This window comes from Cryptomeria japonica, chromosome 3, assembly GCF_030272615.1.
Source record: "Cryptomeria japonica chromosome 3, Sugi_1.0, whole genome shotgun sequence".
Lineage (NCBI taxonomy): Eukaryota > Viridiplantae > Streptophyta > Pinopsida > Cupressales > Cupressaceae > Cryptomeria > Cryptomeria japonica.
In genome coordinates, this window is record NC_081407.1 from 473,148,128 (window position 1) to 473,292,306 (window position 144,179).

General features: G+C 37.9%; 1 protein-coding gene across 2 annotated transcripts; it reads right to left on the reverse strand.

Annotated features, from left to right (window-relative positions):
• Positions 1 to 9,279: 9,279 nt before the first annotated feature.
• LOC131029584 (thioredoxin-like fold domain-containing protein MRL7, chloroplastic) lies at positions 9,280 to 118,641 on the reverse strand. Of its 2 annotated transcripts, XM_057960112.2 has the most exons (4): positions 118,015 to 118,631; positions 66,526 to 66,607; positions 10,151 to 10,262; positions 9,280 to 9,977 (listed from the first exon to the last, which is right to left on the reverse strand). In XM_057960112.2, the coding sequence occupies exons 1-4, from the start codon at positions 118,542 to 118,544 to the stop codon at positions 9,871 to 9,873; spliced, it is 831 nt and encodes a 276-aa protein (XP_057816095.2). In that variant the 5' UTR covers positions 118,545 to 118,631; the 3' UTR covers positions 9,280 to 9,870. The 2 variants fall into 2 exon arrangements, with proteins under 2 accessions (XP_057816095.2, XP_057816096.2); XM_057960113.2 differs by lacking the exons at positions 9,280 to 9,977; positions 10,151 to 10,262; positions 66,526 to 66,607 and adding an exon at positions 78,735 to 79,557 and having other exon boundaries at positions 118,015 to 118,641.
• Positions 118,642 to 144,179: the final 25,538 nt, after the last annotated feature.

The window sequence follows — 144,179 nt, forward strand, 5'->3', positions numbered from 1 at the left end:
CTCCTGCTGATATCCTCCACTGCTATATCAACGCTATCACTGCGCCTCTTGCTAACACTGCAAGTTTATTTGCTATCACTGCAAATTCTTCTCAAGACTTCTTATTTTCCAAATGACCCATGACCCCTTTTTATACTACTCTGTTGGAAAACCAACGGCCAAGATTAATTCAAACCAACGGCTGAGATTAAGACAACTCAATAACCAATAACTAATTTTGGCTATGAGGTGTCACCTAAAAAGAACCACTATTAAATAATAATTGTTTTTATCCCAACAATACTTGTTTGACAAAAACAACCATTTCTAATTCTAGGTCAGGACGAACAACTGTCCAAAACTACCCATAACTAATGCTGTTATTTCTGGGTAAGGACGAACAGCTGTCCAAGCTACCCATAATTAACAACTCAGACTCACAAAAAACCTACCTCAGCCACGTGTCCGTCTTCAACAACCTGCACAAACTCAGACTCACAAAAAAACCAGATCAATGAACGTAAATAACAATACATCACTAATTACATATATGCATCATAATTTGTTTCTAAAAATTCAATTGTAAAAATTATTATATTTGCATCTCAATTTGAAACATACTATTTCTATCCATCCATTGGTAAAATTCAAAACACTCAAGATATCAAGTTCTTTCAGATAAATCAAAAGTCTGATTAAATAATTTTATTCTAAATATTAAAACATGTCTAATTATTTAATAATAATAAAATTTATTAAAAATCGAGCTGTGACATCCTTCCCCACTAGGAAGAAACATCATCTCAATGTCTTGATACACACTGAACAATTGCGTACTTCTCTAATTTAATCATAAAAATCACAAGATGCAACCAATAGACATCTATGCACTAATAGTTTGAATCAGATATACAATACTTCTAACCACATATCCATAACATTCCTACATCCAGTGAATTCAAGTATTTGATATGTATATGGAAATACTAATAGACATTGTCTTAAGAGGCACATCCTCCTCTTTGATCCTGAGCTGACGGTATCCAAACCTCAAATCTATTTTTGAAAATATTGTTGCTCCCTTCATTTGATCAAACAAATCTTTATAATTCTAAGTGTGAGTAAATTTCCCATCTCAATTGTCGTTGAAAATTTCCCATCTATTTGTAGTTAGATATTATATCTACATGTATGTGTGTGCAGGTGGCTAAAACCGACTTAGACATCAGATCACCTAAAGATAAAAGGGGCTATGCATAAGATTTAAAAGTTCAACTAATATTTCGCCTACTAATCTCTACTTGATTGATGCAGTGTAAGGAATCGGAACAAAGTTCCTTGTCCAAAAGGATAGTCAGTTCGTTTTGCCAAGCTCTATGTAATTCAAGGCCAAAATTGAAGATGGAACATGAATAATAAGCAATTTATTGAGATCTCAAGCCAACAAAAGTCTAGATATTCATTTTTTTTTTCTTTTATAGAATCCTATGGTACGAATCAAGAAGACATACCCGGAAGAGCTGTGAGCCAAATTTGGGCAAGATGTTTACCTACTGTGTATCTACTTCCTTCTACGTTATTTCTTCTTCCAATCTCTATTCTTTCCCGACACCTCCATAGTGTGATCTTTCTTTCTTTCTTTCTTTCTTTCTTTTCTCCCCATGCCTGTAATCGCGTGAAATCACCTTTTTCTATCCTAATGCATGTCGATCTTCAGTAATTAAGCATCTTTTACTCTTGTATTTTAAGGCAATTGAAGATTTTCAGTGCTATTGAGTGACAGTTAAAAATTTTGTTCTTGATATGCAAATCCTTAGCTTGATTTATCTTCCACTATGCCAACAATTAGTTTGCATTTAAAATTTTATTTACTATAATCACACGCACATGCTGACAAATAGAAAGTGGTAAGAAAATAGTTCTTGGGTCTTCATTAATTTACCAGTACTATTTAGTATTATTATTTTATTTTATTATACTTTTTATGTCAATTTGAAATATAACAATTTACTAATAAATTCACAATTATGTCATTGCAATATCCATACTATTTAAACATTTGTAAAGACAATAATTATTCACTTTTATCAAATAAAAAAAAATCCATATAAACAAATTTATTCTAAACCTAGTCATTCATGAAGATTATGCACATGTATGTGTGTGCAGGTTTCCCATCTCAACTGCCGCTGCCAAAATGCTAGAAACCTCCGAGACAGTTCGTGGTGCGGGCCACTCCACAATTGCTTTAATCTTATCAGGATCTACAACAACTCCTTTTGAGATAATATGCTCCAAGTAATGTATCTTGCTTTGATAGAAAGTGCATTTGGATAGTTTGCCATATAATTTATGTTCTCTCAGACGCTGCAAGACTATCCTTAAATGTTTCTCATGCTCCTCCAATGATTCAGAATAAACCAAGATGTCATCAATAAATATTAGCACGTAATCATCCAGCCAATCTCGGAACACGTTGTTCATCAGATTCATAAATGTGGCAGTCAAACCAAAAGGTAACACCACGAACTCATAATGTTCATAGCGAGTTTGAAAAGCAGTTTTTGGCACATCCTTCTGAGTTGATGGTATCCAGACCTCAAATCTACTGTTGCTCCCTTCATTTGATCAAACAACTCATCAATTATAGGGAGAGGATACCTGTTTTTGATGGTTGCCTTATTTAACATCACAATGCATAGGCGCAAAGTGCCATCCTTCTTTTTGACAAAAATTACTGGCGCTCTCAAGGTGAGACACTTGGCCGACCTGTATTTGAACCTTCAACTCATAGAGCTCTGTTGTTGTCATTCTATATTGAGCCTTGGATTGAGGCTCAGTTCCGGATAATAAATCAATTGAGAAGTCAAATTCTTTCTTAGGCGGCAATTCAGGTAATTCTTCCAAGTTGTACTCTTGAAGAATAGGGTAATCATCCAACATAGGTTTCTCATTCTCAAGATCCCTGACAAGAATGGCATAGATCATACACCCCTTTCTTTGTGCCCTTTTCAATTGCATGGATGAAATATGCCTGAGTTGGATTGGCCTTTGAAGTCCATACACTGCTACTGGGTTTCCAAAATCATCAAGCCAATTCACCATTTTGTTCTGACAGTCAACTATGGCCTTATGTTCAGTTAGCCAATTTATTCCTACGATTACATCATATGATCCTAGAGGAGCCACATATAAGTTTACTTGAGTTTGGAAACTTGGAAGCTCCACCTCGTTGCATGCTAAACATTGATCTACTCTCCTCTCAGCCCGATTTCCATACTGAACAATCCATGACGCAGACATATACCCAGGTCTAACCGACAATCTTGACACAATTCTAGGATCAACAAAACTTTCTGTAGCACCTGTATCATTAATATAGAAACTGAATGTCCATAAAGCTTACCAGATAACTGTATAGGCAGTGCTTGAAAATCTGCCTGGTGATTGTCCACTGCAGCATGGACATGATGTTGTGCCTGGTTTTGCTGATTCCTTCCGTTTCTTCTGGAGGAACCCTGGGGGAAAGTTTTTGCATAGTGGTCTCCACCACAAACATAACATCCATCTCGAGGTCCATTTCTTCCTTCAGGCTTATTCTGCTTGTTTTCCTGTTATTATTGCCATTGTTGTTCCTCCTGTTGTTCCCATTATAATTCCCTGGTGTTCCATCCTGTGCACCCTTACTCCTCTTTAGATTCCGTATCTGATGGTAATCCTTCTTCTTCTGATTGAAGTTCCTCTGAAACTTCTTCTTGCCAAACCTAGAAGATGTATTCCCCTTCTTTCTATTACGCTAGTTGAAAATCTGTAGAAGTTTTTGAAAAGTAATGTTTAAAGATTTATTTATTTGTTAACTTTCACGAACATTCATTTCTAACAAAATTTAAAGTCGTGCTAATAGAATTTTCCCTTTTCTCACGTGGGGTGAAGGGGTTTTGAACTCATAACTCGTGGGTTGTAAAATTGTAGCCTTGCCACTATAATGATGCACAACCACATTTGGCAGAGGTGGTTTTCTTTTTGGGAAAAAAACTTCATATTTTGTTTAATCGGCGGTTTTCTGCGGAAGTCATTCTTTTAATTTCAGAATACAAATTTTGTTTTCAACTATAATGGAAAGCTTTATATATATGACTCTTAATAGCTTGTTGAAAAAGCATTAAGATGTCTTTTGACTTGGGCGTCTAGGCTTGGGGAAGTTTGCACATTATAAATCATATTAATAGTCTTAGTTAATAGTCTTAGTGAAGGGAAAAATAAATTATTTACTTTAAAATGGATTATTTTCCTGCTAAAAGCTATATAAGGAGGATGTGATTTCATTTGAGAGAGATTTGTGTTATTGTTATACCACTATAATGAATTGGAGTTTTTTCAAAATCTTTTTGGAAGATAAAATCCCTATTGAAATTTGCTGATTTTGAAGACGAAAATGCTCTTAGTATCATAGAATGAATTTTTTTGGAAAAGTTTTAGAAATGTTGAAATGAATGCGAGCTTTGAAACATCCATAAAAACACAAAAGAAACAAGGAAAGATTTCATTTTAGTTCCTAATATCTAACAACTTCATGTGGATTGATATAATTTGCATTATCCGAAACATTTTATGCCTTTAATTATTGATGTGGCCTTTTGTCTAAGCTTCGAGCATTGCTTGAAATTAGTTTATATAGACAAAGCATTCTCTTTGTAAATAGCTCCAATGATAACATCAATAGACCATATCAATTATAATACACAAGCCACATATTCCATGCTTTTTAGACTCAAAAATTAGTGAAATTTCAAAAAGTGATTTTTTTTGTCCTAACATGCTTTTATCATGGTAGAGAACATTTGAGTTTAATCTTTCATGTTAGAAAAATATGTAAGTAACAATCTTACCAGTGTTATAGTTAAACCATATGAAATTAGTATAGTTAAACCAGTGCTATTCTATATGGTTGTGAATTGTGGGCCAGCAGTACTTCTGGTTCACAGTGGAAGCAGATTGAGCAAATCCAAAAGCACTTGATAACAAGCAAGTTCAAGATTAAAAACACAGTTCCTTATGATATCATGCTCAGTGAAACTAGGGCTGCACCTATTGAAGCTATTGCTATGGTTCGTCTCATTAGATATCTTAAAAGAATTGGGCAAATGGAGGAAGGCAGATGGCTTAAGGCTATCTTCAATGACACTATGTGCAAAAGAAAGAAGACTTGGATGCAACAAAACATCAAATGGTTGAGTAAATGGAATATCTACCTAAATTCATGCCCCACAAACAGTAAAGAGATAAAGGCCTTTGTTATGGATAAGTTTCACAAGTGGGCTTGGGGTAAAGAGCTAGCGAGAAAGAAAAAATATTATATCACGGAGTTCAATCCCATTTATGATCATCATTAAAAAGCTGATATAAGGGGCTTATATTTCGTGGAAAGCTAAGTGCATTATTGCACAATTAAGAACTAACTCCCACCAACTCTGTAGTGAAACTAGTCGATGGAAAAGACCAAAGACATTTGGGAGGAAAGAGAGTATTTTTTGCACATCTAGGAAAGCAGAAACTGAAAAACACTTCATTTTAGAGTGCGACGCCTTCAAGGATGTTAGAGACAAGTATAATAAACTCTTGACTGGTGGCTCTTGGTATGATATTTTTAGCGAGGATTTTGTTGAGAGGTTGGGGCCGCTTGTCATCATACTACATAGGAAAAGGACAGATTTGCATAAATCAAAAATATCCGATGTGTTGTCCCATAGACTTTGTTAAGTCTCGTGGACATTAAAATATTTCTTCTTCTTCTTTGACTTGTGCAAATAGATGTGGACTAGCATTGATTCGCTATTCCATCATTGTGATTATGAAGTGTGATTTTTGTCCTTTCACTCTATTATCATGATAGCTGAATTTATTCTTTGGTGTATTTGAAGATCTCCCAAAAACATATCAAATTCATTTTTCATGTTAGAGAGATAGATAAGCAACATAGTTGACCTTAATGTGATTTTCTTATTAGTATTTATTCTTTTATAATACTTTGTAGTAAAAAATGATTGCAAGTAAATGGTGGTATTATTTTAATTTTGTTCTTGAAATTAAAATATAAAGCTTTCAAGTTATTTATTCTTAGGTGATTTTTATCACTTCTTTCAAGATACATCAAACATGTTGTTTTCTATTGATATTGGCTTTTGAATTTTAATATCATTATGATTCTTGAGCCTTATCATTTGTGAAACAAAAACATAATTATGATCTATGAATATTTTTTCCTTTTCTATATACAACAAAGTCATTTCAACCAAGTACCAAAGTTGAATTATCTAGAAAGGAGACTACTTCTAATATGCTTAATGACATGAAATTTTCACTCAAGACATGTTTAAATTATTCATATAGCATTTCATTCATCTTATCAAAAACATGCCTTGTACATTTACACGTCTTTATACAATGTTGCAATCTTGAGCACCAAAGACCATTTAGATATCTTTACCATATTGGGATACGAATTTGTGCCTTGAAAAATATTCTTAACATATTTGCCATTTGGACTCTATCTATTTGGATAGAGAGCAATTTGAAATCCTTTTTCATTACAAGATCATAATTGAGAGAACAAAAATAATTTGGAAAATTGAGGCAAATATCAATAACATTTGATATTAATTATTTGAGTATTGTTTTATCCTATATATCATAGATAACGGCAATGCCTTAAGGTATGTAAAAATGCTTAAATAGATCCAAGAAGATGACATGTTGATAAAATGCATATCACAACCATCTAAGAATCTTATTATTTCTCTAAAAATTATCATATTCTTATATTAAAATAGAAAAAATTAGTTCCTTTTGTTATGACACAAGGATGAGAAAGTGAACCAAAACGTAAGGGGAAAAGATTCAAACTCTTGCAAATGGAAATTCTTAAAAACTTTGAAAGAACCTTTTGGCTACTATATATTTTTTCTTAAGTGTTACATTACCTAAATTTATTGGGTATATAACAAGCCTACTTAAAATGGGTGGCTATCGACCTAATAAAACTGTCCAGAGAGCATACTTGGAAAGGATAGCTCACACATTGCTTAATTTTTTTATGAATCATTACTATATGTAGTAGCATGTCTACTTTACTAATTATTCATGTTTATGCTTATCAAGATATATGTTGGTCTTCTTGTTACTTTTATAAGCAATACTATATGATCTTTGGCAAATGACACATTCATAATATTATGTTTTTTCTTTCTTTGCACCAAGAATCGGGTTTAATTGGTTACTAAGTTACTAACTATATTGGTTCTTCTTTGGTGAGACTATGCCCTTAAAACATATGGTGTAGGTGTTATTACATGGATGGTGCTATACTTTAATAAAAAGGATATTGCCTATGTGTCCTTGAATCAAATGGACAAAATATGAAAGTAGCTCTTGAAGAATCGATATGGCCTTGAAGATTGATGGAAGAGTTCCAGTCGGATACATGTAAAAGTACTATCTTACTTGAAGATATTTTATTTTTTTCCAAATAATATCATTTCTAAAGATCAAAATGAAATTTGAAGATCATGGACACCTCACTCAAGTGAAATCATTCCATAATAAAGGCACTTTGAAGATCATGGGCACCTCACTCAAGTGAAATCATTCCATAATAAAGGCACTTTGAAGATCATGGACACTTCACTTAAGTGAAAGTATTCCATAATAAAGACACTTTGAAAATCATGGGCACCTCACTCAAGTGAAAAAATTCCATAATAAAGACACTTTGAAGATCATGGGAACATGCTATATATTGGAATTTTAGCCATCACTTTGAAATCGTTTGTGCAATGATTGGCTTTTACGTAATGCCATTAAGGGGAAGTGTACATGACACCGCCTAGTGGCTAATCCTAGATGTAAGACCTAATAGGCAAAGACCTTTAGGCATTATATGCTCCAAATTCAAATAACGTTTGGCCTTTGCCATTGAGGGGGAGTGTGCATGCCAATGACACCACCTAGTGGCTAAATCCTAGTTTTAAATCCTGCGGGTAGGCATATGTCCCAATAGGTATGAGATAACACCTATATAGGCATTAGTAAGTCCTTTAAGCCTACAAATAGGCATATGTAAGTCTTTTTTGTTTTAAATACTGCATGCAGACATTAGTAAGTCCTATAGGCACATTTGTGCTCGTCCTATGGGCATATTGTAAATTCTTCTCCTTGCAAATCTTCCACTTGTAAAAGCTTTGTATTAAGTCCTACAGGCACATTTGTATTAAGTCATACGAGCACTATGTAATGAACCTCAGGAGAGGCTAATTTGAAGAGACTGCGACTCCATTATAATTATTTAAGACCTCATAGCATCATTTTTAAAACACTAGGATTATAAATTATGACAAAATGACTTTTATGTAGTCTGGAATGCATGATCTTCATGTTGACATATATTTGTGTCCCTATTTATCACTGTCAAAGAAGACCTACGTTACTGGGGTACTTCATTTTTTCATTTATGGAAATTGACATGTGATCCCTTATTAACATTAAGGGGGAGTGTTAGAACATAATGTTATTAGGGGTCACATCTTTATAACATTTATATATAATGTTTTAATATAAAGTTATAAAACCTTATAAATTATATGCTTTATAAGCATACCCCATTTGAAATAATTGTAGTAATAAATATTATATTATTAATTATTTGTGAATGGGGGCTATTGAAAAGGTGTGACTAGTGAAACCACCCTTCATCATATATTCAAGGAGGTTCTCTCATTTGAGAGGTATGTGAATTTGGAGCTTTATGGTGAGTTGTATCACTATGCACAAGAGGTATTATTGGCTAAGTGGAAGTATTGGAGGAGCGTCCCCAAGTTCTAGTCTATTTTATGATAGACTATATTTGTAAGTGTTTTAATAAAATGATGCTTTATGAGGTTTTTTACCCAAAAGGGTTTTCCCATGTATATCTTGTGTAATGTGTTAATTTATGATTTTATGATTCTTAATGCATTTATTTTATATCTTGTTTATATGTGGCTTAATATTGCAAAATAATGAACTTATTTAAAATATCTTATTCCAGCAGATACAATAGGTGACAAAATTGTTGTCTTGTACACAATGAATTTTTAATGAGAAATGTTTAACACCTTCAAACTACTTCACCAGAACAAAATCGACTAGCAGATAGAAGCAAAAAGTATAGATTAAAAGAATTATATATTTTTTTAACATAAAAGTTTGTGCATTAATAAACTAGGAGACTGGATATGGACCAAACAAAATAAAAATACTCCAAAATGACAATGATATCGAAGGAGCGCTTTATTAACGTCAGTATACAGGTATAGGTATGTTTTGTCCATTTCATGTTGCTATTTGAACATTGAAATTTATAAAACGTTTTGTTATTTAGTTAAAATAATCATCCACATTTCAACCCCAAAAAAGAGGCTTACTTTTCAGCTAACAAGCATACAAACTGGGATTGCATAGGCTGCTTTGCCCTATTGTTAAGATTTGTGTGCTGTTCTTGGGTCTCATAGACTGCTTTGACCTCGTGGAGGTTATTACAATCTTTCTTTCATTCATTCATCTATAAAAGTTCTAATAGATGAAAGATTCTATCAGAAATAAATCCAATAAAGGCCATTTAACACTTAATGAAGTACAGTCTTTCTTTCATTCATTCATCTATAAAAGTTCTAATAGATGAAAGATTCTATCAGAAATAAATCCAATAAAGGCCATTTAACACTTAATGAAGTACAGCGCACTGCAATTCGCACCACTGGTTGGATATTTACAAGTACAGTGCACTGCAAACTTTTAAAGAACTATATCGATCATCAAATTTGGCCAAAATATCGACTGGGTCAAGCAAGTCTCTGCTCAAGCTTTACCCCTCAGAACAACTTCTGCTTCTAAGAAAGGAGGTCTTTTAGCATTATAATAAAAGTGAGCAATCATCTCCACCAATTCATCCACTGTCCTAATTTCTGCAAGCATGGCATATAAAACTAGTAAGTTCATGCAATCAAGATTACACCAAACTACAATTGCACAGAAATTTTGGAGCCAGGAAACAGGAAAATGGTATGAGCTTGTCAAAACATATATCTATGACAGTTGCAGAAAAGATGAGAGGTCAGCATTAATAATATTATAGTACCTGTCTCTCGGTACAAGAGTTTGTCCCCCTTAATAAATAAAAGCTGTGGAATGTCTTTAGCTCTGAGTGCAGAAGCCAAATCCATTTCTACCTTGACATCAACTTTCACAGTCTGATACAAATAAAAAACGAAAAATCAATAGAATCTCATGTATTTTACTATTTTATGATGCTATAAAATGGTATTTGCAAAACTACAAATCAGATATTGGTCCAAGGAGGAAATTCATTAATGTGGACTTCGAAAGGGAAAAAAATATTGTACACTCAACAGGATTAAGACATCAAATTCTTATTTCAGACAGAAAACATGTATCTAAATACAAGGGATTAGAATAACTTCCTGGCTTCAACAAAGTTCTTAATTATTATCTAGTGCTTTACAAAATGGCTCTAATATCTGACATAAAGGCCTTTTAAATGCATTTTACAATAAAATACTCATCAGAAATTATTCACACAAATAACATTTAGTTGATTAACCTAACAGGAAAACTTTTAAAACAATGTATGTGAATTGTTGCATCAAATAGCAGAATGGCTGAAGCAGTTGCGGAATACGGTATGTACTGATTAAAATGTGTCACAGGACATACTTCAAGGCTATAATTATTTCAAAACACAAAAAGGATAGATTTCTACCACGAGAGAAAGCATCTGCATATTAGCTTCCTCTCAAATGAAACTCGTCAATGCCTACATCATCCTAACAGATTAAGTATGTGAAAACTGTACAAAATACAAACCTGTGCTGTGATACAGCTCGTAGCTGGAAGTCACATGCTCAAGGTTTATTCCAAGATTAATGAATAGATAGCATTTACATGCTCAAACCAGTGAATGTTAATGCCTGCAACTAAGGATTCAAAATAATAACAGCTTCAAGTTTTAGGATAAAAAGTTTCAGAGCCTCAAAAATGTTTTCAGTTTTAGAAAAAGAATGACTACAAAAGCCATCAATATCCATGTTTTTCTACATCTGTCTAAGCTGTTAAAAACTGTATATTAAAAAAACTGTATAATAACAGATGTTTTACAGTTCCAGGACTATAGTTCTACCCATACCGATAAGTTGTTTTTCTTAACTATGTTGCATAATGAATTTTGAATGATTTGCTTACATAGGGAGCAGTTCCACAAACTTGTACTTGTCATCAGTTATCTTGTTAAACCTCATATTTTGATGTGGGATCTTGTTTGGCCTTTGTTCATCTTCCAACCAAATTTCTACTGTCTTTGGCCCCATTACATCTTGCAAGTTACCCAGAAATACGTTTCCACCCTAAAGGCACACATTCCAGAAATGGAAATGGTTTCGGGGAGGGGGGGACGGCCGGAAACGTTTCCAAACTGTCCCCAATCCACGAAAGTTTTCGGAAACTGTCCCGGAAACTTGGAAACGGTCAGCTTTTTTTTCAGGGACTGTTGACCGTCCCCAGGACGGCTGGGGACGCCCAAGCCGTTCCCCGACCGTACCGGGGACGGATGGGCATTTCCGGCGGTAGACACTTAAAAAACAATTTTTTTTTAATTCCAGCCAGCAATATTTTCATATTTATTATTAAATTTTTATTTTAATGAATCGCTGGATTAAAAATTGAAGGAAAGCAATTAAATTTTTTTTTAATGAAATATCGCTGAAAAGAAAGCAATTAATTTTTTTTTAATTTTTAATATCGATATTCATATCATATGAAATATGATATCGATATCGATATGTAATATGATATCGATTATTATGTCAGTTTTAAAAGAAATAAAGGAACCTTTGCGATTTATTATTATCGATGGAGGCTCACTCACGGCAGTGCTGTAGGGAAGAGAAAGACTGTGAAGTGTGAAAGGGTTTTTCCATCTGAGCAGGGGAAAAGAAGACTGTGAAGTGTGATTTTATTGCTCAGGCACAGACTCGAGACTTCACCTAGGGTTTGAAGAAATGAAGAAAATTTAAGAACAATGGCTCTTAAATTTATGATGATTCATCAATGGCTCTAAGAAAATCTAAATGATGATTCTATCATGGTTACAATATTATATATATTTCAGATTTCCATATATATATTTTTTATCATCAAGTGCTATCAAGGTGGGGATAGCGCCCTATATTTATCAGAGAAGAAAAGTTTACATATTGTAATTGACTGATCGGGCCAAAACAAACTAGATATAACAGATTACATAAGCCTTAAAATGGTGGCCACACGCATGCCTATGGTCACCACCTTGTCAATACTCCCTTCCGATAGCCATCCGTCTTCTTTCAGCATCATCCTCCTAAACGGGCCCATATCGGCATTCGTGACCCCAATCTTGAAGACCTCCCACGCTTCAGCCATAAACTCGACCTTCCTTAGTCTGAGAGCTTCTGCAGCAAGCTGTATTTCATTCTCTGGGTCCGAACACTCTGCGTCTAAAAGGATGGCCGCAGGGTTGAAATAAGGGCCTAATATGCTGGCCCATTCCTCTTCCACCTCCAACACCGTTCCCCCCACGGCTTCCACATCTTCTTCCCTCACAAATCCCACCAATTTCTCCACGCAAGCTTCCTTTGAAGGCAGAACATCTACCAATAGGCACAGTATAATCTCATAAATGTAGCCGTCGCACCAGTGCCTCTCCTCACTAAAAGCGTCGTCAAGCAGGCCTTGAATGGCATTTCGCCTTTAATGTCTATATCGAAGAGACGTTCGCATTGGGCTTCCAGAGACTCCTCGCAGCAAAGGCAGCTTAAACCGAACCTATGCACCATATTGCCTTTTCAGAAAAGCTCACTCCTCTCTGTCTTAGCTTTGCTATAAAAAGACCTTAAGCTTCTAGAACCCACCATTCCCTTTCCACTCCCTTCTTCTTCCTCCCACGGGATTTCAAAACCAGAATAGGATTACCGTAGATGCTTCTGTCAAGCCCACGTGAATAAAGCTGATAAGAGCGTACCTCTCTTATCCTAAGAACAAAAAAGCAATAGATTTCATCCTATCCCCGACTTTGGAATATGAGCTCTGTCCTCATACAATATTTGCTGAAGAGCTTTGTTCCTTGCATTTGCAGGCGACAAGACTGTTGGCAGAGTCTTAGCAATCCCATGGTTTGCAAGGAGGTCCGCCACTTGATTACCTTCGCGGAAGGTATGTTGAATATGGTAGTCCGAAATTTTTTGTAAATGCTAATATATCCTTGGAATCCAAGCGTTTAATTGCCAATTCGTGAAACGCTTTTTGATTATCCCGCTAAATATGACTTTTGAATCCCCTTCCATCACCACCTTCGTAACTCCATTAGCTGTTGCCCATTTCAACCCTTCCTCTAAAGCGGTGATTTCCGCAATATTATTAGTAACAAATCCTGCTTGACCACATACTGCCCCAACTAAATTGCCCTCCTCATCTTTGACAACCGCGCCATAACCAGATAATCTTGGATTTCCTTTACTAGCTCCATCAAAGTTCATTTTTTTCCATCCATTAGGGGGAGGCTTCCACTTGACCTTTTTTCGCTCTACTGATTTTACTCCTTGGATGTGGCTACTGCTTTGTTTAAGCTTCCATATTTGCTCCATATCCATATCCCATTTAGAATAATGTTTAAATTTGCGGCCGTAGATCTTACCATTGATAATTTCTTCTACTGCCACTTGAATTTTATTAATCAGAAGATTGACCTTCAGATTTCCATATATATATATAGCCGTCCCCTGCTCCGGTAAAAAACAAATCCCGTTTCCCGTCCCCCTGTCCCGAAAACTCGGGGTAATATAGGTTTAATACAATCAAGAGTTCTTATTAATTATTATCTATAACCGTAGGGCTATTAGAGTTTTGTGCAAGTAGTTCTTATTAATTATTATCTGCTCTCTTGTTTTCTACTCTTTTTCTTTCTTTTGTGGGCATCTTTATTCCTGAACCACACGGTGGATTAGCTGCTGTATTTTTTATTTACAGTGTTTAATTTGAATTTCGGTTTTCAGTTTTGATTACGTATGTTGGGGAACCTAGGAAATTTACAGCATTACTGTGCAGTGTGAAGGCTACTGGTTGTGTCATTAGTACCGCATGAGGTAGATTTAACAGATCTTTGCCTAGGTAGAAAACAAAGTGAACCTTCACAGAAGCTTTTGCATGTCACCATAGTGCCACATGTTAATGCACAAGCTTGGGAAAGCCATGTAGATCAAGTCCTTAAATTGGAGGGCAGATATGCTACAGAGACATTCTCTGTTGGACATGTGGAGACAAAAGACCCTTTGTACATTATGCCCACCTTTCCAGAACAGTCAAAGTGTTCAAGTGGCATATGTACAAGAACAGCAAGGAATTTGCAGAACCGCAGGATTGAAGTTGAAGCATCAGGTTTCTTAAAGTTCCAATTACAGACGTGTGGCACAGGGACAACCTTACAAATCTCACATCTACAGGGAAGATCAAGATGCTGTGTAAATATATAAGTGGAAATTTCCTTCTGCAGAAGGGGCTGAAGTTTTCGCTGAGATTGATCACATGAAGCTGAAGTGGCACAACAGTATGTGCTTCGTGGGCATAGTTGGGCTTTTATAAAAGGGGATAGATTGTACCACAGAGAGCCTCTGTCAGAAGGCTGATTGTTCTCATTGGGGTGGGAAGCATAGGTTGGTTGAGTTCTATACAATTTTGGAATGGCCCATAAAATGTACATTTCCTCTACAATAATATATTGAGTAAGTTTTTGATTCTTCACTGTTCTTCCTTCTGTCTTGTGCTTTCATTGTGAAAATTTTGGGCAACTGTTAGCCCGGTGGTTCATTTGACCAAGTTTGCAATTTGCATAAAGTGGCATCAAAGTAGGAGCCAAGCCCTGAAATATCCTTAACGAACAATTTTCAGATTTGTATGCAACTTGAAAAATAAACCCAGATAGCAAGCACAGAACTCTTGCACAACAGTACGGAGGAAACTTCCCTCAGTTAACAGCAATAAATACAGTATCGGAACAATTTATTGAGTAATAAAGTAAATAATCTCCGACCTCTGTTGACAGCAGTAGTATGCCTTATTGGCGAATTTAATAAAGAGATGCATATAATGCAGAACTCAGAAATAAATAACAGTCATGTACAGCCAGAACAGAAAGCATTCCAGATTGTATTACCCAGAAATGGATCTCTCCAACATGCTATGCCAGAATAATAGGAGTCTCATGGCCAGGTAGGAAAAAGTGCAACACCAATATCCAGAAGTCCACACCAGTAGCAATGATGTATCCACACCCAGCAAACAAACTTCAAAACTTCAAACATCAACATAACGCACATGCCATCGTGCTCAGAACTGAATATTCATTAAATCAACCCCTTTAGGTTATCATGTGCACACAGATATACTTCCAAATTGTCTGAGATAATATAATATTAAATATCTTTATTACTGAAATTTGTGTTCAAAGGAAGAGTTTACAAATTTGCTCTGTAGTAATCGCTGACCTGCAATCACTCCATGGAGAAGGGTTGGGTTTTCGTCCAAACCTTCAAGCTCCAAGGGTTTGCCTCCTCAGAATCATAACTCCTCCCGGGAAAGGAAATGAGTTACATATCAATTTCAATAACAATCTGAACATATTCGATTCATCCACAAACCCTTCCTTAAAAAGACTCCCATCAGCCTTCTAGAAGATAGGCCTACATTTAATGCTTGAGGCTGAGATGAACATTATTAAATAAAGTGACAATTAGATATTATTTTATTCAATTTTATTATTTTTAACTAAATTAATTAATATTAAGTTATCCTTTAGAAATAATTATTATTTTTGGACAACTTAATTAATAAATTTAATTAATGTCACTTTATCAAAATTGGGGACATTACAAGTCTTTTGAGTGAGAGATGTGTCGACTCCATAACAAAGTAATTTGTGTGTTTCACATTGTAGATGGTCTCGGAGCAATGGCCCACAAAAGAAAGAAAAAGAGCAGAAAACAACAGAGGAAAGAGTTTTGTGTGTTCCAAACTTGCTGATATATTGAGAGCCCTTTAGGAGAGGCTTGGCATCATGGAGACCATGCAGAGAAGAGAAGCAATTGTGATGAAGGACATTAGCAAGGATGAGAGAGGAGATATTGTTGCCACTGGACAAATAGACCTTGACTTCGAAGAGGAAATTGTGGCAGAAGAAAGGAAGACTGGAAAATAAAGTGAGATTTGATCTCCCTTCTTTGCTCAGGGAGCCTAAATTCAGAAGAATTGATACATTGGATAAAAAGTTGGAGAAATATTTCAATTTTCAATAAATTAAGTATCCCCAAAGAGTCATGTATGCAAGCATAAAGTTAAAGAGACATGCAGCATTGTGGTGGTATTTTGTGCATATTAAACACATTAAATAAACAAGAGGAAGATTGTAGATTGGGACCGCATAGTCAAGAAGCTTAAGGGAAAGTTCATGCAGCTGAAATACAAGATGGATTTATTCAAAAAGCTCCCAAATTTGAGCTAAAAGAACACATCAGCAAATGTGTATATGGGGAAGTTCTATAGACTTAGCATCTGAGCTAGCCACATAGTGATGACAAGGAGAAAATCTATATGTGAATGGGTTGCACACTTTGATTCAGATGAAATATGTTTTCTTAATATATATTCTGTGGAAAAGGTCTACCAAGTAGAGCTTGGGGTAGAAGAAAAGTTGCCTCATAGACAACACAGCACAAGAGAATAGGGTAGAGGCAGAAAGGGCAAAATGAGTGCTAGTGGATAGACCTGCATGCAGAAAGAAGCCGCAGAAATAAGATCAGCATAAAAAGCTCAAAAGGTGAGGAAACTTAAAGATAAAGAGGACTTGAATTCAAGGGAACCTGTTATACATGTAGACAAGCAAATCATCAAGCATATGCATATATATAAGTTGATCATGAGAAGGGTCATTTGGAGAATAAAGTGCATGTCACAAAGGCCAAAGGAGAGAAGAAAAAACAGAAAGTCCAGCTCCAGAGCAAGGAGAAACTTTGAAGATGCGCAATATTGCTTAAGCTGACCAAAGAGGAAAATGAACCATGGTCAAGGAGAGCATCTTCTCTATCAAGTATAATCTCCGCATTAATTGTTTAAGTTGATTATTGATGGAGGTGGCATAGTTAACTTGGTATCTACATAAACAGTTCAAAAATTAGGGGTAAAAGTTGCTGCACATCCCTACACCATACAGAGTCTCTTGGTTGCTAATAGGCCAGCAAACTCACTGCGACAGAATAGTGTAAAACTGTATTCTGCATTGGAGGTTATATTGGGGAGTTATGTGCAATGTGATCTCACTGCAACAGAATAGTGTAAAACTGTATTCTGAATTGGAGGTTATATGGATGAATTATGTGCAATGTGATCTCACTGAATGTATGCCATGTGTTGTTGAGAAGGCCACGGCAATATGATAGAAGCACAATCCCAAACAGGAGAAAGAACACCTCCATCATCAAAAAGGATGGCAAGAAGTTTGAGGTGTTGTTGATAAAGGCAGAAAAAAGAGGTGCAGCAAGATAGGGGATGTCGTTAAGAGCAAGAAGTTCCTCGAAGAAATGAGGAATACAAAAGAATGTTATGCTGTAGTGCTCAATCCTGCATAGAAGGAGACTTCGCCACACAGCTCAGAGGAGTCTAGAGTATATAAAGATCATCAAAAATCAGATGCCAGAGAGATTGCCACCAGTGCGGAGCATCATATTATATTGATTTGTTCCCAAGATCTAGTTTTTGAAATAAGGCACTGCACAAAATGAGTCCAAATACAAGTGTTGAGTTTAACAAGTACAAAAGTTGTTGAAAAGAGGTTTGATTGAAGAATTTATGAGCCATTGTGCAGTGCCTAAAGTACTTGCACCAAATAATGGAAGCAAATGGCAAATGTGCACAAACTCTAGGGTGCTAAATAAGATTACCATCAAGTAACAATCTCTCATATTGTGGATGGATGACCTTCTAGATTGCTTGTGTGAAGCTAGATACTTTTCCAAGATTGATGACCTTCTGGATTGTTTGTGTGAAGCTAGATACTTTTCCAAGATTGACCTCATTAGTGGTGAGTGGTTATCATAAAATTAAGATCAATGAAGGAGACAAGTACAAGACATTATTCATGGCAAGGATGGCTTATATGCGCGGATGGTAACACCTTTTGGGCTAACAAATACATCCTGGCACATTCATGAGATTGACAAAGAAAGTCCTAAAATCATTTCTTGATAAGTTTGTGGTCATGTATTTATATGCTATTGTTACATTTAGACACACAAGGAAGAATATTTTGTACACTTGTAGTAGATTTTTAGGAGCTGCATATAAGCCTAATGAAATGTAATTCTATCCAATATGAATTCTATGCAAATGGAGCTACCATACATGGAATTTGTTCTATCTTAAGATAGATTGAGGATGGGCCCAAAGAAGTGAGAAATATTAGACTAGCTTGTACCATAGAATTCCACAAAAGTCAAAAGTTTCCATGGGTAAGAAAGCTTCTATAGGAAATTCATAATAATCTTCAATGGTTTTTGTATGCCAGTAACTCACACTCTATGCGGAAAGGCAGATCTAACTTGATTGTTGTTGCCAATGTGTAATGTCCCCTAATGGGACCCTCTTATATTCTGACCTAGAATCACAATTTTAGTGCATAGTAAATACAGTAGAGGGACACTATTGTCAACTAAAGCTTAACTGGAACCTGCACAATAGGTTAGTCAACATTTCCATTATGTTATGATAGATCATACATTCAACATTTTTTATATATTGCCCAGTTTATATGAAGGATTCAACAACCCTTTCTCTCCCTACACTTGTCCCCATTATGGACCTCAAGGAGAATCACACAAGATGCCTTGAGTCTATCCCTCTCCAACAAGCCCAAGAGCACCAAGGACCTCGTCAACTTGTCCTCTTGGCCCACACTCTGGGTTGGTGTACCTGCTGGAGCCTAGTGCTCTTGCTTCCTTGTATTCTCCCTCCATAATTGGATGGTGAGATTGAAAGGTATTACAAACTCCATCATATAATTTACTTAATCGTCATATGAACAGTTAGTGATAGAAAGACATAATTACACTGTCATACATATTGCAGTCTATTTTAATATTACTATTAAATTCTGCATAAGAACATTATCAAGCGTCATATATTAAGCACACAAATTAAGCACATCCCCATGCATACCACCAAGAATAAGGATATTACTGCCTGTAACTTAATAACAGTTCTGATCTGATCTGATCGACGGTGATGTCACTAGAGGCTTTTGACTCCTTTCCTTTATATCTCTCAATGTGAGGGAGAGGTCACACCTCTTCATCATGTATGCCCTTTGGCAAGAGACACACCCTTTCACCATTAGCACCCTTTGAAAGAGTGCAACTCTTTATTATGTCTGCCCTTTGAAAGTGACACAACCTTTCACAATCAGATCTGCACTTCTTATTTAAATCAGATCTGCACTTATGATTCCCAAATTATCCCCTCAAATGAGGTTCTCTTCTCCCTTTTATATCTCATGTTTGAGGGAGTCACAACTTTTCATTTTATGTCTTTTGACCATTCTTTTACTAAATTAAATTTTAATTATATTCTTTAATATTTTAATTTAATTTTTAATATTTTAATTTTATTATTATTATTTATCATTAAATTTTATTTCAAAGTGGGGACATTACACATTGTCCCATAAGGACACTTCCCAAGAAAAAGTGTAGGCATTTCAAAGGTGAGGATATATTGAGGATGGCAAGATGGGACGAAACATCCCTCTACCATCCCTTAGGTGCCACCAATAAGGGTGGACATTCATGGGACAACCCTACATTGCAAGGAATGTCTCTAGGGATGATCCTCTCTAGAGTGGGTATTCAAAGACGATCACTATTATTTTTTGAATCACAATTACGCTTTGTAAATATTTTTTCATAAATTTTATCTACTTTCTACATCCTCATTACAATTTTCTAGAAAGCAGGAAACTGAAAACAAAGAAGAAAATATTTAAAAGCAACAATGCTCCACTTCTTTGCCCGTTAATGGGTTGTTATGGGCTAATCCATATTCATAGAAGACAAATGTGGTTGAGTGGGTTAAACCAGAAGCTGGGTGGATAAAAGCAGTGTTCCACGGAGTTTCCTAACTAGGGGACGGGGGTATGTGGGGATGGGTTTTGGGGACGGGGGACCAAGGGCCTGAATTTGGGGGCGGCAAGGGGACGGTGGCAGAGTGAGGTTGGGGGGGTGGTGCTGATATAAAAAATAGAGGTGAATTGAAATCTTCAAGGCAAAATCTGCAATATAACATCTCAATGAGTGCCCCATGAAAAGCCAACTAGTTTTCATGAAGTTAAAGGTTGCAATCAATATGTAATGGCATGTGACATTTAGCAAGCGACCCAGTAGTGTCCCTGCCAAAGGTAGCAGAGGTGGTAGAAGTGGTGCTGTGGGGGGACGTTTCCCCCAAGTCCCCAAGTCTCGGAAACGTCCCCCTACAGGAGACGTGGGATTTTTTGGGGGGGGCACGTCTTCGTGGAACACAGGATAAATGTTAACTTTGATGGGGCGTCAAGAGGAAATCTAGGGCCTTTTGGAGCAAGATGTGTGCTAGGGATGAGAATGGCGATATTTTAGCAATTGGAGCACGGAAACTCCTAGATGAGACTAACAATGAGGCCGAAGTTAAAGCAGCGTTAATGGCAGTCACCTTGGCTAGCAAGATGTCAATCTCCAACCTGCACTTGGAAGGAGACTCACAAGTAATAATCAATGTCGTTGCAAAAGGTGATACACCTAATTGGAAAATCAACAAAGTCGTATAGGTCATAAGAGTTAAATTAAACCACTATTCAAGTTTTAAAATCATCCATATTTAGGAGGGATTGGAATAGGTGGCAGATACCTTATCAAAATGAGAAATTACATTAAATGAAGACAATGATGATTTTTGGTGGCTTGATCTACAAAATATGCAGATCAAGGATTTGGAGATAAGGCAAGCAAGGTGTAGTGGTGCAGGTTAATGGGAGGTGACAACCGTGCGTCCTAGTTGTCAACCGATGCATACGAAATCCATTGTGAGGAGAAGGGAGCTCATTTATAATTGTAGATGATAATTCATTTCTGTCTAAATATCGTAATGTGAATGTCTTGGGTGCGAGGAGTGTGCAGTGGACATCACAGTGGTAGAAGGCAGGTGTGTTCACCATTTTCATTTAGTAATTTGCAGCGAGTTGGAGGTGCTCTGGCAGACAATAGCACGGAGGCCACTTTCAGTCTCAAGTCGAAGAAAAGGCAAATATCTTTCATGGGGGAAATATTTGAGGTACGTATGAAGAATATTTTCAAATTCGATGATCCTATGTTTTACCAAATGATTAGAATGCTATTGGAGGAGGGTTTCATGAAAGCGGAGCACACGTATCGCTCAAATGTAGACATATCGTCTATGGTGCTTGCTTGGTGCTTAGAGCTGGGAACGAAGGAAAAGGTGTCATGTCCCCTATTTGATCGTTATATACATCCTAAAAGAAGCAATACTTATTATTAATTAATATTATAATTACCAACGAATGATTATTTAAAATTTATTTATTTATTAAATATTATTATTTGATTAATATTAATTAATATTTATTACTAATAATATTCTTGAAATATTCAAATAAAATAAATTAATATTATATTATAAACGTAATTTATGTATTATAAATTATAAATATAATTTACGAGAGCAAGTTTAAAGAACAGATTTATAAATTAAAGACTTCAGCATACAACTCAGAAACGTTGCAATAAGAATGATAAGATATAGTCAGCAATTAAAGAACACAAAGGACACAAAGTATGGCTTCAACACAAAGTCTGAAATTCCAACTCTTTGATATTACTTGAAAGAAAACAGTTTACAACTACAAAGCTCAAAGTCTTTACGAATGCAAAATTCTATAGAGTTTTCTTGCTTGCCAAAAAGATAAAAATTACATAGAACACCCTCGGGTATATATAGGAGAGGGGCTAAGAGCAAAAATGTGGGAGAAGTCTAACTAACTAAGACTTTTTCCACAACTAACTAACTATGAATTATTCAAATTACAATTCTATTGCTAACCAACTTGTAATTTGTTTACATATAAATACATTTTACAAAATTACAAGTGATAATTCACTTGTAAACATGAATTTTGACATTACATGTAATTTGCCGAAAACAAAATGCATATACCAAAAGTAAGTGTTGAAAGACACTTTTATTCTTTTTCATTTCTGGCTATGAGGGACTAAAAACTGCTGATAGATTTCTACAACTCATCAAGATCTGGACCCGCTGTATTCCTAGCAACTACAACAGTCTTGATGATGACATCAAAATATCTAACTGTTGCCTTGAGAGTGGTCTGCATTTTATCAAAGAACACCTGGTAATTCACGAACTTGTGGATCGAAGCTACAACAAACTGCTTCGATTCCAACTCTTGACGAAGGCTTGACACTAAGTCAGCAAGACAAATTTTCAGCGAGCAGCTCTCCATCATGACTTAAAATTTTGCAAGATATTTTGTCAAAACTGGAGATGATATCCTGCTCAGCTTCATCACTCATTTCAAGGGTGGCTTGCACATCTTTGATGAGATCCTTGATAACCAATGACTTATTTGTCACGAGTTCTTCAAATTCCATGTATCTTTCCCTATTCGGAACTACCATATTGTTGCATAGAATTTCTAGTTTGATCTAATCCATCTCATGCCAGATCTTCAAGTCTTTCTCAACTGAAACTAGACTCTGGTTGAAAGTTGCCAAGGTCTGATTTAGTTTCAATTTCGCTGCTCTTACATTGCTCAACACGTGCAATGCTTTCTTCACCACTTGAGTACTCTAATTAGTCAGTTGATCTACCCAAGAATCAACTGCCTTGGACTTTTGAACAGCTTTCTCCAATTGTTTTATAGATTCTTCATAGGTGGAGGAGGTCAAAGGATCAACCTGCTCTAAAGAATTTGTGATCTTTTGGATCACTGTGATGAGCTGTGAATTTTTCTCTTTGAGCTCATTCTTCTTTGTTGGCAGCTCATCGTAGCTTTGGACCAACGAAGCTACAGAATCTTGGGCATCATACATGAGACCAGAATGTGTCTGTTTCCCAAGTTCCACCCTCCTGAGCTTGTAGTCTGACAGTTGCATTTCTTTTGGTGGTTTCTCAACTAGAGGCTCTGCCACATCTACACATTTCATTTTGTTACTATCTACCACCACTCGCGAAACTGTCGCGAAACTGTCTTCGCTTTCTTACTGGCCCTTGGCTTTGGTCAACCGAGTTGCTGGAAATCAAATATATCTGGACAGATCTCCTGCTTCTTCCTTTTGGGTGTGATTGAACTCAACCAAAGGGGTAGTTCTAATGAGTTCACATCTGAGATAGCAACTGTGATTTGTGAAGAAACAGGCTCAACTTGTACCACAGTTGTCACTCGAGGAGGAGCCTTGGTCTGAATAGCAACAAGCATCTGCTCGAACAACAAATCATGTCTTGCTTTTGTCATGAACTTATCAAAACTCATGGCAGAAGCATCAATCTCCAAAAGAGAAACATTGGACAAGATGGCATATGAGGGATTCACGTCGAAGACATTCCCCAAGCCACCGTGAGAGGTCTCAACAGGTACTTCTATGCTAGTATAGGCAAATGCACTTGGTTCCATAGGTTCCACATGAACGGTGGACAAACAATCTACATTTGTATCAATTGGAGACATGGGTTCATCCAATGATAATTGGGGAAGGGCTGTATGAGGAGACTTCGAACCTACAAAAGGAGGTGATCCTGCTATATTCTTCTCGTGAGTATCATTGTTAGCATCAATAACCTGTATTTGCACTTCTGGCTTTTCCTTCCCTTTCAGTGACACTTCTGGTGGAGGAATAACTAAAGCCTTGCTAACCCTTAGCTTGATTCCAGTGTCGGAAGAGGAAGCACCTTCTTTAGACTTGATCCTGACCTCAAATCTTCGCCCAACAGGTCCAATTGAATCAACTTCCGCTCCACCTTTGACCTTGATAGTCTTGACATTATTGTTCTTTAGCCAGGCATTGGTGTTTGCAAGACTGGGCTGGAATCTATCAAAGATAGAGTCACATTCCTTCTTTGACCATTGAGGAGAAGGAAGAGGGGCTTTAGCAACTCTTTGCTCTATATATTTTGGGTCAAGGATATTACCATCATCCACCATTCCTTCTGGGATCTTGGTCAAATCAAGATCTACAATCTGCTCCAAGGTGAGCCTGTCGTAATCCATCCTTCTGATATCTTCTTCAATACAAAGGTCAACCCATACATCTTCGAGGCGATGAATGTGAGTGAAGGCCCTCTTGATTTTGTCCTTCATCCCTCAATAATCAAAATCTCTCCTCTTTGAACTTCCTCAATTTGATTTCTTGAAGTTCGGTCTCCATTGCCTTGGCTCTTGTTGAGGTGTTCAAAGAATACAGACCAATCTACAATGGATTATGGGAGGAAATGTTGATACCTAGCTTGTGGTTGGCAAGTTGTATTGCGTGAATTGCAATCAGCTATCTTGCCAACTCCATCAGGATGATCTTATCTATAGGGTATCTTGGCAGCATGTATGGTTGACCTTCAAAGCATTCAGCTCTCATATAGGTGAAAGTTGGGAACTGCATAAATAAGCACCCATACTCATTCACCTTCTTCCAAGTTGCCTTAGAGACTCTTTTGTTCTTGAGTGTTTTGTTAAAAAGACACATGAAGTGTCCAAAGAACGCATCCTACAGCCTTCTGTAATGAATTTTGCTAGGCCTCAAAGTCAACTGCTCATAGTTCTTCCACACTGGCACCAACGATCTGTCACCCTTGGTAGAAAGACCAGGAAATTGTCTGAGTGACACTGCGATATATACCAAGTACGAATTCATATAGAAAGTGAGGGTAGCGGGAACTTGGGACAGCTACTAGCACAGGTTGTCGTTGATGACTTCTCCCCAGAAAATGTGAGATTGCCCCTTCCTCATGATCACAATATACTTGTACATCCAGATTTCAAACACATTAGAGTGTCTCAAATCCATTATCCTACTGAGAAGAGTGATCATGTTGCCAACATCTTCAATGAAATCGCAGCGATACAACTTGGGCCATTTGGAAAAGCAAGTCCTGGGAGTATTAAGCCACTTGGCATTGATATGTCTGATACAATCAGATCTTCTCTAGTTATAACGATCTAGGGCACTTTTCATTGTGATGTTTGCATACACAGGAGTTGCGGGGACTTTGAAAATCTTATCAATGGTCTCTGCGTCCAACCTGATAATGATGTTCCCATTGTCATCTCTAATTGTTCTAGTCTCTTTATCAAAATGAGATGCACAAGCACAAACTCAGGTTCCAGGGCAGCCACTGGGAAAGATGAGACCAAATGAATATGGTTGTTTAAGAGCACTGCATCCCATGTGTTGGTGAACCTTTTGTTCTTTCCAAGAATTCAGAAATGTCCACATGCCCCATCTCTATGTCTCTAATCTCATCAATGAGAGAGACCACCTGAGTGGGAGCAATCTCATTCTAGTATTTGTCATACTTATATTTCATTTTCTTGTTTGGAGGAGATGCCGGCTCTTCTGTAATCAAACAGGAATCTGCAACACTGTGATGAAAACTTAAGAGGGTAAGAACATCTTCAGCAGCAATCGAGGATTCCATAGTCCTCAAACCTTGAAAACCAATGCTTACACCACAACTTGGGAAGGATTTTATCATGAAACAACTAGGACTGACTCAAAGATGCTTTATGGATATGCTTTGGAAAGAGATGGGAAGGAATATCGAATCTCATGGGGGTGATTGCAAGTGAAAGAACCTTTACATCTCACACTTGTAATCGGGTCTCCAAGACCCGACTACAAGTGGAACAGTAAAGTTTAAAGGTAAGTGATGATGGATACATGTAATCGGGTCTTGAGGACACGATTACAAGTGGCTAATATGTGACATGACCTCTTGGAAATCATATTGAGCATGAGGGGATATGACTGCAAATGGAGTGAACATGAGACACGCAACTTGGGGTATGCAAGCATCCTTTACTTGTAGTCGGGTCTTGAAGACCCGACTGCAAGTAAAGAATGCTTGCATATGGTAAGGTAAATTACTGGTTGCTTTTCCCATCGGATCATGAGGATCCAATTGCAAGTTGCATTTCAGACTTCAAAGGGGAAAAACCGCAACCAGTTCATAATGCATACTATGAAATACATCAACTTGCAATCGGGTCTTCAAGACCCAACTGCAAGTTTAGTCACAAAGACTTGAAAGCACAAACTTGCCACCCTTATCTTGAAAACCGATTCCAAGCAACATGGGGAAGAAATAAAGGTAAAAACATATGAATAGGTACTTGCAATCGGGTTCCTACTCAAGACTCGTTACTTGGAATTGGGTCATAAAGACCTAATTACAAGTAAAAACCTGCAGTTTTAAGGACGAATATTAAAAGGAGTTGATTCGTTGCACATGACTGATAGCGTATATATACTTGTTGTTGGATTTTCAAGGCCCGACTACAAGCGATAATGGACAAACTTAAAAACAATAGATACATCTCCTCCGCCATTTGCTATGGTAAAAAGCATCAAACAAACTCCACAAAGCCTTAACAAACAAAGATTGATAAGGAGAGATTCAAAACGGAAGAGACAAACTAAGCCAAGAAAATAAAATCGACAACAAAGAACCATACCTGAAAGTGAAAAACCCTTGCAAGATTCAACTAAACTGCCAAATGTGAGCTTGAAGGGGATGAATGGAGCTTAAAAACCCTTGTGAGATCCTCAAATAAGCAATTTGGAAAGAGAGAGAGACTCCTTTTTAGACACAAAGACTAGTGCATTAATGGATCTCTAAAAACGTAGACATAGAACATGGAAATCGGGCCATAGGAAGCTTTAATAGTCTTGCAATGAAAATCGGCATTTGTTGAGCAAAAATAGCGCTTGTAATCGGGTCACAAACCTCCAATTACAAGTGGCCAAAAGACTTGTAATCGGGTTACAAACCCCCGATTACAAGTCTGTTATAAAATATTAAAGATTTCATTGTTTGAAAAGACTTGTAATCGGGTCATTTTCCTTCGATTACAAGTATTAATGAAATATCAATGTCTTCATAACAGAAAGGACTTTATGTGCAATTGGGCCCTAAGGGTTCGATTGCACATAACAAAACACTTAATAAGACCCCTTTCCACTTGTAATCGGGTCTTAAAGACCTGACTACAAGTGAATAAATTTCACTTGTAATGCACTTTAAAAGCTCCCCAACTTGCACTGAGACCTCAAAAACCCTAAATTGCACTAGGAGGCAAAAAATGACGACTCAAAACAACTAAAAGGAAAAAAGGAAAAACCAAGGAAAGCACACACTCAAACAAACATTATACAAAATAAATTTCAACCTTGAAAAGTGTGCATAAGAGATGCGAAAGCATGAATTTTACGAAAAATTCAAAAGGGGTTGCCCACATTTTTGAAAACCAAAAATGAGGACAACACTAAGTTAGAATTGGTGTTTCAGGACTAAATTAAGGTAAATCCCAAAAGGGGACATTACAAGAGGCCCAGTGGGTCATGGAGTCATGCGTTGAGAGTGAATGGTGTCTGGGTCTAGGTGCTTTCATAACAATGGCAAGGCCGGGAGAAGGATTTATTGCAAGAGGAGGCAAATGGGTGTAGGTCGCCAAGTTTACTCGTCCGCTGAGGCCATTTATGCTCTGGTGCTTTGCAAAAAACAAGGACCGGTGAGAAGAGGCGTCGATAGGGTTTCGGTTCATTAAAGAGTATATCCTGGAACATGAGGAGATTCGAGCCAAGGAGGAAGGTGGCCCAAAGTCGAAAGGCAAACAACTCAAGTTTTCATAGGAGGATTACTGGGTATCTCAGCCAGATAAGGCACAAAATGCATAGTTGGTTAGATTTAGATGGACTGTATTTTTCTATTATATAGCCGAATTGTGATGTTTATATGGTTTTAGCATAGTCTTAAATGTCCTAGTATAGTGATGGATGCTCGGGAGTGTTATGTCTGATACTGTATGCAGTTTTGTTAATATGTTGTATGGGTTGATAGTGAAGGTTCTGATAGTGATTTTGGACATAGATATTGACACCTGTACTAATGAATATTAATTAAATATACAAACTTTCTTGATAAAAAAAAATGTTCCACTTCTTCGACTATTGCACAATGCTCACCCTTGGCTACTCTTTTTCAGTTTAATTTTAATTTTTTTTTTTAAATAACTTAAGCTTAGGTTTGGCTCCCTAGCCTCCTACTTGAAAATTGGAAGTGACAGAGGTGATAGACAAATCTTTTCGGCAAGTTTTAGCCATTGATGGGGTGACTAGATCAAGGAAAAGGTGAATATTTGCTAGATTTTATGTGAATGAAACTAATTAAGGAAATTCTTCTATCATTCTATCTTCCAAATATGGAAAATAAGTTTAGCTGATTGAGCATGAAAATGCTTCTCCTTTGAAATAATCCCACCAATTGAACCCCCAAATATCCACGATTCTTTACTGAGATTTTTCAAACACTTTGGATCCTCTTAGCAAGGTAATAGTTCATTGTAGACTCAGGTTGATATTGATTTATGGTTGAGTGATGTTGTTTCTCATGATTGCATTGACATACAATTGCATATACATATAACAAGAAATGGAACTAAACCAAACTGCTATTTCACATTTACAGATTTATTGTAAGGTTGCCTTCATAGATTAGAGTTTCAAACTCTCATACCCAGGCTTGCAAAACTCGACGAGCCATTAGAAAACTCGCGAGTAATCGCAATCCCTAATGGCGTGCGAGTTAATCACGGAAAAACTCGGCGCGATTTTTCCATATAGTTGTCGCGATTTTATTGACAAATACTCGCCGTTAATCGCCAAAACCCGCCCGAAAACGCGGCACAAAACGCGAGAAAAATGCGACTTAAGTTGCAGGCAAAAAAAAACCTAAGTCTTTATTCCATTTCGCGCGACTCCGGAAGGCAAAAAACGCAGGCAAAAAACGCCACGCGATTTCCAGTAAGGTTTGCATTTGCACGCGCGATCAGGTTTTTACTTGTTTATTCGTGATCTTTTTGTATTGTTTTATTTTGAATTCAGTCATTTTAAATTTTAATCGAATGACTGTGTCATTACATAGTCATCATTACACAGTCACAGTCATTTGAAAATGACTGTGTATTACACAGTCACAGTCATTAGTAATTATAGTCATTTCAAATGACTGTGTATTACACAGTCATCAGTCATTTGAAATGACTGTGTAATACACAGTCACAGTCATTTGAAAATGACTGTGTATTACACAGTCACAGTCATTTCAAATTTGAAAATGACTGTGTATTACACAGTCATCATTACACAGTCACAGTCATTTCAAATGACTGTGTATTACATAGTCACAGTCATTTGAAAATGATTGTGTATTACACAGTCACAGTCATTACAGTCATTTCAAATGACTGATGACTATGTAATACACGGTCATTTGAAATGACTGTGTAATACACAGTCATTTTCAGATGACTGATGACTGTGTAATACATTAATCATTAATGTACATTGTAATTAATGATTGTGTATTACACAGTCAATTGTGAAATGACTATGTGATACATACTCATAGTCATTTGAAATGACTGTCAACTATGTAATGTCAATGTGTATTAAAGTATTTCATTTAAATTTAAATTTGAAGTTAAAAACTTAAAAAAATACACAACCAATTAAAAAATTTAATTTTAGATAGTCATCTATTAATAGATGACTGTAAATAAAATACAGTTATACAGTCATTGTAATTTTTGGATGTTCGTGATTTTTTTTGTTAACAATGTTATTTATCTCTAAATGTTGTCTCTCTTTTGCTAGGTTCTTTTCCACATCTTTTGCTAGGTTCTTTTCCACATCTTTTTGAAAGAAAATGGATTCAGCTTCTACAGTTAAAGTTGGTGGCAAAAAGAGAGACCCTTGTTGGAAACATGGGAGACCAGGTCCAAAACAAGGAGATGTTTTTTGCAACCATTGCAAAAAAATTGTAAAAGGTGGCATTAATAGGTTCAAATATCACCTTGCAAAAATTCAATGCCGAGATACCACAAGCTGTACGGAATGTACTGAAGAGGCTACGATAGATGCAATAGCAGCGCTTGAAGCATATGATCAAAGGAAGGCAACAAAAAAGAGAACAGCAGAGGCAATGGCAGCCCCAAGGGCAGATTTGAGTTCCATAGGGTCACATACAGATGTGGGGACATCTGGCTCTTCCCTTGGGCCACGGATACGAGCAAAGGGAACTTTGGACAGCAACATGGAAAACTTCTTTATTCCACGTAACACTCCTGGTGCACAACCTGGATTGCTTGGCACTGCATGGAATAAAGAGGCTCACCAACAAGCCAAGGTGGCGTGTGCTAGATTTTTTATCTACAACGATGTTCCGTTCAATGCTATTTCTAGTCCATCTTGGGACCAATTGGTCACCGCGTTGACTGTGGCAGGTAAGGGGTTCAAGTCCCCAAGCCGTTACGAGGTAAGTGGACCGTTATTGCAGGATGAGGTCCAAAACACTCATGCATTAGTGGAAGAGCAAAGGACTATTTGGGAAAAGAATGGCTGCACCATTCTTTCTGATGGATGGACAGATGGTAGGAATAGGACACTCATCAACTTTCTAGTTGCTTCAGGAGGACAGTTAGTATTTTTAAAATCAATTGATGCCTCCAATGAAGTGAAGAATGCGGAGACCTTGTGCAACATGTTGGATGAGGTGGTGATGGATGTGGGAGTGCAGAATGTCATCCAAGTTGTGACTGATAATGCAGCTGCATATGTGGCAGCCGGCAGACTTCTAATGGCTAGACATCCGACATTATTTTGGAGCCCTTGTGCTGCCCATTGTCTTGACTTGCTCCTTGAGGACATAGGGAACCTAAGTTGGGTAAAAAAAGTGGTTGAAGATGGAAGGAATATCACCAAATACATCTACAATCACACATGGGTCCTGAATCTTATGAGAGAGCACACTGAAGGTAAGGATCTTGTGCGGTCGGGGGTCACACGCTTTGCTACCAATTTCCTCAACTTGCAGAGCATACTTGCTACATTGCCCAACCTGAAGCGGATGTTCGTGAGTGAAAGATGGTTGGGGAGTCCTTATGCTACAAAGCCTGAAGCAGAGAAGGTTGTGATTGCCATTTTTGATACTAATTTTGCCAAGATAGTGGAGGAGATCATCAATGTAAGTTTTGAAACTTTAATTGATGATTTATTATTTAATTTTCTAATATTTCAATCTGCTGATTTTGTTAGATTTTTTATATCTAGGTGTCGGAACCGTTGGTGAGGGTGCTACGAATGGTGGATTGGGATCATAACTCCATGGGGTATCTATACGAGGCCATGGATAAGGCCAAAGAGGCGATTCAACACTTGTATGGGTCAAACAAGACCAAGTATGAACCCATATGGCGCATAATTGATCGGAGGTGGAACCATCAACTCCACCAACATATTCATGCTGCTGCCTACTTCTTGAATCCCAAGTTTTTTTACTCTCCGAGTTTCAGAGCAGATGCAGAGGTTAGAATTGGCCTTGACACATGCATTCGGAGATTAGTTGATGATGAGATCCTTCGAGACCTGATACTTGATGAGTTGCAAAGCTATAAGAAGGCCTTAGGGGAATTGTTTTCTTCACCTGATTGCAAACGTAGGAGAGCCACCTTATGACCAGGGAAAAAAAAACATATGTTTAATTTTTACCATTTATTTCTCTCTTTAAGATTATTGAAATCTTTACAAGTTATAAATCACATTTTGTATCCTTGCAGATTTGTGGTGGGAAGATTATGGTGCCACAACGCCTAATCTTCAAAAGCTTGCCATCCGCATATTATCATAGCCTTGTAGTGCTTCTGGTTGTGAGCGCAACTGGAGTGTTTTTGAGAACATCCACACAAAAAAGCGCAATAGGTTGACTCAACAACGCTTGAATGATCTTGTCTATGTGCGGTACAACATTCGATTACATGAGAAGAAGGTGCTAGGGCAAGATTCACATGAAGCACTTGACTTGGATGACATTGATCCATATGCAACAGAATGGGTTGCTTATCCTGATGATGTTGATAATGATTTGGATCCATTCCTTACTAATGAGCAGCTGAGTGAGTTGGAGAGGGCAGGAGAGGAATGGGATGCGGAAGTGGCAGCACGTGAGGAGGAGCAGGAGGTTGATCATGTAGCAGAGGCACCTGTTAGTGTTGAGGATGTTGCCACTACTTCAGCACCACCCACCCAACGGCCACAATCTGTTTTGAGCTTTAGTCGTAGACGCAATTTATGATTTCTTATTTTAATATTTTCATTGATACCAAACTTTGAACTTGATATGTAATCAGAATTTCAGAGGTTCTTGTTTTGTGGTCTATGACTCTATGACTCTATGAGTCTGTCACTATGATACGTTGATATGTATTGAACTCTTATTCATATGTTGCACTTGGTTTTTGGTTTATGCTATGATACTTGCATTTGTTGCTATGTATTACCAAAAAAATTTGATTTATATATCATGGAAATCATATATGTTATACAAATTTGGTGTAAATGTGTGTTTTTGAATTATATATAATAAAAAAATGTATTTTCAAATGTTCGATAAAGTTGCCGAGTTTTGCCGAGTTTTTCGCCGAGTTTTGGCGAGTCCCGAGTTTTTAAATTTTTTGGCCTTGCCGAGTTATTGCAAAATCCGAGTTTTTCAAGCTTGCTCATACCAATGCATTCCATATAACAGAAATAAGATATATATAGACAAATATTAGAGGTTTACAGAATTAACTATCATTCTTTGTGATAATACAAGGGTAAGATACAGATTTAATAATCTGACCTGGAAGTCCAGTCCACAGAACATGCCTGAGAAATTATAAATTTCCAGTACTCTTAGTCTTCAATTTCATCGATGTTGCCTTGCAGACTCAATATATTCCATTCATACTTTAATGATATTGCAGTAGCTTCAACTTCAGTGTCTATTATGCTGATCATACTAGTAGGCTGATTAAATGAAAGACTCCGCCCATCCTTTATTTTGCTCAATAATAACAACAGCTCGACTGATGTAAATTCTGAAGCAACGACCAAAGCAGAGAAACGAGACTCGCCCGAAATCGCCCAAACTCGGCGAGTCCGAGTCCGAGTCAGGCCAAACGAGTCCCAAGGGCTCGGACTTGGACTCGGCCGAGTCTGGAGAGTAAACTCGCCAGACTCGCCGAGTTGGCGATTTTGGCTCAAAATCGCCAAACTCGGCGAGTCCTGAGCCCCAGACTCGGCTACTGGCTGGGTTAATAAAATGACCAAAAAAAAAACATTTTAAAAAGTTTTTTTGGAAGGGCGAAATTTGACATTTTGGTCTCTCCGTCAGGATTATTTTATGGAATATTTCTTATACTTTAAGTTATATTCCATATATACTGTCAGGATGTTTGAGAGTGGTTTCGGGCCTCTAGGAGTTATATTGCAAAATCTAGTTTTTGGAGGATTCTTCAGTTTTCCAGACTTAGTCAAATTTCAGGATCAGGACATTCCAGACTTAGCCAAATTTCAGGGCATTTGAAGATCAGGATGACATTCCAGACTTTATCACTCACCAACTTGACCTAGCTTGGACCTTCAAGAATGATACTCACTCACCAAGCAAGACCCAATTAGCAACAAGAGCAAAACCAGGCCCTAAGGAAGACTCTCAAAGAAACCCTAATTCAGACTTGTAATAAGTTTTTTTGGCCTCGCGGGGCGCTGCCCCTCGACCTCGCCCTGTATCGCGACAGGGAGTGCGCACCCACCTTGGGGGCGCTACCCCCAAACCCCCGTCGAAAAATATGGGGGAAACTGCATCGATAGAAGTAGAGAAAATTTAACCTCCGAGTCTGACATTGATTGGATCGACCAGGTAGATATAGAGGTTGAGACTGTAGCCATGGCAAAGGAGGAGTGGAGAGCACGAGCACAGACAGGAGATTCAGAGGCAGATAGTGACACGGATGTTCCTGATGTTGGTGAGCATGGCATGGTGTCACGGGGAGCGGCTATGGCAGTCGAATCATCCAGGACCTACCTTAGACGCCTTCGCAGGGGGCTGGGGCCAGAGAGTGCAGGCTCCTCTGAGCCATAGACTTGTAGTTGTATTTACCTTTGGTATTTGTATGAAACATTTGATGATGATCATATGATGACATGGATTTTTTATTCCATGAGTTTTGTAATATTGTATACATTTGACAATATTTATATATCTATGTTTGTTATTTTCTTCAGCTACAATTTGCGTTTATGCTTATGTGATTGATGTATACTTGTGTATGTAATCAAATGAGCCGAGTTTGATGATGTTATTGTGTCTTTAAGGTGTATTCAATAAAGGGTGTCTGAAACAAGTTTTAAATATTTAAAAATCTCTAAATTTCTTGAGTTTTTCACTATCCCGAGTCTAGCCGAGTCTGGAGCCGAGTCTGACGCCGAGTCCCGAGTCCGAGTCCGAGTTGGCCTTGCCGAGTCCGAGCCGAGTCCGAGTCCCGTTTCTTTGGACCAAAGATATAATCTTCAGGTAGGCAGATTTATTAATCCACGATTTTGCTCACAAATGCTGTAATATTCCCTCTTATTTTTTCGGTTTTCAAGCACAACAAATATTACAATGCACCCATTAAAGTTACGAAATATAATCCCAATGCTACTGAAAAGTGACCCTTCCACCTTCTGATCACCAAGAGCCCAATGTGGGAAGGTGAGAGCATACGGTGATAAGGGGTTCGTTAGCTCACTAATCCGCTGGAAATTACAATGCAAATACAATACTGGGCGGCAAGCCAGCCCCTTCCACTTTTCAGCGGGATGAAGAACAAGAACTTGGCGGTAAACCAGCCAAGGTAACAAGAGCATAACAGAACCAAATCACTCTACCGCTTGTGCAGTGGGAGGAATTTTACATAAAACTATCACTCAATTGCATATTTCAGCGAGAGGACAATATCACCCAACCACTAGCTCAGTGGGAGGACAAAGCTGAATTACAAAACATACAGGTGGCTAAGCCATCCTCTTCCACTTGTTCAGCGAGAAATGCAGCATACAATGAATTGGTTAGTACTACTGAAGCAATTCTTACAAAGATAGAGATGTGAAAGAAGATAGAATGAAGTACATATCTCAAGAATTCAATAACACATTCTCACCATAAACACTACTTCTTGTTCTAAAATCAGATACAATGAAACGCAGAACCAGCCATCCCAAAAATCACTAAAATGCTTGTAACTCTCTCAAAACTGAATGGAATCATGCCAAACCAAATGCAAATGAAGTGTATAACATAAACAATCAAATCAATACCTCGAAACTGCGACTAGAGAGCAACAACTGAGATGCACGCAACCCAAGGCAATTCTAGAAATGGCATTTTGGCTGAATAGTTCGATTTGCAACTGTAAATTGGAGAGTTCTCCAAATGCCACACCAATGTAGGAGAATTATTGTCTCTCCGATACGCTTCCAACGAGCCCTCACCCAGAATGATGCACTCAACACGCAGATAGCTACGAGCAAAATACACTTCCAGCCAACACACACCAGCAACAACAAAAAACGCAGCAGCACACAACTCTTCACCAACACACCCAAAAATCACCAAATAGCTCACAACTTTGAACCACGGCTAGGAGTGATGTCTCACACTCGAAACCGGAAGGAAATATCTAGGAGGTATTCACCCTCGAAGAAATCTGGAGTCATTCCGACAACATAACGATATATTTTCTTTGGATACCAAAATGAGAGCCTAGGTCACTTATTTATACCTTTTTGCCAACCAAATTCAAATTCAAATGCACTCCAAATACGCCCAAACCAAATGCCATTCCCTTTCATCCACATTTAGCATTGCATTTCATTTCATTTCCTTGCACAAGTTCGCCCAATTCACATTCACCCAAAATCGCCCTTTTTAATAAATATAAGTGTCATAAAATAAAGTGTAAAGTGGGCGCCCAACTATGACTTCCAAATAAAAAATATTACTAAGGCAATATACTTAAAAAATCACCCCATTTGCCTTGAGTTATAATTTACTTATTAACACCATGACGACCCCCTTGAAGTCATATACAAATTTCGCCCAAATAGACTTAGGATAAATTAATATTTTCTCCCTTCCTAAGTCGTCCATCCATAAAATAATCAAATATTAATACCTCATGCCTAAGGTATTAATATATTAAAAATACCTTCTCCTCGAATATTGATTATTGCCAAATTGAGTCGGAGACTGAAGTGCTGGAAATCACCAAAACTGAACTGAGTTGGGGCTCTGAACTGAACTGCCAAAAATAGTCATTTGAGCTGAGCTGCAGAATCCTTGCCAAGAATAGCACCGAAAAATGTTGGAAGACCAACTGCTCAAACTGACCTGCCGGAAATAGCCATCTGAACAGGCTAGCTGACATCCTGCTAAAAATAGTACTTACTAAAAATAGCATACTGCTAAAAATAGTAAGTGTTTCCAAAGTGATTTTAACCACATCCTGAGCAGCGTTCGCACTTACTAAAAATTGTAAGTCAGGAAAAAGTCACCCGATGCAGATGCATGTCGAACCATCCTGAAGCTCTCTGAAAACCCAGAAGGAATCCAGAATCCAAACTATCAAACTCCCAAATATACCCCCTGAAAACACCAAAGAATCCTCCTAGAAAATAGGAAACCCTAATTCTCCTTTCCAAATAGCCTACGGGTCTCCGGAATAGGCCAATGGACCACTGAATGCACATCACTGAGAAGGGGACATTACAAATGCCCTCACATCCCGAGATGTAACTCAAACAACCCCACGACATTGGTGGTAGTCTCAATATATTGTGCTTACAAGTACAAGCAAGTATATCGTTAATAATCTCCTGTCATTACTTAGCTCGATAAGATGCCAATTATCCATTCACCTTCTAATCGCAGCTCATGAAAGAGATTCACTAATAGCTTTGCAACATGAATTAGAATGACATTTCTGAGCGTCCAAAATTCCCCTAGAAATGCTCACGACCCAGCAGATATGAGTTATAATATTTATTTACCTTCAAAGGCTCTTGCAATTTATTATTGTATCCATCTCACAAGTTTTAATTGCCCAAAATTGATACTATATAATCACTCCACAAGAGGTAATAAATATATGATAAAGTCTCTCAACAATGTTCATTTCATTTCATTAATATATCACCTAGCAAGAAGATTGACCATAATATCAAGTCAAAATAATTGATACCTTGTATGGTGCGTAGCAAATATAACTCTCACGCCAACTTGAATGTTAATTCATATGATGTCCACAATAGGGTTTGCCATGAAGAATATTAAGGATCCTTCATTATGGAATATTTGATCGCCCAAATAAATCATTCCTTTTCTGACTTAAAATATTTGGTAATTGGTGGTGTCCAGGAATATAATGCCCACGATCAAATAATCTTCAGATATTATTATTCACCAAAAATAATAATTCTTTGCCCAGCATTTAAAATACTATAGACCAATAAATATTATATCTCTGAATTAATTGACTCCTGAGGAATAGAATGCCAGCTTACCATGGAGTCCCCTATTCTGCAATTTTGAATAAACCTCAGAAATTTGTCTTCCTCAGACTTCTCAAATTTCAATAACCATTTAACTTGATCAATGTCGTCCAATGTGAATCTTGGTATGAATCCACTTCCTAATGGTGTTGGATTTTGGCCAACAACCCATCCAAGCTTAAGGGTTTTTGTCCTCAAACTTCTTGAAAAGCTGCAGCTCTCCACTATTCTCCCATAAAATATTTACCCAAATGATATCATCTTCCTTTCCAAGCCTCCCTTTTAATAATTTATTCTCTTAAGTAAAATAATATACTTTAGCCATAAAGTGATTTCACTTATATTTTACTCTAAACCAAAAATTACTTTATTTAAATAACTATTAATTAAATATTAATTGTCTTAAATAACTTAACACAAATCAATTAATTATTTAAATTTGCATAGCTGAGAAAAAAAGGGACATTATATCCTTTCTATCAACTTTACCGAAAACATGGCCATCTCTCAAACAAATGCCCTTTGAATAAAAAGAACAAGAAGATCTCAAGAAAAAAGGATAGGGAAGCTCCTAAGCCCACCTGAAATGGTTAAAATGTGGATCAAAACAAACAAGATGTGAATGCTTGCCTAACAAAGATGAGAGAGGAGTCAATGACAGCTTCTAATTTTGAGCAAGGGGCAAGTTGTTGAGAGGCAGGTTTACCTTAAAGAGAAATTTGGATTGGTTCCAAGGGGTGGATCAAGAACAATCTGGTCAAGGTGCTCCTAGCAAACATGTGCTGGCCCTCAAGACTCTCCACATGTTATTCAAGCTCCTCCCTCTATTGTTGGGACTTTGACCCTCTCAAATCTAGTTTCCCTATCTGCCTTTGTGGGGATGCTAGGGAATCTTGTAAGAATGAATTGATCATAAAAAAGTTGCAGTGTTTCGGTTCTAATTTAGCAAGTTTGGTGGAGGATATAAAAACTATTCTTTGCTCGCTAGCTCATGAAGTGGAGCTCAAATCTTCCCCATCTTCGTCCCTAAGGAATATCAAAGACTCTTTTGGTATAAAGGCGCCTAGAATCCCTAAGAAGATTGCAGATGTTGGTTGAAATCAAAGAGGGGGCAACCAAGCTCAAGGGAAAATCCAAGAAGATTCCAAAACATATCACAAATGGCAATCAAAGTACTTTGGAGCTGAGTAGCTCTAGAAAATCATGCAAATGAAGATTGTTTCTTGGAATATCAAAGGGCTTAATGGTCTAAATAAGTAGAAGATAGTTAGGAACTTTTGTTTGGACCATAAGCCCTCTATTCTATGTTTGAAGCAAGTTTTTTCTGAAATTAAAAGGCAGATTTCGAACAATGCTGATTTTGAAGATGTAAGCTCTAAGGGTGCTTTAAGCAGACCTATGATCCTTTGGATCCTCAAGAGGTTGATGGGGAGGTTCTATTGAAGAATATGCACCCCCTCAGTATTCTATTTACTAGCAAGGTAGATAATTCAATTCGGATCTTATAAAATATACTAGCACTTGCACCTAGAGGAGGTTCAAGGGATATGCCGATAGGACACTGTAGGTAGAAATTTAAATGTATTTTAATATTGCATAATCAATTGTATAATATAAATCTATACATGTTTTGACTAAAAATATGAATTTTGATTTGTACAAATAATCATTGTATAATAAGTCATTAAAAATTTCCAGCTAATCCATTTTTGTATAATGGAACATGGAGTTTCTTTAGTCTAATTAAACAAAGAACCTACCTTCGTTTCATGCAAGTGTGGTGCAACCAATTATAAATATTTAACTCTTCTCAATTATCCATAAAGTACACGCTTTGACTTGCATCAATGTCACTAATGGGCAAATACAACCATGGCAAATACAACCATGTCAACCATTAATTACCATGGCTGGAGAGGAGCGGCGAGCGGGAAATTCAAATTTCAAATCTGGGAATGATGGATTTCTTGGGGATGGCAATCTTTCTGCCGGTGGAACTGGTAATCAAGCTGGTTTCCAGGCCTCTTAGGGTACTGAAGGGGACAAGGCGACAGTCAAATCAGTGGAAGACAAAGATTCCAAAAACGGGGACCCACATGATAGAGGTAAGGAAAAAAAATGGTCTTCGCTTTTTGGAGTGAGGTCGCTGGTGAAATCTGGGCTTCCAGAAGTTAAAAATATTTCTGATCCCGCGACAGGGGTTGTTGCTATCTCTGTTCCGGATAAGCTGGTTGATCTCACTGTGTCTGGATTAGCTATGAGTTTAGTTGGAAGGTTCGTTGGTTTTAGACCTAACATTGATGTTGTTAGGAATTTTATAAGGAGGACATGGGTTCTCAAAGGTCAAGTGGATGTGGCGGCTTTGCCTAGGGGTTTTTTCTCCTTTGCTTTTAATACCGAAGAAGATATGAATAAAGCTCTATGTGAAGGGCCATGGATGTTCGGCAAGTCAACCTTGGCTTTACAGAAATGGGCTCCTAACCTTTCTCTTTACGAGTCCCTTTTTGTGTCGGCGCCTGTTTGGACGCGTCTCCCTGGCCTTCCGCTGGAGTTCTGGAATGAGGAAGTCTTTAAAGGGATAGCGGGTTCATTTGGAGAACTTCTCTCGATCGACCCGATGACTGCAACTAAATAAAGGTTGGTTTTTGCTTGTATCTGTGTTAATGTTAATCAAATGACGGATATGCCTCAATCTATTGAGATTATATTTAAATTGGGGAAATGGACCCAAGTGATTGAATATGAATCTCTCACGTTTGCTTGTTTTCATTGTAAAAAGTCGGGTCATTGGGCGAAATCTTGCCCGCTCAAGAAGAGTAAGAGTGGTAAGAGTGATAGTAGTTCGAAGGAGAAATGGCAAACAAAAGGGAAGAGGGAAGACCCAACTGCAGAGTGTGTTCCTGATAAGGAAGTGATTGAGTTGGAAAATGAGGAAAAGAAGGATATGAATAGTAATAATGAAAAATATGTGTGTGCCTATTCTAACAATCAAATAGAGAGCAACAAGGAGAAAGAGCAAAGGATAGATGTAAATGCTCAAAAATTTGAATCAAAGGACCAGAAGGGAGGGCCTATTTCTAGGTAAAAGTTGATGAGAGTTCCAAAGATGATGCTTCTGCCTCATTTAATACTAAAGAAAATGGGGGAGACTTTAAAGAAAAGCAGGACTATAACATTTCGGATTTTGAGCCTTTTCTTTTATTAACCAATGGAAGTCCTAAGCCGATCCAATGCAAAACTTCACCTAATAGTTTGGAAACGGTGGCTCTTGAGGGAAATCTTAGGATTCTCAGTACTAAAGAAGGCAAATCAAATAATGGAGGACCCAATGGAGGTATTTCAACTAGAAGCAGGAATAAGAAAGTGGCAGATGTAGGAAGTCAAAGCAAAAAGCAGGGGAGACCTTCTCTAAAAAATCAAAGGGAATAGGAAAGTTGGAAGAACCGTGCTGATGGAACACAGAGCTCCATCGAGTCAGCCTTATCCCCAGTTAAAGTATGAAGATAATTTCATGGAATATAAGAGGGTTGAATGCCCCCCATAAGCAGGATGTGTTATGTAATATTATAAGAGATCATAAACCGGATGTTGTCCTTGTTCAGGAAACTAAGATGTGTAAGGATAAAGTGGAAAGGATTAGAATATTAAAAAATAATGGAGTTATTGGAACCAGTTCGGAGGGTGCCTCTGGAGGAACAACGATTTTTGGGAACCAAAATACTATTATAGGGAAGGAAATCATTTCTGAAGTTAATAGAACCTCAGTTCTACTTGAGCATATAAGGATAACTTTGTCTGGGTTATCACTAATGTCTATGCGCCTAACTCTAAAGTTGGGAGATATAAATATTGGAGGAGCCTTGCTGAAGACAGACTAAATTTCGCTGATAAAAGCTGGATAATAATGGGAGATTTCAATACACCTCTTAAAGAGGATGAAAAGATGGGAGGCCTCCCTTTGTAGCTGGAGGGAAGACAAGATCTTATGGATTTTATTAACGATCAAGCTCTTATGGATGTGGATCTCCAAGGGATTAATTATACTTGGACCAATCACAGAACTGGATTTGATCTTATTCAAGTAAGGTTGGATAGATCCCTGATTTCTCCTGAGTGGCTTTCTAAGTATAGTTGCTCTTTGGCATCAATTATTAAGATTGGATCTGATCATTACCCTATTTCTTTTACTGCTAATTCTTTTTCTGCTAAGAGAAATTTCCCTTTTAGATTTGAAAAAGCGTGGTTATCCCACTCGTCTTTGGAAGTCTATGTTGCTGATTGGTGGAATTCTGAGGTTGAGGGAACGGTTTTATTCAGAATAGCCAAAAAGCTTAACATTATAAAGGCCAAAATCAAAATATGGAACAAAGAGATATTTGGTGATATCTTTAAAAGCAAAGCCCAAATTAAGACTGAAATTAAGGAAGTCCAAGATAAGATCCAAGAGGAAGGGCTTTCAGAGGACTTGAGATCTGCTGAAAATGGGTTGCTGTCTAAATACCACACAATTATTTCTAATGAAGAGACTTTTTGGAGACAAAGATCAAGAGCCTTGTATCTGAAGGAAGGTGATAAAAACACCCGGTTTTTCCACTTGACAGCTCTAAAGCATAGGGCGGTTAACAGGATTTCTAGGTTATCTTGCAATAGGGGGATTTTATCGGATGAAAATGATATAAGAAAGGAAGCTTTGGATTTTTTCAGCAATCTTTAAGGAGGGGTGGATGATCTGGATGTCAAAAATCAAGACTTTCTTGTGCAGGCTATCCCTCCCATTTTAAATGAGGATGACAATAAATATCTCTCTCGGATCCCTTCTAATCAGGAAATCAAAAAGGCGGTGTTTTCTTTTCAGGGAGATAAGTCTCCTGGTCCGGATGGATTTCCAATGTTCTTCCAAATCTTCTAGCATATTGTGGAGATTGATATCTGTAATGGAGTTAAAGAATTCTTTGGTTCAAGGAGGCTTTTAAAAGAATTGAATACGACCTTCATCGTTCTTATTCCGAAGGTTTCTGGAGCTGACTCTCTTAACAAGTTCAGACCTATTAGTCTTTGTAATTCTGTTTACAAGATTATGTCTAAGGTTCTTACCTCTAGAATGCTGGATATTCTTCCCAGGATTATTTCAGCTCAGCAGAATGGTTTTGTCCCTGGTAGACAGATTCTGGACTCTATTATTTCAGTTCATGAAAACATTCACTCTTTAACTGTTGCAAAAAAATCAGGGTTTTTTTCTTAAGTTGGATATGTCTAAAGCCTATGATAGAGTGAATTAGCAATTCCTTTTCAGAATTATGAAAGCTTTTAGGTTTGGGGAAAAAGTGATTCAGCTCTGCTCCCAGTTGACTCAAACTTCCTCCTCTGCAGTTATTGTTAATGGATCCCCTTCCAGTTTCTTCAAAAGTTCTAGAGGTTTAAGACAGGGGGATCCCATCTCCCCTATCATATTTACTATTTTAGCTGAAAGTCTGGGCAGATATATTATAAAAAATGTGGAAGATGGAAAACTCAAAGGCCTAAAACCTTCATCTTCCAACATAACCTGTACTCATGAACAGTTTGTTGATGATTCAATTACTATGGGGGAAGCTACTATTAGGGAAGCAAGAAATATGAAGAATGTTATGGACACATATGAAACTACTTCCGGCCAAAAAATTAATTGGGATGAAAGTTCTTTGTTCTTCATCAATACCCCTGTTGAAAGACAAATGAGGATTGAAAGAATCCTTGGATGTAAAATTGTTGAGTTTCCTTCAACTTATTTGGGGCTCCCACTTTGTATAAAGCCTTCGGAGAATTTCTGGATGAAGCTGGTTGATAGATTCAATTCTCAATTGGCTGGTTGGAAAGGAGCTATCCTTAGTCAAGCGGGCAAGGTAACGCTGCATAAAGCTACTCTTCAAAATTTGCCTATTTATGCCCTTAGTCTGTTTAAAATCCCCAGAAAGTTTGTGGAGGCTATTGAGAGAATTCAAAAAAAGTTCCTTTGGTCAGGAGTGGAAGACAAAAATAGAATACCCCTTATTGCTTGGAACAAAATTTGTACTCCTAAGGCTTTTGGGGGGTTGGGTTTAAGGAATATAATTTCTATGAATAATGCCTTGTTAGCTAAACAAATCTGGAGAAAGAAAGGGGAGGAAAGAGAATGGAATTTAATCTGGAAAAAGAAATATCTTTATATGCAACCATATGAGGAAGAATTTCTGGATAACTCTTTTTCTGTTGAAGGCTCTGCAATTTGGAATGCAATTCAAACGGCTAAAAGTTGGGCTGCTGCTAGAAGAATGTGGAAATTGGGGAATGGTAAAATTATTAGATTTTGGGAAGACATATGGCTCTTGGATAAATCTCTGGAGGATATTCGTATCCTTAAGGAATGGAAAGATTGGTTCAAAAATAGGTATGGTGGCTCTATTAGAGAAAATTGGAGAAACGTGAAGTGGATTGAGTTCAGCGAGCAATGTCCAGGATTAAAGTTTCTTGAGATTTTGCTTTCTTCTAAAATTTTTAGGGACAATAAGGATGATAGTTTGATTTGGAGGGAGACTTTAGATGGGAATTACTCTGTGTCTTCGGCGGTAGCTATCCACAACAAAGTTCCGGAAGAGATTCCTTTGTGGGCTAAAGTGTGGATAAAGAAGTTGATACCCAAAATTAATATCTTCTTCTGGATTTTTATCCAAAACAAGGTGCTGACTCTTGATAACCTCCAAAAGCGAGGATTTGTTTTTCCTAACAGGTTTTCTCTTTGTTGCAGGGAAGAGGAGTCTGCTTGTCACATCCTCTACCAGTGCACTTTCAGTCAGGAAATCTGGAATATTATTTTTAGTAGGTGGAAGCTGAGCTGGGTTTTCCCAAACTCTCTGGGGGAGTTCTGACAGCAATGGTACTGTCCTAATTCCAACCCTAAGAATGTTGAGTTGTGGAAACTTACTCTCCCTAATGTTATATGGAATATCTGGAAGAAGTGTAACAATAGGATTTTTAGGGATAAAAGTGCTAACCTTGAAGTTGTGGTGGATAAAATCTCTAGAGCGATATTTGAATGTTTAAATGGAACTGATCATGGTTTAGCTGCTAAAGAGGATTTTATTGACAGATGGAACCTCTCTAATATCAAATCTAGTAAGGATAAGGGCAGGGATGGTCTTGTGTGGTACTTTCCGTCTCAGGGATGGATTAAGGCCAACTTTGATGGGGCGTCTAAGGGGAACCCGGATAAAGCTGGTTATGGGGGCATTGTAAGGAATTTTGCTGGAAGTTGCCTTGTGGCAGTTGCTGGCCCTCTGGGTAATCAAACTAGTCATTATGCCGAAGCCTCTGCAGCTTTGAATACTTTGATTATTGCAAAAAATCTAAATCATGATAATTTATGGATGGAGGGAGACTCTCTAAACATTATTAAGTGCCTAAAGGGAGAAACTGAGCCATCGTGGTCTATAGAAAATATAATTTTTAAAGCTAGAGAAATTATAGCTAGCTTTAAATTTATTATAATTGAACATGCCTTTAGAGAAAAAAATTTGGTAGCAGATGGTTTGGCAAACCTAGGCGTAAATTCCGAAGCTCAAAGTATTTGGTATGGGGAAGGTAATATTAATTTTAATATTAAAGATCTTTTAAGAAATGATAGATTCATGGGGAACGATGGATCGCACAATCAATTATGAAAGTTTTAATGAGTAATCTTCACATTTATAGAAAGGTAATGATGACTTGGCAGAATGGCAGAATCCTAATCAAAGCTATTAATCTTTCGCACACTTTGTGGGTTAACATTTTCAAAATTTCGAGAGTCAATTGGAAGGAAGCTCCAAAATTGCATAAGAACAGACTTGGTATTATGAACTTAAAAATGGGGGGGATCTAAGGAGAGAGGAACCGAACATTTCCAAATGGAAGGAAATGCCAAAGGTATGGACTAAGCTGGAAAAAGGGTTCATGACGAATTTCATGGAGAAGCTGGTCGATTATGATAAAGGAAGAGTTAACCTAGTAGTCACCAAAGTCACTGAAAACTGGATTAACGGTTCATTCAAAATTCATGGTGTGAGGTTTAAGCTGGATGCGGACCTCATAGCGACAGTAACAGGTATGCCCCACTCAAGTCTTAATTTCTTTAGAGACTTGAAAGTTTCTAATAATGCGGTTAAGCTTTTTCCGTGCAAAGAGGAGAGGGCAAAAATTGGTAAAGCTACGGGGGGGTATTATGATGCTTCCAACATTAAGAAAATTTGGGGCTATGTGTTGAATGCTATTATGGAATACATTATTGTGGAGGGTCGTTTTACTAGGGTCCACACATACCATTTTGTGTTGTTAAATCATTTCAGGCATGAGAAGAGCATTTCCCTGCCCTACTACCTCTTCAAGTCTCTGTCGAGGTCTCTTAATAAGCATAGCAAGAACCCTACGACTCCGGTGCTTCATTGTGGCCTCATTTTGCTCATTTATGAGTACTGCAAAATCCTTGCTTTTCAGAAAATAAGAGATTGTTTGCGTCTCCGAGGAAAGGTAAGAGAAAGATGGACGAAGGCGGGCCTAGCAAGGAAGAGTCGACTCAGAGCAAAAAGAGCAAAAATGCTACTGGGTTGAAAATTCAAGAGGACAAGGATATTCAAAGGGAGACGGAGAATGACTCAGAGGATATCGGAAAAGATGGTAGTGAGATGGAAACTGATGAGACTGGTGGAGAGGAAAGCTGGAAAGAGGAGGAGGTGGGGGAAGAGGAAGGAGGAGCTGAGGATGTTTCCGCTCAAGATAGCCCTACCCACAGTGTTAGTTTAGGTACTGTCAATAGCCAGCCAGTGGAGGAGTAGGATAATAAGATTAATGAGGAAAAAGAAATGGATATGGAGTAGGAGAAGAATAAGGAATTTGAGCAGGAGATGGACAAGAAGAATCCGAGCAGGGATAAGGAGTATGCTGGAGAAGGGTTAATTCTAGATAATCTCAAAAACCTATCTGAGGCTAGAATGGGTTTTGACAGGTGGGCTTCTGAAGGAATAAAGAATCTAGAAAAAAATGGGAAGCAGTGGGAAGAGAAAAGGAAGAAAGATGATAGGGACCAGAAGCAGTGGAAGAAGGATATGGAGGAAAAAACTAAGAAGATGGAAGCTCAAATTGATAATCTGGAGGAAGGAAAAACTGCTATGAAAAACCTTTTGGTAATGATTCTGGATATCCTTACAGCTGTTACTAAGAACTTAGAGGAAATCTCTAAGGTCCTTGAGGGCTCCAGCACTCCCAAACCCGTCGTGGACCTTGATATTGATGAAGATGCATTTGAGACAGGGACTGTGGAAAGTGCTCCTGGTGGCGTGGCAAAGAGAACAAGGGCGAGCATGAAGAAAGTTGTTGTGGTCTCTTCTAAGGAAATCCCTAAACTTAGGGATAATATTAAAGAATTGCATGGGATTAGCAGAAATCTGGCTAATGCCCTGAAAAACATTAAGTAGTTTGTTTTCTGTCTTTTGTCTGTCTTGGTTGGACGTTGCTGGTTCTATGGGGCTTTTTTGGTGGTTTAGCTGTTTGTTCCTTCTTGTTTCTTAATGCTCTAATTTCTTAAGGATCTTTTGTAAAGGGTTTTGGGGTCCCTTCAAAACCTACTTTTACCGTAATCAAAAACTTTCACCTCCATGTCAATCACATACTGAAGATTAAAACATGTAAGAGGAGATTATCCAACATCGCCAAGCATGCTAATGAAACATCATAAATGGCACAATAAAACCTCAGTTACCAGTTCTTCCCTAAAATGCCCAGGTCCTGGTCCTGGTTCATGCTCGGTCCTGGACTGAGCCTGGTTCGACCTGGGTCCCACCCGGGTCATGCCTAGGCAGTTGGGTTCCCTATGGGTCTTGTCGTGGCAGGACCCATAGGGAACCCAGCCGCCTAGGCAGGACCCGGGTGGGACCCAGGTCGAACCAAGGAGGACCCAGGTGTAACGTCCTAGGGTTATTGTGACACTATCCAAACTTCACTGAGCTTTCAACACAGCAAACTACAACCAACAGATATTATTCCCCTTGGATTCACATAGCTAGATTGCAACTTAAATTAATTATAAAGGAACAGATAAATAAATGAGGACAACTTAACTATTTTATTATTATCTCTGGAATAACAGAATTACAACTATATGTTGCTCTGCAGATCCAAAGTTAGACCAAGTATGGAAACCTTTACAGTACTCTAAAAAATTGCAATGAGATGTATGAACAATAGATGACACACTCACAGAGTACTCGGCTAGTTTCAAAAACTCATCGTGTTTTTGAGCTCTACGAGTTTTTCTAACTTTAACTCGCAGAAAAAACTCGGCAAGTTTCTTTAAAAACTCGGTTAGACTAAAAAAAGAGGCCCAAACATGTCAAAAAATTATCAATTTTTGTTTTTTCAGGTCAGTTTCATTCTCTTCAACAGAATATACACATGAAATATAACATTTAAGTATAAGTGGCATTTCAATATGTCTTTTTCCTTTCTTATACTTTATGACACCCGACGCCTTTATAAAATAATAAAAGTATTTTTGGCCTCGCGGGGCGCTACCCCTCAACCCCGCCCTGTATCCCGACAGGGAGCGCGCAAGGGGCGTTGCCCCTTGACCCCAACTTGGGGGCGCTGCCCCCAAACTCCGGTTAACCTCTGAGTCTGATTATGCTCCAAGTCCATATAACAACATAATTAGCATTGAAGAAATCTTGGTATTATACATTTTAGAGTTGAAAGTTTGAAACCAAGATCTAGACCTATCTCTCTACCCCTCTTTTTCTCACTCTCAGACCCCAGCGAGGGGTGCTACTTTCAACCTAATTTTAATTTGCACATGCTTGGTGGCAAAGTTGGGGTGGAAATACCCCAAATCTCAAAAAATTTGCCCTCAGAATCTTATGTCAACCTTGTAGTTCATCCAGCTGTGAGCACAATTAGAGCTCGTTTGAAGCCATCGACACGAAGAAGAGGAGCAAGCTAGCTCAAAAACACCTCAATGACCTTGTCTTTGTGCAATATAATCTTCGATTGCGCGTAAGGAAGGTAGAGGAAGTAGCAAGTGGTCCACTTGACTTGGATGATATAGATCCTTACAATGATTGGACATCACAGGAGCAGCCTCCATTGTTTTCTGAGGATGACAACACTGATTTGGAGAGGCAAGCTATGGAGGAGGAAAGGGGTGGATTTGGTTTCACGCTGGATGACATTGAGGAGGAAGAGGATGAGGATGAGGAGTCATTGCCAATGCCACAAGCAGGTGGAGACATAGATTCATCCAAGATGGAGGATGAGCCAGCCATACCGAGCAAGGAGGCTCAGTCACGCCCACTACAGACTTCTAGGACTAGACCCTCTAGTTTTACCTAGAGCTGGGAAGAGGAAGTTGTAGTTGTAATTTGTAATGATGTATTTACTTTTGGTTTTACAAAAACTATTTACTATTTTGCTTCCAGCCATCAGCATTCCTCATGAGGATGCGATTTTGTAGATACTTTGCATTTAAATATATCTAGAATCAGCTTGTTTCTTTTGTGTATCATTTATTGACTCATTGGATGCATCTTCTCATTAAATTTTACAAAAAAAATGCATTTTTAATTAAAATTAAGCGTGTTTTTACGTTGCCGAGTTTTTCGCCGAGTTTTTCCGAGTTTTTCCCGAGTTTTCCCCGAGTTTTTTTCCCAAGGACTTGGCAAGTCGAGCCGAGTCGCGAGTAGTTCAACTATGGTATGAACAATCTCCTAGCTGAGCTGGATGATACCTTGTATGGATTCCCTGATCTGAAATATTTTCTACTGTCCTTAGTTGCCTAGCTGAGTGTAAACAAGGGGTTATTGAATGTGCTTGCCTCAAGTATGAGGGTCATGATTTTTCTTTGGGTGTGGTGCTAGATAGATTTGATAGGCCAACCTTATGAAACTGGTTTCTCTCATTCAAAACAACTAGTCTAAAGTTGGCTAGATTGTTCATGGACTGGGAACTGTGAACATATATAATTTTGATGTTTGAAGTTTGAACATATATATAATATATATATATAAAAAAAAAATTAAAAATATATATATATATATGTACGGACGAACCCGTACCCATACCCAAGAAAAAAAAATTGCCGAATCCGCGAATACGTACCCGAATCCGAACCTGAATCCGAACTGGAACCGATAACTTAGAATAAAACATACACCCAGAATTGGAAAGAACACACCAAACACACACATTTAAAGAGATCACAAGCACCCTTTGGATATACAATCCACCGGTAACTTAGAATAAAACATACACCCAAGATTGGAAAGAACACACCAAACACACATATTTAAAGAGATCACAAGCACCCTTTGGATATACAATCCAAGGTACCAAAAAGGAAGAGGGTGTTGCCCTAGACACTGTCAACGGAGTCTCATCACAAGTGCCAACTTATATAAGCACAATACAGTCTTGTATATGAAAGTACTTTTGCTTGTTCAAGAATGTAAATTTCTGGCTTTACATGCCAAAAAATTCAACTCTTTCATTGGAACAAGTCATCATTTTTTCTTTTCTAAAAATACGCTTAAATCTCACACAATAGGTAAAAACAAATAGCATATTCAAGCTTCTCTGGTGTTCATTTTCGCAATCAAGAGGCCCACGAGAAGTGATTTGAAATATTGAAGAGTATTACCATTTCTGTTTCTGCATACTAAAGCCTTCACACAATCTGTCAATTTCAGTTTAAAAAATCAGGGAAATAAAACAAGATTTGATCTATGTAGATCAAACGGATGGCAAAATGTTAATGTAAAGGAGGGGGAAAATTCAAAAGTTGACCAAACTTATTAAAAAAGGGACAACAAACACCTTTGAAATTATATTTAATAAGCAAATTGAGAATAACAGCAAAGATGAAAAATAATTTAGCAGTAAAAATTTAAAACTGAAAAGTATACAGCTTGAAGAAATGTCATAATTCAAACTGGTTTATAGATTTATATAATAAAATATATGACAGGAGTTATAGTGAAAAATTTGGCAAAACAAATTTACCAGCCCATAAATCTACAATATTTATTGAAATTTGTTCTAATCTTGGGATATTAATGTCCCACTAGAGCTATTTCTTAAAAACTCATGTTAGGCATGGTGGGAATCATGTATGACGCAATCTGTGTGTCATGTTGAGCATGTGATGTATTGAAGCATATTCTCTACGTCTTAACCACATGTTCAACGTGAGTCCTATTGCTTGATTAATTTAATCTGCATGCAGACTTCATGCAATGGGTCAGACTGATCACATAATTTTAAAGCCAAATTGTCCACTCTTACATGGAAGCATTGCGTACACAGATCTTCTGCTGCGATCTGGGGAAATCACTGCCATTTTGGCTTCAATGTTTCTGAAACACTTTTAATAATCCAAGTAAACAAATATGATCCCTCAAATTTTCTCTTTATTATGAATCTGTACATATGAGTGGATTGCTTTAAGTAGTAAGAAATCTTTCTCTTTTGTGTAAGTATTAAATTTTTTTTATTCATGTCCTTTTGGTGTTTTAGTTTTTAAAATTATAGATGTTTGTATTACTCCTATCAACATACCTAACACATATTTAAATGGTACAATTACTAATAAATAATAAATAAACTATAGTTTTGTGGAAGGACGGGATGGACAGAATGGAACGGCAGGAGGAAGCTTTAATTTGGTGGGAAGGGCTCAAGGATTTCGTCCTAGAAAAGGAGATAGAATGACAGATGCTGTGGGAGGAGAAGAAGAAGCAGTGTGGACAAGGGTCATGCTTCAAGCCTGAATATTACTGGGAGAATGGCCTAGGGAAGCCATGAAGCAAGGGTCCGGAGGTTTCAATGAAAGAACGGGATGGTGCAGAACTGTGTTTGCCTCTTGCCCAATTTTTGTAAATTTGATATAAAAATTATTTCTGGAAGTAAATTAAAGCTTTTTTGTTTAATGTATTACATTTGAATGCCAATTTTGTTTCATGGCCTTGGCCACAAGGGATAGGAGTTTACAGTTACTTTTGTGAACAATGATTATATCATTCGAGGATGGGAAGTGAATGATTGTAGTGGGAGGTCTCTGGTTTAGTCATGGTAGTTGTTGGACAGATTTAGTTTTTGAAGCACTATGTAATACTTTACTTTTGAAATATTAATAAAATAAAAAATTACTGACCAAAAAATAAATAAATAAACTATAGTAATAATATATTTTTTAGTTACAATTTTAAATTTAATATCTATTTTATTTATTATTTTCATTATCAAATTAAAATTCTTGATTAAAAATCTTGACCATTTACAAATACCAATGGCATTTAAATGAAATTATGCAATTGGTACAAATATTCGATAGAACGACCAATGGCATTTTAATAAAAATACTGATTATCACCTGAAAAAATTACAAAACTGACCTAATAACCAAAATGAACTCATTATAAACAGTAGCAAGCAAAATAATGAAACTGTTATTAACCCTAAGAAGGATAAAAAACTAACATGTTTGGTGGAGAACTCGGCTTGATAGCGCAAGACGAAGTTAAGGGTGACCTTGGTGGGAAAAGCCTTGCTACATTGATTTTAAAATGAAAGAAAACAGAAAAAAAAATGTTAACGGCTATGTACAGATTTCAAAATGACTTTACCTCAAGACTCTGCACAAACTGTGTCATGCTCTCACCAATGCCAATAAGAAAAATGGGCAGAGTTTGCAGGAAAAGTGTACTAAGTGTTAATACAGCTATTTTTTTTTAAATGAGATGAACAAAAACCAGTCCCTGTAGTAAATGAAAATTGGATATAAAAATACCAGGGGCTTCATCACCAACACCAAGGCAAGTGAGGCATTTAGGTGCTGGTGGATAGAACAACGCAGTCCAACGCATTTACCACCAATTTCTGAAGATGTGGACATAATGCTATGAGTTTTTGAAGCTTTTCATCAGTCAAATTTTCAATACTAGAAAAAGAGCATGTTTTAAGGGACAAGAAAGCCCCAAAGTTAGTGGGTATTTCTGTAAATGTAAAACCTGCAAGCTCCAAATCCACGAGGGAGTGACAATAAAAAACAGAAGGTGGTATACGAATTTCCATTCTATTAAAGCCAATGACAAGCCCCACATGTTTAACTCCTTTAGCAGCCGCACAGTCAATCCATTTTGCAATATTCTCAACATAACTCTTCTCAATGAATGCCCAAAACAAAACCTAAAACTTTTGAGCTCAGTAGAATAGCAGAGAAGAATATCATCAACTGTATGTTTTAGGTATCCTAAGCATTCACTTTGCACTCTGCCTGATTAATGTATTCAAATGAAATGATAGCAATCTTGTCTGCCAATAGTGAAACGATTTTTTTATGAATAATTACAATCTCATCTGCCAGCAGTGAAAAGATTTTTTATGGATTGTTATCTTATCTGTCAGCAGTGAAAAAAAAATTTGATTGCCTAAAAGTTGTTTGGTAGATTTCTTGGCACCTGAAAATTGCATCTGAAAATGGTTTCACGATAGACTAAGGTTGTTTTGAGGCGTGAGACAGGTTTGGTGGCAAATTGTGGACTGGCAAGTCCACAATAAAAGCCTATTGGCTAATTAATGCTCTCAATTCTAAAAGAAGCAGATGCATCATGTGAAATGACTTTACAAAGTTCAAAAGTTCATGCAAAGAAAAACAATGGATGGTTGCTGGGGATTTCAAAACTCTATTGTCTCCAAATGAATAGAAAAGTGGTATAACTGAGTTCTTCAACAATATGGAGGATCTTGCTAAATTTTTATGAGAATGTGACCTTATGGATTAGATTTGAGAAGATCCAAATTTACCTAGTTGAACAAGCATTACGGAGATAAACTCATCCAAGTGAAGCTTGATAGATTTTTGGCCTCCATAAATTGGGTTTACTCCCAGAGTTGTTGCCTATTTTCTCTTCCAAGGATTGCTTCCAATCATAACCTCTTAAACATGAAGACTAGTTGTACATTGGAGAGATATCCTTTCAGATTTGAAAATGTGGTTTCTTTACCAAGATCTGAAAGTCAAAATCAAAGAATGGTTGAAGATAGAAGTTATTGAGCCAACCATGTTCATAATTTCAAAAAAAAAACTAAAAATCATCAATGTCGATCTTAAAAAATGGAACAAGGAGACATTTGGTAATATAATCATCCAAAAGAATGCTATTAAAGCTAAGCTTGAGGAATTAGACAAAGAAATTCATATCAATGACATGAATTGAGATTTATATAACAAAAAAAATTCTATTGAAATCCTTTAACTCCCTTGTTGCCAAAGAGGTATTTTGGAGGCATAAATCAAGAGCCTTATGGCTGTTAGAGGATGATACGAACACAAAGTTCTTAAGCTTCACTACACTCAAACACAAAAGGGATAACTGCATAAAGGAGATTGCTATAATTGATGGGCGCATAGTTACAAATAAATTTGGGATTCATAATGAGGCCTCCTTTTTCTTTAAATCACCACTAATCTAGGTCTAGAAGCCAAGTTGCTAAAGGCCATCCCTTTTGTTTCCTCCCCATTTGGTGATGAGTATTTTTGGGTTTGTTAGTAAGCATGAAGTTAAGGAAGTAGACTTCTTTAATAGAGGAAAAGCCCCTAGCCTAGACGAGTTTCTGCTGGCAACTTTCAGCACTTTTGGTATATCATCCACAAGGGGGTCACTAATGCTACACAAAAAAAGTTCTCCTGTAGTAAGCTTCTCAAAGATATTGATAACACTTTCTTGGTTTAGGAATCCAAAAATCTTGGTGCCAAAGAGTTCAACAACTTCCACCCCATTAGCCTTCGTAATTTTATCTACAAGATTTTCACTAAAACCCTGGCTTTGAGAATCCAACCTCTACTTCCTTCTCTCTTTTCTATCCAGAAAATTGGGTTTGTTTTTGGAAGACATTCTAGACTATTATTTCAGTTCATTAAGTTCTGCATTCAATGAACAAAAGTATGGTGCTCAAGTTAGACATGAATAAAGCCCACAACTAGGTTTCATGGGCTTTTCTAAACAAAGTTATTGAGAAATTTGGCTTCCATAAAAAAATCAAGGATCTTATCTTTGTGTGCATTTCCACCTTTATGTTCTCTATGTTAATCAATGGATGTCCAACTAGTTTTTTTTGCCAATAAGCAAGGTTTGAAACACAGGGACCCATTGTCTTCATATCTCTTTGTTATCATGGCAGAGGAATTGGAAAAGACCATCTACAAGAGACTCTTAGGGGTGATATTCGCAAGGGCTTTAAACCCTCTACTTTTGTTATTTCAATCTCGCACCAACAATTCATGGATGACATCATCTTTCTAGGAGAGGATTCAATTAATGAAGCTAAGCAATGGAGATTCCTATTAAAAAAATATGCTAAAATTTCGGGCCAATGAGTCAACTTTGACAAGAGTGTTCTATTTTTCTTCAATCCTCCCATAAAGAGACAAGAAACAATCACAAGTATTCTTGGTTGCCTAATAAAAAATACACCCTCGATTTACCTAGGCATGCCTCTTTTTGCAAGAAGAATGATTTATAATCCACAAACGCTGTAATGTCCCCAAATTTTTGTAAAGTGTCTTGATTGAATTAATTGATTAAGTTGTCCAAAAATTAAATTCAATTCTTAAGGATGACTTTAATTAATTAATTTAATTATTAAATAAAGTGAAAATATTAAAATAAAATTTTAAGTCACTTTATCAAATAATGTTTTCCAATTATGTCAAATATTTAAGTCAACCTAATCTTCTAGATGTTTCTTGGAGCTCTTATTTGTGAAGTCTACTTTGGAGACAAATATGCAAAGGTTTCTTATAGGATTCAAAACAATATGGATATATTGCCAGATGACTTGTTTTAATGATTACTGCATTTCTGGGTATTTTTACAAGGGAAATATATTTTATTGGCGTTGGAGTTTATTAAGTCACTCTTCGGCAATAGTTCACTCTCCTATAGTTGTTGTATATTTTATATTGGCCGATATATTAATGTTGGTGTGAAATATATTAGTCTGGTCATGGTTTAATGATATTGGGGTTATTGTGGTGAAGTTGTGATTTAGATTATCGGCGGCACCTATCTATTTAATTCATCAAGGGCTTCATTATTTCTAATGTTTGAATATTTCTACAGTGACTTTAATATTGGCAATAGATATTAGGAAATTGGGGGTTATTAATATTGTGAGAACAGATTCAAATAAAAGGATAATACTATGGTTTGAGCCATATAACTATTGAGGAATATAACTGATTTATATTTCATCGAGTTGTTTCAGTTGGTAGGCTGTAAGCTATTGAACAGAATCTCCAATATGACAGGCACATGTGATGTGCATCTAGCAACTACCATCATCCTTTCACGAAACAGCGGTTGTAACCACAGAAACTGATTGGAAAAGTGAGTCAGGCTTTTGCCTGCTGTTATTGGCTTGAGAAGATTGAAGAAGGTGAATCTCAGTCTGCTCCTATATCACTATTAGGAAAGCCGTAAGAAAGAATTGGTGCTCTGGCAAATTGTTCCTGAGGTCGGGTTTCAATTTGATATTGTTAAAGCGCTTTACAATGCTGAAGCATAGATTTGTAGTTCAGGCTCAGGCTGAAGGCATAGCTACATAGCAGATTACAAGACTGGGAAAACTCTGAGAGTCCTATGTGGGTTCCATCAGCATATCGTGATGTTTTCTGAAGGGCGCTAAGACTGATTCTAAATTGTTTTAGTGTAAAGGTCAGATCTTTCATTGAAATTCTGCATGTCCTTTCCGTTAATAATTTGTGCAGTTACATTCTCATACACTTATTGTCTGCTTGTGGATTCACTGCTTGCCCATCATTAATTGAATGAAACAAGTTATTATCTACACAAACTGTTTATGAAAACTCTTTGTAAATACATTGCAAAAGTCTGGTAGAAATCAGTTAGGGATATTTCAGTGATATCAGAGCCTAAAATCTGCCAACCTGTGGGGGCAATTGATGATCAAAAGAGAACAGAGGTACTACCAGAGAGAAAAGAGGAAGGGTACCAGTATGGGTGACACAGGTGGAAACGAAGCAAAGGCCTTCTTTAGGAGGTCTGAAGAGCTTCACATCAGCATGTCTGAAACATTGAAGGAAGTGGCCCAACTGTTGAGAGGTTTCGATTGGTATCAAAATTTTGATAAACCTACAAATGACAAGGACGAAGGACAACCTGATCGAGCTAATGAGATGGACCGACTTCATGCTGAATACGATGCTTTGAGTGCAGCAATCCGTGATAACATGACCTTCACTGAATACTACGGACTGAAAACAAAAGGAGGGCATAGGAGGAAGAGGTATTGTCTTAAAGACAGGCTGGATGGAGAGACTGATATGAATGAGAAGAGTAAAGAGCAGAAGCCAGAACAAACATTCTTGAATGAAGAAAACTCAGAAATTACCATTGAAGAAAATGCTGTCCCGGAGTTTGCCAAACCAGCATTGATGGATCAGCTATGTGGAGAAATTCAGTCATCCATGGAAGCCATAATGCATGAGGATAATAGTGGTATGAAGTCTTCTATTGTTGACACTCAAGATTTGAGGGAAGAGCCTCTTATGATAATCGAGCACAAGGAGCACTCAGATTTGCATGGACATGAGAAGGCGCATATAGATTTCAGCTACATGCAAGGTATGACAGCTAAGGCAGCTAGAAGAACATGTGACTTTCAATTGGACACACCTCATAGACTAGCACTTATAAAGAAGCAACCTTTCTTGGAAGAAGACATGGAGATGGAGCATACAAGCGATGAGCCTCTTGAGATGAGGAAGCAAGAAGAACATATAGATGTGTGTAAACTAGAAAAGAGATATGATTTGAAAACTTTCGTTGGGATATCTAGTTTTCATCATGAGGTTCATGAGTTTCCTCTTTTAGAGAACCCATTGAAGTTTTGAATCATAGACGAAGTTGGGATAGTTGAGCATACGCTTAGTGGACCAGCCACTAATGACATGTCTTTATGTGCAAATGAAGACATCCATGATCCAGATTTGATTGTGACACCTACTTCTTTTGGGTATGCAGTTGTCCTAATGTTAGGACTTGAGTCAAATAACATGGATACTTTAATGGTGGGTAATTGTCCTACTTGGCTGGTTATAGCATCTTCAGAATTGCCATGGCTTACATCAGCTGGTTGGTTGTGTTGGTGTGTGTAGGATCATGATTACATTGTTGACATTTGGCATGAGATGGATACTAAATGATTACATGGTCTTGGGGAAATCATTGACATCATCTTAGGCCTGATTTTCAGTAGGTATGGTGCTGGCCTGATTTATAAGATGGACTGGTATGCTTCTCGAATCTCTATGCACATGTGAAGACTACTTTTCACATCATTTTTTTAATCTACTAGTTTAGATGGAGGATTGTTGATGTATTCATAGCAAAAGACATCTATCTCTTTACATTCAGCTTGGATGGTAGATGGATTTAGGATCCAGGCATTGGTGTGTTGTATGCATTGTTACACATGGATCTTGATGAGTTGCTTCACAATTTATGGCATAGTTGTGTGTATATCAGAGTAGTGCAGCGGAGTTTGGGTAAGGCCAAGGATTGTATTGGCAAGTTTGCTGATGTCATTCCGAGGATCTTTTAGCTTGTGTCCAGGAGAGTTAAGGAGGTAATACTTGCAATCATGGTTCAGCATAGAGTCTTCAACAGGTATTCATACCAGCCTCCACAATTGGTTTGGGATCCTAGTGGTGCAGCAGAGAGTTGCTTGAGGGCAAGCAATGTTTGGGCCGGGAAGACTGTAATGTCCCCAAATTTGTATAAAGTGGCTTAATTGAATTGAATGATAAAGTTGTCCAAAAATGAATTTTAATTCTAAAGGATGAATTTAATTATTAAATAAAGTGAAAATATTGAAATATTATTTTAAGTCACTTTATTAAATAATGTTTTCCAATTATGTCAAATATTTAAGTCGGCCTAATCTTCTAGATGTTTCCTGGACCTCTTTATAAGGAGGCTGGCTGGGCGAAGTAAAGCATGCTTTGGATTTAATAAAACAGTTTATGATTTCTGGTGACAAAAACCTTCAAGAGTTGACAAAAGGGTTGGACGAAAACCTGACTCTTCTTGGGAGTGGATTCATGACAGAGTTCACAGCTGGACCAAATTTGTGAAGTCTCCTTTCGAGACAAATTTGCAAAGGTTTCTTATAGGATTCAAAAAATATGGATATATTGCCAGATGACTTGTTTTAATGATTATTGCATTTCTGGATATTTTAACAAGACAATTATATTTTATTGGCGTTGGAGTCTATTAAGTCACTCTTTGGCAATAGTTCGCACTCCTATAGTTGTCGTATATTTTATATTTGCCAATATATTAATGTTGGTGTGAAATATATTAGTCTGGCCGTGGTTTAATGATATTGGGGTTATTGCGGTAAAGTTGTGATTTCGATTATCGGCGGCACCTATCTAATTAATTCATCAGGGGCTTCATTGTTTCTAATGTTTGAAGATTTATGCAGTGACTTTAATATTGGCAATAGATATTAGGAAATTGGGGCTTATTACTATTGTGAGAACTGATTCAAATAAAAGGATAATACTATGGTTCAAGCCATATAACTATTAAGGAATATAACCAGTTTATATTTCATCGAGCTGTTGCAGTTGGTAGGCCATAAGCTATTGAACAGTGTCTCCAAACTGACAGGCACATGTGATGTGCATCTGGCAACTACCATCATCCTTTCACGAAGCAGCGGTTGTAACCACAGAAAGTGGTTGGAGAAGTGAGTCAGGCTTTTGCCTGCTGTTATTGGCTTGAGAAGGATTGAAGAAGGTGAATCTTAGTCTGCTCCTATATCACTATCAGGAAAGCTGTAGGAAAGAATTGCTGCTCTGGCAAATCATTCCTGAGGTTGGGTTCCAGTCTGATATTGCTGAAGTGCTTTACAACGCTGAAGAATAGATTTGTCATTCAGGCTCAGGCTGAAGGCATAGCTACATATCAGATTACAAGACAAAACTCTGAGAGTCCTATGTGGGTTCCATCAGCATATCATGATATTTTCTGAAGGGTGCAGAGACTGATTCTGAATTGTTTTAATGTAAAGGTCAGATCTTTTATTGAAATTCTGCTTGTCCTTTCCATTAATAATTTCTGCAGTTACATTCTCAGACTCTTTTTTATCTGCTTGTGGATTCATTGCTTGGACATCATTAATTGAATGAAACAAGTTATTATCATTTACACAAACTGTTTAACAAAACTCTTTGAGAATACATTGCAGAAGTCTGGTAGAAATCAGTTAGGGATATTTCAAACTCCCTTTTGACTAAGTTCCAAATAATTAGCAGGGTAGAAAAGCTATTTGCTGAGTCAAGTAGGGAAATTATTGCTCCTTAAATGCTCTCTACAAAGCATTCCCATCTAACTTCTCTCACTATCCAAGATTCCTCATACTGTGGCTAACAAAATTGAGTCGATTCAATATCAATTCCTCCAGTTTGGTGTTGATAAAAAATAGAGAACAGCTCCTGTTTCCTAGGATAAGGTTTGTATGTCCAAGTTCTAGGGTGGTTTCAGCTTGAGGAAACTAAGGCCCCTCAATAAAGCCCCCATTGCCAAGGTTGGCTAAAGATTGCTGAAAGAAAACCTTTGGACTAGTATTTTGTTAGCGTTTTATTTAGCACCTTTTGATGTAACACAAAACAGAACAGCATGTATAGTAAATTGTTCTTCTTCAATTGGAAGGGAAACCTCCCTTTAACTTAGAATTTTAAAGGCTTTCAAGTATGCATGGTAAAAAAACTAAATTAAAACCGTCAAGACCACAAGGCATTTTCAGCACATTTGCACCAGAAAAGAAATAACCTATCTATTGAAAAAAATAAACTATTGTAACTAGGACTCTTATGATTTTTAATTGAATCTAAAGATCAATAATCATTAGTTCAAACTTCAAACAAGATTTGAATCAAGTACACAATTATTAAATACAAAATTGTAATATTTTTTTCAATAGTAATTGCAACACAAAGCTTACAAAAACTATCAAATTGTATTTAACATAAAATAATTCAGATATTATGAGTGCGGCCCCTATGCTGCTATTAACTGAAAAAAAAAAAATAATAATTCAGATATTAACAACTAGGACGTACTAACAAACAAGCAAGCTTGACAATTACAATTGATCATCTAAGTGCAAAAAGGGATTTATTTATAATATTTACAAAGTGTCCATGAAAACAAATAAAAGAATATTAACAACTACTTCTATCCCAAGAATAGCTTTATATGAATGCAAAGCTTTATTATGAATTAACCCTAGCCACTCAAAATCAATCTAAGACATGCAATATATCAACTCAACTAATAGTTGAGTTTATTACAAAATTAAATGGAAACATTATTGAAAGCTTTTTTTTAATGCATGGGAGGAAATCTAAGAATAGATTTGCCTTGAGAAAAGAAGATCCCAAAATAGATTTTCCTGAATTTAATTGACTAGACTAAAAATAGGGATGGCTAAAAATGCTACTCAACCTCTGCATTAGAATTTCCTAGTGATGAAATCTTCTACAAACTTTTAAAGAATCGATCTTAACTTTCCCTAGCATTGGCACTGGCACTAGCACTAGCACTGAATCTAAGTGCACAATCTACGCTTGAAGAATCAACTCTACATTAAACCAGTTTCTTAATTTTCTCTGAATCTTTCTCTACTTTCTTAAAATGGACCATGATCGCTGACAAAATATACACCCTATCTACTTGCTGATCCCTATCGAATTTTTTGTTCACCAACTACTAAAATTCGTCTTGAACTTCATCCAAGTAACAAATGAATTCCTCATCATTAGTATATTTACATAGAATTTGTACTACAGTACTACAAACCCCAAAACGAAATTTTCAACTTGGAACAATTTGTTTTTCCAGTCAATAAAAATATATGAAACCTCATCTGAAATCTTCATGAGGAAGAAGTACTGTGCCAGGGGATGAAGGTATATCTTGATTTAGAGACAATATCTTAGGCTCAGATTGCATCGAGGAGTACACAACACAAAACCCTTAGGAGAGAGTCTCCAACTGAAGATAAGGGATAGGGGTCAATGTTGGTTGTTCATATTGAATAGGTGTAATGATGTCAATCCTCTTGTTTTGAATCTACCTAAAAACTCGACTTTGGATTGCTCTCTACACTTTCCTTCTCCTTTTTCTTGGTATCTTTTTCGTTCCCTTTTATCTTTATTACTAGTTTTGAAAGAGGTGGAAGTCTATTTCTAGTAGTGGCTCTATTGTTGGGGTCTCCTCCTTTGGTGTCATTGATTTCCTTGTCATTTTGGAACCCAAAAAGAACCTACTATGCTTAAGAACTACATTGGCTCTTTCCTATTCAAAACCATCTCTTTGCTTGACCAATTGACTAGAGCCAGATGTTACTACTCTATTTTGTTTCTCATGAATTGTGGCGATAAGACATCATCACATCATCTGAAATGCCTTCCACGTCCTCCAATAGAAAATCAGCAATTTTGCAAACTTTTAGGCAACTAAAATCCCTTCTCCACACCTCAAATTCATCTACACAATTTGCCCAATAATCTTCAATCCTTGGAATGTGCATAAACTTGTTTCCCAAACTTGACCTCATTATGCCCTTTGTGTCATAAGTGCACTTTTCATTAAGATATTTGAAGTTGAATCCGGCCATTACCTCATTTGATAAATTTAAAATCCACTACCATTTTGCATTTGTAGATTCTCAACTTGAACGAAAATCCAACTCCAAGCTTTACCTCCCTCATAAGAAAATTTATTACAAAAACTTGCCAAAGATAATCCACGAAAATAACCTCATCACTTGGGTACCTAGCTAACAAGTATGGATGAGATGTGAATCCCTACGCCCAAATATGCTGTAATATCCCTCTTAATGTTTTCCCAATTTTTTCCACAATTACATTCAACACACCACTTGTTATGGTTAGGAAATGAAAACCAAATGCTGCTAAAAGTAACCCTCCACTTTCTGTTCACCGAGAGCCCAATTTGGGAGGGTGAGAGCATACAATTGCGAGGGGATCGTTACATGCCAATAACTGAAGATGATTACAATCTTCGAGCGGCAAGCCAACCCCTTCCACTTATACAGCGGGCTATTGAAAACTATGCAATCACCTGGCGGTAAACCAGCCAAGGACAAGCCAAAGAACTGAAGAATGCAATCACTCAACCGCTTGTGCAACGGAAGGACTAGAAATAGAAATTAATATCAGCTCCACCGCTTATTCAGCGGGAGGACAAAATAACAAACTCAAGATAGGCGGCCAAGCCAGCCTCTTCCACTTATGTAGTGGGAGCCAACTAAGAAATCTGAAAGATAGTTGTAAGTACTACTAACCAGCTTTACAAATTCATTATAGGCGGCTGAGCCAACCTCTTCCACTTATGCAGTGGGATAGCAGAAAGCCAAAATGTTGTTGTTAGTACTACTAACCAGCATTACAATAAATATGAAATTTGATAGCCAAGTGCTGATTATGAGTTGACAACTGCAACAACACCTCCAATCATCATCTAACCACCCAATCTACTCACACTCTCAAAAGCACACCCAATGACCAACTTTCGAAAATCTGATATTTATGACAGCAAGCTGGAAATGCATAACCAGCAACACCAAAAACAGAAAAACCAACTGAATCATCCATTCCCAATAAGCTCTATCTATTCCTCTGAGTGAGAAATAATCTCTCCGCAGCTAGGTGCTATATCTCAAGCACGAAACTGGCATAGGCTAGGAAGCTCGCAGCTTCGAAGCACAAATCTGGCACCATTCCGGCAGCATTTCGTTATACAAATTTTCATGGATACCAAATGAGAGCCCAAGGCCTGTATTTATAGCTTTTTGCCAGCCAAATTCAAATTCAAATGCTCTCCAAATGCGCCCAAACCAAATGCCATTCCATTTCATCCACGTTTGGCATTGCATTTCATTTCATTTCCTTGCACAAGTTCGCCCAGCTCAAATTCACCCAAAATCGCCCTTTTTAAAAAATACAAGTGTCATAAAATAAGGTGTAAAGTGGGCGCCCAACTATGACTTCCAAATAAAAAATATTACTAAGGCTATATGCTTAGAAAATCGCCCCATTTGCCTTGAGTTATAATTTAATTATTAACACCATGACGACCCCCTTGAAGTCATATGCAAATTTTGCCCAAATAGACTTAGGATAAAATTAATATTTTCTCCCCTCCTAAGTCGTCCATCCATAAAATAATCAAATATTAATATCTCATGCCTAAGGTATTAATATATTAAAAATACCTTCTCAAATACTGATTATTGCCAAATTGAGTCGGAGACTGAAGTGCTCAAAATCACCAAAACTGAACTGAGTTGGAGCTCTGAACTGAACTACTAAAAATAGTCATCTGAGTGAATACAGGATCCTACCAAAATAATACTGCCAAAAATAGCCACTGAGCTGAGTTGCAAAATCCTTGCCAAAAATAGTACTTACTATAAATAGCATACAGCAAAAATAGTAAGTGTTTCCAAAGTGATTTTTACCACATTCTGAGCAGTTGCCAAATTTACTAAAAATAGTAAGTCCCGAAAAGGTCCTCAGATTGGTTTGCATGTTATACCATCGCAGAGCTCTCAAAAAACCCAAAAAAACCCAGAGAACTCAACTGCTTTTGCCTCCACTTACTAAAAATAGTAAGTTGGTCAAACTCCATAACTTGCTATGCATGTACCCTCACTGCGAAGCTTTCTGAAAACCCAGAAGGAATCCAGAATCCAAACTGACAAATTCCAACATGTAAGCCTTCAAAACTGCAGAAACATTCTCCCAGAGGTAGGAAACCCTAATTTCTGCTTCCAACTAGCCTATGGGTCTCTGGAATAGGCTAACGGCCCCCAAAACAAACTAGAGCGGAAAAGGGGACATTACATATGCCCAGTCAAAAATGACCACTCTCACCTTTTTGGAAATCCTTAGGTGTATCTGATTTTCCATCTCCCAAACTAAATGCATGAGAAAAGCATCATTCACTCTCCTATGATGCTTCAGGGATTTAGAATACTCCAATTGTGGCAATTGCCTATATATGTGATTATATTGACATGACCCAATGATGTTTAATCGTACGAATGTGCCATTATGAGCCATCAAATACACAAGGTATGATGTCATATGAAACTCAAATTTGCCCAAATTTTGTCAGCTTCTTATGCAAGCAATCACTAACCAGGGCAAGCCCAATCAAACTGCTCACTAACGTTGAATAGGGTGCTTATGAGGTAGATCATCCGCAGCTTAAAAGTGCAAGCTTCCTCTTGATCTATGACTTAGTTAAGAAAAGTGATTGTTGCGAACTCATCTCTGAATCCTCCTCATCCCAAATTCTTTGGCAGAACTATTTTCTTCTTTTTCAGCCAACACTTGGCTACTTGCTTTTGACATTCAACCAAGTGTTTGTCCCGAGCCTTTTTGCACTCAAGATCTACTTCAAGTGACTCCTTGTATGGAATTATGGAGAAGGCGAGCTCAATATCATCAAATTTGGGAATGCATAGCACACACTCATCACTAGATATTATCTCTCTCTTTTTGAGATGTGAGTTCTTTATATAAGCCAAAACAAATTCTAAGCTTTGTATTGAAATTAGAAATGAGCCCACCTAAACAACGCCACAATCCATTAATTTCTTCACCACTATGCTTCCTTCTTTGATTTTTTCTTCAAGATCAGATTCTTCTAGTGAAACGTGACATAAGTCAATTTCCTACACACTGTAATATTCATGAGCAAGGAGTGAAGCTATCCTCAAAGTGAGTGTTAAATAGTGTACTTTGGAGAATGCAGAATTGTCGCTTTACACTTCTTTTGACATCATGCTGATTTAAGGCAAAAATTTACCCCTTTCACAAATTTGAGGAAGATATTGAAAGAACTGGAAGAAGAGTTGGTTTTTGCTGCTGTTATGATGAATTTTCTTCAAACACATCCAGCTACAATTGTTGTTCATGCTAGTAGAGGCCAAAAAAAATGTTTTTCTGACATTGAATCTTGCAATTCTGCGAAAATTTAGAATTTGAATCTTGGAATTCTGAGAAAATCCACAAAGCATGCTAGCTATCAAAACTTTTAAAATGTGGCCAATTGTCAAAGCATGGCCAAGTAGCCACCCTGCTTGGCCATGCTTTGCCAAATAAACTTGATGCTTGCTAGCCATCCTAGCACCTGTCACTTGAAGAAATTTCTTGCATTTAAAAGAAAATGATAACGTTGTTACTATTTTGCTTCAAGGTTCCTTGACATACCACCACATATTCAATCAGGGGACAATAGCATCAGATTGTCTTAATTCATTACACAAGTCCTTTATCTTCTAGTTACAGAATAAATTTCCAAGGCTCCAGTTCCAATAAATTTGATTGTTCCATTAACATCCTACAACCAACCTAACTCAAGAGGACTAACCTAAAACAATTCAGAGGTGTAGATTACAGTAAAAACCTCTACTTTGGCAATAAATCATGGAAAAAAACACATCTTATAAACATCTAAAAAGTTCTCTTAAGAATAAGACACTTAACTTCAAAAGCAAGTAATTAGTAATAACATACCCGAGGAGGCAGTTTTTGAAACTTCCGATAGACTTGAATAGCTTTCTCTAACTCCTTTAGCACTTTCCAATTGGTACTTGCTCTGCACAGAAATTCCAATTGTTAATTTTGCAAAGTATTTGATGTATATTCCCTTTCTTACAAAAATATTAAGCATTGCAAACATTCATGACAATATATCCCTACCGACTTTCATAGGAACCAAAAAGATGTTATCTAGTGTTATAATATTCAATATGATGGTCATAAGTGTAAGTCATGTAGACATATTATAAAAGCAAATTGACAAAGAACACAATTGTGCATTAATAAAATACAGCATAGCTCTTTAATACAATTCTGAGACAATATATACCTAACGACTTTCATAGGAACCAAAAAGATGTTATCTAGTGTTATAATATTCAATATGATGGTCATAAATGTAAGTCATGTAGACATATTATAAAAGCAAATTGACAAAGGACACAATTGTGCATTAATAAAATACAGCATAGCTCTTTATAAAGGTTGGTAAAAACGGAGAGAGCATTTAATTAACCATGTAATTAAAGGTTAGGTTGACATTCAAGGTATTCACCCATTTAATTTCTGATTTGAAAAATAATAGCACAATAAACCCCTCTCTATATTTATAGAGCTTTTCTCCCATCTGTGTTTTCCTTTTCTGATGGTCTCAGAATTGTACATCTGGGAGGATTTAGGGAAGATAATGAGAAATTTAAGCGAGGAAGTGTAGCATAAAACTAAAATTCTCGATGACTAGACCTACAAATTGATATCAAAACCCTAAAATTAGAAAAAGAAAAAACAGTGTAAATTCCAAGGCATATCATGGAGTTTGGAAGCAAAATTTTAATTCTCTATTGTGGTACAACTAGCATTCCTGCAAATGAATTTGCACAAGATTATATAAAATTGCAAAGACTATACAGATAAATCTCAGAAATTTAAAGTTTTCTTTTTTTCTTTCGTTTGTATTTTCTAATTTTAAAATTGGCACTTGTGTAGTGTCCCCAATTTTAATTAAGTTAATTAATTAAGTGGTCCTAAATTTTAAATAATATCATAAGGACTTATTTAATTAATCAATTTAATTATTAAATAAAGGGGCCCAAATTAATAAAATAATAAACTTTTGGTGTCGGCCATTTGTAACCCTTCAAGAAACTTCCCGGGGCCCATTTATAAGGCCGCGCTTGGCATAGTTGTAGGTATGGTGAATTTGATGTTTTCTTTGTATTTGCGAATTCCAGTTGGAGTTTCGTTCCGTTGCAGTTTCGGAGGTGCAAGATCCTCCCTATTCTGTAATTGCAGTTTCAGTGGTTAGCAACCACCCTAGTCTGTCATTGGAGATATCATTTCTGATATTTCACTTTGTACTTCATTGTCGGATCTATCTCTACCGTGTGGAAATATAATTACAAATATCTAGTTCTTGACCATTCCATGTTGTTGGTGTATAATCTGTGTTGATAATTCATTCCCGTACCTACAATAATCTTATCGACGGAGGTAATATCTATGATTGGTAATCTTGTCGAGAGTGAAACCCGTCGAAGGTGTAGTACGCTGAGAGTGTAATCCTATCGAGAGTGAAACCCGCCGAAGGTGTAGTACGCCGAGAGTGTAATCCAGTACGTCGAGAATGAAACCCACCAAAGGTGTAGTACGTCGAGAGTGTAATCCTGCCGAGAGTGAAACCCATTGAAGGTGTAGTACGCCGATAGTGTAATCCTACCAAGAGTGAAACCCGCCGAAGGTGTAGTATGCCGAGAGTGAAAACCTGTTGAAGGTGAAATTCGGGTACCGTGTGGTTGGGTACATTACAACTTGGCACAACTTTCGAGGCAGTTTTGAGCAATTCCTAACTATATAGAATAACATCGAGTTTTTGCATTAAAAGGTGACTTTCAGTTAACATAGAATTTGGTAAATATCTGAAATGTAACTGTGTTCTCAAATGGTTGTGTTCAAACCCTGGAAAAATCAGTTGGCATGGGGCAAGCCGTTGGCACAGGAGTTTGAGGGAGAGCGCATGTTAAGATGTAAGAACCCTTGGGACTTTCCAGTTCAACCAGTTATGCAAAAACAAACTGTGTTCTTGAAACTTGTATAAAGAATTTACATTTTAGAAAAACCACCAAGTATTTAAAAGGATTTACCACAAATTGAGGCATCTAGGGAGAATCATCTTTCCCTAAAGTCACACCCATCTCTCCCCATTCTGTGAGGACAAAGCATCTCAAGCGAAGATGCTTGAAATGCATCTATTTGAGATATAATTAGCCATCTCGATACTGAAAGGATGTGACCCATTACTTTCACTTCTTTTTTTATTTTTTGATTCCTGATGTAGAGGTCCTACTAGTTCCCTCTCCATAAAAAACCTGAATCAAACATCAAAGAAGACAAATTTTAGAGACAAAATGCTGCACTAGAACTGCAGAATATAACTGCAAATTTTAGTAAACTATTGTCGTATTCAATTCATTTCACATTGCATTTCACTATCATGAAATTATTCCATCTTCATTGTCACTACAAAAATGGAGGATAAGCCCTCGACATCTGCCACCATAAGATTCTAAAAACAAACCAAAATCTGGAACCATTCTACATTGGTTCCATTATCCATTTTACCTGGTCTATCATGCATATGATGCTAATCCATCTACCGATCTCAATTTAATATACTGTATCACATAATTATTATAAGGAAAATCCCACCCAGAGTTTTCAAGAAAAATGGATTATAATCCTGCCATCCTTGCAACTGACATCCTATAAGACCATTAGAAAGAGCAAACCAAACAAAAAATATGGCAGTCTAGCTAGTTCCCATTCATCCTATACAGTCAAATGCCAAAGCCTTCAAGCAAGAGGGAAACATAGAAGCATTTACACCTAACCATCACCATTGGCAGACTGTTGGGTGGTTATTGTGGTGCCTCCTCCAACCTATTGGTGCCAAACTTCGCAGGGTTAAAATTTGCTTGAGTCCCATCCCCTTTGTGCATCTAGATCTCATTTTTCCCATCACTTATAACTGATTTGAGAAGACTTTGAATGGGTCACCCTTGGTCAAAATTGCATATATATTATTTCTGGTCATCCTTCACACCTTTGTCATATGTTGGAAGTTGCCAAAATCTAAGAAAATTCTATGTATGAGGGGTGTCTTTGGTCATTTTCTGGTGTTTCTGCAGAATTGTGGACTTTGTGGAAATCTGAACATTTCCTGCCAATCCAATAATTGATTCCAATGTCCAATTCCGCTTACAAGTTCCACAAGGTCTATCACTCCCTTCCTTCCGCTTCCCTTTGTCCCACCCCATTTGTGGGATTCCAATGTCCATTAGGACATTTGCTTCATATTTAAACCTCCCTTCTTGTCCCACAAGTCTCCTATCTTCTCTCCCATATGGACTTTCGAAGTGGATTTGGACCTTCACCTCCACTTCATCCACTTACTAAGGTTTTTCCCTCACCTCGTCTCATTCCCCTTATGAAATTCCTACTCACCTCTAGACATCCATAACCTCCAACTCCCCTATCTTTTCCAACATTTTCATCCACTCCTTTCACCTATTTTGCAAGATTTCAAGGTGCTTCTAGGCATCATTTCAAACATCCCGTTCCACAAGGAAATCCCACATCTCCCTTTCTAACCTCTGATTCCCTGTCAGACTTTTGCATTTCTTCAATGGTCCCATGCACTCACCTAATCTTCCCAAAAGTGCAGTTAATGCCATATTTGACATTGCAACTACCAAATTGGTCTTTCCCACCCAAAAAGCGTTGTTTATCTCAAGGGCATGATTCCTAATTCAGAATCAACAATAGATGATGAAGAACATCATGCTGCCACTAATGCAGTTGTTGAGCTCCAAATACCAATGGTTATCACGCCTAATCTAAACCATCCATCTTGTGGATTTCATATGATATTCGAACTTATTTTGTGTGGCACATTAATGACATCTAGTTCTCAATCAATTCTTGCCACCAGTTCAATGACCAAATAAAAAGCTATAAATACTAGTTCATTTTCCAGAACAAAGGTCAGTCATTTCTCTTTTTCACACGATTGCAAGTGTCAAGGACCTTCTAAGGTTTCAACTCTTGCATGTTCAATTACCCAAAACATCATATTCTCTAAATCACAAGGAGGTTGTTGTATTGTAAATGGTTTCTATAACTAAATGTCTCCATGATCCCATTTGTAGATCTTTAAGGGAATTCTATGCTTAATTTCTCTCTTGCTACATGTCCTAATATGATTGCAACAGGTATTTGATGAATGTCAAAACATTCTAATTTGTTGCAAGCCTTGCAATAGTCATTTCCTTATTACACATTAATTTTTTGGGGGGGGATGGATTACTAAGTCTGCTTCCTTATTAGGAACCAGTCTTGCAAGTTAATGATCCACCATACTCTCAAATGAAAAACATCTTACATCGGTAGCTTAGGAATAGGTAATTAGTTAGTATGCACCTCGTGGTTTAGTATTTCAACCAGGGAAAACATCTGTAGCGAGCCTTAAGAGTTCTTATCTTGGAGAATCATGTTCAAATCATGTCCCCTATGCATTGAGGTCAACTCCTACCCTATTCGCCCCATAGAAAAGTGTTTTCAACATTGGACCTATATTTAAAATTAAGAAAAAATAAAATAAAGTAAAATATAAACAAATAAAAAAACCTATCTACACAACACGGAGAAGCATTGAAATGGAGTTGCAGAGCCGAAGAACTTACAGACAACTGGTGTTGTAGGGAAGAGGAAGAGGATTGCCAGAAACTCGCACTCTACCATGGCGTCCGCCACAGAAGGTTTAAGAGGATCAGCAGAGGCGCCCTTACTTCCCAAATAATGGAGCAAAGCGACCGGAAAGTCTTAAAAGGAAACGATCTCCTATGGGGAAGTGGAGCTATGCAAACACATTCACGGGTAGAGATATGGGGTTCCAACAAATTGCAAATAAGTTCTCGAGACGAAAGTTGCACCAGAGTGGAAAGAACTCATCCTTTAAGAATGTTCAAGTAGATGTTGTGAGGAGAAACTCTATTAATGTGGAAGATGATGATTGGAAGTATGCAGTTCGCACGCTTAGAGAGAGAGGCTTCTTTATCAAGTGGGTTGGAGAATGGTCGGCATTGCCAAGAGTTAAAAAATGGTGTGTAGAGATTTGGGGGAAGGGATGCATTAACTTTACCAAACGGTTTCTTCTTGGTGGTCTGCGAGAATGTTAAATGTAAAGAGCGTGCTCTGAATGGAGGCCCTTATATGATGGGAGGTATGGGGTTTTACATCGAAGATTAGGAGCCGAACTTTGACCCTCTGAAAGAAACTATTGAAGAGGTCCCTATCTGGATTAGGCCTTACAATTTACCCAAGGAGTATTGGGAAACAGAAACTTTGCAGCAGATTGGGAACAAGCTAGAGAGGTTCTTAAAAGCGGATGAAGCAATGGAAAAAAAAGATTTCAGTGTTTACACCCGCATTTGCATTATGTGGCGACCTATTCCCCCATTACCAAAAGAGATAGAACTAATATCAAATGAGGGTATCTGGGTTCAGAAGATTGAAGTAGAAGAGATTATTGAAAACTGCAAGTTTTGTAAGAAAGTTGGATACACTTCTTCAAATTGTGTAGCTAATTCTAAAGGTAAGGAGAAGATTGGGGAAGTGGGTGAAGACCTAACGTTTGATGAACAAAGCAGTATCCCGTGTATGGAAAAATCTGCTCAAAATAGGGGAATAGTTTTGGAGGACTCTTAGAGGATTGGAGTACAGGAAGAAGATTTGGAGGAAGGTCAATGTATGGAGAAGAATGGCACTAGGAATGGGGAAGAGAGGCAAAATGTAGCAAGCCTACAATTTTCATCTTAAGTAGGCCACTATTCTCAAGGACCAACAGAAGGTGATAACTTGTAATGTCCCCGTTTTAGCTCATTCCTATTCTTAAGTGATTAGCCTGTCATTCTGACCCTCATAAGCTAATAATTGTGGATAGAGGGTCTTTTGAGGCAGAGGCTTAGTTAATGGAGGTTCTTGTCTTCTCCAAAATTCGGTTTGTTCCAGTTTGGTCTTCGTTTGGCTCAAATTAGACTTTGTTTGGGCTCAGTTTCATATACTTACTATTTATAGTAAGTCAGTGAATGTTAGCGAGGGATCCTTACTATTTTTAGTAAGGTGGTTGGATGCGCAGGGGATGCAGTGGGTTACTGCCTAGAGCAAACGGAATTGAATTATATGCATTATTGTGGAAGTTATGGCATTTTTATTATTATTGAAGTTGTACTTTAATAATAATAATTAATTAATTTAAAAATGCACATCATTTAAATATCTAATTGACTTTATTGTGAGGGGGTTATTCAATGAATTCTGAAGTCAATTATTTAAAGTGCATTTAAGTTATATTGGGGGCCCACTTTAAAAGATGACATATTAAATGCTTTAAAAGTATACTTTATTATAAGTGATAAAGTGTTATTTAAAGGGAGACATAAGTGTTAATAAAGTACATTTTATATTGTGCATCAAATGGTGGGAAAAGTAAATGAAATGAGTGAAATTTAATGAGATGAAGCAAAATGCAAATTAAATATTATATAAAGGCATTTGAAAAGGGATTCATTCATTTTTCTATGAGCATTTGATAACTTGACATTTATGATTTCTTGGCATTTGGAGAAGGCAAAAACAAGGGTTTCTGCATTTCTGCAAATTGGGGCATTGGAGAACGTAGTATCTTCATTGTGACAGCTACCTGAGGTGGTGAAAGATCTTTTGAGGGTTGCTTTTGAGTTGGTTGTAACCAGTAGTCAAATTTGTGAATATTGGAGGTCATTTTTGGAATAAATTGGAGATGTCTCAAGGCTGCAATTAATTAATTTCTGAGGACTTATATACTACAACAAGGGTGGCATACATAGAGGGCACAATTTCATCAAATATTGTGAAGTTTCATCAGCGTCAAGGGTTGCAGCATTGTTACACAGCATATCGATTTGCACATCAAGTTCCTTATTGTTTATTTTCATTGTCATATTGATCTGCTAGTTGTTGTTGTAGATGCACATTTTATCAATCTTGTGAGGGCATTTAGATTATGAGCCAAGAGTCTTGGCATTGAATATTGGATAGTTGAAATCATCATATGCATTGTGCATTCCAACTTGTATTTGGTTTAGCATAAAATGAAGGTAGTACAAGGTTGCATGCCATTTGTTTGTCAAAATGCTTAATTGCTGCATATTGGTTATCTTAAGATGCATGAGAAGTGTTTGTTAAAATGTCCATTGGCTGTAGGTGCACATTTTACATGTAGAAGTCATATGTGTGCATTTAAAAGACAAAAAGGATTGCATTTGCATTTTAGCTCTTGGCCTAGAAGTTTAGTAATCAATTGCAAGCATTTAAACTTCATTTAAAACCATTCCACGTAAGCAAAAACAATCTGAAAACAAAAGACAGCAAGATAGAGGTTTCATGACAACTGTTTGACAATATTCCTTGAGGTCCAAGTCAGCAATTAGAGATCAGATTTAACAAGGGATATTACAGTGGTATCAGAGCAGTTTTCTGCCATCCTGTTGGGGAAGTCTCTTACATTTAGAACAGAGGGAAAGATGGCCTTCGATATATCCACTATTGATTTGATGCGGGACTTGTCTGATTTGTTGAGTGATCCAGAAACAAAACAGGGATTTCTAAGAATGTTTGGGAAGTCAAAAAGAAAAGAAATGCTTCAAAATGATTCTTAGCCTTCAAGTGATCATGGGAAAAGAGAAAATTCGTCATCATGTGGGAGTCCTAAAGAGGATGAGACCATGTTTACAAACTCACTTCTGGAATGTGAGAGTTGGAACCAAATGGAATCACATATTGCACCCTTGAGCCTTCAAGTTGATCACAAAGAGGAAGAGAATGCAAACATGGATCGGCCACTTAGAGATGTTGAAAACATGACACAAAGGTATGACAACAATTCTGATTTTGCCAACAACGGTCATATTTCTTGGCCTAATCATGAGATAGCAACCACTTCTTGTGAGAATGATGGTTGTCTGGAGTCACCTAATGCAGACACTCAAGTTTTGGGTGTTATTGATGCAATGGGTGTTGTGGATTCAAGCCACAACAAGTTTGATTTTGTATATCAAACCATGGAAAACAAATCAGAAATTTTTCCTAATGGTGATGGTTCCGAGGATTGTTTGGCCGATGTGGACACATCTATATGGATAGGGGACGTGAGCATTGATATTGGCAGATCAGCAACCTCTAACATGCCATTCAAGCCATCTCAAGAGGTACATAACAGCAGAACACTTGTTGTTCATGTGTGCACCGATGATAGCACACATGATGTTTCTTATTGTGAGGTGAGTGATGTTGATTCAGCCTCTTACGAGAGTGTAGATTGCAAACCAGGAAATTTGAATGGAAGAGATAAGTTCCAAGGTTCTCACCATTTAGCAGGGCAACTGAAGGTGAATGAAGATATGATAGCTTCAGCCTCGGAACACTTCGATTTTGTTCAGCAATTGGTGGCACATTGTTGTTGGACTCCTGGTATACATGAGCATTTGGATGGTGGGCTTTCCCTCGCAGAGTTTCAATCACTTAGAGATGTCGTTGGGGTAATGCAGAACCATTACCTACAATTATTATCAGATAGAGATCATCTCTGACAGTATCTATTATGATGCACTGAAGGGAAAGCAGGAGGATGTTGATGAGCTCACCCATGAGCTTGAGGTGACTATGGACTTGTTGGAGAGTGCTCAGTCAACCCTTCGTGAGTCACAGACACAGGTTGAGGAGCTTACCGCGGCATGGAGATTAGCACAATCTTCACCATCTGTGGATACAGTTGAGTTTCCTATAGCGGCACTTGGTGATGAGTTTACACCCACGGGTTGTAGTGATGGATGTGTTGAGGATGTGGCTACATCCGTCACTGATGCAGGTACAGATGACTTAGTTGGGATGAGTACTTTGATTGAGAGAAGCAGAGAGCCACTTGTTGCATCAAGATCTCCCGAGGTTAGTACTATGACCGATGATGCAGGTCAGATTGTTGATAGCTCTTGTGTGGCAGTGGTAGACTCTCCAGATAGTTGTGTGTTAGTACATGGCATTACTCCATCCACTTCACATGGGACTCGCAGAGTGTCATCTGGTTGGGAGTATGGTTCTCATGTAGATTTGTTTCCCTCTCTTGGAAGTAAATCTATTACTTCATCCCATGCAGCTAATTCTGTACGCTAACTTGTTATGTCGCAGAGTCAGTGTGATAAGCTTAAGGTTGCAGAAGAAAAGGTTGATTCTGCCTTATATTGTTTTTACTTCACTGATTCGTTTATTGAGTACCTGCTTGAGAGTCCGAAATTTCAGGAGGGACCATTTGGAGTCACCGAGGTTCTCTCACCATCAATTGTGGATACTTTGACTACAATGATTCCTGATAGAGATTTTGCGATTGGATTTGCAGAGAAGGTTACCAGAGCCCCTACCCAATTAGCTATTCAGGATCAGAGGTTGGAGTCGTCTCTTGATTCCAATATTGTTAGAGATGAGCCCTTGACCGAGGTTGGAGTGTTTTATCGCAACTGCACAGTGAGGAGTGCTCATTACTTTTCTTTTGACCCACACACGGAGGACTTGATGATGCATCGGTGTGGATTGGCTTCGGGGTTATACCATCCTTGGTGGGATGGGTATTCACCATCTTCAGTAGATGGAATCAGTAGCTGTAAGTTGGAGAGGGACTACTTTCAGAGTCAACACATCCACGGCAATTTAGCAAAGGATGGAGATAATGGTTGTGATACAGACACCTTCAAGAGACCTTATCTCCACAGCACGGATGGATGTGTGTATAGATTGCACTGAGATCCAGGTGGCGACAAAGTTAGTGTTGAAGTTTGGATGGATCCTATCGGTTGGCTTCACCACTTCTGGTATGGTGAAGTTGGGATCAGTGTTGAGTAGCAGAAGTCTGAGGACGTTCATTTTGGCAGGCTTCTATTCAGGATTTGGGATCCAAGTTTTGATTGTTGGGCACTCTCCAGTGTGCTATGGGATCCTTCTTGCGCATCAGGGTTCCAGACATAGTTTATTGGTGAGAGTGTACATGGTGTAGATTGTTCGCAGCTTGCTTTGCGCAGGGTTGGGAAGCAAATTTTGTCAACACTCCGAGTTGCTTCCTCATGAGGGCTATGCTCCGATGACACCCACTGTTGGGTTTGATTTGGTTTGGCAGGTATTATCAGTGCCCTTGGCGTCGGTATTACAGGGGTTGGTTGATGATAATAGGGACATTACACAAGTCTTCACTTGGCATCCAGGTGTAGGAGTTTATTTGCAGTTGAGATTGCTTGGGGACAAGCAATTTCAGGAGGGGCGGATTGTAAAGTCCTCGTTTTAGCTCGTTCCTATCCTTGAGTGATTAGCCCATCCTTCTGACCCTTGTAGACTAATAATTGTGGATAGAGGGTCTTCGGAGGCAGAGACTTGGTTAATGGAGGTTCTTGTCTTCTCCAAAATTCGGTTTGTTCCAGTTTGGTTTTCGTTTGGCTCAGATTGGACTTCATTTGGGCTCAATTTCATATACTTACTATTTATAGTAAGTCAGTGGATGTTAGAGAGGGACTCTTACTATTTTTAGTAAGGCGGTTGGATGCGCAGGGGATGCAGTGGGTTACCTCCTAGAGCAGACGGAATTGAATTATATGCATTATTATGGAAGTTATGGCAAGTTTTTTATTATTAAAGTTGTACTTTAATAATAATTAATTAATTAATTAATTTAAAAATGCACATCATTTAAATATCAAATTGACTATATTGTGAGCGGGCTATTTAATGAATTATGAAGTCAATTATTTAAAATGCATTTAAGTTATATTGGGGAACCACTTTAAGAGATGATATATTAAATGCTTTAAAGTATACTTTATTATAAGTGATAAAGTGTTATTTAAAGGGAGATATAAGTGTTAATATACTTTATATTGGGCACCAAATGGAGGGAAAAGTAAACGAGATTAGAGTGAATTTAAATGAGATGAAGCCAAATGCAAATTAAATATTATATAAAGGCATTTGAAAAGGGATTTCATTCATTTTTCTATGAGCATTTGATAACTTGACATTTATGATTTCTTGGCATTTGGAGAAGGCAAACCCAAGGGTTTCTGCATTTCTACAAATCAGGGCATTGGAGAACGTAGTATCTTCATTGTGATAGCTACCTAAGGTGGTGAAAGATCTTCTGAGGGTTGCTTTTGAGTTGGTTGTAACCAGCAGTCAAATTTGTGAATATTGGAGGTCATTTTTGGAATAAATTGGAGATGTCTCAAGGCTGCAATTAATTAATTTTTGAGGACTGATATACTACAGCAAGGGCTCAAGTGATAGGTGAGAGTCAAGTGACAGGTGAAAGTCAAGGTAGTCATTGGGTGATGCATCAGAATGCAACCTCTAGCTCAAGTCAAGGTGACTCTTAGGTATGTGTTGACGTGTATTTTGTACACTATCAAACACAGAATAAAATAGCTAAAGGTACCTTATCCTCTCTTGAGTAAAGCCTCTGATTGCTGAAGATATCGCGAAAAAGGATCAATCAGGATGACTCCAAGGTTCTTCGTTGTAGGATCTCTATGTGTGGATAAGCTCTCTGTGGTATGATGTGATTTGCTGGAATCACAAGGGGACTTACACTTGATGCCTGAGCTTCTGATTTGCTTTGAATATTGCTGGAACACAGGCTCTTACTAGCTTTGACTTGAAAAAAGGAAAAAAGATGAGGGCGAAGAAAAGATCTAATCCTAACACTAAGAATGTAAGAGCAATGAATGATCTTTGATGAAATTCTAACTAAGTCTTGTTTTGACATCCCAGGACCATCTCCACAAGGTTAGTGCGATCTTCGAAGGAAAGCTTTATGATGTTCAAATCATCACTGTAGGCATAGACACCATCAAGTTGATGCATATCAATGAAGAAGCGACAATTGAAGTTAGGCTTAAGCTGAACGATTCCAGTTGACTACGCAAGGCAAGTCTGCAATCAACAAACTGCTAGTAGTATGGATATACGAATTTCACCATCAATCAAGCACATTTCTTCCACTCATCTAATAACATGAAATCAAATATGAGAAGTATAAAGACCATGCAAATTGTCGAATCGACCCATAAATTTCACCATTTCTTCAATGAAGTTACAAGTCTTTTACAACAACATCTTGGCAACAATCTTTGCCTTCTCTCTCTACTCTACTCTAATTGCTATTCTATCAACTAGCTAATCACCTTCTAACTACTCTCTATCTGTCTTCTAACTGCTTCCAACTATATTCTAACTATTGCCTTTACAAAATGAAATGCCAGGGCTTATATAGTGCCCTCAATACAATTCGATGGCTTAGATCAATTCGAGATCAATGGCCAAGATTCAACAATGAAAACCCTAATTAGGGTTTGTTACAACCATTACATAACATTTAATGCTTGACCAATGATAAAATTGTATTGCTTGGACACATGTCCTCTCTAGAAAATTCCACCAATGGATAGCTGGGGTAGGTACATCGGAGTTTGTGCCACCTTCCATGAGTTAGGTACATTGAATCTGGAAATGCTGAGGTGGACCACACTGACTGGAGAAGTGATGACTAGGATGCCACCTCGTCTGACACTTGTAACTTGGTAAATATTCAACTTGATGTTGTTGAGAAGCTAGCTTTAATTAATTCATCTGGTACTATCTGCTTCTTCAACGAACCCTTGTTCTAACTTCTTGTGTCCTTGATGTGCAGGATGATTGATGTACCTCGCCTTGGAATACTGGATTGGAGAAGTCGCCCTTGATGACGTTAGTCCAAAGAAGGCCGTCCTTGTCAATGCTAGGCTGGATCGAAGAAGGTCGTCCTTGTCCTTGCTTGATCGTCCTTGATGAGAACCTGCCGACTTGTAGATCCTCCGGGCTTTGGAGTCGCCATCTTGATACCTACACAACATTTCAAAATTAGTAATATATCTTGAAATCTAAAAATTAAACTTTAAAAGGAAGATTCAAGATTTTAATTAGGAAACTTCATGATAAATCTTGAGTTATCATTTCCTAATTAACTACGCAATTTTCAAAACTTGAAGTTCAAAATTCAAAATTTCAACATTGGGACTAGGATGATCTCGCCATACCTCCACTTGAGAATTAATTCTAAAAAATGATGCAAAAATTAGGTGAATTTGCTAGGCAAAATGTAGATCAAGACTCCCTTTAGCAAAATACGCCTCCTTTAGTCTTCACAAGCATCAACTCCACCACCTTAAGTCTTCAACACTTGAGGAAAATTTGCTCCAAATAGGCCAGCTTTCGTACTTCTTCTTTGCCCTCCAAATCGCACTTGAAATAATGAGTGAATGATTTGAATAATGAACAAACACACCCAAATATATAGAGCGCTCACCATTTTACCTCCCCATAGGCCGACTTGGCAAAATAGGCCAAAAAAATAAATAAATTTGCAAAAACAAGAGGCCGACCTAATAAAATAATAAAACATGATACCTCAAGCGCCCCATTTTCAATTTTAATTTAATAAAAATTAATTTTAAATGCCTTCACAATAAAAGTTCGATTTTTTTTAAAGGCCTAAAATCAATTTATTAAATGCCAATTTAATTTAATTTTTCAAATATTTCGAAGTTGATGATTTTGGCATTTCATGCGATTTGGAGGATATTAACGCCCAAGTAGAAAATAGTGAATGCCAATAACTTCGCTCTGGTCCCTTGGAGAGGGACAGGAGCGCCTTTTCACTTTTGTCCTCAATCCTTCATTTTTTAATTGCCAATTTACGTTGTGGGGCTAGCAATGATCCCTTTCGTCCCTTCAGTGCATATTCAACTCGTTTTTTTGCAAGGCAAAATTGATGTTCTAGAGATTTTCGCCCTAGTCCTTTAGTGAGGGACAGGAGCGATTTTTACATTTGAGCCTAAGATTGTCGATTCTTGGGGGCAATTCCTTGTTCATCATCTTTCGAAAGATATTTCTCACTTTGCACAACCTTGTCTTGGCGTTATTCTGGAGGGGACTTGTTGATTTTATGAAAATCGCCTTGGTCCTTCAGTGAAGGACAGGAGCGCCTTTTAGTTTATTGTACAAATTCTTGACCACATCAACCTCCAATTACCCTCAAGGCATAAAACATGATTCTCCATTCTATCTTGAGTCCTGGAAACAAGAAATAGTATTTCAAACGTTAAGTGTTTAGGCATACTTGAAGATTTCGCTCTGGTCCCTTAGTGAGGGACAGGAGCGCCCTAGCCCATTTTCATCGAATTTTATGGTCTTTGCAACTTCATTCCTCCTTGAAGCACTTTAAATATCCTTGCAATCTCGTGCTTTGGCCTAGATTCGTCCAAATTTGGAGGGGGAAGCTAGATAGTGTGTTTTTCGCCCTGGTCCCTTGGTGAGGGACAGGAGCGCTTTTGCAATTATAAGCTCACTTGTGTTTTGCTAACTTCCAAAATTATCTTCAATGGACCGATTATGCCTCCCTTCATTCATCTCAAACATGAAACTTGCTTTACCTTTGCCAGAAATTTGTCTTGTGAGAAAATCGCTCTGGTCCCTTGGAGAGGGACAGGAGCGCCTATTGCCATTTGGGTTGATTCTCTTCTTTGTGGCCTACTCAAGTTATATTCAACGGGCAAAACATACTTCCCTTGACCTCTTCAAATCGCGAAATCACTTAAATCTTGCAAGGATAATGCAAATTTGGAATTCAAGCTCCGGTCCTTCAGTGAGGGACAGGAGCGAATTTTGTCTTCTAGGCCAAAATGCTTCACTTTTCACCATGAAATGTCTTGGCTAAGGAAGATATCATCTTGTTACACACCATGAATAAGAGTTCAAGTCTAAGAAAGGTCTAAAAATGTGTATATAAAGAAAATCGCTCTAGTCCCTTGGTGAGGGACAAGAGCGCTTTTACCTTTGTAGACAAAAACTCCATCATTTCATTGTCTTTGATCAAGTCTGGATGCTCTATCATGTTCATTTCGTCCTCCACCATGCCTTTGATGTTCCAATTTGACCAAACAAGGTCAGGAATGACTCAAATAAGCCTTTTCGCCTTGGACCCTTGGTGAGGGACAGGAGCGCTTTGCCTTGGTCCCTTGGAGAGGGACAGGAGCGAAATTCGCTCTGGATCCTCAGTGAAGGACAGGAGCGAAATTTGACTTTTTGAACTCTCTATCAGGATAATTTTTATGGAATATAACATTTAAGTATAAGAAACTTATACTTTAAGTTATATTCCATATATACTTTCAGGATGTTTGAGAGTGGTTTCAAACCTCCAAGAGTTATATTGCAAAATCTAGTTTTTGAGGTTTTTCAGTTTCCAGACTTAGTCAAATTTCAGGATCAGGACATTCCAGACTTAGCCAAATTTCAGGATCAGGACATCACTCAAGCCGGACTTGCTATCCTATTGATCTCCCCGATAGCACTCAAAATGCAAAGGCTAACTAACAAAACCCTAAAAGACCAAAAAACAAACCCTAAAAAGCAAAAAAGCAAGGGTCCCCATTTGCAATGGGGCAATGTGTGAAAACGTCACAACAGTATGATAAATAGTCAAGCGAGCAAGTGGATACCCTTAGGTTAGAACATGGAAGCGAGGATAAATCATGAAATGGCAATCAATCAATTGAGATAGAGGGCTTGATGAAGATGATTCAAGGCCTAAGCGATGATGAAGAGAAAGAAAACACCAAGTCAACCTTGTAACAATACTATCTTTCACTTACTGAAATCGATGGACTGGAGAGATAAAAATGAGATTTGTCCACCACCTCATGAAATCCACACCTAGGCAAAATCCACGCCCAAGCAGAATCCACGACATTGTGACCTTGAGGTGATGGTGAACAAAGATTGCACTTAACTGAATTTAGCCTTAGAATCCTCCAAGTTTGCATGCAAAGGTCCTTGATGATCAACTCGAACAAGGAATGACGAAATCAACTTAAAGAGGAAGTCATTGGGTTTGTCCATGAGTCACCAAAATCCACGATTTCCCAAAATTCACGACTTGGGGGGAGATGATTAGCTTTATCCATGAGTTGCCCAGATCCACGACTTCAATGAATTGATGAGATGATAGACCTTCCAAGGGTTGGGCTGAGAAGCACACAGGAAATACTGAGAGGGGGGGGGGGTGAATCAATGTTTCAGATTTTTCAAAATTTCTGCAAACTCAAAAACCATTGAGCACAGAGATATGAAAATGAAAGCATAACACAAAGCAAGAACACATATTTTTTCTCGTGGGAAACCCTTTCAGGTAAAAAACCACGGCAAAAAGTTTCTCCAATAACTCAAAATGGGCACCAACCCAAATTACAAAAGTAATAAACAAAAGAGAGCTCCAACTCTCTTCACAGCACCAACTGTGAATAGAAGAGGCTCCAACCCCTATACAGAACAGTGCACCAACTCTGTCCAATACACAAACTTAGAGAACTCTAAATTACAAATACTGAAATTTCAGATGCTATTCTTTTATGTCAAAAGGATATGCATTCATCAATGTTAAAAGCTAACTTAGAAAACTTCAATCGTATGTGCTTGGAACACAAAAGACTCATCCCGTATATAATATATACTTCAAACTTCTGCCCAGTCTGATATGTAACAGTCTCAATAATAGACCAATTGGCTGTGACATGAAAATAGTCGAAAAAAAAAATTGAGACTAGTTCCCCATCCAAAAAAAACATGTTGCCTCCACCCCTTTTTAAAAAGCTCACATGCATGTTGATTATTGTCGTTATAAACTGCAAATGAGTTCATTTATTTATTTATTTTTTAAATCTCGACATCAATCAAAACAATTTTAACACCTCTAGAAAAAAAAAAACTTCCCATATCGAATCATGATTACAAGCTGCCACATCCACTAAGCGCATCAGACTTTTGCCACAATTGACCACGACTTTCCCTTGATTTTTTTTAATCATCAGCCCTCTACATTTCTTCAAACTAGATCACCAGAAAGGTTCGAACAACCACAAAATATATCATATGCCCAAGCACGATGTTTCCAGAAAATTAAAGAGGCACAGAACCTTTCAACGTATTTCTACGCATATTCAAAATTCACGAATTTTTGATTTTTCTAAAAAGAAGGGCGATGCCAAACATAGCACCACACATACACAGCCCCAAGAATTTAGCTGATACATCCCAAAAAAAAAAAAAAACCTCACACCACGTTCTGACTCCAAGCATCATCCGAAAAAGTTCTAATGCATAAGGCCAAGCCTTTAAAAAAAAAACGCCACATCCACAAAGTAAAAACAATTTTTAAAAAAATCGTGGATATCAAAAATAGCTTTTATCCCACAAATTATGCCGACTCCATAATTAAAATCCTTGAATCGTCGACTCCATAATTAAAATCCTTGACCAAATATCTAAGTTGCAGGGTTCGCCCCTGGGAAGCCCTGGTACGGGTCCGGGTTCGACCGGGTCCGTGGTACGGGTCCGGTTCGACCCGGGTTCGACCAGGGTTCGTAAAACCCAGGGTGGGTTCGACCCGGGTCGAACCCAGTCGAACCCGGGGTCGAACCCAGTCGAACCCGGGCGGACCCAGTCGAACCCGCGTGGCTGGGCGGCCCAATAAGTTAAAAAACAAACCAAATTTTATTTTTTTTTCAATTCCGCCTTTAAAAAAGCGAAAATTATAACCTAAAAAACACTTCTAAAACATCTTATTGACACATTTCACCTCATTTGTGTTGCAAACAAATTTTTTATGAGAGCAGGTTGAAGAGAGGTTGAACAAAATTTGGCTTCCAAGATCAAAGAGGAGGAGTTGAAGACTGATTTTAGAAGCTTCAACAAGTGTTGCAGCATCATTTCCATACATTTTCAAGCTTCCATTGGCAGCAAGAGGTAGGTTTTTAAACATTTTTTTCCAACTATTTTTGTTTCACAAATTGTCAAACATGAAACTTGAATTTTTTTTCATTATTTAGTTTTTGTTTTTGAATATGTTTATTTTATTTCTTGCCATAGGAACTAGAATGGCATCTACATCTTCCTCCATTGGCAATGAACAAATAATTGCAAAACAAAGAAATGATCCAAATTCTCCCTTATGGAAATATGTGGACATTATAAAACAACTTCCGGGAGGTGGGGGATTCCGTTGGAAATGCCATGGATGTGATATTGAACGTAATAGTTCATATTATCGAGTGGTAGGCCATTTGTGTGGAATAAAAGGAAGAGGCATCAAAAAATGCCCTGGCAAAAATGGTAAACCTATACCAGATGAGATAGTGATGAAATATATTAGGGAGCATGAGGCAGCAGAAGAGAGGGAAGCCCGTAGATTGAACCAAACCGCATCAAAGAAAACAAGGGGAATGCAAGGCCCTTCTAATCCCAGTATTGTAGTAGAAGACCACCCCTTCTTTGCCACAAATGAACCTCAAAGTGAACCACCCTTGACACGTAAAAGAACAAAAGGGCCTTTAGAAACCGCATTCCAAAATGAGAGTAGAGACAATGCTGATCAAGATATAGTAAGGTGCATTTATGCAAATGGTTTGTCATTCAATGTTGTTCGCTCCCCATATTGGAAGCAAATGATAAAAAGTGTTAATGAGGCACCAAGAGGGTATAAGGGCCCCGGTTATGAGAAGGTACGTGGAACATTATTGGAGAAAGAGGTGAAGAGGGTTGAAGATGCATTGAAACCCATAAGGGATTCGTGGGTTGAGACAGGTGTAACAATTGTTTCAGATGGGTGGAAAGATGCTAAAAACCGTCCCTTGATCAATGTCATAGCGGTGTCCCCTAAAGGGGCAATGTTTTTGAGAGCTGTGGATTGTGAGGGCCAAATAAAAGATGGCGAATTTATTGCAGAAATTCTCATCTCTGCCATTGAGTCTGTGGGACCCCGCAATGTTGTCCAAGTCATAACGGACAATGCAAAAAATTGTAGAGCTGCTGGTTTGTTGGTTGAGCAACGCTATGATCACATCTTTTGGACACCTTGTGCGGTACATTCGCTCAATCTTATGCTACAAAGGATTGGGCAAAAAATAAAATGGATCAGAGATGTGTATGCAGAGGCTGAGGACATCCAGATGTTCATCACAAACCACCACATGTCTCAAGGGATTTTTAGAACCTATTCGAATTTGGAGCTATTGAAGGTAAGTGAAATAGTAATTTAATTTTACATTTTCTGATTTTTTTGAATTTTCAATGTTAATAATATCATTGTGTAAGCTATATTGTGTATTCTTCTTTAAAGTTTGGCTTTATTTTTTAATAATTTGGCATTAATTTGTGTTATAGGTTGCTGAGACCCGTTTTGCATCAAACACAATCGTCTTAAGACGACTTGTGAAAGTTAGAGTGGCACTATGCAATATGGTGATCAGCACCAATTGGACTGTATGGAAGCAAAGTAGCACTGAGAGGGCAGGAAAAATTAGGGATAGAATATTGGATGAGAAATGGTGGGATCTTGTTACATATCTCCTAAGTATCACTGAGCCCATCATGAGCATGATTCGCTATACAGACATGGATAGGCCTTGCATAGGTGAGATTTATGATGGCATTGATTCAATGCTTGAAAAAATAAAGTTCACTATAAATGAAAAAGAGAATGATCCTCAGGAGAAATTCTTCAAAGAACTGGAATTAATTATTGTAGAGAGGTGGAATAAGATGACCACTCCTTTGCACCTTCTTGCCTATGCCTTGACACCTAAGTACTATAGCAATCAGTTTCTTGATAAACCAGGAAGGATTCCACCATGGAGAGATCTAGAAGTATCTGATGGGTATAAGGCAGCATTTCTTAGACTATATCCCGATGATGATTTGCGAGATGTTGTTACAAATGAGTTCATAGAATTCGCAAATGGGAATGGTCTAAGTGTTGATGCACTTCGTCATAGATCCAAGAAAGATGCTCATAGCTGGTGGTACTTCCATGGCACATGCTTCCAACACCTACAACCCCTCGCTATAAAAGTTTTATCACAAGTAAGTTTAATTAATTAAAATTTTTAATTTACAAGTTTTAGTTTATTTATAGTTTACTTTGTCTTCATAGGTTGCTAGTAATTTTATTTTTATTAATGTATAACTTTAATTGTTTACTTTGTCTTCATAGGTTGCTAGTTCATCTGCTTCAGAAAGAAATTGGAGCACATACTCTTTCATCCACTCAGTAAAGCGCAATAGGCTGCTATCAAAAAGAGCGGAGAATTTAGTATATGTGCATTCCAACCTACGTCTTCTTTCACACAAACAACATGACTACACACAAGGGGAAACAAAGATGTGGGATATAGAGCCAGAGCATACTGATTTGGATGCTCCTGGTTCTCAGCTTCTTGCATTGACACTTGATGACTCGGAAATTGAGCCAACTTATAGTGCAAGTGCAAGTGGCATTGGCTCATGTAATGTCAATGTCAATGAGGATGAGGAGGAGGAGGAGGAGGAGGATGAAGAATTAGATGATCCATTTGATGATTAAACTTTTAAGTTTATATTTTTGAAAGTTGAAACAATGATACTTGAATATTTTGTCATTTTGATATTAAACTTGATGTATATGATGCTATTATCAATTATGGTATGATCATGATGCTATGATTACAAGTTTATGTTTGTTTTGTTGTTCATATGATGCTATGTGACATGCATATTTTAATTCATGCTTATAGGCTTTGATATATATATATATAATATATATATATATATATAAATTTACATGTTTTTGTACTAACGAACCCAAACGAACCCAAACCCCTTTTCAAAATTTTGCCGTACCGGCGTACCGGGTTCTTCGAACCCGAACCGGAACCCGAACCCGAACCGGCAACTTAGCCAAATATGAAAAAGGCGTTACAAAGTCACCGAGAATGGATAGAACGTGAGAAAGTTATTCATGTAAGTTGTCGTAATAAATTTTGGAGTCTCCACTTCCATTTGTTGTTATTATATAAAGAAAAAATTGACTCACTAAAAAATGGGCCCCATAAGGACATACTGATGTGGCATGGGAAATGTTCAACCCATCACATGGCAGAAATATTTGAATTGGGCTGACAAGAGACAGGCAAGCAAACAGCTCAAACTAGCAGGCAACCAAGTAGTTGAACAAAGCTAGCAAGTAGACACCTGAAGCACACAACCAGCCAGCCAGCTCAACCAAACACACAAGCAACTCAAGCTGCTCAACTAGGCACACAAGTAGGTAGCTCAACTAAAATTCATAACCAAAGTCTTAACAAGACCATCAAGCCTTTGACATCAATGACAAATAATCCAACAAACTCCCCCTTTGTCATTAATGGCAACACCTTGAAACCAAAAAAACATAACTTCTACCCCTGAGATCTTGCTCCCCCTTTGACATCAATGATTGATACAAAGCTACAACCAGCCAAAAAGTTGATACAAAACTGCAAATACTGAACAGGGGGCATGAAATAATGCAATAGATACTCCCCCTGAGCAAAACAATCCTAACCGTTGTCTTAACCTTTCAAAAGTATCTCGAGGCAATGGCTTAGTAAAAACATCTACAATTTGATCTTTAATGGAAACATATTCAAGCTTTACCTGCTAATCACTAACTTGTTCACACAAGAAATGATAGTTGATCGGAATGTGCTTAGTTCTAGAATGCAAGACAGGATTTTATATATGTTAATAGCACTCGTGTTATCACAGAAAAAAGAGATGGTCTGATTGAAATCTACCTTGAAGTCTTTCAAAGTTTGCTTCATCCAAAAAACCTGTGTATAGCAGGATATTGCTGCTATATATTCCGCTTCAGCAGTTGAAAGACAAACAGAAGCTTGTTTTATAATGTGCCATGAAAGCAAACACTACCCAAGGAAAAAGGCACCTCCTCTTATGCTCTTCCTATCTGTTGACGTGTCTGAAATCGCATTGTTGCAAACTCCATACGGCCAACGCAGAATAGAATAGCCAACTGATTATCCTACTCTCTCTTGAGATAAGGAAGTCCCTAATGCTATTTTTATATTTGATCAAAGGGGACAACCTCAAGGTTTCTTTTGTCAGGTCTTGACTGCGGGATCTCTCAGTGGCTTGATGTGTTTTTGCTGGAAACACAAGGGGACTTACGATTTGCAACAAGCTAGTCTGCTGTGATTCTCGAATTACGCAATAAAGAGCAAAAGGAAAGGGTTAGGAGATCTAAGACTAACAACACGGGTATGCGGGTAGACGGATTCAACATAACCAATTCCTGCTTGGCCAAAATAGCTCACAACCTTGCAGGAACGGTGCAATCTTCAAAGGGACTTGGAAGATTTTCAAACTGGAGATGCACGGCTAAGCACCCAATTCTGGCGCAGCTTAGACGGACATCTGCAATTGAACTAAGCACAATCGAAGGCTCAGGTAACCACACAAAAGGATACACAATCAGTATATCCTCAGTGGTATGAGCCTGAATCTATCAAATACCTGCACACCCAAAATAGAAAGATCTATCTAAAATACTGAAAGAAACCATGCAAACAAGATGAAAACAAGACAATAAACACCAAATCAATGTTTATATATTGATCTCATCTGCCTATTACAACAATTTTTGCAGCATCTCTATGCTACTGCTAAGATCTAACCTATTCTAACTCTAAAATCTAACTAACTAACCATCTAACCCTTTACAAAAGAAAGGCCTCTGCCTTTTATAGATATTACAATTTTGAAACAAAGGCTAGGATGGACTGTATCCAAGGGTCCTGATCTGCCTTCCAGAAGCTGGCAGCTTTGACCCATGCCTAATCAATTCTCAGTTATCCAACCAGCAAATATCTCAACTACCAACCACTTCTGGCTTTAATTCAAGTTTATCCGTTCTTCTTGGTGGTTGGGAATAGTTATCCACAAAAATATCTTTTACAGGACCCATAGGCAGTTTACAATAAAGTTGTTTCAATTTTAAAACTGAATTTCTGGACTTAAATCCAGCTGTGTGCTTTTTCTCGAGAAGGCATAAACTTGCGGCATTCAGAGTGTTCTTTGGTCTTTGGTCCCAGTGGTGGACTTCATCTTTGTTCAGCGGCACGGTTCCCAATGTTTGGTTGCTCTTGCGCTCTTGCAGCTTTTCTTTTTCCAGTCTTCAGCGCCTGGCCTTGAATTGCGATCCTTCCTTGATTTGCGTTTGAGGCCTTCTCCTGGTTCTTCGATGATGTCCTACGATCAATCAACCAATTTCACTTCATTAAATTAATTAATTAATTTAACAAATATTAAATTTAATGGTGTCTGGCTTGAGAAGCTCTTTGTGAGATGTATCTTGAAAATGCTTCTCCTTTCTCTTCGAATGTGAAATCTGATCCTTGGTCTTGATGGTGTTTGGGCGATTTACTTCTGCGTGTTTTACCTTTGGAGTCTTGGGCGTTTTGAAAACTTCTTATAGCGCAACTCTGGAGGTTTGAAGAGCTTCTGCAAATTTTAAAACTCTAACTCTCATGCCTTTTCTAGTGAGTTTCGGAGAATGGAGGGCACTTTTGCAGACTTTAAACTTTACGTCTCCACCTTCCAAATTATGAACTCTGCGTTTTCGCGCTCTGTCTAATAAACTTTTTGTGCTGTGTTCTTCGGACGAATGGGGATCTATCAATTTCGCATTCCTTATATTTGGGCCTATGCGTCGCGATTCTGGGCACTATGGCAAATTTCGGACCTTGGAGGGGTTTTGGCGATTTGCCCAGAATTCCGGACCATAAGGCGTTTTGAAATTTGCCCAGAATTTCAGACCATTCAGCATTTTTATAAATTTCGGAGCTAAATGCGTTTTTTGCAAGTTTGATATATATTTTGAAATTTCGGAGCTATTTCACCTTTTGCAAATTGCAGAGTGTTTTGAATGAATTTAAACGCTTTATCATTTTCGGACCTTCTGGCCTGTTTTGCAAATTTCGAAGCATTTAGCGTTTTTTGCAAGTTAAGTGAATTTCGGACCATTCAACGTTTTTGCGAATTTTAAAGTGAAGTTCGGATTTTTGGAGGTTTTAACGTTTTTGCAAATTCGGAGGTTTTAATGTTTTGGTGCCCAAAGGCATTTTCGGACCATCTAACACTTTTGCAAAAAAAAACCTCGAACCCTTTACCCTTTCTTGCAAATTCTACGAATTTCGGATCCTTAGGCGTTTTTGGAATTTCAAAGTTTTCAAGCGTTTTGGGCGAACTGGGAATATTTTCAGACCTAAACCACCTTTTGGCAAGTTTTTTACTTTTTCAACTTTTTGCCCCATGGTCCAAAATTGAGGGATTTAAGTGATTTTCGGACCTCTGGGGTCTTTTTTGCAAATTTATAACAAACTTTCAAATTTTAGAGCCAGGGTCCGAAATTGAGCGTTTAAGTGAAATTCGGACCTAAAAGCACTTTTGGCAAGTTAAGTGAATTTCGGACCTCCAGCCAGTTTTGTCAACTTTTTCACTTTTTTGCATTTTAGCCCCAGGGTCCGAAATTGGAGGACTTAAGTGATTTTCGGACCTCTGCGGGCATTTTGCAACTTGCAATTTTTGCCTCTGGGTCCAAAATTGGGCATTTTAGCGATTTTAGTCGTTTTTTCAAGAAGTGCGAGCTTGGGCACATGGACGAGTTTGTCCAGATCTCGTTGAAGGATCATTTTATGGAATATAACATTTAAGTATAAGAAGAAATGTCACTTATACTTTAAGTTATATTCCATGTATACTTTCAGGATGTTTGAGAGTGGTTTCAGACCTCCAGGAGTTATATTGCAAATTCTAGTTTTTGGAGGTTTCATCAGTTTTCAGACTTAGTCAAATTTCAGGATCAAGACATTCCAGACTTAGCCATCCCAATATGCATTTGTATAGGTTGTAAGTGTGAAATCATTTCCACTAGGATACCAAAGGTCATACTCCATAGTACCCTTGAAGTACTTAAAGATTCTTTTGACTGCATGAACATGTGTCTCCTTAGGGGCAGCCTGAAATCTTGCAACATATCCTACACAACCTGCATTATATCAGGTCTAGTAGTTGTAACATACAACAACCTACCTATCATAGACCTGTAAAGAGTTTGATTAGCATCTGATGATTCATCTTCCTTACTAAGTTTATAGACAGTCACCATAGGAGTGCTAACCAAAGTACAAACTTCCATTTTGAACCTCTTCAACATCTCTCTAATATATTTGGTCTGGGAAATGAATATACCTTCCTTAGATTGATGAATTTGCAGCCCAAGGAAGAATGACAGCTCTCCCAACATTGACATTTCGAACTCCATCTTCATTTTAGTTGCAAAAACTTCATACATCTGCACACAATCACTCCCAAAAATTAAATCATCAACATATACAACTACAATCAGCATATGTTTACCTTCCTCTTTGATGTATAGGTTGTTGTCCACAATGCCTCTTCTAAATCTCTGCTGAAGCGCTGAAGCAAATAACTATTCAGTCTATCATACCAAACACGGGGTGCTTGTTTGAGGCCATAAAGTGCCTTTTTCAGCTTGCACACATAATCCTGATTCTTTGACAAATAAAACCATCAGGCTGTTCTACATATACCTCTTCATTTAAATCACCATTCAAAAAGGCAGATTTAACATCCATTTGAAAAACTTTAAAGCCTTTAAATGAAGCAAAAGCTGAGAACATTCTAATCGCCTCTAATCTAGCAACTGGTGCAAAGGTTTCATCAAAACCTATACATTCAACCTAAGCATATCCCTTACACACTAACCTTGCCGTGTTTCTCACCACTTTGCCATCCTCATTCAACTTATTCCCGAAAACCCACTTTGTGCCAATCACGTTCTTGTCTAGAGGCCTTGGAACAAGCTCCCATGTTCCACTCTTTTGAATTTGATCTGATTCTTCCTTCATAGCAGCTACCCATGATTTGTCTTTTGCTGCCTCTTCAAAAGTTTTTGGTTCAATCATAGACAATAGTGAAATGTCAGCATCTTCATAGTAATTAACATTTCTTATTGATGCTCTAGGTTTGTCCTCTTGCATAATCTAATTAATAGGATGGTTCTTCTCAGCAAATCTTGATGTGGTCTTGAGAGAAGTTTTGATTGTGGTTTTGTTTCTGTCATGTCAAGTTGTAGGACCAGCTAATGCATCTGCTGTACCAAACTGATTGTTTGTTGTTCCACCCTCAAGATGTGTACTAGCACCTTCATTTTGATTGTTTACAGGGGTATTACCACCATTGTTGCTTGTTGTCTCAACTTGTGTATTGGTAGAGGTTTGCTGATCAATATTTTCAGCCTCATCATCCTGCAAGCTATCATCAAAACTTTGCAATTTCTTAGAGGAGTTAGCAATCTCATGAATTTTCACATTAGTGCTCTCAACTATCTTATGCAACCTTTCATTAAAACATTTATAGGCCTTACTTTTTGAAGAATATCCTAGAAAAATACCCTCATCTACTCTAGGATCAAATTTGTCTAAATTATCCTCATCTCTTTTAACATAACAAGGGATGTCAAAGATCTTAAAATACTTAACAGTTGTTGCCTTACCATTCCATAATTCATACGGTGACTTGTTGTGCTTTGCCCTTACCAAACTTCTATTCAGAATATAGACAGCTATATGAATTGTTTCTTTCTAAAAACAATCACTTACCTTAGATTCATTCATCATGCTTCTAGCCATCTCCTAAACTGACCTGTTTTTTCCTCTCAACCACCCCATTCTGTTGAGGTGTCCTAGCAACTAAAAATTGTCTCTTAATACCATACTTCTCACAAAACTCACAAACTCATTAGAGGTAAACTCGCTTCCATTGTCTAATCCCAAGCATTTGATTTTCAATCCCTTCTCATTTTCAACCAAAGCTTTGAAAGCTTTGAACTTCTCCAAGGCTTTTGATTTTCCTTTCAAAAAAGTCACCCAAGTCATACATAAGTAGTCATCAATTAATAACATAAAGTATCTCTCACCATGCATGCTTGCAGTTATTGTTGGTCCGCATAAATCAGTATGAACTAGCTCTAGAGGCATTGTGCTCGAGTACTCCTTTGCCTTGAAACTCCTACGAGTTTGTTTACCTAATTGACAATCTTTACACACTGTGTCAGATGGTTTAGTGAGTATTGGCAAGTCTCTCACCACTTCCTTTTTGCTAATCTGAACAAGGCTGTCAAAATTTATATGACCAAGTTGTAATGTCCCCTTCTCACTGATGTTCTTTCAGAGGTCCATTAGCCTATTCCTGAGACCCGTAGGCTAGGTGGAATGAGTAATCAGGGTCTAGCATCGATGAAACGAGGACTTACTATTTTTAGTAAGTCAGGGGATGACCGTTCTGGTGCCATTGTCCGACCGAGCACTCCTTGCTTTGCCTCTGGACGCGATGATCATATTTTTCTGAGCATTAATTCTTGACTTACTATTTTTAGTAAGTGGCTGAGTGGCACATTTCTATTTTTGGCAGTAGACAGGGGTCTAAATTCTGCAGCAGTTTGTGGTCGTCTGGGCTCAGTTTCATCTTGGAGGTGATAATGATCAATACGGGAGACATTTGCAACATAATTAAATATTATTTCCTTTCCTAAGGTTAATATTTAATTAATCTATTTATTGGCTACTGGTTTATTAAATTTGGGATTAATGCTTGTTTAATCCTAAATTTGAGCGAAATTCAATTGTTTTATGGGATGTGAAATATTTTTTAAAAGGGATATTATTTCACTTTACATCGCCATTTTTGTGCCTAAGTGTCCAACGTGGGTCCTCCCCCTTCTTGGGCGTGAGTTTTGACTTAGGAGAATGGGCGCTACACTTGGGTCCACATGTGAGTGGAAATGAAATTCAAATGCAAGCGTGAAATTTGGAGGGATGTCATTTGAGTTTGATGAATGAAGTTATAAATATGAGGCTTGGGTTCCCATTTGCACCATCTTGAAAATCTGTAATGTTATGCTGCCGGATTGGCGACAGAACTTGAGGCTTTGGAGTGCGTCTCCCTAGTGCTACCCGGTTTCGTACTTGAAATACAGTACCTAGCTGTGCCTTGTATTCTTCTATCGTTTTCAGAGCTTTGCCATAGACATCTTGGTGTTGCAACGATTCTGGACTTGCTGGTTTTGCCTGTGGCTGAAACACATTTTTGCTCGCATCTCTCTGCTGGAGCGTCTGATAGTTATGGGTATTATTCCTATCTTCCTTCCCAGCACTGGCAAATAAGTTTGTAAGTTTTTAGCACATTTGTTTGAGTATTGATTTAATTATGCAAAATCGAAATTCCTAGTCTAGGTGTGGGTTTTTTTGGGTTGCATTGGGATGCGTGCAAAATAAAAAGAGGGTTGTTTGGGGTGTGGCTGTGATTGGTTGTCATTGTATTGGATGTATGGTGGGATTGGGCTTGATTTGAATCAATTCGGGTAAAAATTGAGTGAGTTATGAGTATTTTCATGTTTTCATGGGCTACTGGAACTGTACTTTCAGCCTGCAGAGCAGTGTAACAGAAAATTACAGTATTGTGTAGAAATCTGCAGTTAATCTTCTCATCTCATCTCCATATTGTAAGGATTGTTTCAGTAGTACTGAGCATCCCATTCTATCTGCTTTTATTTGTAATTCCCACTGCATAAGTGGAAGAGGCTGGCTTGCCGCCTTCTCAGTTTTGTAATTCAGTTTTCTTTGATAAATAGTCCTCCCGCTGAAATATGCGGTAGAGTGATGTTTAAATGTAATGTCCTCCCGCTGAATAAGTGGTCGAGTGATAAAGTTCAATGTTTTGGTCCTCCCGCTGAAATATGCGGTAGAGTGATTGTTAATGTAATGTCCTCCCGCTGAAATACGCGGTAGAGTGATTGAACTTCTATTTCTTGTAATCTTTCCCTTGGTCGGTTCACCGCCAAGAAGTTTAGTTTCTATCCTACTGGATAAGCAGAAGGGGATGGCTTGCCGCCCATGCAGTTGTAATGTTTAGTTTGTTTATTGATGCTGACGATCCCCGGAACACCATATGCTCTCACCCTCCTAGTCTGGGCTCTCGGTGAACAAAAGGTGGAAGGGTTCCCTTTAGTTGTTTTGCTTATTACTCTAACCTTAACGGGTAATTGTTGTGGATGAATTGTTATTGGCCTGAAAAAACAAAAAAAAATTAGTGGGATATTACACAAGTCTCCTGTGCCACAACCAAGATTCATCAAGTACACTCAAACAAGAAGTTTCACTTTTAGAATCTTCAAGAATGTATAAGTAATTCTCTGCCCTACTGGCTTCAGCAATATGAACACCATCTTTACTAATCTTACAACAGTCAGAACTGAAAGTTAAACTATGACCTTGATCACATAATTGACTGACACTAAGCAAATTATGTTTCAGACCTTCTACAAACAGCACATTCTCAACTTTACTCTTTCCATAATTCAGCATAAGAGTACCTTTACCAACAACCTTAGCAGATGAATTTCCACCAAATCTTACCTTACCACCATTTGATTTCTTGAGAGTCAAGAACTTACTCTCATCTCCAATCATGTGTCTAGAACAGCCACTATCCACATACCAAATGTCCTTTTCACTCTATGAAAGAAGAGTTGTTTGCACAATCAGAGACTTTGTTTCAGCCTCTTTCTCCTTTTTTCTCCAAAATTTGGTTTCCTTAACCTTGCTCTTATTATCTTTCTTCGAGAAATCTGCCCTATCAATCTTGCAAAACCTTGCACTATGTCCAATGTTATTACATTTGTCAGAGGAGCAAAAGGGTTCTTGTTTGCAAAACTGAAATTATTTCTAAAAGACAACCTACAATTTGCTGCCTTCTGTCCAAAATGGTTACAAGCAAAACAGTAACCATGAAAGAATGAATAATTAAACTTGGTTAAGTGTGCTTGTCTGGCACTGAAAGGTTGCCGGAAAACATTATTTCTGGTTTTTCAAGATGAAATCCTTGAACTCTCACCATTAGAAGTATGTTGTTCTACCTTCGAGCTTTGACCTTCTTCAAGGCCAACTCCACCCTTGTCTGAGGACTGTTTTTGAGAAGCTAATAAATTGTCCAATGAAAGTGAACCTTTTTGATTTATTTCTTCTTGTTTCAATAGTGTAGATGATTTCTCTATTTTCCTAAGAGAAGCAATCTCCGCTTCAAGTTTCTCATAGCTTTCATGTTGATTTTATTGTAGTTGTGGTCAGAATCCACAGGCTGACATTGATATCACAAAGGTTGTGATTATATTTATATTATTATTATGATAATATAATTATATTATTATGTGATAATATAAATATTATATTATATGATAATACAATAATTATTATATTATATTAATAATGTAATAATTGGTGCCACTTGGAAGAGTGGCGACCCTTGGTGTATAGACATCTCTCACATATACATAATGAGATGTGTGATCTCATTCAAAGGAGAATATAACAACATAACAAAATATGCAGATCAATATAAAATGAAAGTGCTCGGGGGAGACGAATATATCGTCTATGGTTGGGAGAGCAATAAGAGTTATTGCCCATGGTTAATCGAGCATACCAGAAAAATAACATGGTATCAGAGCGGAAACGAAACCCGGGAGCATCTGACGGAAGAGAACAAGGAATCGATCATTAAAGGAAATTGACCATCCCGATATGAACATCAGAAACAAGGACATTTGCAGATGTGGAGTAATATAAAAGATTGGCAACCATATAAGAACCGTAGCTTATAATATTGCAATATTTCCTAGAGTCGTGGGATTAGCTCGTGTATTGGCCGATTATTATTTTTTGTTGTTGAGCGATAAATTGTTTGAAAGATATTCTTTGCCAGAGGTGTGAGCATTTGAGCCTTCACGATATTGAAAGGTTAGTTGATTAATATCGTTGTGGAGATTAATTAAGACTGCTAAATGTTAAATCTGCTAAGCTGGGTGAATATAATAAATAATAATATTGGAATCGGGGCTTCTTCTTATTACCATGGAACATACTATTTGGTGGGGAATATCAGACTCTTCTCTACTAGGAATAACTAAGATGTGGATGTGCCACTTCAAATGTTTGGTATTTAATTTGCAAAGAATTAAATGGTATTTGGTTTAAATATCTCACAAGCCGGATATCTTCATGACGGAACCATTGAGTGCGCCCTTGGTCTATATTGGCGGTGCTGATTATTCCTCACCCGCGAATGAAGTTGAATATTGGGTGGAAATATATAGTGTACGGATTGAAGAATTCACAGAAACAGACCAAAGTAGGAGTTACAGAACTATATGCTGATATAAGGACGAGTTGACATGAGATCAATTGCTACAATAGTCATTGCCTTAGCTTTGACAGGCAAAGTCGTAGTTTAAAGGCATCGGTTCAATACTATATCAAATTGATCAAGGAAGAGGTGCTAAGGAAATAAGGACAAGATAGTTAAAGCAGGGCACGAATATCACTATCGACATTAGAGGATTGCATACCAGGCACGTGCATGTTAGGGGACACCAACAACAATTAAGCCAATTGAATAAGCAGTGAATCAAACTACCATCATCTCCACGGCTCTGTTGCTTGCGCCTAGGAACACAAGTTATATCGTCCCATCTGAAACAGTCTGAAAGGGGGAACTGTATGTTATGAATCTATGTAGAATTGAGACCGCAGACAATCATCAAATATAAGTGCGTTGCCAAAGATATCCTCTGCGGAGAGTCGAGGTGGGTATTCAAACACTAATAGTTAGTGGAGTTTGTAACTAATCATGCGGCGATAATTGGAAGTTGCAATCCAAGTGATTAAAAGATTGTAATCTATACACATTATATTGATTGGTGGGTCGTCGATATCCATAATGGGAGTTCACTATCTGTGGCCATTGATTTCCAGTTGCTTGTCACAATTATATATTGGTGTGCTTGTTAAGTCAAAAGGAAGATCAATGTAGACGATAATAACACACACAGGCAAGCCTCCAGAAGTAGGTTCAACAGAATGGAATCTGAAGGCAAGATATTACTAATGAAAAGAAGGCGTTCATAGATATAAGTCCCTTGAGAAGCTGACAATTCTTGGTAATCATAACAGAGAATTAGGAATATGTTGTTATTGGTTTACTCATATTCCATTTACCAATGCATGGCAAGACTACCTGTAGTCATTTTATGACACCCTTGGTCCATCAGTGAGAACCAACCAGAGATATGTTCCATTGACCAGCGCTGCCCCAGTTGACCAAGGAGAAAAGCAACAGAATTATGAAGTGTAAAGTGTTGTCTTGTTAGAAGGAAGTTCCTAAGTCTTCTACTCCAGAACCCCCAAGTTCCCAAGTTCCTAGTTCTTCAACCCTGGAACTCCGGAACCCCCAGGTTCCCAAGTTCCTAGTTCTTCAACCCCGGAACTCCGGAACCCCCAGGTTCCCAAGTTCCTAAGTCTTCAACCCCGGAACTCCAAAACCCCCAAGTTCCCAAGTTCCTAGTTCTTCAACCCCGGAACTCCAGAACCCCCAGGTCCCAAGTTCCTAGTCTTCTACCCCAGAACTCCGGAAGGTTCCCAAGTTCCTAAATCTTCAACCTCGGAACCCCCAGGTTCCCAAGTTCCTAGTTCTTCAACCCCGGAATCCCCAGGTTCCCAAGTTCCTACGTCTTCTACCCCGGAACTCCAGAACCCCCAAGTTCCTAGTTCTTCTACCCCGGAACTCTGAAACCCCCAAGTTCCCAAGTTCCTAGTTCTTCTACCCCGGAATTCCGAAACCCCCAGGTTCCCAGGTTCCTAAGTCTTTAACCCCGGAATTCCGGAACCCCCAAGTTCCCAAGTTCCTAGTTCTTCTGCGCCGGAACTCTGGAACCCCCAGGTTCCCAAGTTCCTAAGTCTTCTACCCCAGAACTCCGGAACCCTGAAGTTCCCAAGTTGCTAAGTCTTCCCAACTTCGGTGACCCAAGTCTCTAAAGTTCCCCCAACTTCGATGACCTAGGTCTTTGAAGTCTTCCAAACTACTTCCGGCTTGCAACACTTTCGGATGGCATGATTGACACTCAAAGCTTTAAATGCTCCAACAGCTTTGGTGACTTATGCACCTTCTTTTGTGGAGCCACAGGGGTGCATTTAATGTTTTTGGCAGGATTTCCATCAAGGGAGGTACGGGGCCATGCTTGTTGTGGTGGCTTATGTCATGTCTGCATACTCTGATTTTGGAAGGTCAGTCAATCCACCCTTCTCAGAATTGCCTTTTGTGGGTATGGCTAGGTTGCTTAAATGTACAAGTCAAGTGCATGCACTTCCCTGCACTCCCAGACTGACATACAGAGGTCATGATCACTCCTGTAACCATTTTTCTATATAAAGGTTGGTGAGCCTCATTGTAAAGGGTTCTCTCCCTATTGCCTTGAGCTTTCCTATGCTCTTTCTCTTCTCTTGAAGACTTGTAATTATTTTTGCATTTCTGCAACTTTAAGTTTGGCCTTTGGCCTTTGAATGAACTGAAATCACATTCTTGCCTTCCTTCAAATTATGCATGTTGTGTATGTTTCCTTACCTTCATCATGGGTGTATGTTTTGTGGCTCTTCTCTCCATATATGCTGTGTTAACTTGTTTTCTGAGTGTGACTTGTGGGAATCCTTCTCCCCTCTTGACACTTAGCAAATTCTAACCTCCATACATGCGTTTGGGTCACTCATGCAACTGAAGTTTGTGCATCTCTTGGGTATTTCAAGTTGATTCCTTGTGCCATTTCGGGTGGGGAGAGGAACAATCTCTTATCTTGGTGCATCACCTCCTTTCATTTTAAGCATTTCTCTCTTCCCTTTTCCTCTGTAAGCTATTAGGATAGGTTTAGAAGTAAGATTTGAAGTGTTGAGTTGGTTCAACACCTACACTAGGATTGAGAAGGAAGTCGGCCTTCTCCGGAGATTCAACCCCCTTGCGCAAGGTCCCACACTTCGGGGTTGTTTCCATGTTTCACAAGATTGCTGAGTTGATAGCTCAGCAAGGGTGCAAGCTTTTGTGATAACAATTTTTGGCACGCTCGGTGGGACTTCATTCGATTTACATGCTAAGGATTCAGTGTTGTTCTTGGCATCTCAACCTTTAGAGGCAGTCATCTTCAAGCACTTGGCGACTCTGCTCACAAGACCAGTCTCTTGTAAATGACTTGTTGCTAACTCCAGAGCCCCGAGGTCTCCAGGTTTTGAATTCACTAAGCCATCTCAACCCCGGAACTCCCAGGTTCCGAAGTTCCTAGGTCCGCTACTTCGGAAGCCCCAGGTTCCCAAGTCATCGCAGCTATCACAACTCCGGAAGTCTGGACCCCCCAGATTCCAAAGTTTCGAAGTGCTCAACTCTGGAACCCCCAGGTTCCGAAGTCTCTGCTCACCAGTTTAGTCTCTCGCTCAAGCAAGTTGCTGATTTCATGCCCAGAATTCATACAAGGGCATCTTCTAGAGGTAGTTTCCAGTTCGAAGAGCTCTCATCTTTAGGCTCTAGAAAGCGGAGAGGTAGACCTTCATTATCACCAGTTAAAGAGGTTAGGGTAGTAAACACTCCCAAGTCTCATTCTACCCCTCCATTTACAAGACCATTACTATCAAGGGCTCCCACCACTCATATCAATAGACCATTGTTTGAAATCAAGTTTTTGTTACCTTCAATGGGAGGAGTCCCCTTATTTTGACTCAATGGAATGACATACCAGTGGCTGCATTGAAGAGTATACCATACTTCACTGGTGAAATAGCTACTACGCCTATTGAGCAAATTCAAGACATTGCAAACATCTGCTCCGTCCATAATATCACTCAGGATGATGTTGTTGTCAGACTCTTAGCCACATCTTTGAAAGGCAAAGCTTTGCGGTGGTATAGAGGGTTGTCATCTAGCTCCATTCACAATTGGGACGAATTGGGGGAGAGGTTGTGCAACCATTTCGAAGACAAAAGTGATCACCTATCACTTGTGGAGCAGTTGACTACAATCAAGAGGGTACCCCACGAGTTCATCGGAGATTTCAATTTCAGATTTCATAAGACATGGAATAGAATTCCTGCTCTAGTGAAGCCATTTCCAAATCATGCCTTCTTGTATTACCTTAGAGCTCTCAACAGCGATATAGCTGTCATGGTACAATCAATGGGTGGAGCCTCTTTACCAGGTGCATATGACATAGCCATAAGGGCAGAAAATTGTTTGATTTGGGCTGGGAAGATAGCTCCAAGGCCTCCAATGCCTCTCTTCCCAGAAGCTCCTACTCAACAACCCACCTTGGCTCCTATCCCATGGCACCCGCAGGTCAACCCTCCACATCCTCCAATGAGCTCCATGAGGTCAAGACTCTATTGCAAAACTTTAGCAATGAGTTGGTGACACTAAAGAGGCAGCAAGCCCAACATAGCAGACCTTATCAGGCACAAAATCAGAACTATCAGCAGAATAGGTCACCCTTTCAAGGGCAAAACCAATGGAGCAACGTCAGGCCTTTGAATAGTGTGAACCCCACAGCTGCAAGCAACTCAAAGGCGATAGTTCCAATGCAAAATAACCTCGCCCAAGAGCAAGATTGGTGTCAACCATGCAATCAGCCACACAACCAAGGTGCATGCCAAAATGGAGGGTTTGTCCAAACCTTAGTGGTGCAGGATGAGCCGACCACTTCTGGCTAGCAATATGACCCAAATCAGCCTAGTGTTGGCACTCAGGCTTACTTACAAGGGGATTCTACCTTTGTCAATTGGCAAGAGGCAGAATTCTGTGGTTTGAACCAAACAAATGGTGAGTCTATGCTACAGTATACAAGGTGAAAGAAGAGAGCCATGGAGGCTACCTCACCTTCAACATCAGCCCAAGCTCCAACACCCAATGTAGCTGCCCATGATACAAGCCAGAGTACCATGCAAGGGAGCAAGAGGCAGGAGGAGGCGCAAGTCATCCAAAGAGCAAAGGTAGATCTTGTAGCCTCAAAGGGGCCTCTAAAGTCAGTTGGTGTTCCTTTCAACATAGTAGATCAGATGAAGAAGGCCAACCTCAATGTCACTATGTGGGAGGCCCTTTCATCCCATCTCAAAGGGATTTGCTTAAGGAGGCACTGAAGGACGTCGATCAGTCAAGTGATGAGGCAGCAGTCAACAAAAAGGCCGTCTCCACCAATTTAGTGCAACCCAAGGAGAAAGAGGATTCAAGCAAGGTCAGCAAGCCTCCCCCCTTCTATCTCTCCTTAATCGTAGGAGATAACTTGGTTCACAATTGCATGATAGATTCAGGAGCTAGTAGCTCAGTCATGCCTAAGAAGGTAGCTGATCTTCTTGGCATAGAATATGAACCTGTGACCAAAGGGGTGGTCCAATTAGATGGCACTTCTATTAAGACAATAGGGATGGTAAAAAATTTGAAGTTAACCTTGCATGCATGCCCTGGTTGCACTGTCTTGCAAGACGTATCAATTATCGACCTCCCTGCATTCTTTGCCATCTGCCTGTCTAGAGACTTCACCGCCAAGATAGGTGGGTACCTGTCTTCTGATTGGTCCCACATGCTATTTCGAACAAGGTATGGTACCAAGGTTACCATAAGGGCAGAGCCCATTGCCCAAAACCACATTGAACCCTACACCCCCAGCCCTATAAACATGAATTACACTTTGCATGAAGAGGGGGAGGAGTGTATTGTCCGTGAGCCTGCTATTCTTTTGCAAGAGGTCCCTGATTGCTTGCTGGACGAATGGGCCAATGCTTTTCAGTTTGATCCATTACCTGAGACTAAAGAGATTGGGCTTGGCACCTATTGTATCCATGAAGAGGATACTCCTATCCCTAACCTCATCAAGACATAAGGAGACTCAGAGGGGTTATGGAACATGTTTTTGGATGGTTCAAGAAACAAGAATGGTGCAGGTGTCGGTGTGATGCTTGTTTCTCCTGTGCAGGAGAAATATTTCTTCTCTTTTAGGCTTCAATTTGGTTGCACCAATAATGTCGTTGAGTATGAAGCTTTGATCCAAGGTCTCCAACTTGCACTAAGTAGAAAGATCAGATCTTTGCAAGTATTTGGAGATAGTGAGTTGGTTGTTAACCACATCCAAGCCCAAAGTGTAGCAAAAAACAACCTACTCAAATCATACAAACACAGGGTTTGGGATTTGATTGAAGGATTCGGGGCCTTCAATATCCAGAGCATTCCTAGAAGTCAGAACAAGCATGATGATAGGCTTGCAGCAGTTGGTGCTCAATTCAACATACCAGCGCATGTTGCAAGTGAGAAGGAGCAACACATCAGGCTTGTTGTGAGGCATGTTGTCCGAGACAATCGGGTAAATTGGCAAGTGTTCAAAAGCGATCAACAGATCGTCAACTTCTTGCAAAATGAAGCAGAGTTTTCTGCTAAAAATCAGCCTAAGCTGCAAGACCAGTATGGAGATCAAATCATGCAGCTCAACTCCAACAAGTTGCCTAAAGGTCTAGTTACCTTGGAAGGCATTTTCAACTCAGATGATCAGTTGAAGAAGAAGATGAACTTGGCTGCAAAGAGGGGTGATTACAAGCCAGTTGTTGTCGTCGAAGGTAGGTCCTTAAACTTGGGCAAGGTGTGTTCCTCCACCGAGCAAGACGCCTTTGTTGAGCTTTGCCAAAAATATGATGACATAGTTGCTTGGACCTATGAAGACTTGAAAGGTTTTGACCCTAGCTTAGCCCAACATGCTATAGAGCTAAACTCGGATGCAAAGCCAGTTAGACAAAAGCAAAGGCTAATAAACCCCAAGATTGAGCCACTAATGAGGAAGGAGTTGACCAAGCTGATAGAAGCCAATATCATCTTCCCTATCAAGCACTCCTCCTGGGTGGCCAACCTTGTCCCTCTAAGGAAGAAGAATGGAGAAATCAGGCTATGTGTAGACTTTAGGGATCTCAATAGAGCCTCCCTCAAGGATCACTATCCCCTTCCCTCTATGGAGCAGATTCTCCAAAAGGTCAGTGGCTCGGAAAGATTTTCATTCTTGGATGGGTATTCAAGCTACAATCAGATCTTGGTCCAAGAATCAGACCAATACAAGACTGCATTTACTACTAAGTGGGGTACCTATGCTTATTGTAAAATGCCCTTTGCGCTAACCAATGCAGGTGCCACGTTCCAAAGAGCAATGGACATGGCTTTCAAGGGTGTATTAACAAAGTTTGTGCTTGTATACCTTGATGACATAACTGTTTATTCGAAGCATGCAGCTGACCATCTTGGTCATCTTGAGCAGGTTTTCATGAAATGCAGGGAGTATGGTGTGTCCTTGAACCCTAGCAAGTGTGTATTTGCTACTGATCAAGGAAGATTGCTAGGACACATCATATCCAAGGAGGGTTTGACCATTGATCCAGAGCGAGTGGAGGCTATTCTTTCTCTTCCACTCCCCAGTCACAAGAAAGGATTGCAAAGTTTTCTTGGTAGGATCAACTTTGTGAGGAGGTTCATTCCCAACCTTGCCACCATGGTAAAACCCCTCACTTCCATGTTGAAGAAAAAATTGGCTTTCAGTTGGACCAATGAGGGAAGGGTCGGTTTCGAAGAGATCAAACAAGCAATTGCTCAGGCCCCTACCCTTGTCAATCCTAATTACGAAAGGGATTTTATCCTCTATACCTTCGGAGGAGAATCCAAAATCTTAGTTGTCCTAACACAACTGAACGATGACAATTTGGAGCAAGCTATTGCTTTCTTTAGTGAGGGGCTAAAGGACTATGAGCTTGAATATAGCTATGTAGAGAAGCAGGTCCCCACTGTTGTAAGGGCATTAAAAAAGTTCATACACATGTTGTCCAACAACAGGATCCAGCTCTTAGTTCTGCATGCAAGTGTCAAAGATTTCCTTCTAAACAAAGATATCAGTGAGAAGAGGGCTGGGTGGATAACCAAGGTCATGGAATATGACATCAACATCAAGATCACCAAGCTTGTAAGAGGCAGGGGCCTATGTGAACAGCTTGTCTCATCATCTGAGACTACTTCAGAGGTCTCCCTTGTGTTACAAGAGGATCAACCAACTAGCAACAACACTCAATTCAGTTAAGTAAGTGACATGACCACCTTCTTAATAGAAGGTAGATACCCCCAAGGTCTAGACAAGACCAAAAGAAGGCATTTCAGGTTGCAGTCCATTCCCTATGTCTTAGTGAATGGCACTCTATTTCGAAAAGATGCTAATGGAGTCTTACTAAGATGTATCGAGCAAAACCAAGTTAGCAGATTGTTAGAGGAATTTCATGATGGCTCTTCAGGGGGCCACTTCTCTGCAAGGACTACGGCTATCAAAATAATGAGGGTTGGTTATTACTGGCCATCCTTATTCAGTGACTCACATAAATGGGTGAAGAATTGCAAGAAATGTGCTCTCTTCTTTGGGAAGCAAAGACTAGCTGCCCTACCTCTTCACCCCATCCAAGCAGATCAACCGTTCGCCCAATGGGGTTTAGACTTCATTGGCATGATAAATCCACAATCTAGTGCTCGCCATAAGTGGATCTTAGCCGCAATAGATTGCTTCACTAGGTCGACAGAGGCAGTTACATTGAGGGATGCCACAGAGGCCTTAGTGTTGGAATTCCTTGATGGAATTATAACAAGATTCGGTGTCCCCTCCACCATCATATCAGACAATGCCAGGGCATTTGTTGGAACCCAAATCAGTTCTTGGGCAGTTAAGCATGGTGTATACTTGAAGACATCATCCAACTATTACCCTCAGGGTAACGGCTTAGCTGAATCTTCCAACAAGAACCTCATAAGGATAATTAAAAGGACAATTGAAGACAATCAAAGGGCATGGCACACTAAGTTGAGGACAGCCTTATGGGCTGACAGGATCACACCCAAGAGAGCGATTGGTAACTCCCCTTTCATGCTAGTATATGGGAAGGAAGCAAGACTCTCAGCTTCCCTAGAGTTACCCTCTCTTGAACTAGCACATCAGCTGGAATTGATAGAGAATGATGCCATGATAGTAAGACTAGCTGAGCTGATGGAGCTGGAGGAGGTTAGAAGTCAGGCTATGCATACACTTAGACTCATCAAGAGCAGGTCAAGAAGGTTTTTGACAAAAGGGCCACTAATAGGGTCTTCAAAGAGGGAGATCTAGTTCTCAAGTGGGATGCAGACAGAGCCAAAGTTGGGCGACACTCCAAATTTGATGCTATCTGGAGTGGTCCATATGTCATCACTAGTTGCAAGGAGGCCAATGCATTTCATCTCTCCAAGCTTGATGGCGAAGTTCTTCCAATCCTAGTGAATGGGATTCATCTCAAGCCCTGGTTCTAAAGAGGGTGTTGATGACTATGTAAATATTAGACTAGAGGTTGTTTTGCTTTCATAAGTGCTTATGTACATGTCGCATTCTCCTTAAGAGGGTGTGCGCTCTAGTTTTCAGTTTTCCTCCAAGTGATGGCGCACACATATTTTGGGTCTTTTCAATGACTCAGTGCCCAATGGATGCTTAAGGCTTCTGGACTTTATGCTTAGTAGGCAAGCATCCCGCAATCGCCAAAAATGTTGTCATATTTTGACACCCTTGGTCCATCAGTGAGAACCGATCAGAGATATGTTCCATGGACCAGCGCTGCCCCAATTGACCAAGGAGAAAAGCAATGGAATTATGAAGTGTGAAGTGTTGTCTTGTCAGAAGGAAGTTCCTAAGTCTTCTACCCCGGAACCCCCAGGTTCCCAAGTTCCTAAGTCTTCTACCCCCAAACTCCAGAAACCCCAGGTTCCCAAGTTCCTAGTTCTTCAACCCCAGAACTCCAGAACCCCCAGGTTCCCAAGTTCCTAGTTCTTCTACCCCGGAACTCCGGAACCCCTAGGTTCCCAAGTCTTCAACCCTGGAAGTCTAGAACCCCCAGGTTCCCAAGTTCCTAGTTCTTCAACCCCGGAACTCCAGAACCCCCAGGTTCCAAAGTTCCTAGTCTTCTACCCCAGAACTCCGAAACCACAAGGTTCCCAAGTTCCCAAGTCTTCAACCCCGGAACTCCGAAACCCTCAGGTTCCCAAGTTCCTAGTTCTTCAGCCCCGAAACTCTGGAACCCCCAGGTTCCCAAGTTCCTAAGTCTTCTACCCCGAAACTCCAAAACCCCCAGGTTCCCAAGTTCCTAGTTCTTCAACCCCGGAACTCTGGAACCCCCAGGTTCCCAAGTTCCTAGTTCTTCTACCCTGGAACTCTGGAACCCCCACGTTCCCAAGTTCCTAAGTCTTCTACCCCAAAACTCCGAAACCCCCAGGTTCCCAAGTTCCTAGTTCTCAACCCCGGAACTCCGAAACCCCCAGGTTCCCAAGTTCCTAGTTCTTCAACCCCGGAACCCCCAGGTTCCCAAGTTCCTAAGTCTTCTACCCCAGAACTCCGCAACCCCAAAGTTCCCAAATTGCTAAGGCTTCCCAACTTCGGTGACCCAGGTCTCCGAAGTCTTCCAAACTACTTCCGGCTTGCAACACTTCTGGATGGCATGATCGACACTCAAAGCTTTAAATGCTTCAATAGCTTTGGTGACTTATGCACCTTCTTTGGTGGAGCCACAGGGGTGAATTTAATGTTTTTGGCAGGATTTCCATCAAGGGAGGTACGGGGCCATGCTTGTTGTGGTGACTTATGTCATGTCTACATACTCTGACTTTGGAAGGTCAGTCAATCCACCCTTCTCAGAATTGCCTTTTGTGGGTATGGCTAGGTTGCTTGCATGTACAAGTCAAGTGCATGCACTTCCCTGCACTCCCAAACTGACATACAAGGGTCATGATCACTCTTGTAACCATTTTTCTATATAAAGATTGTTAAGCCTCATTGTAAAGGGTTCTCTCCCTATTGCCTTGAACTTTCCTATGCTCTTTCTTTTCTCTTGAAGACTTGCAATTATTTTTGCATTTCTGCAACTGTAAGTTTGGCCTTTAACTTTCCTATGCTCTTTCTTTTCTCTTGAAGACTTGTAATTATTTTTGCATTTCTGCAACTGTAAGTTTGGCCTTTGGCCTTTAAATGAACTGAAATTATATTCTTGCCTTCCTTCAACTTATGCATGTTGTGTATGTTTCCTTACCTTCATCATGGGTGTATGTTTTGTGGTTGTTCTGTCCATATATGTTGTGTTAACTTGTTTTCTAAGTGTGACTTGTGGGAATCCTTCTCCCCTCTTGACACTTAGCAAATTCTAACCTCCATACATGCGTTTGGGTCTCTCATGCAACTGAAGTTTGTGCATCTCTTGGGTATTTCAGTTGATTCCTTGTGCCATTTCGGGTGGGGAGAGGAACAATCTCTTATCTTGGTGCATCACCTCCTTTCATTTTAAGCATTTCTCTCTTCCCTTTTCCTCTATAAGTTGTTAGGATAGGTTTAGAAGTAAGATTTGAAGTGTTGAGTTGGTTCAACACCTACACTTGGATTGAAAAGGAAGCCGACCTTCTCCAGAGATTCAACCCCCTTGCGCAAGGTCCCACACTTCGGGGTTGTTTCCATGTTTCACAAGGTTGTGGTGCAAGCTTTTGTGATAACAGTACCATGGACCAGCATTCCAAAGCTACATACAACGTGGTTGTTACAAAGCATTCTCTGTTGTTGTTCACCTGCACCATATATAATGAATTTCCATGCCTGAATCTGATACTGAATACTCATCAAAGAAGTGAGGGATACTGCCTCCATTGCCACCTGAATATTGTTTGCCAGAGTATCTCTTGAGCTGGTCCCTGAAGCAATTTTGGCTACCAGGAATCTTATAAAGCCGGATAGTGCTACAAAAGAAAGGGCAAGATCACCAACATATGGAGCCTAGGGATAAATCCACAGTTTATTACATTCACTCATGTTACTATGGAATCAGACAAGTACATTTGTGTACAGGAAACTGCTCCTATGAACAATGTTGTGATCATTGAACAAATAATCATGTGCCAGACGATGAGAGTCTCTTGGAACAAGATATCTTCCATGATTGGGACCATGTGAGTAGGGCATGCTTCTGTGATGAAGGGAGCAGCTAGAGGATCTGCTTCAGTTGACATCTGAGGATCTTGGTCATATTGGTTTAGAGGGAGTAGACCATGTCAAGATGGTTTCTCTAGTGATCAGGAAATTATAGTAATCAGAGGACTATGATTCATGGGATGGAGTTTCATGATACTTGGTGAGCTTGGGACTCACCAAGTGTGATGCAAACTCCAACCTTGTATTTCATAATAGGACAAAGCATGTGGAAATCCAATATCACTATATTAGAGATATGGTGCAAAGGAATGCTATTCAACTGAGATACATTAGCACTGATGAGCAGACGACAGACATTCTCACCAAGCCTCTCTCCAGGATAAAGTTTGTGTACTTTCGAGATAAACTTGGTATGGTGAAGAATGAAGCCCTAGCTGAGATTGAGTCTCAGCATCATTGATATATATTTATATTTTATACTAATGCATTCTTCTCTTTGAAAGAGAAGTTTAAAGTGTAAACTCTTGTGAATGCATTTCTCCTTGAGAGAGACTTGAGGTGTAAGCCCTTATCTCCACCCTCTGATATGGTTCATGGTGGATGTCATGTGTGTGACGCCATGACAACACCATGTGAGAGAGTTCGTGGTGATTTTCTTGTACTTGTGTGTTTACCCTCTGGATGAGCCATGGTGAATATCATTGTGAGGTGACGACCTCACAATGATGAACACTTGTGCATCTTACCATCATTGTGAGGTGACGATCTCACAATAATGGTTGATATCTCGTGAGGTGATATCTATGAATAAGCCATAATGAAGGATATCACGTGAGGTGATATCTATGGATAAGCCATAATGGTGGATATTACGTGAGGAGATATCTATATATAAGCCATAATGGTGGATATCACGTGAGGTGATATCTATGGATAAGCCATAATGGTTGATGTCACGGTGAGGTGATATTTATTCTTTCACCATTCATGGGAGTAGCTATGGTGGTTGTGTTCATTTGTATTTCCATTCATGGGAGTAGCCATGATGGACCCACCCTCTAAGAGTAGCCACGATGGATGTCATGTGAGAGAGTCCATGACAACATCTTCTAACCGTCATGATGAGATGACGACATCACGTTGAGTGACTCCGTGATGGGCACTTGTGTTTATATTCTTTTCATTCATGAGTGTAGCCATGATGGATGTCATCATGTTATGTGCATTCGTGATGAACTCTATTCCGCCCTTTGGGAGTAGCTATGGTGGATGTCATTCCATGTCTCAGATATGAGCAAGGAGTCCTCCCTAGCCAAGAGGGAGTGTTGATGTTTATAGCTAAAGTCGGATCCTTGTTTGGGTTGACCTAATGAAGAAGTGTTTCATTAAATATAAATATCGAATAGGATTCCTCCCTAGCTAAGAGGGAGTGTTGATTTTATTGTAGCTGTGGTCGGAATCCACAGGCCGACATTGATATCACAAAGGTTGTGATTATATTATTATTATTATTATGATAATATAATTATATTATTATATGATAATATAATTAAATTATAATTATAATGTATAATTATTATATATTATATGATAATACAATAATTATCATATTATATTAATAATGTAATAATTGGTGCCACTTGGAAGAGTGGCGACCCTTGGTGTATAGACATCTCTCACATATACATAATGAGATGTGTGATCTCATTCAAAGGAGAATATAACAATATAACAAAATATGCAAATCAATATAAAATGAAAGTGCTCGGGGGAAACGAATATATCGTCTATGGTTGGGAGGACAATAAGAGTTATTGCCCATGGTTAATTGAGCATACCAGAAAAATAACATTTCAGCCTTTGCCTTAATCTGATTTTTCAATTCCTCTTCAAGTTTCATAGCCTCAACAATCTGAATTTTAAGATCATTTATTTGTTTCTCTGCATCCTCAAGAGTTTGTGACTTTTTGCCTTTTTCTTCAGTCTCTTCTTTGAGCAACAGCTTCAGATATAGATTTTTCTTTTTAAGACTTATAATTTCACTAAGTGCGCTTAACAACTCTTGTTCAAGGTCCACTTCTCCATCTTCTTCATCAAAGACAGCTTCATCTTCTTGATTCTCTGTGTGACATTCTTCTAGAGCCGTGAACAAAATCTCATCACTCAGAGATTCTTCATCACTTCCTTCAGAAGAATTACTTTCCTTCTTTGAATATAGACTCTTTTTGGATTTCCATGTCTTCTTATCCTTTCCTTTGAACTTCTTTTTGTTGAACTTAGGCTTCTTTTCATGGCTGTTGTCTTCATTGTTCTGATACGGACATTTTGCTGCAAAACGTCCAGCTTTTCCGCAGTTAAAGCATTTAAGAGGCATCTTCTTCTTTTGTTTGCTGAATTCCTTCTTCATCCTTTTCATAAACAAAGCTTCTTCCGAGTCTAAATCATCATCTGAACTGTCACTCAAAACAGGTTCCTTTTGTTTGCCTTTCTTTGAAGCTTTGAAAGCGGTCTCCCTTTTTGATGATTCTATGTTTGTTCTCATCTCATATGCAGTCAATATACCATGAAGTTTATCAAGATCAACCATCTCCTCTATGGCTGAGATCTTTGCATCAAATCTTAAAGGTAAAGACCTTAAGATTTTTTGAATAACCAAACTATCTTCAACCTTCTCACCAAGACCTTTAAGAGAATTCACAACTTCATCTACTCTCAAAAAGTATGCTGCAACATTCTCATCTTCTTTCAGTTTCAGACTTTCAAATTGCATCCTATGAGTTTGAAGCTTAGCTTTCTTCACCTTTTCATCTCCATCATAGGCATTCTTGAGTATATCCCACATGGCTTGAGCAGTATCATAGTGCATGATTTTAACAAACTCAGATTCAAACAACCCACAAAATATAGCATTCATAGCCTTAGCATTGCTCTCAAATGCTTTCTTTTCATCAACAGTAGAAGGAGGATTTTGAGGTGTATGACCAGTTGAAACACAATTTCAGACATCAAAACCATGTGACATCAAATAAGCTCGCATTCTAACACGCCAAAAGGCATAGTTTGATCCATTCGTTGCAAGACCTTCGAGAGCATTCATCTTCGTATATCAAAAGGATCAACCCTCGAGCTTTTAAGCATTAATTGAAGGTACCCGCTCTGATAACAATTGAGAAGCACACAAGAAACACTGAGAGGGGGGGGTGAATCAATGTTTCAGATTTTTCAGAACTTCTGCAAACTCAAAAACCATTGAACACAGAGATATGAAAATGAAAGCATAACACAAAGCAAGAACACATAATTTTTCTTGTGGAAAACCCTTTTGGGTAAAAAACCATGGCAAAAAGTTTCTCTAATAACTCAAAATGGGCACCAACCCAGATTACAAAGTAATATACAAAAGAGAGCTCCAACTCTCTTCACAGCACCAACTATGAATAGAAGAGGCTCCAACCCCTATACAGAATAGTGCACCAACACTCTCCAATACACAAACTTAGAGAACTCTGGATTACAAATACTGAAATTTCAAATGTTGTTCTTTTATGTCAAAAGGATATGTGTTCATCAATGTCAAAAGCTAACTCAAAAAACTTCAATCGTATGTGCTTGGACCACAAAAGACTCATCCACTATATAATATATACTTCAAACTTTTGCCCAGCCTAATATGTAACAGTCTCAATAATAGACCAATTGGCTGTGTGACATGAAAATAGCCGAAATTTTTTTTTTTAGACCAATTCCCTATCCAAAAAAAAAACATGTTGCCTCCAACCCTTTTTAAAAAGCTCACAGGGCATGTTGATTATTGCCGTCATAAACTGCAGCTGAGTTCATTTATTTAAAAAATTAAAAAAAAAATCTCGACATCAATCAAAACAATTTTAACACCTCCAGAAAAAAAAACTTCCCATATCGAATCATGATTACAAGCTGCCATATCCACTAAGCGCATCATGTTTACCATAGCTGACCACGATTTTCCCTTTTTGATTTTTTTTAATCATCAACCCTCTACGTTTCTTCAAACCAGATCACCTAAAAGGTTCGAACAACCACAAAATATATCATATGCCCGAGTATGATGTTTCCAGAAAATTAAAGAGGCATAGAACCTTTCAACGTATTTCTACGCATATTCAAAATTCACGGCTTTTTGATTTTCCTAAAAAAGAGGGCAATGCCAAACATAGCACCACACACACACATCCCCAAGAATTTAGCTGATACGTCCCCAAAAAAAAAATTCCTCACACCACGTTCCAACTCAAGGCATCATCCGAAAAAGTTATAACGCATAAGACCAAGACTTGAAAAAAAAAAATGCTACATCCACCAAGTAAAAACGATTTTAAAAAAATCGTGGATATCAAAAATAGCTTCTATCCCACGAATTATGCCGACTCCATAATTAAAATCCTTGACCAAATATGAAAAAGGCGTTAAAAAGTCACCAAGAATGGATAGAACGTGAGAAAGTTATTCATGTAAGTTGTCATAATAATTTTGGAGTCTCCACTTCCATTTGTTGTTATTATATAAAGAAAAAATCGACTCACTAAAAAATGGGCCCCACAAGGACATACTGATGTGGCATGGGAAATGTTCAACCCATGACATGGCAGAAATATCTGATTTGGCTGCTGACAGGAGACAGGCAAGCACACAGCTCAAACTGGCAGGCAACCAGGTAGCTTAACAAAGCTAGCAAGTAGACAGCTGAAGCACACAACCAGCCAGCCAACTCAACCAAGCACACAAGCAACTCAAGCTGCTCAACCAAGCACACAAGTAGGCAGCTCAACTAAAATTCATAACCAAAGTCTTAACAAGACCATCAAGCCTTTGACATCAATGACAAATAATCCAACATGGGCAAAATACATAAATTCGGTGACTTAATGCTTAGAATGGTTTCAACAAGGAGAGATCACCTTCAATCAACCTTGCAACAACTTTTTCACTTGGCGAAATTAGTGGGTTGGAGAGGAAATGATCTTGAGGTAGAGAGCGATTTGCCCATGAGTGCTCAAAATCCACGACCTCAAAGAAGCCACGCCCAAGCAAAATCCACACCCAGGCTAAGTCCATGACTTGAAGATCTTTCAAGGCAATAGTGATGAGTAGGAGTTGTGCTATCCCGAAGTCTTGATGAGTGATGCTAAGCTTGTCTTGAGGTAGGTTAAATGAAGAAATCTTGATGATGAAGGTGAGTGATGATGATCAATCCATGACTTGAGCACATCGATGAGGTGCTAAAATCCATGCCTCAAGCTTGAAAATAGCAAGATCGATCCATGAAGTGACGGAGAAATGATGAACGAACTTAATCCTTGACTTGGAGAGTGAAGATCAACAACATGATGAAGGCGAAGTAATTGACTAAGTGTTGGAATTGGCAAGCTTGAACGATGATGATGACTATCCATGGGTCTCCAAAATCCATGCTCACCAAAATCCACGGCCCTCCAAAATCCACAAACATGAGAAGTCCATGACTTGGAGGTGGATGGTAGTAAGTTGTCCATGGGTTGAGAGAATCCATGACCTAGTGAAGGTAAGTGCAACAGCAATATGTTTGAGTAAATGAGCACCAAGTGAGGTAAGTTCATGATGAGATGAAGTGATCAATGCAATCAACAACTAGAAGGTGGAGAGCAACATTTGTCCTTGGCTTACAAAAATCCATGACCAGCAAAAATCCACGCCCAAAGGAAATCCACAACTTTGGCAGATCAGGCCTAAAACATAAAAAATCAGACATGAAATCAGAGATCAAGTCACCATTTCACCATCATTTAGGATCCATATTAGATTAGCGGCTGGTCAAATCTGTCTATATCATATGCGTTTGATGCCATCCTTGTTTGTTTTGCAGGAAACTGAGGAAGAGGGTGGAGAAGCAGGTTGCAAGCATCTCAAGAAAACATTGCAACAAAGAAGAAAAGCTCTGCACAATACTTCAGCAAGGCAAAGAAGATTGAACAATGCAAGAGAGAAGATTTCACAATGAGAGAGATCAGCAAAGCAAGGAAGTGGATTACTCCACATGATGAACACTCCAATACTCATCAACATTGCAATGGAAGAGTGAAGATTCATCATCACAAGATCAAGATCAATACCTTAAAGGGAGAAGAACTTTACAAGATGAAGAAAGACTTCAACATGTGAAAGAGACATCATGACATCCAGCATAGACATCACAAGGTCTACATCAGATGCATCACAAGGGCGAATTCCCAAGTATGAAGAAGGATAAGAGAAAGTGATCAAATCACAAAAGATGACGCAATTTGAGAATATGCTCCCATCATCATCTCAGGCGCTTGGAAAATGTTGAGTATCAAGAGATTGCCTCAATCACAAACTCCACTTTGTGATAAGTTACAAGGAGTAAGCTGAGGTGGCGCTTAGTCATCACCTCTCCAATCGCATCATCCCAAGTGAGGGTGTCTGGATTCAATGCACTTGACTCATCCAACGAGGAGGATAACTACCACATGTGGAGGCACAAAGTTCAATGTACCTAACCTCACATTTATTGGTCAATGTTCAAAGAAGGACGTGTCCTATTTATTGTAATTTTATCATTGGTCAAGCATTAAATGCTATGCAATGTGTAACAAACCCTAATTAGGATTTCTATCTTTCAATCTCGGCCATTGATTTGGATTTGATCTAGACCATTAAATTATATTGAAAGCACTATAAAAGGCTCTACTCTCTCATTTGTAGAGGTTAATAGATAATAGATGATCAATATACATTAGATAGCAAGTAGTTAGAAGTAGAGGAGGAGAAGGCAGAAATTGTTGCCAAGGCTTATAAATAAACATCCTTTTCATTGAATTTATGGTGGATAGTGGTGTTTCTTCTACATATTGCATGGTTTCTTGTTATATCCTCAAATTAGATTAATTAAAGTTCATTGATCATGGTGGATGCTTATGAAGATATTGTGATGAATTCCTTGGTTCATACTTTTTGTAGTTTGCTGATTATAAGCTACATTGTAAAGTTAGCCTGAATCTCGTTATTGCGCTAAGTTTGATTGTGAATACTTTTTCAAGTTACATTGAGTATTTGAGGGATGTGTTTGCGATGTGAAAATCTTCCACTTCCTTAGAAGATTGCATTGGTCTTGTGTAGTTGTTGTCATCATGATGAAGCAAGGCTTGATTTGAGGGAATTTGTCTATCCAAGTAACATCTATCATCATCATTGATCTTAGGAGTAGCGTAGTCTTTCTAAATCCTTATACTTTTTATCTTTTTTTCAAATCAATTACAATCCAAGTTCCAACAAAGTTCAAGTAAAAACATAAGTCCCCTTGTGATTCCAGCAAAATCACATCACACACTGAGTCTATCCACAACATATTAAGTCAAGACCTAACTATCAGAACCTTGGAGTCACCTTGTTTGATCACACAGTTTAGCATTCGAGAGGTCTTTGTTCAAGAAAGGATAGAATACTTAGTATTTTATTTTGTGTTGCATGGTGTCACAAAACACACATCAACACATATCTTCTCCATTAGTTGACTCATTGTTCAAGGTAGCAACTTTCTCATCTAATTATCCTCACGACCCAGCCCAACACCCAACCCACCTTGCTTTGGTCTTACTTACTGCCAAGTTGGGCCCAAAACGGGCAAGCTAGAGCGAGACTAATCCCCTAGTGATGCACACAATTGCCCACAAACCATGTGCATCAAGTAAGCGTAGGCCTTGGAGTCAAACCCACAACCCAAGCCAACTCTACAACGCATGCGGGCTAATCAATAATTCATTATTATCTCCTCGATAATTAACTCATTCTTCATATCAATAACTTCCTTGTCGATTTTTCCTAATTAATAAATTAATGAAATTTATTATTATCCTCTCGTTGAGTTTGAAATGAAAATGCCCCTCATCAATTCCAGTTATCTCCTTTACCTCTCCAAGTTGATTCCACGACCACTTTGGTTATCTCTTGATCCTTATCAAATCCTCACCATTCTCTGATCTTTTGCAAGTCTATAAATTCATCATTTATCTTATCACTTTCATTTATCAAATCTTTTATGTAAGATTACTCTGCTGCTTTTATTATCAAAATATTGTAATATTATACTCCTGAGTTGCATCTACCTCCTTTTATGAAGATGCAGTTTCACTGTGTTCAAACCTGAGAATGGCAATCCGATTTGGTATTAGGATCTTAAGATTATTTGTGACTTCAAGTTTTTATTTTGTATTTCCTTTTCTTATTGCATACAATTATATTTATGAATGCTCATCCCCAGAGGCCCTGCTTGTATGTAATGCTTGCTGAAAAGGGTATAACAACATAATATTTGAGCATTTCAGGTCTGCTGTTGTGTATCATAACTAATGTTGAACCTAACATAATAGCACAATTAGAAGGACAAAGTTTTGGAAACCCTCAAGCAAGGTTAAAAGTTAATATGATTTTAAGTAAGAAAACAAGTGTGTGCATACCTGGCGTATCTCTCAAACAGTAGCACAATCAAGGGACTTGGGTGGAAAACAGTCCTCTCCCACTCCATGCAGGAAATCTCCTGAATGATTCCCCTGTTGGAGTCCCCTTCCCAATCAATTACAGTGCCATCTTCCGCAACCACATTCCGAATACGGGGCTCCTTAAAATAATCGGAGGCACTCACCCTCCACCGCTCGTCAATATCTTCGTCAACAGGCCAGTCTTCATCCACATCGTCGTCGTCGTCGTCATCCTCCTCCTCCTCCTCCTCCTGGTGGGAAGGAGAAGAATGATGTTCCTGCTTATACCCAATTATGAAGTCCCGCTTCTTTGAAATGGGAAGTTGGTTTAAGGTTTGTGTGTTCCAATTGAAATGGATTACCGAGTGAACTTCGCACATAGCCCGCTCAACATTGGCATAGGACTTCACCCTTACCCTCACACTCTCATTCAACCTTTTAAATGCGGCCAAGGTAGAAAAACTCCCTCTGTAATGAGGACAGGTGCGACCCAAGTGGACGACCTCCATTTCTTACTTTGCTCCACTCCATTGTTCGAAAATCAGTCCACATATTTGCCAAAGTTTTATCTTCACCATGGATGTCGAAATGTGATTAGGTGTCATCTGAAGTGTTGGATAATTTCCTTTTAGTAAAATCAACTGAGAAAAATATCCTTTTAGCTTTTTTTTTAAAAACTCACAGTAAAATCAAATGAGAAAAATATCCTTTTAGCTTGTTAATTTTATTTTCAAATTGTTGTCATGTTATTTAGCAGCATTGAAATGTATAAAATTGAAATATATAATAGATAAAAGTGCATATCAAGATATTCATAGAAGATCTAAGATGCAAAAGAAAGGGAGGTTTAGCGGGCATAATGTTTTGGAATCTACATGCTTTGCTTTGTTGACTATTTGTGGATCCCATAGGTTGTTTGAACGTTATTAAAAACATTCATTCATTCATTGTTCTTTTATAATTTCATGATATGTGGAAGTTTTAAGTATTTAGGGGAAAGAGGTTTGATAGTAGGGCATCCTATCTTGTGGGGTTCACATAGAGCATTATACGAGATGAAAACCTTTTGTTTTACATGTCATAAGTGTAATGAGGTGGTGAACTCAAAAGACTTATTTTCAAAGGTGTATGAATCAACTATCACATGGAGGATAATGAGAAGAGAATGTTTTATAATTTCTTACCAGATTCAATGTTAACTAAACTAGGCCACATGGATGCCTGATAGACATAGACCAATCACCTTTGGTCATTGCTTCCAAGTGATTTTTTGGTGCTAGCGTGAGGAGAATGGATTTGCATTTGGAAGTGAGGTTATTTAACCTCACTATGGCAATGAACCAACTTTATAAGATGGAGTAGACCCTATCTAGATATATGGCATTAGATAGTCTACATTGCTTATCTAGATAGATGGGGATTGGGTTGGAGCCCTTCTCATATATGGATATATAGGGTGCATCATGGTCATACGAAGCATTGATTCCCAACTTGTTTGTGTTAGGCATTTGCATGCAATCAAGTGCATAATACCATAAATGGGCCTGAGTCGACTACTCGCACACACACACCAATTACAACTATAGGGGTCCAGGATAATCCCTTCCTATTAATTGTAGATCGAGTTGCAATTGGAAGATAGTTCTTCATATGTTGCGATATGAATTTGAAAAAACATTTGTTCACTTCACTCCTATGTATGACTTTAATTAAAAGATGAGGTTTATCTTTTTGGGTTCTATATATTGTTAATCAACTTTAGTCCTCTATATGGTTTTAAATGGAATGTGAGATTCTCATGCTTTTCTTATGGGTTCTCTATTTTCTATGATTATTATAATTTATAAAGACACCTTTTCTATTCATTGAATGTCTAGTTCAATGTTACATGCACATTTCTTCACTTCAGTCCTTCGTATGACTATAAATGGAAGGTGGGGATGTCATAGATTACTCTATGTTTATTTTATTAGGTCCATTTTTTATTATTATTATTATTATCATCTTTAAAAGCATAAGGTATGTCCGTGGAATGCTTAGTCAATGTTCATGCATTTCATCACTTAAGTCCTTCGTAAGGCTATAAATAGAAGGTGAGATTATCATATATTACTTCATCTTTGTTGTTTTGGGTTATATATTTATGTTATTCAACTACCACAGGCTTGGTCTCTTTTAGCCTTTGAGATGATGTCAGATCTTAAAACCATGGAGCCTTCAATACTATGTATTACAGCATTAATTTTCCACCACCACTTCATTACCAACCCTCTTTTTTGTGAAACATCATTTGGTTTCACAATAGAAGTTGTTCACTTCTAATCTTTTTCAGCCATGGCTTCTAGGGGATGTATGGGTGTCGATGCAAGGGAATGGATCTACATCTAGAGGTGAGATTATTAAACCTAACTAAGGCAATGAACCAATATTTTTAATTAACTTTTGTATCTTTGAATTTAGTTTTCAAAAGGGAAATGGAAGGTAAGATTGTTATACACTACTTGCTCTCTAGTTTTGGGGGTTTTGTGTATTCATTACTCATCTATTGTAGACCAAGTTTATTTTGGTTCTTTGTGATTGTAATAATCTTCAAAGGCACCCTATCTATTCATAGAATATCGTGTTCAATTCTTTAGGCATGTCTTCACTTTAATCCCTTGTATGCTTGTAAATGGAAGGTGAGGTCATCACAAATTGCATCATATCTATCTTTTTGGCTTTTGTATATTTGTTATCAAACTATCATATGCCTACTTTATTTTGGTTCTTTGTGATTATTATAATATTTGTTTCTCTAACTTTCAAAAGATGCAAAAATTTATTAAATTTCAAAACTAATGTTGAAGGGAGTTTGTTCTAACAATTCGTGCTTTCGATTATGAAATTACTTTCAAGCATTGTTGCTTCAAATTTCTTGTGCTTGTGAACACATTTATTACTTTAGGAAGCTCTAATCTTTTGCTTGAGTGTCACTATGATCTCTCCAATTTATGTTATAATTTTAAATTTTGGGTTCTTTCAATTAGTAATTTAAGTTTAACATATTTTGTGAAAATGGATAATCAAATGTTAAATTGGTTATGAAAAAAATTTAAATGGGTTTTCGATTCCTTCAACTAGTAATTTATATTTTAACAAATTAGGGCTTTAGTTCTTTGAACTGGTGATTTATATAAATCAGTCATATTTTCTTACATATGTATTTAAGAAAGTTTACTATCTACACTCTCTAGCTAAGTTACAATCACTTACTCTCATGAACCTGAGGATGATAATATTCTAACATTACAATCACTTATGTTATTGAGACTAAAACTTGAATTTTTAAACATGTGGATGGAAGTGGATTGTAGTTATAAACATTTGTTGTCTAGGATTACAACTATGTGGCCACGGGAGACATCAAATTCCAAGCTTAAATCAACATATATTATTAAAACTACCTATTGATATGTAGCTTTCTCCTTTGAACCTATGGATATACAAGGTTTAGAGATTAGATAAATTTAACTATAGAAAAAGTCATGTATCTTTCTCTTTTGAAACTATGGATATGTAGGGTTTAGAATTTAGATAGGTTCAACTATAGAGAATAGCATGATATGTAGGGTGATGAGTCTTGGGATTGCCCTAGTTTTACTTATTTCCTGCTACTTTTATTAGACTTATCATATGTTTTAACTATCTCATGAACCATATTATCATCTAGTTTATGGTATATACATGACATATTAATATATAAATGTGTTATGTGCTTTTATAATTGATATACTCTCAATATATTGTAGGTGATGATTTATGTGGGTGAATTTTTTTTTTAGGGACTAACATGCAACTTGAAGAAACTATAGCCAGTCGCATCTCAAGAGACCATTGTTTACCCATAGCCTAAGGAAGATTCACTTTGATGGTTCATGTGGAAGCAGTTAATGATTACAAGGAGAAGTGTGGTTGTGATAAGTCTTTGTTGACACTGTCTACCCAGAAAACATGGAGAGAATTTGTAATGCATGCCAAAATACCCTAGAGAAACTAATTATCTAATATGCAAATAGAGATAAAAAAAAATTTAAAACATCTACTAATGCAACAGATGCAACTAACTACTCATATGCATATAACATCCATTAACAAGATAAACAATTAACTATCATGAACATATTCACCAAAGTACTATATGCAAGTGAAAATAAATACAACTCTACAATTAATCTTCCCTAGGGTATCTCAACGCCATTACCTAACCTATTCATAAAGCATAATCACATCAAGAATATATCATCATAAGCATAACATCATCATGATTACTACCATCATTTAATGCATTTTAACTCATTTATCATTATCTCTTTTCATGCATACATAAGATTCTTTGCTAGACCATCTGTCATGGTTCCATTCCTAATAATGCAAATGCAAATAACCCCTTAGATTCATTTTAAAGCACCAATTCCAAATGTTCCTAATCCCAATTACTTATTCAACATCCTAGCATCATTATTTCATTTCCAATACTAATTACCACATTACTAATCCATTTCCTTAATCATCATAGACATTCACATAAGTTCATAACACTAGATGCATATCCATAGATCCAATTCCATTAATGAGCAATATCCAAGATACAACAAGAAACATCATTTTACATCAAGGAGCATATCTCTCAACTAAAAATATAATTACATCATGAATTCTACACATACACCAATTTGCTACAAGTATCCATCCATAGTTGAAGAGATAATAATCCACATCCACGCACAAGAGCATCCAACGAAGAACATCCCAATGGAAGAAGGCATCAAACCACCAGACCATGTGGAACCAAAGTAACTACCCCCGTGCTAGGAGATGACACAAGATCCCACACACACTCTAAATCTATGCTGGCACCTAACAACCAAAGGATAACATTCCACACATCATGCGGCTAAATCAAAGCTCAATAAAAACATAAGACCTCCAGAGGCTACTCAACAAATCAAGACTCAAGGTACTAGGACCTACATGTAGGAGAAGAGTGTCATTGCATGTAAACATAATGGGAACCTGGGAACCCATCCTAACATCCATAATGCCCATGCGGAGCCATCTCAACCTCGAAGGAGTAAGGGAGATTATCTTACCTAGGTCACCAAGGTGTTCTCAACCATTCCTGGATCACTATAAATACCCCAAGGACATGCGTTGAGGTCACAAACTCATTTCTTATCTTATTATGCTGAATTACTATTACCCAACCCTCCTATATTCAATTAATTTAAATTATCACTTGATTACAAGACAAACTCGCAATGAGATATTATAACGGTCTAGACCCCGGGCAACCTAGCTGTATACTCCACACGACCCTAGTCACTCACTTGGAAGTCCACTCCCCATAGCATGCACCTAGACCTTAGGGTGACAACAATGCAAATCACATAAAACATGGGCTCTCAATACATCATAACCGAATAACCAAGGTTATACATCAAATAATAATCTCCAAGAACATGGACAACATATGCCAAAATCACAACCTTACATAGGCAACCAAGAATCACCAAACATCAAGAATCTCATTATCAAAAGCATCTAATATGAGCCCAAAGAATAATAGCAAGGCATTTCTCATCTTGCTCAATCAATTAGTGCAATTAATCATCTCAAATCAATAAATCATTCCTAGAAAAATATCAGGAAACTCAAAAAAGCCAAAAGAACAGCCTTTGGACTGGCAAAACCAAAAGAACGTAAAGCCAAGATGACTCGAAACATCAAACACAACAGTCGAGTGCCTACACAAACTGTCTCGGTGCATATTAAAAAAATAGTGCAACGCTTATGCCAATAAAAACAGTGATTTTGTTTAACAATTTAGCGCATACGAACAACATTACAACACATTCACAAACTTCTACAACACATACACAAGGCTCTGCGGTGCATATACTAATTTAAATAACGCAAATACCAGACAAGGCAACACCTATACAACATAGACTAGCACATAAAAGTAATACAATAGCGCAAATAAGACAAAGCATAAAAAGGTCTCAAAATGGCCCAGAAACATTCGACCAAGTCCGAAAAATAAATTAAATGTACCTAAGCCAAAGTCGGACTTAACAAAAACACGAGGCATAAATAAGTCACAACATGAAATAAATTGAAGTGACCAAAACAACACCAGCAATCCATCCATCCAAAATTCACAGCAAGCATTTCTAGAAAAGATAATCACAAAATACAATAGTCCTCATAATATATTATTAAACCATATAATTAATTTAACAACAACATCAATTTCTTATCCCCACAGACAATCTTTTACAAACAGTCCATTTCAATAACAAAAGAAGTAGATCTCCAACTTAGTATTATAAACTTGGTATTAGAAGTTATGGAAAGACAACAATCTAATCAAGCACAATCCCAAATTCAAGCTCCAAAACCAAAAATCCAAAAATCTTCAAACAATGCAAAATTTATCCAACCAAGCCCACACCACGACAATCTCAGAAAACTAAATAAATAGAATTCCATTCAAAATTCATGGAACATGTCGGTCAATCAAAAATAATTAGAAACACAATATTTCATACCAACCCCTACCCAAATCGGGGTAAGAAAAATATAAAATAATATTACTTAACTTACCCAAATATCTCAACGAATAATAAAATAGGGTAGGTAGGGTAAATAATTAAATAATAGATAAATAATTAAACCATTGGGCAAAATGAAAATTAAATAATAATAACCAATAAATAAAATATAAAGGCTTAGTAAAATAAACCCAATAAATCAAAGGCCCAATCAAAATAATCCAAAATAATATATTTCTCGTCAACCATCTTGAAAATTAAGACAACAATGATATAAAATGATATCATTACAATTTGCCACCTCACAACCAATAATGAGAGAGGGTGGGTAAGATAAATAATAAATAAATAATGGGTAGGAAGAATAAACAATAATAAATAATAAATAAACCCATTAACCAATAAACAAAATAGAAAGGGCTAATAAATAAAATAAATAAATCAAAAGTCTAATAAATGTTAAACCACAAAAATAATATAAATAAATAAATAAACAATAAATAATATTATCCCACAAACATAACTCCCAAAAAGGTCAATCATAACAAGGGTTAAGTAAATAAATAAATAAATAAATAATAAACAAATAAATAACCAATAAATAGATAAGCCAATAATAAATAAATAAATAATAAACAAATAATTAAATGTATAGATAGATATAAAAATACTCCAGCCACTATAATTTAAACTCAATACCATTACTATTTACCACATACATGTATAAAATATAATAAATAAATAAATAATCTTTCATGCATAATTATAAATGCCAAATATTATGATCCACAAAAAAAAATTAATCAATAATAACCCTCAATAATTAATTACACAATTATATTTAAATACCAATGTCATCCAATAATTTAATTTGTTATTAATAAACTATATAATCCAATTAATTAATTAATAATTTAATTAACCAATAATCGCAACTCCTCAAGACAACCCATCATAGGGTAACATAAAATACCACAAGAGTTCACTCTAACCACAAAACTAAGACTAATAGGGTACCAACTTAAACCTAGAGTGTAGAATGGGATTTCATGTCATCTTCGATCAACTTGCCATTGGGATGAAGACACACTCAGACCTGTGAAGCTAGGTGGAGTCGATGTCTAGTACCTGCAAACCTGCCACCACCAATACACGTACAACAACATATACCATAACATATATCATGAAATAGACAGACAAGTGAAGAGGAATCGCAATGTCATATCGTGTTCATGAATGAGTGGTATGACATCGTCCCTATCACAAACGTTGTAGAAGACAATCACAACAACCAAGCACTATCATAATCATCATCATATCCAATATAATCATGAAATAGGGTTAGTACATAGTATGATACCATCAAATCATCATAAAGTAGACTAAGCTATATCAATATGGTCTATTGATGTACACAATGGCAAGATGAATTAGGGAGGGGCACTACAAAATTTGTAGCATTATAGGAAATGATGAGGTTGTGCTTCATAAATTCAATTTTAATGTACTTGTGCACATTTTGTTCTTGTGCTATTGTCGAATAAAAGATTCTTTTAGAAAAGGACTCTTGAACATAGATGTAGTTGTTGTTATAGTTTCCTTATTGAATAAGTCATCCTTAGCAATAGGGAGGAATGACACATGTTTTAGGATTAGTTTGAAGGAGTTAATGTTCCACTCTCTCAAATTGTTGTAAAAGGGAGAGTTTTGTTTAGTTACTTATGTTGTTATAATATATAGTTTTATTCAAATTAGTTAATAGTTAATGATGTAGACTAGATTCTCTGAATATATGTGAGTATCAATATTGTTGTTGAACATATGAATATGATTGGAAATGATTATACTTTTAGTTAGCGTACTATTACTTTATGGAGATTGCATTCCTAAAGCAGGTCACTTGAGATAGTGTGACTCTCCTCTTCTTTCTTTATGTTAGATTAGTTTTATTTATACGTTCATTAAATAGATTATTGTTATCCTCTTAATTACAGTTAGTTAGTTTATTAGTTATGTTAATACAATCGTTTAGATAGAGTCCTGGTTGCAACTAATTCAGTATAGCATTACCCGCAACCACTACTGAGAAACTTTTTAAGTAACCTACAACAACTGTTGTATAATATGATTTCGATTTCCAACATTGTTATGCTTTCCTTAGCTAGTATTTATTTTATGCAACAATAAGAAGCTTGAAAATACTTTATTCCACATATAGTGCCAGCATCATCATAGAGTTACGTCCTTGGTCAATAATTAAGTGAGTCTCCTCTTAGGACATTAAATTATCCAGTTGGGCACTCCAACTAGGCTGAGTGCGTGATGTGCCTTATGTATACAGTGGAGACCAATCATTTTTTGGCGTTGTTGTCGAGGATGGTAATAAGGTTTATAATCTTGTGTCTACATTTGATTTGTATTATTTACTTTCAATTATTTGTTTACTGTCATTTACTTTTTGTTATTTTCTTTCCAATAGGATAGTTGTTTACTTTTTGTATCAAGAACAATAGACTTTGACACTAGTATCAACCAATTTACTAACAAGTGCAAGAAGACAACCCATAATCTTGATGTTTTCATTGTGTGCACTAGTAGAGAGACTCAAGAGGAAGGTTTCTTCCCTCCACATAGAGTGTAGAGGACATCCTACCTTCAAGTAGGGAGCCAAAGGACTCATTAGAACCAACTGAAGAGCTAGAAGATCCATTTAGTACACCTATAAAGCCAACATCTTCTGATGACATTCAACTACAAGAAGAACCTATGCAAGAGTACGATCAAGAAGTACCAATATAAATGACTAAAGAAGAAGTAGAGAATCCTGAAGTACCTATTACATTTGAATTTACCATCTTTGACCAAGAGAGAGCAACACAACTAAAGAATATACCCCATCTGCTTTGCCAATTTTTTATGGTATAATCACTAAAGACCCTAATACTTTTATGTTTGAATTTGATGTACTGTGCCAAAGTCAAGATTATGTTACTAATGTCCATATACTTAAGCTTTTTCTAACAACTCTAAAGGACTCTTCACTAAGGTGGTTTTAAGAAGAAATGCAATCACTAGTTCAACTGCAATAAAAGAAAAATTCCTACAAATGTATCAAGACTATTCCAAGGTCGGAGATACTGGAAAAGAGGACATCTCCAGAATGTCACAAAGGGAATATGAACCCCTTGAGGATTTCTTGGATTGATTATAATTCTACTTGAAGAAATACAGACAAAATAGGCTCACTCGTGAGTCCCTCAAACTGGTCATCCTAAGGGGAATTAATGAAAATTGCATTGATGCATTGAATCTGATGGGTGGAAGTGACAATACCCAAGTGACATTTGATGGCATTTGTAAATTGGCTAGGAATTACTTGAGATCCACTTTGAGGAAGAACAAAAGTCCTAAGCTGCCTCCCACCACTAAGACATCCACCAGTGTCTCAAGGGTGGAATTGAGCAACCTTATCTCTAACATGAAGGAAGATATAATTAATCACTTGGCAACTCAGCTAAACACTCTTCACATAAAAAAGAAACAAGAAGAGGCAGAGGCTTCTCTCAAAAAATGTTGCCCTCATTGTAGACATAAGAGGTCCAGCTGTAAATGTAAAAAGATTGTTACAATTTTTGAAGAGAAACCAATCCGTTCTGAACCCCATGCACTAGAAAATGAAGATGGACAAGTATTCTACATAGCCCAATGAAAAGCATGGTAGCAAAAATAAGGTATTCCACTAGACCCATTGTCTTACCACCCTTCATTTACTTGGGTTACTCAAAATATTGTAAATTAGAATTGCCATCCCTGATATACCATACCAAACCAACAATGGCAAGGTAATGCATCAATATGGATGCCACAACAATAATCATGGCCACCATAATCTTAGTATCAATATCCAAGATTTAATCAATGGGAAAATCCTCATAACCCATTGTCTCAACCATGGCGTGGAAACCAACAATGGCAACATCCCAATGCCCCACAACAACAACAACCTTTACCCCAGTAACCTATGCTTATGCCTAACACACTTCCTCAATAGCCAACTATTGTGCCCAATTAGAATACAACTGCCTCTGCCCAACCATAAGCACCAAAATTTCTTGCTCAACCTGCACCAAATCCTAACAATAAGCATATCCACTTGGCTTACTCTAATGAGACAACACAATATTCAACCTATATGGTTGAAATTAGTGATGTCCACCTCCATTCAGGCAAGACTCTAGTTGGTCCTATATCTCTATAGATCACAAAATTATCTACTGAGGAACTAGTGGTAGACGTCATTGACAATGAACCATTGAATAGGTTCCACTACCTATTGAAATTTCAAATAAAGAACCACCCTTTTTAGAGACATTAGCCACACAAAAATATCACCCTGAGCCCGAGTTTGACCTCCTATGATAATCAAAGAATGCGTGTGTGAAAATACCTCTCATCGATCGAAGATGTTCCTATTTACACCAAGATCATTAGAGAACTATGTCTCAAACACTCGAGAAGAAAGTGGAAGGACTTCCAAACCATCCATGTTGATGAGACAAAAGAATGGCTCTATTTTATCCATGTTTATGTGTCATTACTGGTACATTAGGAGTCTAGATATGTCTTTTGAGTTTAGAACCTTTTCTAAGTGACAATACTTTATATATTTTGATGATATAGTCATATGACATGAACTCATTTGATATATGTTCCTTTTTTATGCAATATAATAGGTAATTATGCTATGAGGAATATCCATGGTAATGTTGAATGTAGATTTTGAATGTTACTCTAATAGGGATAAATAGGCCTATATTTGTGCAAGTTAACAATTTTATGCAAGACTAAAAAAGAATGTTGAATCAATCTAAGATGCTCAGCAATAAAGATCATGGAGCTGCTGGCTGGTAAAAGAGACATCAAGGATTGTCATTGAAAGAATCAACTAGTGGTTGAAGATGGTTCATTATGACTTATCTGAAGACTTAATGATTTCCTTTGTTGTAGGAGTAAATTTAGAATAGAGGTTATGCTAGATTCTCTCTTTGTTGTTCCAGCAGACTTTAACTGATTCTTAGCGCTTGTAAATTCACCTTCTTTTTCTCCTTGTTCAATAAAAGCATCCTCCTTGAACTATGAGAGTGGTATGATAGGTAGTTAGGAATTTCATTCTTTAAATAATCTTCCACCTTCTCTTGTACAATGGTTGAAGAGAAGAATAGTTTCAGAGTTTGTAATACAGTTCTAGTTTAGTTGAGAGATAGACTTCCAACAATATGTTGTTATGTTATCAAGTACTTTTGGATTAATAAAGATGATACCTTAAGTTCCAGGCATTTGATTAAGTTGTTTGGATGCTTACTAAGGGGGCCTGTGTGTGTGAAAAAGTGAACCTGTAGCTGCAAGCACAACACTTCAATTAAGTCATTATATGCATGGTTAGTAATCAATAATCAATAAGAAATAAACCATAGCAAAGCGACCAATTGCCTTCTAAAATATGCGAGTATAAGATTGCTCTCAGATTTTTATAAGCAATACCAGTGACTAGACTACACCAAGATGAAGGATTTAATCTATATGATATTAAGCTATATGGATGCAAGATGGATGAATAATTCAAGCAATAATAATCAATTCAAGAAACAATGGATGCAAGCAATAATGAATGGAAAATGGATGCAAATAATCTAAAAAGCACAATAATCTTCAATGACTCCAGAGCGGAATTAGCATGATAATAATCTCCAAGCGTGTTCTCAAAAATCTCTGGGGTGAATTGGAATGAGAGTTGAAGACTGAATTTATAGAGAATCACAAAAGAAAAAGCTCAATTTAGGATTAATTGAAAATAATTGAGAAATCATGTTTAGTTAACCTTGAGATAGATTCCAATTATAATTTAATTGAAATGCATTCAAATTAGAAGTCCAAGTTGCATTGGGAAATAATAATAAATTAATTCCATGCATATAGGATAAAAATAGATAATTCTTTAATTTATTCAAGAAAAAGGTCTTTTCAATGCAACTGAACTTCTTTTTTTGTTTTGAAAAGCTTTGAGTTCCGATTTTAGAGAATAATTCAATAATTCAATTAAATTGCTTTTCTGATTTCAAGTTCTAAATTTAGAAAAAGAAATAATATCTCAAGTTTGATTTCTCTCTCAATTCAATTCTTTTTTTTTTGTTTTATTTTCAATTCAACTCTTTGTAATAAATTAATTCATCTTTTGTAATAAATTAATCCTTTTTGCATGATTGAATGGCAAATTTATTAATTATTTAAATATGCAGGGATATTTAATAAATTAAAATGGGATAATTGATCAAAATGATATTATTGGAAATGATTCAATTAATTAAATAAATATTTAATTAATATTGAGTAGTTGATTTGCCATGTGATTTTTGATAATTAAAGAATTAATAATGTGCTCAAGATTAATTTAATTGCCTTTGGTTAGGACCTTGGTGATGTTGTCGAGATTAGGGGCCCATGGTTTAGATGACCAATTTTAGGGTATTACATTTGCCCCTCTTTGAATTAATGTGCAAACAACACGTTAATTCAAAGAATGTGTGATGTCTAGGAGATGCCAGTTCTGAACTTGATTGATCACGAACTAGATGAAAAGCAAGGTGTTTAGCTTAACTCGAAGCGACAAAGTTGAATGAAGTTTGCTTAAAGTGATACCAATCCCGAACTTGATTGAACTAAGGAACGATAGAAAACAAAGATACCGAACTTGAACTTGATTGATCAAGAAGCGGATCTTACTGATCTAGAACTTGATTGATCTTAGATGCAGTGAGTGATGATAAAAATCGATCTTGAACTTGATTGATCAAGACACGATGAGTGAAGAATGAACCATTCAGCTTGATCAAGAAACGAATACTGAACACCTGCTTAGATTGAGTGTGATCAAAGAAACTCTTTAAACTTTTGATTGAGTTTAAACGAATAATCAATTTGATTTGAAGCGATGAAACTGATTGATGTTAAGAGATTAATTCAGATGAAAGACAAATATCAGCTTGATTTGAAGCGATGAAACTGATATGCCCCTAGCGATTGATTCGATTCAGATGATCGAGAGATCTCAACTTGATGTGAAGCGATGAAGCTGAGATGCCCCTTAGCAATAAGAATTAATTTTCTTTAATTGAAAATATTTTGCTCGACTTTTGATGAAGATTTGAAAAATTATCTCGACATTTAAAGATGTAAGGTCATAAGGTCACTTGTATGCCCCCTCGGGAGCGAAATCGAAAGATAGCGAGAGTGTTTGATTTTAGGCAATTCTGAGCAATGATAAGTAATGTGAGCACAAATTGATTTTGAATAATTTTGAAGATTGAATTGATTGCGAAATTGATTCATAAATTTGAAATTGAGATTCAATGTTGAAATTGAGAAATTGAGCGCAAATCGAAGAAAAAATGAGCATTTGATGAAAAGAGTGTTAAGTGGTCCAAATTCTGAAATTGACTAGCAAGATGATCTCGAATTTCGATTTCGATCCAGAAAATGGAATCAGAGTAGGCACATTAGCTAAGGGTACAATTTTCATAACCATCGGAGCAAGTTGAAAAATTAGGTTTTAGGCTATATATAGGACGAAAGTGTCATTTTCAAATCATTTTAACCCTCCAAGTTTGAAAATTCAAAAAGCCTTCTGCGAAGAAAAATGGTGGTCCCTACTCGTCAACATCAATTTGAGTGCCAGAGACGTCACAATTGACCCCGAAACTACGAGCCAACGGTAAGTGATCGATCTTTAGCCTCTTTGTGTTTCCAATTTTGAATTTTTTTGTTTATTTTTCACGGGTTTTGGGTCGGGTGTCTTGGTTTATCGTGCGAGACAGGAGCCTGTCTCGTACGAGAAACTGGCAAATTTTCTTTTATCATTTGAAGCCATTAGATTTGTCGTACGGGATTCACCCTCGTGTCGTACGACAGGTCTGTTAAAAGACCATTTTGTCGTGCGATGTGTAAAAGTTTGTCATTCGAAGTTGTTTTCTCGTACGAGAGCCATTCCTGGCTCGTACGATATGTTGCTTGACTGTGTTTTGTCGTTCGAAAGACAATGATCATTTTTAAAAATGTAAACATGAAATTTTGCTTTTGCATTTGACTTATTTGGATTTGCGTGATGTTTAACTTCTCTTGTAGGCTCATTTGGAATGTTTTCTGATGATCGTTGTTGGGTTTTTTTGCAAGTGTGCTTACCTCCTGTGCTCTTTAGATGCGTATATCCTCCCACTATGGCTTTAGTTCGTGATTTGTCTGAGGTTGAGTAGGCTCATGTTGATATGTGTGGCTTGACTCATCTGATGAGGTTACTTGATATCTGTGTGAACCACGGGATGCTCACAGCGTTGGTAGAGCGGTTTCATTAAAAGCATAATACCTTTCATTTGCCAGTTGGGGAGTTGACTATCACTCTCGAGGATGTGTATAGGATCCTTCATATCCCTTTTGCTAGGGATAAGGTGGATTATGATACTGCATTGTTACCTGGACTACAGGCTCTTAGGAACGTATTCAGGGATCTTGATATCTTGACTCGTTCCATGAGTTGGGATATATTGATGGGTAGGTACAGTGAGGAGTATCCACTGGCATGTGTCCTAGCAGGTTTCATTGGTTGCTTTTTGATGCCAGACAGAAGGCAATAGGGTTTCCAGAGCGGATGGGGACGGATGTTGGAGAGGTTGATAGAGACCCCTCAGAGACTTGGCTGGGGCTCTTGTTTGTTGGCCCACATGTATCAAGAGATGCATGAGATTGTCTACAGAGATGGGTGGAGCATGGCTGCAGGGGTGTACATTTTATAGGTGTGGGCTTGGGAGCACCTTCCCGTTTGTCAATTGATAGTTGATGACAGTAGAGAGCCAGGGCAGCCAATTATTTACAAGTATGTCGGATATATTACACAGCCCCATCTGGGCAAGACAAACTTCTGGCGACGACAGCTCGATGATCTGATAGCTATCATATGGAGACCGTACAGAGGCTTGGATTCATGGGATGACTGGCAAGTGGTTCGGAGAGACCTGTTTGTTACATACCCATTGATTGGGAGATCACAGACTGTTGTGGAGTGATTCGTCGTTTCACGAGTGATGAGGCAGTACGGCCGGCCTCAGGGGATCTCTTAGGAGTATACAACGTATGCTCGATACACCGATGAGGAGAGACAAGGATGGTCACCTAGGCTATCCTATGCTTTAGCGATGCAGGAGCTGACAGGTTTACACCGTCTGAGGTGGGATTACCTGGATGATATAGCAGATGCGGGGGTATTGCCCTAGTATAGGGATTACTTTCAGCAGCATCCATTCCCTCGATTTACAGATCCAGGAGAGCATGCTCCTCATATTGAGGATGTGGAGGATGATGCCCCCGTACCGGCATAGGGACAAGCACAGAGACAGGGCCATAGGCAGGGATAGGGCTAGAGACCAGATGCTCCACGACGGACTGGTGGTGATCCTGGTGCTAGCAGCAGCGGAGTGCGAGCTAATGTTGGATAGCCGAGGGGTGAGGGTGGATCCCTTGGGAGACTAGGTGTGAGGTTGGGTGGTGGAGAGGAGGAGCGAGCAACTTTGAGGCAGGTCTGGCAGTGGCAGGATGAGCAGAGTGGAGCCACAGGTGGAGATGGCGGTGGAGAGCCTGCGAGAGAGCAGGGGGCTGACACGGGACGGTCGATGAGAGCACGCCCTGCAGAGCTACAGTCACAGTTGATAGTGGCTCAAACTTAGCTGGCGGAGCGAGACCAATAGCTAGTCGAGGTTAGGGCTGAGCGTGATTGCCAAATCACAGCATTGAGAGCCGAGTCGAGAGTAGAGATAGAGTCTCTACAACAGGAGGTGCTTCTCCAGAGTAGTAGGGCTGCATATTATATGGTGGCATATAGTGTCGCAGTTCTTGTTGCACGACAGGTGCAACCCTATTCACAGTATATGGCTAGATCAAAGGGAGCACGAGCACCTCGACAGGATCCAGGGCATCAGGCTCCTCCTCCTCCACCAGGCGATGAGGGAGAGGGCGTCGGCTAGATGATTCTTTTTGTAGCTGGGATATTTTTTCTAGACACACCCATTTTTTGTAGCCGATATGATTCTTGCTCCGATGGGAGTTTGTACATGTCATTGGACATCATTTTGTACCCTTATACTTGATATGATATATATACGAGATCTGTTTTGACTTCATTGTACTTGTGTCAATCGACTATGAGATGTTTCTATATGCTTTATTCTATATGTATGCATTTATTTCAACATGAATGTATGTAATGCAAATGAATATGGATGTCTATGTTTTGGTTTCTTTTTATATGCAAATAAATGAATGAAAAATGAGTAATGAGTAATGCAATTTTTCGTTTTTCTATGCAATAAGATCAATGTAAATGAATAATAATGAAATGAATGAATCTATATGAATGTTATGTATGCAGCTAAACATCTCAAAACACAAGTACTCAATCGAAGAAATAATGATAAATAGACCACTTAGCGAAAGAAATGATGATGCTTTCAGCTCTCATTCAGAAAATAAAGAGATTATTACCATACGGAAATCACTCTAGATTCACAAAAATGCAAAATGATATGTGAAATAAAACCTAAACCTAGTCACTGGATTTAAAATACTTAAGATTCAACACTGAGCATAATGAACACAACAGGCAGGTTAGAGTTCCTTTCTTTTTCAATGTGCAATTTTAATTATCTTGTCCGCAATGACCCTTTTTTCATTCATATCCTTAGACAAATTTCGCAGGGACCTGAATTGCATCATAAAGAAATTCCCTCAAAACAAACAAAGAAATGATATGGACCTCCCTGTAGAATACAAATAAGCGGAGTCGAGGTATGTGAGGTGATTTCACCTTAATGTGAAGGCTCTTATCACAGACACCCAGCTAATTTATATGTTTCCAGATCATCGGGATCATTCCTACAAGCAGAAAACAAAGAAAATATTATGCCCCCAATCCTTGCTTCTCTTAGTCACAATAGACTTCCTCGAGTTACTGAGAGGGACAATAATCGAAAATCAATATAAAAGACAACATACAAAGAAAATTTTCATTCATAGCTCAAACTGTTTAGTGATTGTTTTCCATTATGTTGTTTTGCTTGTGAACTCAGTGATAAACTCTTTGGTAGTTAGGAGACAGGTAACTGACTCAGAGTGGACGACCAGGTTTCACTGATAGAAGAATGACTTGGTTGACACTGCTTAGGATATGTAATGTGCTCTGTTGAGTAACCTAAGACTAGGACGTTGATCCATTTCAAGTCATGAGGGTTCCAATGAACCAGGATGTCACAAAAGTGACTAAAAATATGTACAAGCGAAAGCAAAAGATGCTTGAAAGTGGGAAATGCCAACGTTGCGTTGATAGATGGAGCGCTTGAGTACAAGAGGCGCACCTATTTGCCAGGTTTTCACCTGCTTGGCAGAGATTCACTTTTATGTTTTTTACCAAGGTGCCTGTTTACCAGGTTTTCACCAGGGCAATTTCTCTCTTTTTTATATTTTTTTCTTTCTTTTCTCTTTTTTCTTTTTTTTTGGCACTTTTTTTGATTTTTAGGATTTTTTTCAAGAATTTTTCCATTTTTTTAATTTTTTTCAGGACTTTTTCCAACTGTACAAGTTTGTTGGAGCAGAGAGTGCTAAGTGAAGAATTTCTTCAAGTAGATGGTGTTAATCGGTTCACGGAGCTGTTCTCCTTTCGAATTTGAGAGTTAATAGGCACCAGAGCCGAATACTACAGTAACAATGTAGGGACCCAGCCAGTTGGGTTCAAACTTCCCTTTATTGTCGCGAAATTGTTGATTTTTTGGATTCTCTCTTAGAACTAGGTCACCAACTTGAAATTCTCTTTGTTGAACTTTCTTCTTATACCCTCTGGACATTCTCTTCTGATACACTCTGAGATGATCAAATGCCACTTGCCCACGCTCATCCAACAATCTGAGTTTTTGCAATCTAGATATTCTATGATCTTCATCAGTAACAAGACCTCGCAACGAAACTCTTAGAGATGGTATTTCTACTTCAATAGGTAATACTGCTTCGGACTCGTACACCAAAGAAAAAGGTGTAGCCCCAGTAGGTGTTCTGATACTGGTTTTGTAAGCCCATAGTGTAGGATTGAGCTGCAGATGCCAATCCTTCCCAGACTTGTTCACTGTTCTATGCAAGATAGTCAGTAGGTTTTTGTTAGACGCCTCAGCTTGTCCATTACCTTGAGGGTAATATATTGATGACCAGTGTTGCTTTATTTTGAATTTCTCACAAAGCTCATCTAGATCTTTATTCTTGAATTGTCCTCCATTATCAGTCATGATGGACGAAGGTATCCCATACCTGCAAATTATATAGTTTAGGATGAACAAGGCGACTTGTTTACCAGTTGCTTTGATGAGCGGAACTACCTCTACCCACTTGGTGAAATACTCAGTGGCAGTTATAATGAATTCATGTCCATTGGATGAAGCCGGATATATCTGACCAATGAGATGAAAGGCCCATTGCTGAAAAGGCCAGTGTGTTATAAATGGTATGAGGTCCCTTGCTGGGGCATGTATGAGATTTCCATGAAGCTAACATTTCTCACAAGTCTTAGCAAATTTTATGGCGTCTTTTTCCATGTCTGGCTAGTAGTAGCCAACCCGTAATAGTTTCTGAGCTAAAGTAAAACCATTTGAATGAGATCCACAAATACCTTCATGGACTTCTAATAATGCACGTTTAGATTCTTCAGTTTCTAGACATCTAAGCAATGTACCGTCCAAACCTCGTCTAAATAAATCGTTAGCTATGATAACATACCGCGAAGCGTTTCAAGTTAGGTTTCTTTTCTCATTATGAGTAAGGTTTTCAGGGATAATTTGATCGCATAGATAGGAATAGATGTGACTGTATCGGGATGAGTCATGTCCAATAATAGAACGGACTATTTGGGTCTCAGGAGAATCATAAGCAGGGTAATATAACTCTTCCACTAGGAAATCAAAGCGAAAATTGGACTCCTGTAGCTCAGGTATAGATGCCAAGGTAGCCATAGCATCTACTGCTCTATTCGCTGATCTAGGAATCTGTTGGAATGATACAAAAGCAAAGTACTTCTTGATATCGTCCACCATCCTCTTGTAAGGCATCAATTTCTCATCTCGAGTCTGATATGTATCGTTGATCTGATTGATGACCAGCTGAGAAAATCCATAGACATGTAATTCAACAACCTTCCATTCAATGGCTAGTTTTATTCCATTCACCAAAGCTTCATATTCTACAATGTTGTTTGTGCAGGGAAACAAAATCTTATAAGACTTTGGAATTGAATACTTCTGAGGATTAATGAATAGTATGCCAACACCTAAACCATTTTGAGTAAAGGAACCATCGAAGAACATCTTCCAAGGTTGTTGAGTAAGATGCATTATTGATTCATCTGGGAACTCGATGTGTAGTGGTTGAGTATCCTCAAGTGGAGCTTCAGCAAGTTGATTAGCAATTACCTATCCTTTTATGGCTTTGTGTTCCACATATTCAATGTCAAACTCTGTAAGGATCATTACCCACTTTGTCAATCTTTCGGTGAGTGTTTCTTTATTAAGAAGATACTTGAGTGGATCGATTTTGGCCACCAACTTGACTGAATGCGCTAGCATATAGTGCCTCAGTTTCTGTGATGTAAAGACTAATGCCAAGCATGTTTTTTCTATTATACTGTAGCTCATTTTATAAGACACTAATGTCCTGCTGATGTAATAAATAGCTCTTTCCTTTTTGTTGTCATCTTGTTGTGCCAGAAGTGCCCCCAGTGATGAATCAGTTGTTGATATATATAAGATTAGTGGCTCACCCTGAATAGGTGGCATCAATATCGGTGGATTAGACAGGTACTCTTTTATCTGTTGAAGATGTTGTTCACACTGCTGATCCTAGTTGTATATTATTCCTTTTCTCAATACTTTTGTAAAAGGTTGAGCTTTGTCTGCCAGTTGAGAAATGAATCTTCTAATGGATTGGAGATGTCCCTGTAGACTTCTCATTTGACTAATGTTCTTTGGAGGTGGCATTTCCATTATAGCTTGGACCTTCTCAGGATCAACCTCGATTCCCTTCTTTGAAATGATGTAGCCAAGTAGTTTACCAGATGTCACTCCGAATGCACATTTCTTTGGATTTAATTGGAGCTTAAACTTTTCCATTCTGTCAAGTATAGGACCTAACTCTTGAATATGCGTTGATCTTTTCATAGTCTTCACTAAGGTGTCATCAACATAATATTCCATATTCTTGTGCATCATGTCATGAAAGATAGTTGTAACTGCTCTTTGATAGGTTGCCCCTGCGTTCTTTAACCCAAATGGCATAACGTTCCAGCAAAAGGTTCCCCATGCACAAGTGAAAGCTGTCTTTTCTTGATCTCTAGGAGCGATTTTAATCTGATTGTAACCGGAAAATCCGTCCATTAGTGAGTACTTCTCATACCCAGCCGTCATGTCGACTATCATATCAATATTTGGCAATGGAAAGTCGTCTTTGGACATGCTTTGTTGAGATCTCTAAAATCTGTACAAACTCTGATAGATTTATCTGCATTCGACACATGCACTATGTTGGAAATCCATTCAGCATAATCTATTGCTCTGATAAATCCAGCTTTGAGCAGTTTCTCTAGTTCAACTTTGACCAATAGTGCGACATGCGGGTGCATCTTACGGGGTTTTTGTTTAACTGGTTTTACTCCTGGTGTGATTGAGAGATGGCGCATAATGAGATCAGGATCCAAGCCTGGCATATCAGAGTATGTCCATGCAAAGTTTATTTTCTTTTCTAGGAATAGCTGAGTGAACTCCTTCAATTCTTCTGTTGATAGTGATTGAGCTACGTGAATGATTTGTGGTGTCTCTTGATTCCCGATATTCACTAGTTGAGTTGGCTCGATCAATATGGAAGACCGCTCCTGAAAATGACTAGGCAGTATACCAAGTATCTCACCTTCAGGCACCTCAAAGAGGTTTTCACCTTTAGGTATGTCCTTTATTTTCTCTTTTTTAGATTCTGACACCACCACAATATGGTTTTTGCCATCAGATCTTTTATTTTTATTTTTCTTGTTTTTGCGACTAAGATACTTGATATCCGCTTCAATCATATTTCACTCTGTTCACTGGTGGAAGAGTTTATAGGTTCGACTGCATTGAGATAATAGGATAATGTATAGTCATTGGCAAAAGTAGGTATATCCATGGGTTGATTCTGTAAAGTACAGTCAATCAATTCGGGATGTACTAAGGACAAATTTTGGATAGGTTCAAGAGCGTTCACGGTATTGTTATCACAGCTGCGGATTGAAAAGTCGAGTTCCAGAATAATACCTTGCGTAAGTGTCTCGAGACCAGGAAGAGTCAAATCATGATTATTAAAGTTCACGTTAATATTTAATCGATCTAATCCAATAGACATACTTGTAACGTCATTTACTACGCCGGACTGGACATCATATCATGGTTTAACAACAATAAGACTAGTAGACAACTTTTCATTGTTTGTATCAGATGATTCAGAATTTGAGGCTAGTGGGTATCATCATGAACAAGACTGTCATCAGAGTCATCAGAATCATCAGAGTCATCGAATGAAGTTTCCAAGTCTCTTGCAGGTGATTTAGTAAGCATATGTATGGTATCAATACTAACATCTTTAATGCTACAAGTTCCTTCATGTTGTGGTTCATTTGTCATTTGTATCTGACACACCTGTTGACATGATCTCATTGTTTCTGTGATTTTTTGTCGTCTACTCCATTCAGCTTCTTCTGGACTGATGACTGGTTCTTGTTCTGTAGCTTCTAACTCTTCCTGTGTAGTTCCATAACTGATTTGTTCTGTTTTAGGATAAGGACACATAGATGAGAAGCTTTCTGGTATTGTTCCTTCTTTCAATCCTTGTTCATAAATTGCTTGCCTCTTTTGTCTAATTTCTTGTATTTCCCTCTCTAGTTTTATGCGCATCAACTCTTGAGTATCATCTATGACACCACTAGATTCTTCTGGAGTTTCTGTCGTGGATGTGTCTGAAAGATAGTCAGGACCCCATTCATACTCGTTTGAATCAGTCTCTGAATCATCTACTTGTTGCCTGCCAGTATATGTGACTGGAACTTTTAATGGTGCAAACAATTCTCTGATTCTTACGACTTCATCTCTTATATCCTTAAGAACCTCAACTTCTTGTATTATCGTAGCTGATATTGTCGAAGCTTGAGCACTGACTATTTCTTCTTTCTTGACTGTTGATTCCTCTTTCTCTTGTCTACACTCTACTTTTGTTTGTTTAGTGTCTGCTTCATGTAATGTTAAAGGCAATATCTTTTTCGAGCACTTAGACTTAGAAACATGTTTTTGGTCTGATGTCTTTTTCGGATTATATCCCAGTCCAGCCTTATCATTGTGGATTTGGTTTGTAGCTGAATTGGTTCGGTAATACCTTCTTTTTGTTTGCCCAAAGGACCAGTACCTGAGTACCCCATGTGCTGAATCATTTTGTAACCATGACCATATTGGTTTGAGGAAACCTCACAATGTCGTACCTCCTCATTTGGACTATCTTCCTTAAAAAGCTAGTTAAGCACAACATCCTCTTCTATTTCATCCGCCAAGGAGGTAGAAGACTGTATAAAGAAACCATCATATATAGTATTCGGAGCTGAAGTTTGTGTTCTCATAGCCTCTGATGGCTTGCCCAACTATTTTGGTGATCGAGGGAGAGAAACTAATGATAGTACTAGTTCTATCTTGTAGCCATCCATGCTGGTATCTGTAATCTTCAATATCTTTTCTAAGTCTTTCATCAATGTTTCTGGATCTTTATTTGGAGAGGCTGCCCTATTATGAGGCACAAAAGTATCTGGACCTTTTGTCAATGCATTACAGATGACATTTGGATCAGTAGGAATACTGACTTCAACTCCATTATAAGGAAACTTTAAGCATTGGTGATATGTTGACGGTACTGCCTTCATTTCATGAATCCACGGCCTACCCAATAATATATTGTATGACAATGGAATATTGAGAACCTGGAAAAGGACATCTCTCTCTATCGGTCCCACTTTGATTGGTAATGATACCAGACCTTTAGAGGTCTTCTCTTCTTCATCATAGGCTTTAATTGTTATTTTCTTGCTTGGATCAATGACATTTTCAGAGAATCCTAGTTGTGTAAGCAGATGATAAGTACATATATTCAACCCCGCGCTTCCATCTATCAAAACATGTTTAACTCTGTGTTTGTGGATCATGGCTTCAATATGCAATGGCTGGTTATGTGGATGATTTAATGAATTGTCATCTTCTTTAGAGAAGGTCAAATAGTAAGGTGAAGTCAGATGACCCACCATAGACTGAAACCGATCAATGTCTAAATCTTTTGGAACGTTGGTAGTGAGAAATGCTTTGTCTAGGATTTCCTTGTGAGTAGATGAGAGTTGTATCAATTCAAAAATTGAAATTTGAGCATTTGTCCTTTTTAACTGTTCAACCACGCTGTATCCAGAGGATGATGATGAGGTTAATCTTTTAAATTTGTCCAAGGTTGATTCCTTTTGTTTGTTTGGCAAGGTTGTTGGATTTGATGTTTCTTGAGCCGGGTTGGAAGAACTAGCTCCTTGGAGGGTAACTTTCTTTTGAGATCGGGTCAAAGCTCTTGCATATCGTGATTCATTTGGTTTATCTTGAACTATAATCACATTGCAATATTCCAAGTGTGAAGGTTCAATCATGCTGATAACGTTGTCTTGGCTGGCATAAGTATAATTTACCTTGGCACCTCCTTTGGTCTTTGAGGAATCACCTTGTTCATAAGCAGGCAAAGGGTATTTAAGTGCTTTATGATCAACATTGGTTGGATGATTCCCAACAACAACTTTATCAGCATCTATGAGATCCTGAATCTCATGTTTTAGCTTCATGAAATTGTTTATGTTATGACCCTTATTCCGATGGAAGTCACAGTATTCATTTTCTCTCCACCATCTTGGTTTGACATCTGGATCATATGGTCTAGAGTTATCTGGTAGTGTTATCAAGTTGTTTGCCAATAGAGTTTTGAAAGCAGATTCATATGATTCTTCAAGAGGAGTAAAATCACGCTTAGGTTTGGAAAGCCAAGGCTTTTCTTTGAACCATTCCTTTGTTTTCTTTGGCGGATTCTTTGCTGCAATCTCAACAGCTTTAAGTGCTTGTGTACCACTAGCCAAGTTGAATATTGTGGATTTTGAGTTGGTTTTGACAGTGTCTACTACTCCATCATTAACAACATTCTTATTGTTATCTTTGGCAAATTTTCAATACTTGTTCTTCTCTTTAGAGCTAGATCCTGTTTGTGTTTCTTTCCAAGGTGTGATATCTCCCTTCTTTATGAGCACATCCTCCATTTGATTGGCATTATCTACCATTTTGTTAAATGATGGGTGTAATTGCATTTGTACGCTATATTTCAGTTCAGGGACTAAGTTATTGACAAATATATCCACTTTCTCAGAGTTTGGAATAGGTCGTGGGTACCTAGAGAACATCTTTCTCCAACGTTGGAGAAAAGTAAGAAGAGGTTCCCCTATTTTCTGTTGAGTATTACAAAGATCGATCATATTTATATGATGTCGAATGTTGTATGAGTATTGTTGTAAAAATAGTTGGATTAGTTCTTCGAATGTTTTTATTCCTTTAGGTAGACCTGAGAACCATTCCATTGCTTGACCCCCTAAACTCCTTGGGAAGAGACGCATGAGGTACGTTTGATCGTACATGAATTCCATACAAGCAGCACTAAATTCCCTAACATGATCTTGAGGATCTGAAGTACCGTCATATTTGTCAAATTTTGGGATTTCCACTCGTGAAGGAAATGGAGGCATGTGTAGATTCTTGTCAAATGGAAAGGGACATATTGTTTCCAGAGAATATTGTTTCAGGGACTTGTCCTTATTCTTTAGTTCTGTGACCTCCATCCGCAAAGCTAGTAACTATTTGTGTACCATGATTATAGGTGAATCTTTCCTTTTAGTAACAAGTGTCTGAACATCATATCCAATAGGAAGTTTGGCACCTTGTTTTGCTAGTTCTAAGAAATAGTCTTCCTTCTCTCAGGTCATGATTGTTTTCATCATTTTTCTAAAGTCTTTGTCTTTCTGACAGTCAAGGATTTTTGTTTCTGGAGGTTCAGTGTCTTTGTCAATCTCACTTGATGATGAGGAGTCATTATGATTTTCGGGAATACTACGATCATTTTTGTTTCCATCATTGTATTCTATCTCATGTATAGTGGGAGATTTCGGTTCATCAAAAATTGGTCCGCTTGATGGCGACGGCATGTCGGTGAGTGGATCCTTCACGTAGAATGGATTATCTTGATAGGTGAAGGTTTGTTCTTTGCCTTTGGCTTGTTTCTTACAAAACTCCTGGTTTGAATAGGCATTTTTATGGATTAGTGTGACCTAAAGTAGTTTTGTGA

Bases quoted from the DNA above. Each gene is read 5' to 3' on its own strand.
- LOC131029584 (XM_057960112.2), bottom strand. From the start codon at position 118,544: ATGGAGGTCGTCCACTTGGGTCGCACCTGTCCTCATTACAGAGGGAGT. The intron at 66,608-118,014 runs GTATGCACACAC...ATTTCTGTGCAG, and splicing joins CTGTTTGAGAGATACGCCAG to AGCAAGTACCAATTGGAAAG. The intron at 10,263-66,525 runs GTATGTTATTAC...TATTTGTATCAG, and splicing joins TTCAAAAACTGCCTCCTCGG to ACTGTGAAAGTTGATGTCAA.